The 109,245-nt window shown below is 41.8% G+C and overlaps 6 protein-coding genes across 10 annotated transcripts; 3 read left to right on the plus strand and 3 right to left on the minus strand.

The window, feature by feature from the left end:
* Positions 1-356: 356 nt before the first annotated feature.
* taf7 (TAF7 RNA polymerase II, TATA box binding protein (TBP)-associated factor) lies at positions 357-10,437 on the minus strand. Of its 2 annotated transcripts, none has more exons than XM_069669943.1 (12): positions 10,302-10,437; positions 9,753-9,826; positions 9,583-9,661; positions 8,956-9,089; positions 8,637-8,757; positions 8,432-8,490; positions 7,906-7,978; positions 7,166-7,279; positions 4,861-5,055; positions 2,009-2,121; positions 1,368-1,427; positions 357-1,027 (listed from the first exon to the last, which is right to left on the minus strand). In XM_069669943.1, exons 1-12 carry the CDS (start codon positions 10,318-10,320, stop codon positions 983-985), a joined length of 1,086 nt encoding a protein of 361 aa, XP_069526044.1. In that variant the 5' UTR covers positions 10,321-10,437; the 3' UTR covers positions 357-982. The 2 variants fall into 2 exon arrangements, with proteins under 2 accessions (XP_069526044.1, XP_069526043.1); XM_069669942.1 differs by having other exon boundaries at positions 9,753-9,829.
* Positions 10,438-11,447: 1,010 nt separating this feature from the next.
* slc9a6a (solute carrier family 9 member A6a) lies at positions 11,448-28,092 on the plus strand. Its single transcript, XM_069669777.1, has 16 exons — positions 11,448-11,852; positions 13,695-13,894; positions 15,404-15,481; positions 15,566-15,642; positions 15,801-15,913; positions 17,736-17,841; positions 20,840-20,981; positions 21,444-21,549; positions 21,769-21,857; positions 22,103-22,216; positions 22,446-22,557; positions 22,940-23,093; positions 23,370-23,400; positions 23,500-23,585; positions 23,956-24,061; positions 24,268-28,092. Exons 1-16 carry the CDS (start codon positions 11,558-11,560, stop codon positions 24,538-24,540), a joined length of 2,082 nt encoding a protein of 693 aa, XP_069525878.1. The 5' UTR covers positions 11,448-11,557; the 3' UTR covers positions 24,541-28,092.
* A 4,868-nt stretch (positions 28,093-32,960) lies between these two features.
* On the plus strand, positions 32,961-48,870 carry fhl1a (four and a half LIM domains 1a). Of its 2 annotated transcripts, none has more exons than XM_069670519.1 (6): positions 32,961-33,065; positions 43,944-44,125; positions 46,081-46,258; positions 47,589-47,758; positions 47,862-48,048; positions 48,160-48,870. In XM_069670519.1, the coding sequence occupies exons 2-6, from the start codon at positions 43,970-43,972 to the stop codon at positions 48,312-48,314; spliced, it is 846 nt and encodes a 281-aa protein (XP_069526620.1). In that variant the 5' UTR covers positions 32,961-33,065; positions 43,944-43,969; the 3' UTR covers positions 48,315-48,870. The 2 variants fall into 2 exon arrangements, with proteins under 2 accessions (XP_069526620.1, XP_069526619.1); XM_069670518.1 differs by lacking the exon at positions 32,961-33,065 and adding an exon at positions 41,382-41,503.
* Positions 48,871-48,911: 41 nt separating this feature from the next.
* On the minus strand, positions 48,912-76,555 carry map7d3 (MAP7 domain containing 3). 2 transcript variants are annotated; one of them, XM_069670516.1, is made up of 19 exons: positions 76,414-76,555; positions 67,906-68,007; positions 67,503-67,583; positions 67,070-67,233; positions 66,659-66,770; positions 66,125-66,208; positions 65,270-65,377; positions 64,445-64,546; positions 63,913-64,011; positions 58,579-58,694; positions 56,374-56,504; positions 56,061-56,281; positions 54,243-54,363; positions 53,770-54,055; positions 53,465-53,518; positions 53,310-53,385; positions 52,920-53,088; positions 51,778-52,064; positions 48,912-51,704 (listed from the first exon to the last, which is right to left on the minus strand). In XM_069670516.1, the coding sequence occupies exons 1-19, from the start codon at positions 76,553-76,555 to the stop codon at positions 51,697-51,699; spliced, it is 2,463 nt and encodes an 820-aa protein (XP_069526617.1). In that variant the 3' UTR covers positions 48,912-51,696. The 2 variants fall into 2 exon arrangements, with proteins under 2 accessions (XP_069526617.1, XP_069526618.1); XM_069670517.1 differs by lacking the exon at positions 66,125-66,208 and having other exon boundaries at positions 76,414-76,483.
* Positions 76,556-78,008: 1,453 nt separating this feature from the next.
* LOC138598535 (tumor necrosis factor receptor superfamily member 27-like) lies at positions 78,009-81,213 on the minus strand. Its single transcript, XM_069670330.1, has 8 exons — positions 81,085-81,213; positions 80,795-80,973; positions 80,600-80,715; positions 80,264-80,374; positions 80,029-80,176; positions 79,789-79,933; positions 78,383-78,422; positions 78,009-78,277 (listed from the first exon to the last, which is right to left on the minus strand). Exons 1-8 carry the CDS (start codon positions 81,211-81,213, stop codon positions 78,009-78,011), a joined length of 1,137 nt encoding a protein of 378 aa, XP_069526431.1.
* An 18,238-nt stretch (positions 81,214-99,451) lies between these two features.
* Positions 99,452-104,540, plus strand: LOC138597742 (uncharacterized). 2 transcript variants are annotated; one of them, XM_069669223.1, is made up of 5 exons: positions 99,452-99,650; positions 100,250-100,368; positions 102,316-102,519; positions 102,614-102,964; positions 103,977-104,540. In XM_069669223.1, coding segments are annotated over exons 2-5 (594 nt in total). In that variant the 5' UTR covers positions 99,452-99,650; positions 100,250-100,367; the 3' UTR covers positions 104,015-104,540. The 2 variants fall into 2 exon arrangements, with proteins under 2 accessions (XP_069525324.1, XP_069525325.1); XM_069669224.1 differs by lacking the exon at positions 100,250-100,368.
* The last annotated feature ends 4,705 nt before the right edge of the window (positions 104,541-109,245 follow it).

The following is a 109,245-nucleotide window of genomic DNA, read 5'->3' on the forward strand; positions in this document are numbered from 1 at the left end:
GTCGCACTGATAGCAGGTTTGACTCCCGGTTTGCCGATCTTTTGGTGCATGTCATTCCCCACTTTCTCCTTCCCATGTTTCCTGTCTATCAACAGCTATCATATCCTTAATTAAGGCAAAAGCCAAAAAACGATCTTAAAATAAATAAATAAATAACATATCCTGTTTTAAAAATAAGCATAATTGAATTAAACATTTAGATTGTGTGAAACCGCTCAGTGAACTACATCTCTTCTCTCGCGTAGTATACGTCACTGAAATGTTCGAATAGAGAGTTAGTCAAATTCTCAAGAGTTAGTATGCAGCATCGCCTCTACAAGGTATCAGTAAGTATTGCACTTTATTTTGGGTGATTAGTCAAGGCATCAACAGTTTTAAGAAAAACTACAACTTGCAAATTTATCTGTTAAATGACAAAAATCATCAACCTGATTCATGGCACAATTTAAATGGGATCAAAAAACTATTTGCCCCTTGCCCTGGAGTCTAGGGTGCACATTAGTTTTCTGAATTAAGGTCTGATGGAGGTCCACTGGACGGGGAGGGGCTTTGGCTTTGTCACATATAATGAAACTGCAACTTCCACTCCACTGAGTGTTTAATAGGGATGTTAATGACTAACATCAAACTGCCAGGTTGTGTAGAAGTAAAGCCAGAGGCAATAACTCCTTGACTTTAGTGTATTAATGTAATTTATTCTACATGAAGGTAATGGAATACAACCTATCATTAGCTTTAAGAACAAACCCGATACTCACTGTTGAAGTCAACTGAATACTTTAATCGTACAAACACTAACAAGTTTTGTCAACTTAACAAAAAACAGCGACTTTAAATACAGACACAAGTATGCTGTATGTATGAAAATAAACTAAAAGGAATGACACAGCAAGTCAGCTAATAAAAACTCTTCTTCTTCTCCTCCTCCTCTTCACGGCTGTTAATGTGTGGCTGACCATGACATGATGCTGCCCCCTGGTGGTCACTTCTCTATGAGAGAGTCCAGCTGCTCCTGCAGGGAGTCCAGCTGTTGGAGCAGAAAATAGAAGGCATGATTGATATCCCAAAAGTCCCAGGGTGTAATTGGAGGGTAAGTGGATGATGATTAACACGTCTTTCCAAATTAATTTACTGCCCTCATTTGTCAATACAAACAACGACCCCAGACAGGGGGTGGTCACTATGTTTTATCGCCACTGGTAGCTGCTGACAAATTAAATTTCACATGATTGACTTTTAACTTTCAGGCATGAAAACTCTTTGGTTTAAAAAGGACAGCAAGCAAAACATTCATTCAAGAAAGTGCTGAAAGCTGCAGAAAGCTTGCAGCAACCACTGATCCCCCTCTTTCAAGAAAAGGTTCTTACCTGCTCCATCTCTCTCTCCTCCTGCTGAATAATCTCGTCCAACAAAGCTTGGAAGCGGTTCTGTGCGAGGAGAGAGACAAACAAGATTTGTTCTGAGTCGACATGCTGAGCCTCATTAAATTGTGATGGCTTTAAATGTGTGTCTGCCTGGGCCGCTCATGTCCCTATCTCCTCTCTGACAGAAAGGCCACTTGGAATGCCAGTCAGAGACAGCTGACCTTTTCCCTGCGACTGTGATAATAACGACTGGAGATGGGGCTTTGACGGTCCCAAAACGCCACCAAATGAAAGCTCTAAATAGCAACGTAAAAAGGGCCACGTCTGCTCATGTTTCGCTCATTGCAGATGCTCCGCTAAAGAGCACTTGGCAGAGCGATGAATTTTCATGACCTTTTTTTTTTCCTGCATAATCACGCTTATACAGTAAAAGGGCTGACAGGAGAAACATTCAAGGCTTTAAATATACAAAAACGAGATAATGGCCTCGAACACCGTGAGTAATCAGCTGGTTTTTCACCGTTGAGAGAACTCCTGCTGCATGAAGACTTCAGCCTCCAAGCTCATCTGCATGTTCTTGTTCATGTTTCTGCACATGCAGCCCTACTTTCTGAACAACAGTGATGAAGTGTTTGTGCGCTCACTTTGAGGGCCTGGTTCTCCACTTTCATGATGAGCTCCTCCTGCTGTTTCTTTCGGGCGCGGGTCTCCTGAAGCTTGCCCTTGACGTTGTTGATCTGCACCTGATACTCCATAACTGCGGAGAACAACAGGAGGTGCACATGTTACAATTTGTCATGGAATCACAAGTATTATTTATGCTTCTGCTTTCTTGTGCAGCGAGGAGGACACAGGCAGAGGAGCCAGAGAGAGAGATTACGATGTGACATAATTGAGAGCAACATTACACTCACAAAGCCATGAGAACAAGATATGCGCCTTAACTTGCTGAACCACGAGGATGCCTCCATTTCGGTTTGACAAATTGCAGTTAATGGGAACAACAAATCCATTTAAAAAGGACGTGCGCCAGCAGGCCGAAGCACTAAAAGACACAACTAAATCAGCCTGCCCTGCGCTCCACAGAGGGTTCTCATTAAATCCAGCTAAAGTGATCGTGCCTTGTAACAACCTGTGGCTTTATTGCCATTAACTATCCTCCAATTGCTCCCTTCCTCTGTTCCTCCCAACTGACTCTCAGTCCTGTGATACAGACACAGTCTAACATGCAATATCAAGCAGCAACGATCCCAGCAGAATGATTCAATAAAACTTTGCAGAACCGCCAGCCACACGCACCGCCAGACTCCGACATATCCGGAGAGGCGCTGCTGGGTTGCTACGCTGGAGATGACCACTAGTGCTGCTGACTGACAGCTCTGTGTATGTAGATAAGGAGGCATTGAGCTGTCAAGGCCGGACAGCTGTCTGAGCCGAACGCTGAGCAACAACACCTGTCAGGTTGGTTAGCAGAGGAGGAGAGCTGTCAGCGTTTGCATCGCAGTGGGCGAGGGCAGCATGTGTACTTAACTGTAAGTAGGGCTACTCATTTGAGTTTGTGTGTGATGTCTGACCTAGAAAACTCAGCTCTGATTACAAGTTCAGACGCCTGGCTATGGATGTTTTTGACCTCCGCTTTCCATGTGAGTAAACTACCTGCGGGGCTTGAATTCATTTTATGTTGGACTGACTCTGGTCTACAAGTCTGTAGAAACACTGTCAGGATGATGAGCGGAGAAAAATCGGCATTCTCACTCAGGTGTAAAACAAATGGTAAGCATAACCTAACAGTCTGCATAACTCTAATGCTGCTATTACTTCATCCTGCTTTCCCACTGGTCAAAAAACCCACTAACACCCGCTTTTTTGCTTAGTGGGAAAGGTTACAATCGGCATTCAGACCTGGGTAAAATGACTCTGCAATAGACCCGGTAATTATCGCCTCGGCTCAGATTGGCATTGATGGGAACACAAAACCGGGGTCGACATGCTAATCTCCGCCCCCCCTGTCTGGCGCGATGCTATGCTCCGTCTGTAACTCTGTACGACTTCTGGTAATCTCAGCTACTAATTCAACCCATCCCCATCAGAGCATCCAAATTTGTCGCCGCCGAGTTTGATACACAGACTGAATGAGTAATGGATACAATAAAGACCTAACCACCGTAACATCTTCACTGTTTACTAACCCTGTTTTGGGCACGTTTATGACGTCAGCAGAAAAGAGATGGACAGGAGTATACTCCACTGGCAATGGGAAAAGAGACAATTGGCATTTATATGTGGGTCTTCCCGGGTCTGAAAAACCTGCGTCAACGCGCTAAATTTAGGTGGGAAAGGGGTATTGGTTAACAGGGATGCCTTGGAGAGGAAGTTTACCCACCAGTTAATAAACAGTTGATAGCACCGGAGTTACGGATTACATGTAACATTTTACAAGAGAACATTTTACGCAGATGAAAACACTTGAAAACAGGAAGAGAATATGTAGCTTTCCTTGTGAATGCCTTTTTCATTATGATCTCAAAACAGACTCATCTGTTACGTCTTTGAAGTGTTGTGTCTGCAAACGTGTCATGTAGGTTACTATCGCTCAGTCGTGTTTTGAACACGGCTTGTTGTTACGCCAAAACAGGAAGAGAGCAAGTCGCTCGTTAAACCGAAGCAACTGTCCCACGCAATGGCTTGTCATCAGTTGTTAGGAGGTATTTCGGGTTGAGGGCAAAAGAAAGGCAAGAAAAAATAAAATGCAAAGAGTGCTTGAAACCTGTGTCTGCACCACAAAGCAACACAACTATCTTGTTCAACCACCTGAAAAAAGCAGGCCAAGAGGAATGATGCCGCTTCTCCCCCGTCCTTGTCCAGCGTCAAGTCAGACATCCATAACAGCGACACCCGATCCACCAAACTCCCAAAGACAAACTGAAATGAGGATGCAATTTGCATTCTATTTGACCTCTAGAAGATGCACCAAATTCAGGTAAAGACGCTAATTTTAAGTCTTAGTTTGATGCATAATTTGTTCATGAGTCAGAATGTAGCACAAAATGCAACTAAAAGCGTTGCCTTGTTTATTTAAATGTGAAAGTACATTAAAAGATTGTTGTGCCTAAAATCTATAAATAATCATGATTAATAATCGAGATCTCAATATTGATCAAAATAATAGTGATCATATCTTTTTGGCCATAATCGTGCAGCCCGAGTAAAAACCTGTGCAACTGTCTTTTTGGGTCGACTCTCCTTCCTCTTGTCATGTGATCAGTGTAATAAGACGACTCTGTGCTGCAACTCTGTTGTTGCTTCATAGTAATGTTCTGAATGTAATCCTGAACAGCTTGTTCTACATATGAGCCAAACAATATCTTAACGTCCACAACATATAATCCATAATTATATTAAGCTATTGTTTCAAATGCTTTTCAAACAATCACCGATGCCCATCACTCTGCAGATCTTCAGAACAGATTTATAGTGTTGTTTTATATCCACCCACCTATCTGGTTGTTCCTGTCACTTTCATGCTGTGCCGAATCAGACTCGTTGAGTTTGTCTTGGAGCTGTCGGACCAGATCATCCTCCGTGTCCATGATATTCAGGTCCTCGTCCTCGTGACGGTCCCCTTCGTCCTCCTCATCCTCGCTGGAGCTGCTGATGTCGTTGAAGATCTCCCTCAGTTCGTCGCGCTGGGCTGGCCATGCGGAAAACACATTAGTGTTATTAAGAAGATGCACGAAGATGGGAACAGTGAGACGGCAGAACACTTTCTGAGGTTTGACAAGGTTACATAAACAAGAGTCCAGTGACGAACAGAAGATGTCAGGCTTGTGTTCTAGTAAGAATCAAACCACGTGTGAAAAATGTGGACACCCAGGCTTGTTATGATGCTGTGAACAGCCTCTCTTTCACAGCTATAACACTTTATTCACATAGCAAGCAACAAAGTCGTTTTCATTTGTTCATGAAATCTCTGTAATAAAACACATTTATAGAAATATTAGTCACTTATGTCTCTGAGTGTTCCAGCACAATAACCCTGTGCACCTAAGAGCTAGGAAGGTCCACTGGTGAATCTTAAGGCAAGAATAATTAAGTCCAAAGAGTAACTAATGCTCGAGTGCACTCTATTTCTATTCCAAACCAACATCGAGAGTGACACGTTGTAAATGAAGAAGGATGCCTTTGCTGGCGAGAAGAGGAATGTATCAAAGAAAGCATTGAGCACTTAAAAGAAGCTGCACACAAAGAGCTTCGCAAATACATTAGCCTTGATAAGCGTCAGTATAAATATATTTATCAGCCAACAAAGACAAGAAGAAATTCCACAAGAGAAACGCCAAAGATAGCTTCAGAAGGGTTCAGAAACCTTGTGTGAATTACATTGTTTGTCTCTAGAGGGCGCTTTCTTTTTTTTACTAAAGTAAATGTCCCACACTGTGATTATCTTATTCTAATGATATAGTATGCAGTACCTGGCATCCTTGTTTATTGTTTTGCTCATCAAAACTATAAGAAGATGTAGATTGATGACATCATGAAGTAGCGTGGGATCATGGGAGTTGTTGTCTACATTGTTAAACAACCCCCATCATAACTCTGGCAGAAACCATGTTCATGTTCATGAAAATGATTTAAGTTTTATTCATGTAACATTGAGTTAAGTTTTTCATGTTTTGTCTTTGTGGTCTAATGAAATAGCTTCAACAAACATTAGCTAACGACTTCATTCCTCACTCCATAGCCCTTTTTACACTGCGGTTCTGCCACAGCGGCATAACCAAGCTCCGCCGTCATGCTGCCTTTACCATTTTACATTGAACCAAGCAACGCCGGTGTAAAGCCGCCCCAGTGTGTGTTTTTACAGAGCGTTCTGTGGAAGCAGAACGTGTGCAACAAAGTGCATGTTTCACATACACACACAAGGCGCTGTTCCGTCGTTTACGCTGACGCTGTTTCGCCTCTGTTACTGCCTCCAATGCTGGCTCAGAGGCAGAACGACTTCGCCTCAACATTCGCCTCCGTGCGTTCTACATAGAACTAAATAGTAATTATAATAAAAAGTAATAATCCCACCTTGAACAGACAGTGTATATGGTGCTACTGTTTTAGGGGCTAATGGTGCATCATCTGGTGTTTCCCTAAAAGACAGGCGACCAAATGAAACGCATAAACCGTTAAAAAAAAAATTCAATTTCTCTGGATTTTAACTATTAATATCAGCCTTCCTCATTATCATCATTATTGTTGCTACTGCTAATAATAGACCTGTTGACCTCAACTGTTGTTACAATTACTATTATCTACATTATTTCCTTTGATCATTGCTATGCTGTGCGTGCTCATGTTACACACTACCATTATTATTGACATTGCAACCATAAGTCTGTATTATCTGTTGTTGCTCCCTCTGCCTGTCTCTATCCTGCATCTCCCTCTATCCCGCTTTTCGGCCCATCCAGTCGAGGCAGACGGCTGTTCAACATGAGCCTGGTTCTGCTCGAAGTTTCTGCCTGTTAAAAGGAAGTTTTTCTGCCACTGTTTCCAAATGTTGCCAAGTAGTGCTCATGATGGATTCATGTTGGGTCTCTCTCTAAATAACATAACAAAGAGTCTTAAGACTTTTTGGTCATGATTTGGTGCTATATAAATACAATTTGGTTGATTCATTGACTGTTGAAAACATCCGGGTTCATGTAACAGACTCATATAACATAGGTCTAGTAGTTTAGGCCTAGTAGACATTTTATTTTGGAAAACTAACCAGTTACACTTTAAAGGAAACCTAATCAAATTTGACTTACCAGAGGGCCCATGACCCATCTTGTGTCCAGAGGTGCCAGGTGAGGAGTCCAGGTTTCCCAATGAGCCGTGCTGATCAGCATCCTTGGACTCATCCTCTGCTATGATCTCATATCCTGAACATCATCGATTAAGGTCAAAGTTCCCTCTGTACAGTCATTTCCACCCTCAGGAGCCTGACTTTATAAGATCATGATCTATGATTTCTCACTTTCCATAAACTCTTCTTAGAAGTCAACATGAAGGGTGAAATCCACATGATGCTCCACAGGAGCTTCCTCCATTACAGTGTCATGCACATGTCTGCTGCTGCATGCAAACGCTGAAACTATAATTAGAATGTAGCTTCACTGTGACCAACTAAGCAATGATAATGAACAGTCTATCTAAATTAACACACAGCATGCAGCCACTCAAAGCGGCCCTGCTGTGCTCTTATTCTGTCAGGCAAGTTTAGAGTTTCATTAGAGCGCTAATAGCCTCTCTGCAAAGTGCATCTCTCTCACAAAGGCATCGGACGGAGTCAAGTCAGGTGAGCCAGAAGGAAGTCAGGACTCCTGGTGGACCTTGGATAAATCTATTTTGGATGTTAGACTGGAGTGAGGCTATGTCTGTCCTAAGAAAGCCGGAAAGCTAAAGATACAGCTAGTGTTGTTTTGCTTGGTAACACAACTGGTCTGTTCGCATTTTTAGGCTGCAAAATAGAAGCAGCAGAAAAGTCCCAGGAGGCTAAAAAGGATACGGACACTGACAGCCTCCGCGTCTGTGCTCAGCAATCTCTTCACTTCCTTTTCCACATCAGGAGATTCAATGTACTGTGAGAGAGAGAAAGAGATTGGGTTACATGTAGCGTTAGCAGCATCCCTCCACACACGCACAAAGGTAGCAGCTGGCCGCCTGCCAGGAAGCACATTAGCGATTAAAAACAGAAGGGGGCCAAATCAATATGGCTCGGCCCGGCGTCTTCAGGAAGATTTATTCCGAAGACAGAGTCGACGTGTAGTGCTCGAGCACACTCGCCTTCACTTTGATCAAAGCAAAAGTGAAATTGCGTTTTTTTTGCGTGCCTTTGGGGCAAACTAAGATGGAAAGGCTTTATTTATATGTAAATCTTAGTTTTCACTTTCACCAGTTCCTGATTTATAAAATGTAAATGTCTTGTTGGAAGTGAGCCTGGAAATGAGATGGATCATGAGATGGGATGCTAAAGAGACGGGTGGGGAAAGGGTGAGGGGAGTGCACGCTAAGGGGGACAAGAGATGTCAAACCTTCTTTTTGGCAGTCTTCCGGAATCTTCTCTTGCGCGTGTTCTTCAGAGGGCAGGTAACTGGAGACCACAGCAACAGGATTAGTGGAGTCAAAATGCTTCAATCAGCTTTGGAGGGCAAATTATGCGTCCTGAATTGCTGATTTGCCAAGTTTTCATCTCTAACAGCCCAGAAAGCTGTGGTGTGTAGATTTCTGTCTACTTACTGCCGTGGTTCCAAACGAATTTCTTGTCCTTGTCTTTGTCCTTCTTCTTGCTCTTAGGGTCGGTGCCAGTTGGCTCCTCTAAAGGAGGGTAAAGGTCTCCATCTAGTGTACACACCAGCATCTAACCCAGTGATGGAAACATGAATCTTAAATTACTCTGCACTCTAAGAAAAGCTGGGACAAAATCCTACTTTCATAACTGTAATGTAAAAATATGTGCAATGTACTTTTTAGTCGATGTTTCATTCTTAACCTGAACAACAAAAACTGTATCAGATGAAGGTAATAAACTGAATGTAAAGCGAGTGCAGTGGTTTACCTGACAGACATCAGCAGTCTTGTAAAATGTCTTTTTGTCCACCGTTTTCAGAGACTCAATCATACAGGGCAGATCCACCAGCTTGCAGGCCAAAGGGACGCGGTCTACTCTAACTATGCCATGACGACCATCAGCTACAAAATAGAGGGACAACATGACTGATGACAATGAGATAATGTATGTAAGACAAAGAGAGCCACTGCTATTAAGACTCTACATAGATTTGAAATGACTTTATTGGTAATAAAGCAAATGACACTTGAGCTTCCAAATTAACAATTGAGCTTCCAACCAAACAGCAGATAAAAATCAGGCCAAATTTGCCAGATATTTGCAAATGGAAGAATTTTAACCATTCAAATGTTTGTGAATTGAAATAGGTCAGAAGCGTCAGGATGACTATATATTAACTGCACCCCAAATAAACTACAAAGACTCAAATTTTAGTTTAACTGTAGAAATATTTACGTTTCAAGAGTCAGAAAAATTCTGGACTGGATTTCAAATGGATAAATGGACAGCTTCAATGTGGCAAATGAATAAAATTAGTGTTTAAACAGTGATGTCACACACGTGACGTTGAGACACGTGAAAGCTAAATAAAAACAACTAATAAAAAAAGCTTACGGTGCAACTCGATGGTGAGTCTGTCTTTCATGTTCATACTGCTAGACTGGGCAATCCTTCTTACTGTGGAGGCGTACTCCTGTAAAGAAAAATTACATGAATCCACGTCCATTATAAGCAGAAGTCGTGTAGTATTTTATAGAACAAATTAGTGTGTACAACAGTCTCACCGAAGGAAGTCTCAGGACAAACTGGCTCTCCAACTCATAAGGAGCATCCTCCTTATTCTTGGAGCCGACCTTCCCTGCTGGAATCACAACATAAACATGAACAAACTTTCTTGTGCTTCTATGAATTTATGAAATTACAACACACTAGAAACACACAGTAATGTTGGACTTATGCAGCTATATAGTCTGATCTATCCATCTATCTATCTACATTTTTCCTTCTTGTATTTCTTGTAAGTGTGCAATATTTGAATGCTGCTTTGGTACCGTGTGTTTATTGTTCTTGTCAATACATGAGTGATATATGATAACAATAATACAATTCTATAAACACTAAATTCTAATAAAAAGCCCTGATGAAACCGCTACGAACTTCTACTTGGGAAAACTGTAAAACTATTGTTACTGTGGCCTGATATTACTTTTCTGATAAATTACCTTATTAACAAAATGCATTAGCACAGGCGGTATGTTTACAACAGCGAAGGCTAGCCACCGTTAGCTTAGCAGTAACACTAGACTAAATTAATGGCATAGGTTTTAACGTACCTTTCTGTTTCGACGTCATCTTCGTCTATGTGTCTAGACAGCGCTTGAACGATGAAATAACATCCAAGAAGCGTGATTAACAAATATGATTTAGGTTTAACAAATCAACAGCTTATCTACACGAAGCTAACACACCCCTGACCCAAAGCATAAAAGCAAACGCCGCTTGTGCAGACTCGTGCTACATTCAGGTCCTCATCGGAATTTTCTAATATTTACTTACACCTTTCATGAAGCATCCTTGACGAAGGTACAGGGTGCCGCTCTTGCACTACGTGTTAATACTTTCCAGTATAACTATGTTGAACAAATCATCGCGATATGATAGTGAATTTTTCTGTAATTTAGTTTTGGATTGTTGGCGATAATGTTGTTTGGCACTATGCTATTTGATACTGTGGAGCACTACAGTTGTGCCGTCTGTTGTTATTTTTATTGGCAATTGCCATAGTAACAAAATGAATTTCCGAGAGGATAATAAACAGACCTAATTAGCCCAACTAACACATTTACCGGTACAGTCGTTTTTGCAAGCAGATTAGATTTTTTAAAAATTCCGACACCCGCGAATGATACATGAGTTTCCATCATCTATTTTGTATCGCGAGACTTTAGACTGACGAGTTTCGAAAAAATATCTTAAAAAGTCATATCCAAATATTGCCTAATAAGCAAAATTAAAATTGTATTATTAAGTTGTTTTATATGCTGTGGATTTAGTACAGGAGGTTTATCAGAAAACACCATGGGCAAATTAGAGATATTTATACAAGTCATATATTACTTAATGTACAATCTTTAAACTTTAATGTAAGAAAAATTCTGGTCAATATATAACGAAATATATCAGAAATAATCTAGTTTCCATCTCACTTCCTGTTGAGAATGATGAAAAGTGGGGATTTCATAATAAGAGTCTTAAGTTAGAACTTGTATAATCATCTATAGAAATATCAAATGCAAACCGAACAAATCTATATTCCTGTTCATCTACAAGTAATATCAATCATACACTATGCGTTAGGCTTTGATTCATTGGTTAAGATTCATTTAAACCAGAAACATATTTCCACTGTGCTTTTACATCGAAGTAAACATTGTGCACTTTCTTAAAAAAAATAGTTTTCACTTCCGGGCCGGAATCGATTCCTCTGTTGCTGTCGTCTCTCTGCTCTCTTTCCCCCCAGAATTATATTTGCACAAAGTTTGCTGCTTTTTGCGACGACATAACAGCATTTGGACGTTTAAAAGGCACAATGGTGTTTAAAGTGACTGTCAACAGTGCCTGGAGGGCGACGAGGACGCTGTGGCTGCTCGTGCTAGTGAGCCTCTCTGTGAGCATCTGTGTTTGCGGAGCATTATCACCTCAGGAGGAGGACAGTGCCATGGAGAACATCGTTACGGAGAAAAAGGCTGAGGAGAGCCACAGGCAGGACAGTGCGGACCTGCTCATCTTCATCATGCTCCTCACCCTCACCATCCTGACCATCTGGTTGTTCAAACACCGGCGGTTCAGGTTTCTGCACGAGACTGGACTGGCGATGATTTATGGTGAGATGCTCCAGCGTGACAGAGAGACGTCATCAGTTTAATGACCATCATTTTGTACTCACGATTAGATTTGAATGATTATATGTCAAAAGCAAGCGTCAGTCTTCCAAGGACAGTGTAGTTACTAAGCTGTAGCGCATTTTAGTACAAGTAGGCAACACACGTATTCAAGGTGGATGTTGTAAGTTAATAAGCTTAGTTACAGCAGTAAAAAAAAGCACATTTTCTACACACTGCTCGGTGTTAAAAATAACATCTAAGCAGCTGAGCTTTTTAGGGCCCCAGAGAAAACTACAGTGGCTTGAAAAACCCAGCTCAAAATTTCACTTCTCTACACTTTCACTTCACTAAGAATGAATGTGCTTGAAAATGGATGTGGTTTTGTAGCAGACTGTGACATATGTGACTGACTGTTCCCTCCTATTTTCAGACATCTGATCTGACAAACTCAGCTCTCTGAACTGGAAAGTAACTAAGTACATTTACTCTTGTAATGTATGTACTCTAGTAATCTACATTTCAGAGACAAATAGCGCACTTTTCACCCCTCCTCTAATGACAACTGGAGTCAAATGAGCCCTTTATGCTTTTTTTGTCTAGTGGGGGACAACTTAAAGGTGTCAAAGAAATACAGTACAATTCCAATGTATTCAGTGTTTAAAAAATAACAGCTGTCATGCCTGGGCTCTTGAGCCATGACAAAAGGAGGAAATACACAGTTGTTTTAACTTAACTATGTAAATGTTTATTACAAAAGTACGAACTTACAGTTAATTACACATGTTATGGGGTGTGTTAATCAGTGTTATAAGGGTGTCTGCTGATAGTGATGTGTGTAACACTACAAAGACGACAGAAGCCAACCAAGCAATAGCATGGTGTCCGAAGCATGGAAAGTGACGATGATAGAGAGAGAACCACACGCGGGGAAGGCCAGGGCATAAATGCACCTAGGGAGACTGGCACAGGTACTCGCAGGAACCTGCAACACAGAAAGAACCAGAAACAAGGAAACACAAAGCTGGCCCTGCTAAAGCATGAAGGCCATCACACAGCAAAACACAAGCTTTGTTTTTACTTCTTTAATTATCTCACTACCCCTCAAATTTATGCATCTTTGGAGGTGCCCGACATTTAACCAGGAGAGCAGAGAACTAAACTACATGTGTCTTAGTTTATATAAAGAAGTCTCCAGAGTGAAACTCCTTTTTGATGGATAGGAAGTTTGTTACGTTGTTGTACAATCAGGATTTAAACTTGACCTGCTAAAGCACCAGTACACCTATAGTCCTACCAAAAGCCCTTTTTCTATTTAAATGTTTCAGATCCAGCATCCATGTATTTTGCTTGCTAGCTTGTCATATTATAGTACTGTACAGAACAGAGCTATTATTAACAGAGCCTCCTGCTTGATGAGTCAAAATGTCTGATATGAAAAAGTTAAAGCACTTTTTACAAGGAGTGGCCGTCCACTGTGATTCATTGACTCCTACACTCTCCTAGTTACTTTTGTTTCTCCTATCAGGGTGTCATCTACCATGTTATCTTTCTGATAAGTAGGCAGTTAAAGACTCCTTTATCTATTCCTCATTTGTGTGGTCCGTATCTGAATGGGCAAAATCAGCCCTTAATTCTAGACAGCAGCTGATTTAATGCCTTTTACTGCTTTTGCTCTGTGAGGCTCATTTGAATTTTTCTCCATCCTCCCTTCTCTCCTCAGAACAGTCATATTGAACCATTTTTTTTTGCTATTGTACATCAAATATTATATCTCTTCATTGATTTGATCTGACATGTTCAACTCTCCCATCTGCATCCCGTGTGTCTCTCTGTATTTCCCAGGCTTACTTGTTGGCGTGGTCTTGCGTTACGGCATCCATGTACCTCGGGACATCAGCAACGTCACACTGAGCTGCCACGTTAACGCCAGCCCCGCCACACTGCTGGTCAACTTCAGCGGGAAGTTCTACGAGTACACTCTGAAAGGAGAGATCGGTGCCAACGAGGTGAACGACGTGCAGGATAATGAGATGCTGCGAAAGGTACGGGCCATCATTATAGTATCATTATTATTTGATTACAAATGTCTGACCACAAGAAGTTGTTACACGCCACCAATGATGACTTTTTGTAAATGTATTGTGAAGTTTCTGTGTATCTTTCCACATGTTTAATGTTTTTTATACAGTTTATTAAAGTGAATCCTATAGAGCTGAATCAATTACTTAATGAATAATCAACAGAAAATTATTAGAGAGCTTTTTTACAACAGTTTTTTTTTTTGCAAAAGTTTACTGAATCTATTTTTGGACTGTTTTGCAGACAGAACAAGCTGTTTAAAGGCTTTACCTGGGGCTCAAAATGTTTTACTGCCAACATTTTACAGATAATAGAATAACACATTCAATATATTCAGTGTATTAAAATATAAGATCAGGTCCGATCAGAATAATGCAGCAGTATACAGTATGTTCAGGCTTAAGGGTTCGGTCAGACAGAGCGCGTTTCGCAGGCTGTGAAACACGAGCCGCACTGCACTGCCTTTCTACACTTTCTGTTGAAGCCTACGGCTTGCAGCTCGCTATGCCTATTTTTTTCTGTTGTTAAGGCAACCACTGAATCATTAGCTGTCAATACCGCTATTTTGTAAACTGACAGATGGCGCGCCTCAAAAATTGCGGGGCGCACAGAGCAGAAAACTGTGAGACTCTGCAACGCAAAAGCAGCGTGCAAAAAGCGTCCCTCTCATTGAAAACAACTAGAAAAAGCCGCCCCCTGCTGCTGAAACGCGTTCTGTCTGATCGGGCCCTAAGCCTACTTTCTTTTGAATTATAATTCGTCTGTTATAATTTTCCTTAATTTTTATAATTCCCAGAATTCTTTTCTCATGGGTCCCCGAAACACATAAAAAACCTTTACAAAAAGTGTTCAAGAAATGGACGAAGGCTCAATACTTCAGGTAGAAAAAGGTCGATAATGAAGCTGCTGTCTGTGAGATGTACACATAAAGATGTTGCAGAAAAATGTGTGAATGACACAGAAGCTCTTTTAGCCTGAGGGCCACTTGGGCATTTAGGAGCGTGAGTATTTTTGCTGAGGTCATGTTCTGGTTTGCATTTCTGACATCTGTGACTAATAAGCCCTAAAATGACACGCTGCATTCTTCAGAACACATGCAATATGTAAACAAAAAGCTACAGACGCTGTGGTTTTTGGTCTTCTATTATGAATTTCCTCATCACACACTTTTAGAACAGCACTGATTTAGATTTACATCTTAAACACCGGTTATGTGTTTAGCGCTGCCTGTGCTCACCAGCTGTCCCCATTTCACATCTTGTAATTTCCTGTTATTACAACTTTTTGTTGATTCTCCTGGAAGCTACTTCACGCTGTCCCAGATGTGTCACTTATGATTCAATAATTCATTAATTAATTCAATAGTGCAACAGCCTGGAAGTAGAATAAATCCATGAAAACAACTGTGCTCTTATTTCTAAATCCAGTGAGTCAGAGCTGTAATATCATCATGTTTGTTGTGTGTGACTCAGGTGACCTTTGACCCTGAAGTGTTCTTCAATATTCTCCTGCCTCCGATCATCTTCCATGCTGGCTACAGCTTGAAAAGGGTAAAGTAGTATAGATTTTAAGAACACTTTTTACTAATGCTTTCATATGAAATACTCAAATCCATGTTTTCCTTCTCATCTTAGAGGCACTTTTTCCGTAACATGGGATCCATCCTGGCTTATGCCTTTCTGGGAACAGTTTTTTCCTGTTTCATTATCGGGTAAGAAGATTAATTTGACCGTTGTATGCACAAAAACACTGTATGTCATAGCTGTATCATTATGTGTCTGTCATTGTGCTGTTAAAGTGTCTGAAATAGGATCAAAGTCAGTGTTATTTATGACGATATGCAAAAACCAGCTGTTGTTCCCCCGTCAGGTTGCTGATGTACGGCTGTGTGACGCTAATGAAGCAGGTGGGACAGCTGAATGGAGACTTCTTCTTCACTGACTGTCTGTTCTTCGGAGCCATCGTCTCTGCCACAGACCCTGGTACGTGCTGTGTGTATTTTCTAAAGTGATCAAAGTTTTTCCGGCTTCTCAGCTCACACTAATTACAAGCTGGAGTCACTTTTATCCAAAGGATCGCTTGAATCTTGAACTGCATGTTCCCATAAACGGAACACAGGGACGAGCAGTTCATCAGAAGACGAAGGATTTGTGATGATTGCTTACATTAGACTTACAATAAATGGAGTCATCTGCTACTTAATCTATCTACTTCTTCGCACAGGAAAAATGACAAAATAACTATCTTCAGAAATGCCATCATGTCAGCTATAGTGTCTATTTACAGTTTCTACAGGGACGTGGGTTTTAGTGATGGAAGGTGTTCGTTTGGTTTTCGTTTGTGGTATGCTTGAGTAATATTGACCAATCACGTATCAGCAGGCTACAGAGATCAAAAGCAGGCTGAATGTAATGCGCCGTAATGACATCCTGGCTCCCATCGACATGATCTGATGACAATTTAGCTTCTTATTAATCTCTATAAACAGACATCTGCAGCAAGTTCAGGTTCCTGGCGCGGTGTCACAAAAGTCGTTCGGATTTCCTGACTTCCTCGAATGCATCGGAAATTATCAATCCGGGGCTCTGTTTAGCTCAGTTGGTAGAGCAGGCGCCCCGTGTACAGAGGCTACAGTCCTCGTTGCACTGATCGCAGTTTCGACTCCCGGTCTGCCGATCATTTGGTGCATGTCATCCCCCACTCTCTACTCCCAACATTTCCTGTCTATCTTCAGCTGTCCTATAAATAAAGCTAAAGGCCAAAAAGATAATCTAAAAAAAAGTATTTAAAAAAAAAAGAAATAAAAAAGAAATGATCAATCCGTCCTGCATGCAAGCAACGAGCATTTTAAAAGTAGTTTTCTTCTCCTCTTGAGGACAGACCTGACAAAGCTTCATTTTTACTTTTATCAAATCTGCATCATGATATTGAAATTTCGGCAAAGGTAAGTCCCGTTAATTAAAGTCAATCACAAGAAAAACGGTTCCTTTTTCTGTAAACAATGCAGCACGTGTAAAAAGGAAGTCTTGACTGGAAGTCGTTTATCGCTAACTGCTGGCTACACGCCCGACAAGTTCACCGTTGTCCCTATATCATCGTCAGACTATAGCCAATGGGATCCAAGATTATGTCAGCTATAATCGCTAACTTCTTGGATGGACAAAATGTTTCTCACAACTGAGACGGAGATGCGATCAACAGCTGGGAAAAAGTGGAAAAACTTGTGGAGCAAGTCGGGGAGGTTTTACTGAAAACACAACAATATTTGATAAGTAGTTAGGAGTTCAGTTGTTCTTAGAATTTCCTTTCATATAACATTGATTTTATTTATAATATCTCTCAGTTGCACTTATGTAGTTCTTTTCTAGACTTTGAACCCCTCAAAGCGCCTTTACAAAACATATCAGCATTCATGCTTGAACAAACATTGATACACTCATGGCAGAGGCTGCTACGCAAAGGGAACTAATCTAATACACACATTCTTACACTGGTGGCTATGAATTCGGGTGCAATTAGGGGTGTGGTATTTTGCGCAAGGACACTTCAATATGTGAACTTTTGGAGCCGGGGATCGAACCGGCAACCTTACGATTACAAGACGACCCACTTTATCTCTGAGCCACAACCACGCCACTAAATACTTGTATTGTTTGTTTTTTCTACTTGACAGAAAGCTATATTTTTTAACAGATGCTTCACTGTATTAGTTCATGGTAATAGGGTTAAACACAGCTTCTAAATGTGCTTCCATCTTGCCGTGTGACTAACATGAATAAATCATGTTCTTCTCTTTGTTCACAGTGACAGTCCTGGCGATTTTCAATGAGCTGCAGGTAGACGTGGATCTGTATGCTCTGCTGTTTGGAGAGAGCGTGCTAAACGACGCGGTGGCCGTCGTTTTGTCCTCGTAAGTAGCTGAGCTCATGAGTCTGCATCTGTTTCAGTCTGTGTTGTATGTGCACACAGCAGCTAAGTTGCTGCTTTTTGCAGAGAAGCTGTGAATGAGCACGTCATGTGTTTTGTATCGATCAACCTGTGACCTTTCAGCTAACCAAATCCTCATTAACGCCCGTGCCAAACAAGAGGTGGTCCTTAACCTAACGCTCAGCTTCTCTCCTCCTCTACATGATGCTGTTATTACTTCCACAGAATTGTAAATTATAATAGCCGGCACAGCGGAGAGGCCGGGCCCTGCGGAGGGACCCTGAGCAGCCCATTGAGCGGGTGTACTAAGTAGAGCGTGGCATTGTGTGCCTTTGCAGTGATCTGGGACAGACATTACAAATCACCAGCCATTTGTTTTTCCACTCTGGCTTTTTCTACTAAAGATGCGTTTCATTATTTATTCATTTGTCATTTTTTAGGAAAACATTTTTGATGTTGTGAGTCAGCTTAGAGCCCAGCTCTGTTATCTTAGAGGAAACTGTACGTACAGGAGCAGAGGAGGGGGCAGGAAAGCTTGTAGAAGAAAGGCCTGGTGATTTGTGTTGTGGGTGTTTTGGGCTCTGAATAAAGAGGGTGAATCTATCACTTTCTTATTTTATCGCAAAAGAACCTCAGCAAATTAAATTAGGTTTAAAAAAATATATAATTGCTTTTAATCACTGACACTAACCTGCTAAATTTACAATATTTCTGCTGCGATAAAATCCTTGACTTTATTTCAAAAGCTGTTGCTGAGACGTGCTGTCCTGTTCTTTCAAGTCTGACTTTATTTGGGATGTTCTGTGTTTATACTTAACTACAAGGCAACATAATGTTGATGTACTGACAAATATCTTCTTTCATGAAAAATATTGCACTTCATGGTGGGTTTGAGTTCAGTGATATAAATGTCTGTGAAGTTTAAGTCTGTGTAAGTTAATGAAACTTAATGTAACTTGCTGTTGTACAGACTAACTAACTAGGTGTCAACTCAGCTCACAAAATCTCAAACAGTGTACAGTTAGTGATGAGTTTTTCATCACCTAGCATAAGTTGTTTCATAGGTGAACAGGGATTTTATTGTTGATATGACTGAAGTGACAACTGTCTGACATCACACAGGCAATAATCTTTATTTAGAGGGACGTTGATTTCCGGGGTGTTCTGTTTGAACTACGCTTGTAGTCCGAGTAATATTGACCAATCACGTATCAGCAGGCTGCGGCGTATGCAGAAAAAAAACAGTCTCTGTGGAGAGCAAAAGTTGGTGGAACGTAATCCCGGCTCCCATCAGCGTCATCTGACGACGATTTGGCTTCTTATTAATCTCTATAAACAGACATCTGCATGTAAGTTCAGCTAACAATCTGTTCTAGATCTAAACTTTTACTTGAGCTGAATTCCCTTGACGCTGTGTCACGAATGCCGTTCAGATTTCCCGACTTCTTCGGATGCATCAGATCGATCAGACCTCCGCTCTAGTTTTCTTATCCTCTTGAGGACAGGCCTGACAAAGCTTGAATTTGTACTTCTTACAAATCTGCATCATGATGTTGAAATGTTGGTTAAAGTAAATCACAAGAAAACAGTTTCTCTTTCTGTAACAGTGCAGCACCCGGAAAAGGAAGTCTTGATGGGAAGCCGATTATCGCCTGGCACGCTCACCGGTGTCCCCAGAGGCTATATCGTCTCAGACTATAGCCGATGGGATCCGAGATTGCACAGGCAACAATGTTTAGATCTCTGGGATGTGAGGTCAGATGAGGTCCAGTAACACACCTGTAAATTACCCCTTATCGCCATAGGTGCTGCCAAAGGCAACAAAATGGGGATCTCTAAGATAGGGCGCCTTTCCCAAAACAGACACTTCCCACTCTCACTCTGTCGCGGAGTGAACTCCATTTGATGTCACACTCACAGCTGAACAGAGCACCCTTCGTTTAGGTGAAGGGTTTAAATACAGCTCCGAGCTTTGAGACGAACTCCCCTCACTCCGGCAGAGGCTTGAAATGTGTGTAACCATGGTTTCAGGTCACACAAATAACAAAAGTGATGTAAATATGAGTGTGGCAGAGTCATTAAAATCACTCTCCACATCATGAGGAAAGTAAATTTCATCCCGAGCTTCCTTGGTGGCTTTTCTTATCTGTTGCCTAAATAAATTTTCAAACTCATGTTAATGACCTGCTGAGTTTTTACAGCCGTCCCTGTTAATACAAAACACTTTAAACTTTTCACTAGACAAGAAAGCGGTTTATTAGATCCTGAACTCGTTTGTACGGGTGATAACACGGAACTTTAATTTACGTCTCTCATGTCATGACGAACATAACGAAGCGTTGCACCTGGTCAGTAAGTCGGCATAGGTGCAGACTCGCTGGTGAAGGGTTTAACAGCAACTCTTTTTTTGGGACTAGTTTTTCTGAGAGGAAGTAAAAGGCTCTGTAGTCCATTTTTATAACACTAATAGTGGAACATAATTTTGTCTTTGTATTTAAAATGCAGTGATTGATGAAAACAAGGCCTCCCTCTCTCATATTTTCATTGTTGGATTATAAGAAAACCACAGTAAAGTTTACTGAAAATACACACTTAGTATATTTACAGGATTTGACAACTTACTTTTATGTAGCAGCATCACTTTAGTAGACATTTAAGCAAACCACAGGGTCTTTAGTGGAGTATTAACTATGAACTATCCAATTAAAGTCTGACACTCTTTTTTTTTTTTCCAACTCCCTCTGACCTCTGTGTTACTCTGCTTCTCTCTTTATCTCTGAGTTTTTGCTGTGAAAGACGCTGTATCTACCTGGAATGTTGTCCTGTGCCTTGATACCTGTGATAGTGTTGGAAATAGCAGTTATTGATGAATATATGCCATTAAGAAGACTGTAAACAGTACAAGCATCATATTGTATTAGACAAACCCTGTAACATTTTCTAACATTAGCTATACAATGTTGTATTTTGTGTTACCTCAGGTCTATCGTCGCGTACCAGCCACAAGGAGACAACAGCCACACCTTTGAGGGGATGGCCATGCTGAAGTCTTTCGGGATTTTCCTGGGGGTTTTCAGCGGCTCCTTCGCTCTGGGAGTGGCCACCGGAGTCGTCACTGCTCTCATATCTTTTCTGGCTTTTTAATAATTCATTTGTTTACAAAGCGTACAGTTCACTGTGAAACTAAGTCTGAATTATTCACCGAGTTGTGAGTAATATAAAGTGTCGCTGTTTGATAAATGAGGTTTTATAGAATTACATTAACGAGAGCACCTTGAGGAATTAATTAAGAGAGAGTGGTACAACCTTGAGTTTGTGAAAAAGAAAAGAAGTTGAGACGAGTTAAAAAAGGCAGGAAGTGAAACTTTAGGACAACACATTTTACTTGACACGTCCCGGTGTTTTGCATTCAGAATGGCTCCACAGTCAGTTCCACACTACCCTTGAAACACATCACTTTATGTAACAAATGAAACAACATCACCAGAGTGCACATTTTTGTACTCAGTTATGACTCAGTAATAGATAAAAGTTTAAAATGAATTCATTTTGCAGCTTGTTAAAGTCCTTGACTGCTGTCTGTACGTGACGAAGTTCACTAAGCTGAGGGATTTCCAGCTGCTGGAGACGGCTCTGTTCTTCCTCATGTCGTGGAGCACATTCCTGCTGGCTGAGGCCTGTGGCTTCACAGGTAACACGCGCACACTTACACGCACATAAACACTGCACATTCACGCATTTAAACATGCCTCTAATGTGCATGTTGACCAGTATTCACACTGCAGAAGTTCCCTTGAGTAATCTCTTGGAGTATGCATTAATTAGGTGTACTGTGAGGATTGTTTTTGGTATCTGATTGATCTTATAACTCTTCTCTTCCTGCATCCCTGTCCCTCTCGGTGTGTTGCAGGTGTGGTCGCTGTGCTGTTCTGTGGAATCACTCAGGCCCACTACACCTTCAACAACCTGTCTCCTGAGTCCCAGGACAGGACCAAACAGGTCAGACCTGCACACCTAACGCACACATGCTTCACTTCAGTTCAAATATTGAGGTTGTGATTGTACCTTTTTTATTTTAAGAGAAAAACAAAAGGTTGTTTAGACAGTGACCTGTTGAACAGCTAAAGCTACAAATGTTTTATTAGAATTGATTTACAGTGTTAGCTTCTTTTTCTTCATTTAGCTGCACATCCTCTGAGGTTGCTGTTTTCTTATGCAGTTGATGTTGTTTTCTTGTGTTGCAGCTGTTCGAGCTGCTAAATTTCCTGGCAGAGAACTTCATTTTCTCCTACATGGGCCTGACCCTCTTCACCTTCCAGAACCACGTCTTCAATCCCATGTTCATCGTTGGAGCTTTTGTATCTTTTGCCCATGAAACTTCCTGGTGCACGCATACCTCTGCTGGACCACAACAGTAGCTATTCTCACTTACATGTTAGCATCAATGTAGGAATATGGAACTGCCAGAATAAATTCCTACAGTGGTGATCGATTTAAAGGTGCAGTAAATAAGCTTGGCACAGAGTGAGGAGACTGCACACATCTGTCTGTTTTTGTTATGCTCTCCTTAACCTCTTTCCCACCCAGCTGGCAGTGTTCCTGGGAAGAGCGGCTAACATCTACCCGCTCTCATTCCTGCTTAATCTGGGGCGACGTAACAAGATCAGATCAAACTTCCAGCACATGATGATGTTTGCAGGTTAGTGGTGAACAGGTTTTTAAGACTTCAGATTTATTGTTTTAGAATCCCCGTTATGAACTTTGTAAACTGGTCCATGAGGAGTTTCAAGACTTAAGCAGTGAACATCGACATTAAAGTGGAACAATGCCCCTAACTTCGGCGTTGATGCGGGACATAGTCATAGATCTTGGTCATATTATGGCCTTTAGGGATTACTTTCATTAAAATAAGCTTATAAATGTATCATGTTAATAAACAGACTTTTAGTAGTTTTAATCCCCCATAGAAGAGGACCTTTAAAAGACAACCAACTCACGCTTGTGAACAAAGATCACCTGATACCTTACAAAGACTCTTGCTTACTTCTTTGTGTATAACTTTCTCATTTGGTGCTCCTCAGGTCTGCGAGGCGCCATGACCTTTGCCCTGTCAATCAGGGACACAGCGACATACGCCCGTCAGATGATGTTCTCCACCACTCTGCTCGTGGTCTTCTTCACTGTTTGGATCTGTGGGGGAGGCACCACGCAGATGCTCTCCTTCCAGCGCATACGGTACACCTCACCTCTCCTTCCCCTGCTAAAATCCATACCTGGATCCAACCGGAACTGCAGTTAGCATTTTATATATTTTTCCTGTCCTGACTTCATTTTAAATCTGGCCTTTGAAACTCAAAGAATCACTCAGTGTAACCTCAGGCTCTGGTGAATGCTTGACGGTTTGAACAAACAGTTAGCTCATCTTTTTGTTGATCTTTGCTGCTGAGGAACTTGCAAAACACGCTTCACAACTGCAGCTGATCTACATATCTTTGTTTTCCTGTTTAACAGAGTGGGGGTGGACTCCGATCAAGACAACTCTGTAAGTTTGCACCTTGTGAAATACTGATTACTATCACCCGACTGGTTTACAATGAGTGTAACTAAACAACCCAAACTGTTTTTTCTGTGTTTGTTACAGATTAGCATCGCTGAAGGCTCAGAGAGAAGAAGCACCAAACAGGAAAGTGCCTGGCTTTTCAGGATTTGGTACAACTTCGACCACAAGTATCCTTTTATCATGAGTGTCAGGGAAAAAACACATCAGAAAATGTGTTAATAACATGATAATAATACAGTGCAAACACTACAAAACCTTTGTGAAGGATAAAGGAAAGTTGTAGCTACCAGAATTTCCGAGTTGACCTGCTACTCTGAGTGTCAGACAGCAGAGGGAGCACTGTGTGTAGAAGAATCGTCTCTGTTATCGGCCGTGTGGGATGAGTAAATCACTTCCTCAATTACTTTAAGTTTGATCATTTTGACCTTTTGACTCGAACAAGAGGCCTTTTTTTAATCCCATTAGTTCACATTCATTAATCACATTGTCCAGCTATTTTTCCCTGTAATGCATCCTTGACTCGAGCCTCCTCCTCAGCTACCTGAAGCCCATCCTGACTCACAGCGGCCCCCCTCTCACGGCCACGCTGCCTCCCTGCTGCGGCCCCCTCGCCCGCTTCCTCACCAGCCCTCAGGCCTATGAGGTCAGACGCTGAAGCTATTTCTGTCCTGTACTAACAGATGAAAGGGAGTGATTTCAGTGATTCATAAAGAGCTGAGATTCCGCTTGAAAGTTCAGGTTTTATTTTGGCGGGCAGAGGAGGAAACAAAATAAGCGCTGAGCAATGTTAGAACATTTTCTCAGGCTTCTTTGTGATTATCTGACATCATCCGTCTTCCCTCTCCTCAGAACGAGTGCCAGCTGAAGGATGACGACTCTGACCTCATCCTAACAGACGGCGACATGAACCTGACCTACGGTGACATCACCGTCAGCACGGACGCCACAGGAGCCCACATGAGCGGCGGGTCGGCCTTTGCCGGCGCCGCCACCTCCGACGACTTGGACAGAGAGCTGGCGTACGGAGATCACGAGCTGGTGATGAGGGGCACGCGCCTGGTGCTGCCCATGGACGACTCAGAACCGCCCTTTACAGACCCCCACCACCGCTTACGGATGTGAAGACAGCCCCTCCAACGCAAGACCCAGACGACCGTCCGACTCAAACTCACCCGAGCCATCGAGCAAGAGACCAGTACCTGACACTCCTTCTTTCACTTCTCACTTCTTTTGCTCGTGCACCTTGCCTCATTCCTCTTGCTTTGTTCCCTCACAGCATTATACTCACTTCCTCTAGGAGCAAATCACTGTCTCTACCTCATTCTCGTTCTGCTCGTTTCCACACCTTATTTGGCGTTATTGTAATATAGTCTTATTTATTTGCAGGGTTTCAATTTGAAGACTCTTATTTCGGCTTAAAGTTATGTGTAAGTCACCTTACTGTAGCATTGCACAGAGGTCCAGCAGCATGTGTTAGTGTGCAAATGCAAGTACAAACCAATAGCTAATTTGTAGATGTACAGTATATCACCAGAGTACTATAACTTTGATATGCATGCTGAGGATGCTTGTTGTTTTCTTTGTACGGGAGGTTGAAGGCTTTTGTGTTTCGGGTCTGACCTTGAATGTCGCTGCCTTCTCTCTGTGCACCAGAGGCATGCTGGCCCAGTGGACAACTTCACTGTACATTTTGTTACAATCAAGTGCCTGGGAAATGTAGTTTTAAGCCTGGAAGTCCACACTGGATCAGCTCTGGGATGGGAGGTCATGAAGTTGTAGTTTTCCTTTGTAAAAAAGAACAAAAAAACAAAAAAGTGAACCAACACCTCCGTCCATAAGGTAGCAATATACTCAGCGGGTGTTTGGGCTGTCAGTTTGTGCTATCCGCCTGTAAATAGTGTTTAATGTGATGCCATTGATGCAGTGTAAGCTGGCAGTGAAAGTTGTGTGACCTTTGACTGTGACATAGAGAAGGACTTTACACCTTATTTTAGACACTGACGTCGCTCGCAGCAGAACGAAGGGCTCTCGTTGTGGGATCCAAAGTGAGTTTTAACGGAGAAAGCTTTGTGCCATTTCTGTCCTGCATTCTGACATTTTGTGCAGCTGAATGCGGACGACCTTAAAGTGTTTTTTTTAATTCTTTTTGCGAGAGAGCTTAAGCACTTTAAGCCGAGCACCTTTTTCATACATTTAGCTGTGTGTGCGGATATTTTCTATTACAATGGAGCATTAATGTCGAGACTTTGGAAGTGAATTGATCCTGATAAACACATTAAGATCCATGAATTTGACATTAAATGAACTTAGTACTGTGTTATTGGTTAGCACATAAGTAAGACTTGATTGTGTCTCAATCTGATTTTATTTGGGCTGCAACCAATGATTATGTTCATTATCAATGAAGCTGCCACCTATTTTGTTTTTAGTATTATTTCAAATGGCCAAAAGAGAGTCAGAGCTTAAAGTGATAATCTCGAAGTTCTCAGTTTCATTCTATTTGGCGCCACCTAATGGCAATAAAGGGCAATTGCGACAGGGCAGATGTCCATGGTTGACTCCGGTTGTAACTCTTGCTTTTCCTCGCTGACGGTCGCTTTCCTTTGCAGACTGTTTGTCTTCATCTGAGCGTCCAATTTGTTTCTTTTTCTTTGGATTTTCACTTATTGTTGAAGTTGTATCTGTAGTCATCGATCTTTCCTTTGTTTGTTCAGCCATAGTAGATTACTGTTTACTGGCAACACTTGCAGAGACTGGAAAAGCAGCTGCTTAGCTCCGCCTACCCTCTCTGGCAGACCAACCACTGCTGGGTGATGGAAAACGTGTCACTAACTGGGCGCCGCTTGGGATTTTTTCCGTGAACGTCGCCACAGACACCCAGTCTGTAATAGTGCAAATGCAAAGGCTTCCATCAGTGGGCCAACAGCTCAATCACCATTGTGTGACCTCATTTGCCGATAGATAGCGACTTAACTGACATTTATTTAAATGAAAATCTTCGAGATTATCACTTTAAGTTCAAATATTTAAATATCTTGGATGCACTGAATTTGAGACAATTTTGCTATAAATAAATCACATTGATACAGATAAATGTTTAGTTGCAGGCTTAGTGCTTTGTTCAATGATCTAATCAATACATCCCTGCTTTGGGGAGATATTTACATCGGTACTGAGGCAGGTCGTCATTATGAGGATGCTTGAATAGAACAACAATAGTTGTTTATGTGCTGGATGTTTTTCTCTGCTGTAAACTACAGGGTTCTGGGTGGTTACTGGTTTGATTATTAAACAGGAATGTAGAAGCATTAAGTCATATAAACACACTTAAAGTGATACTCATGGGTGGATGTTACATTGTTAACTTGTCTCATTTTAGTGAGGCTGTACGAGAAGAACAAAATGTGTTGAGTTGCAGCTGTTAATGCGGGTTAAACAGGAAGCGTTGATAGGGCGCAACCATGGATACACTGTGTTTACGTGGACAGAAGCCAAACAACAAGTTTGTGGTTTATCCTCTTTGTGATCTGAAGACAAAAATAATTTACTTGTAATGAAAGTAGATGTCAGAGGATGATGAAATGTTTAAAGAGAAAAGGAAGGAGGGTGATAAAAGATAGAAAGGTATTTGGGCCCTGTGTTTGTTTGTGCGTTTTCGTCGGAGATGATACAGAGGTGGAAGGAAGAGCATGCTTTTAGATATCGCCTGTCCTTCCGCAGTTATCTTCTGCTGTGCAGGAACTTCTAACTCTTTTCGTTTTAATCCGGCATGCCTCTCGACACCACGTCATCCAGGAAATGATTTGTTCTTTCTGCCATTTTATACTTTGTGTTGTTAGTGAAGTCTATTTTGTAGAAGGGAAACGATGAAGGAGAAGAAAGTAAAAATGATTTGCACTCATCCACTGAGAATGTTTTATTCTTTTGCTTTGATGTTTGTTTTATTAACGGCTGCTTTTATGTTATTTACTATTATGTTACAGAAGGTTGTGGAACAAAGAGCAAATTCACGTAATGAATCTTGATTTCATGTTTCATTGTAAAGAACTGTTCCTACTCCGCAGCGGGGAGGGTTAAAAATCATCTCTGCTGCTCCATCGCATCACTTTACCATTCAGGTACTTTGTGTGTGTGTTTGCAACCAATCGCTGTTTGACTGCTGTAGCCCACTTCTACAGAGCATGAATCATCTCCTGCTGATGGTGGAAAAAATATATACAAGCTCAAATGTGTGCCACTGTTCTTCAAATGACACATTAAATAATGTGAACTCTGCAAAAGCTGATAAAAGTTTCGGTGTTTGCCTACTGCTCTGTCAGTATGTGTTCTCTCTGTCTCTGAATGGTGACTTGTGATTGGCTTTGATCATTGGACATCTCGTCTGAAGTAGCTGACCAAAGAGGCCTGCTGTGCTTTGTGTTTCCAGACAGTCCACTCTATCTTTATACTGCAAATTCTGTGTGTGCGTGTGTGTGTGTGTGAATGTGTTTCATGCCTGCCAGTGATATGAACGTGTTAACTTGTGTGTCTGTTTGTGTGCGAGACAAAAAGAGGGAGACATCGTGTTCTGTCTCTGTGTTGCAGGTACTGATTGTTTACATCTGTGTAAATATATTCTCACCTGTTCATGTGCGTGCAACGGTCAATAAACAGAAGCCTGTGCTTTTGGTTAAAGCCTCTGCTGTAATGGCCTCATTTATCCTGTTTCCTGTTTGTTGTGTGAGAATGGAGCTGTGCAGCTCCTGAGATCATCCCATCGCACACCAAGTATGAAGGCAGATTAGTGCCAGGAGTGATTTGATTAGAGTTGCGTAAATCTAAGAAGGGATTTTCACATTATGCTAAGAAATGAAATATGGCAGGTCGCCCAGGCGTACAAGATATTAAAGAGTGTCAAATATTCCAGAGGGATAAAGTCATCTTAGAATTTGAGTTTGGCTGGTCCTGCAGTGAAGCAGGGTTAACCTCAAACATTCAGGGTGCAGTGGTTCCCAACATTAGGGGAAATTACAGCCCACACCAAAGGGTCAAAGGATGAATGCGAAACTAATGATGCACTGATACTGATACGGAAACCGTGGCTTTGGGCCGATACAGGGCACCAATAAGACACCAGGGTTTAAATACTACCACTGTGCTGCGCTGCATGGGAGAGAGTAGCATCATTCGATTTTGTGTAAGGCAACATCAGGCTTGACTTCAACAACTGTGGTGACAAACGGCTTTGCAGATACTGCACGTCTACATTCATAGATCTTTTTGGCGTAGAAGCGTAAAAGAAAATGCAGACACTGTTCCTCTGACACCTAAAGTTGTGTGCAAAAGTACCTGTGTCTGCCCCATTGTCACAGATACCAGATCTACTATGTGAGCTAGTGGACTGATATCTGTGCCGTTTTGGTGCATCCTTACGCAAAAGCTTCCGAGGTGATGAGCAGGAAATGAGTCACATATAAAAATTGTTTCTACTCTAACAAAAACAGTTTATTTTGCAGACTTTTCCCATCACTTTTATAAAGGAATTTGGCTCCAAGGCCATGACAAATACAGGATGGACACAATAGATGACTGTAAATTATAACTATTTATTGTGATAAAGTAAACAACTGAATAACAAATTGCAAATATGGAGAGTGTGAATCGGTAAAGTCAGTAATGTAAGTGTGGATGTGCGACACAATGAAATGTGAGGTGTTGTGAAGCAAAAGACAAAATGTTGCAGGTGAAGGCTGGGATGAATCCAGGAGGGAATGAGAGAGTCGAAGAATACTGGGGGCTGGACTCTTATGCCCTGGGAGCGCCGGGCCCAGGTGCTCCAAATCTGGCTAGCTTCAGTAATCACTCCTCATACCTTCATACAGAGACAATAAGAGACATAAGATCCAAGCCTTCATAAGGAAGGTTAGTCAGTGACTGTCACAAACTTGGGGTAATTTGATTGACCTGAGCTAGTCTGGGTGCTTGACATTGTACTGTATTTATTTATCCATTCATACACATTGTTAGGCTAACCTCTTCTTACAGGCTGCACTTGAATGTTGTCTTTTTGGTCTGTCCAGTTATGTGTTGAGTTTGCACTGATGCTTTTACACAAAGAGTAAAGTTCCTGACGGATAAATAAAGTTCTTTGAATTGAATTTAATAAAATTTTCTGGGTTCTTAGAATAAAAAAACAACAATCCAAGAAGGAAAAATAACACTTCGTGGTTGAACCGGTCGACACATAAAACCTGTTACCATGGTTAACACATTGACACTGTTTCATTTTACAAGCTAAAGAACTGAGGATTCACAGCTGTGTGAGTTAATATGCTGCAGCTTGGGTTGGATTTTAAGGGCTAACTGTCTCCTTGTCATGCTGTATCCATTGAACAAATTCTTTGAAAAACATTAATTACCTCAAACAAATATACAGCTGGCGCATCTTTTAGTCCTCCTACTAATTTAACCCTCAAGAAGCTGACAGATCACTACTTATCGTCACTTGTTCCTGTCTTTGTTTAACAATATTCTCTGTTTCAATCTTCACCCCCTGAAAAAGTGATATCATTAAAAGTTTCCCTCTTCTGTCCAACAAAAAGGGGCCGGATTGTTGTAAGTACGAGAGCCGCACCCTGCACAGCAAAGACTGATGGCATTTTATTCCCCGAGCACGATTTGTGCCAGATATCAGGTAACATGTTCCTAATATGGACACAACTGCCTCCAGTCTGCTCAAGAATGTGTGTATGGTGCAGTTACAGTCCAGGCAGGAAATAGTAGTTTTAAAGGGCCACTTAGCTTCAGCTTGAGCTGATATCTGTCTCCAAGCTGAATGTTTGAATTCCACTCTCTGCACAATGATGTTTATGTGATGCAATGACAGATTAAGGCAGGCATTTGTTGCATTTATAACAATCCAGTAAAGTCCAAATTCCAATTTGTTAAGAGAAATGTGCCTTTCATTAAATAATAACCTCCCTTTACTGCATTTGTACCACAGCCATATGGCCAGAGATCTACAACATCTCTGGCCATATGTTTATGACAGAAGGACCTACACAGACCAAACATACGGCTCTTATCAACATTTACCTATGTACCAACTGTCCTGGTTATGTTTGTCAATTATAAACAATAAAAAGGGCCCCAGCATGCAGAGAATTTATTACCATGTAGAACAGCCTTTATGGCCCTGTACCACAATTTCTCTGCTGGACGGGCATACCACAGGGCTTCTTATTATATATTATCCATCTCAGAGGCAATTTAGAGGATATGTTATCACGTTTTCTGTACTGGAGGGGCACTCTGGGTGGCATGTTACCTCATTGCCTCCTTTGGAAAGGTACACTAGAGGGCAATTTAACCTGTTTTCTGCCCTGAAAAGGCAACCAGGATGGCATGGTTACATGTTTTCTCCACAGAAGTTTTCATCACATTAAGGGCACTCTGGAGGGTACTTAACCACGCTATTTCCACTACAAGGGCGCTCTGTAGGGCACTGAACCACCTTTTCTCCACTGGAAGGTCACTTTGGAGGGCACTTAACCACCTTTTTTCCACTGGAAGGTCACTTTGGAGGGTACTTAACCCCCTTTTCTCCACTAGAAGGTCACTTTGGAGGGCACTGAACCACTTTATCTCCACTAGAAGGGCACTCTGGAGGGCACTTAACCACCTTTTTTCCACTGGAAGGTCACTTTGGAGGGTACTTAACCCCCTTTTCTCCACTAGAAGGTCACTTTGGAGGGCACTGAACCACTTTATCTCCACTAGAAGGGCACTCTGGAGGGCACTTAACCACATTATCTCGACTGGAAGGTTACTTTGGAGGGCACTTAACCAGATTATCTCCACTGGAAGGTTACTCTGGAGGGCACTTAACCACATTATCTCCACTGCAAGGGCACTCTGGAGGGCACTTAACCACATTATCTCCACTGCAAGGGCACTTTGGAGGGCACTGAACCACATTATCTCCACTGCAAGGGCACTCTGGAGGGCACTTAACCACATTATCTCGACTGGAAGTTTACTTTTGAGGGCACTTAACCACATTAGCTCCACTGCAAGGGCACTCTGGAGGGCACTTAACCACATTATCTCGACTGAAAGGTCACTCTGGAGGGCACTTAACCACATTATCTCCACTGCAAGGGCACTCTGGAGGGCACTTAACCACATTATCTCCACTGCAAGGGCACTCTGGAGGGCACTTCACCACATTATCTCCACTGGAAGTTTACTTTGGAGGGCACTTAACCACATTATCTCCACTGCAAGGGCACTCTGGAGGGCACTTAACCACATTATCTCGACTGGAAGTTTACTTTGGAGGGCACTTAACCACCTTTTCTCCACTGAAAGGTCACTCTGGAGGGCACTTAACCACATTATCTCCACTGAAAGGTCACTCTGGAGGGCATTTAACCACATTATCTCCACTGAAAGGTCACTCTGGAGGGCATTTAACCATGTTTATTCTACTAGAAGGGCACTTTTCATGTTTTCTCCATGGAAGGGCACTCTGGAGGGCATGGTTACATGTTTTCTCCACTGGAAGGGCAGCTTATATTGCACTTAATGTTTTCTCCACTGGTAGGCTACCCTGAAGGGGATGTTAGCATGTTTACTCCATTGTAAGGACACACTGAAGGACACTTTGTAACCTTTATTTTCCACTGGGGCTGCTAGTGTGTACAGTAAGGGGTTACCAGTTGAGTATCACACATACCTGGTTACCAGTAAGGGGTTACCAGTTGAGTATCACACATACCTGGTTACCAGTAAGGGGTTACCAGTTGAGTATCACACATACCTGGTTAAGAAGAAGACATTTATTGTAACAGTCGTTGTGGGAAAATTGAGCTGTTGTACATAAGAAGACATATTTTAATGTTTGTCCTGACATGTCTTCACTCTGACTGTACACACTAATGCATCCTCACTCTTAACTCTTTCATCTTCTTAGAGTCAGATGTTTATCTCTTTGGATGAATGTAGTTCAAGGTGCAAATAAATGTTTAGTCTAAATGACACAGCTGATATAAGACACAATAGAAACACTTTGGATATTGAATCATATATTTACACTAATGGTCTAACTTTGAGGGTTAAGTTTACAGGCTCTGTATTCAGTTTTTGTTATGAATGAGTCATCTTGATGTAATTCCTCTATTTGTTACCAAAGAAGGAGACGAGTGAGGCTGACACAGAAGAAGGAGAAAAGTGTGTCAACTTAACATGTCAGACCTTCTTCTGTACACATTTCTGTACAGAAGAAGGTGCGTATTATTGCGAAGATGATTAATATCATAAGTGGTGACCCCTGCACAGCAGACCTGTCTGTATACGCATTAAGCTGATTATTACGATGTAGAGCTCGTTGATGAGGAAGAGTTATGACTGATTTTCTTCACGATGCCGTTTTGCTGGCTGCAGAGCCAATGAGAACTTCACCAAGAGATCTTGTAAATTCCTGGTTGAGGTCATTGTTTATGAGAGCTTACAGAGGTTTGGCTCATGTCCTGCACTTTTTTTTTTCTCTCCCTCTTCCCTCTGTCTTTTAAAGCTGCGTTCCCTCCGCAGATTTCACCTCTCAGCCAAACCCTCCGGACGCTCTGCTGCTGTCGAGTGAAAGACGCTCATCTGTTCGCTTTGGAGAGGTGAGTCCAAACCCACAGCTGTGGCTCAACGCAGATCTCCTGCCAGCTGCTCGATTCACTTCAGGTGATGTTAAACAGGCAGAACAACAGAGGTTCATCAGAGGGTTTTTATTTGGCACATTTAAGATGCGCTGCGTAATCGCATCGGTTGTTTAAAAGCTAGCGGTTACGGAGCATAATAATGGTGAGTTACATCCTCTGTTTGACAGAAGGTGCTTGTGGAAAAATCTGACACACACGACGAATTTCTAATTGTCTTTAATGCACCTGACCACTTCGGTGAGGTGGTGTTGCGCTGCGCAACAGGTGGTGTCCTTTGTTTGGCACAGCGATGGTGCGTAATGTGGATCTAGTAACCTATATTTCTTTATTTCCACCTTATCTGTTCATGTTGCTTTTTATTTTTATTTTTTACTTTTTTATACTGAAGTTATACATCGATTAACTGTCGAGTCCAATCCCCAGAAGAAAAACTACTAAGGTAAAAGTTAGGAGTACTTTGCTGCCTACTTTTGCTCCTCTACATTTCAGAAGAAAATACCTTTTTGATCTTTTAACGGAAATAACGGAAATAAAACTGTTAAAATGAGCATCTAAGCTAGATACAACAGAACAGTAAGCTTATAATCGTGTCTCTTATTACCAATAACTTATCAAAGTAGAGTCAAACAATGTGACAAGAAATACCATCAAGGAAAATTGTCTTTATATGCTCAAGCTCAGTATGTAATATAACACAGTGCAGAAGCCCTGCAATCAAAAGTCTAATAAGGCATTTATGTTCATGACATTGAGATACTTGTGCTGTAACTGTGCTATAAAGTGACACCTCCCTCTTAGATGCTGTAATGCCTGAAGGTCCTAACAGCTGATTATATAACATCAATAACTAATTATTTTCTTCTTCTGGCATCTGTATAATGAACAGCAGAGCTCAAAAGCACCATTTGTAGCCTGAAACTGTTAAAACATACATCAGCTTAACGTCTCCTCCCTTCTGGTCTGGACAGCAGCCAAACCAAAGGCATGATGTCATCGCAGAGACCCGGAGATTAGGGTCCTTTCTCCGGCACACTGGACCTCCCTGTGGCTCCGGCATGACTTCACCGTCCTTCTAAACCCATAAAAACTTTGTACTTCACCGAGCAATCCACTAAACCACTTTCATGTTCAGAAGAAGGCGGTTTCTGCGGGGCGGCGATTTATAAATCACTTTTAAGACTTTTGTGATCTCACAGTCCTCTCTACTTTAAATTGTTGCATTAAAAGGTTGCACAAAAGCAAATGCAACAAGGCAGTTACAGATTATTTATTCATAGAGGCGGGTATGTGATGTGTTATTTATATCGCACTTCAAACAAGCTGTTGTGTGTCAGAGCCAGTGAGCTCCTCTATTCATCAGGCTGGCTGAGAAGGTTTGGTGACTGAGGCAGCCTGCAGCTTTGCACTTTGTTCAGGCCGAGACTTTTGCAGAGAAGACAGTTTCATCACTTCTTTTATTCTTGCAAATGAGGGAGAGAGAGAGAGAGAGAGAGAGAGAAAGAGAGAGAAAGGGTTTGTAGATGAGCAAGTCGATGAAACACAAGAAACAGCCCCATCACCAGGGCTGAGTGAGCTGAGTCAGTGGAGGCAATATTCTCTTTTGCTGATGTCAGACCCGCACTGCTGTCCTCTCTCTTTCCCCGCTTCAGCATCTTAAAGGCCTCGGCTGAAATTGCACATGATTACTGTGTGGATAAAAGAAGAAGAAAGCGGGGAATAAATAAGGAGAGAGAGAGGGGGAGAGAAAGCCACAAGGGAGAGAGAGAGCGGGTTGGATGCCTTTATGAGAGAAAGTACTGTGTCGATGATTTCACTCAGTGCTGAAAGAATTTGATCTTTCACTTATGTTGAACTATAAATAATATCCTAGATTAAAAGAGCAAATGTACTTAAAGCTACTGTGAGGAACTTTAGGTCTGTGTTGTTTTTGGCGCCCCCTGTGGACAAAGTGGTACCTCTTATCTCTTTGCTGATCTTGTCCTATACATGTATATAAGATCCTGTTTTTTTAACATTCAATGTATCACTTGCTGTGAATCTTTGCTGTGAAAAAGTATAGAAAAAGGCTGATCTGGGGGCGCCAAGTTAATTGCCTCGTCTGACACCTTCCCCCCCGACAGCGGTAACAGGCATTTTAAAATATTCATGAAGATACAGCTCCAGAAAAAATCAAGAGACCACTCAAAAATATGTTTTTCTCTTATAGGTTTGTGTTTGAGTAAAATGAACTTTTGTTTTATTGTAAATAACATTTCTCACTACCTCCAAATCAAATATTCTCATGTAGGTGTCGTATTTGCAGAAAATAACAACTGGTTAAGATAACAAAAGATGTTTTTCAGACCTCGAATAATGCAAAGAGAACAAGTTCACGTTTAAACAACAGAATACTGATGTTTTAACTCAGGAAGAGTTAACAGATCAATGTTTGGTGGAATAACCAGTTTTTTAATGACAGCGTTTATGCGTCTTGGCGTGCTCTCCATCAGTCTGTCACATTGCTGTTGGGTGACGTTAGGACACTCTTTGTGCAGCTCGTCTTTATTTGATGGCTTGTGACCGTCCGTCTTCGTCTTGATCACATTCAGGATGTTTTTAATGGGGTTCACATCTGGACTGAGAGATGCTGATTTAAGAAAGCGCTCCCTTAATTTTTTCCGGAGCTGTATAATCAATCTAGTTAGTGCTGGTCTAATTTGCATTTGTAGCTCATATGGAGGCATCGGTATTCATTTAAGTTTGTTTCATAACCAGCTGAAAACTCCTCACAACAGCTTTAAAGTAACAATCTCAAACGTTTTCATGTAAATAAATGTCTTTTAAGTCGCTATCTATCACCGAATGATAACACAATGGTGATTGAGCCGTTGGCCCACTGATGAAAGCCTTTGCATTTGTATTACAGACTGGGTGTCTATGGCGACATTTACGGAAAAAATCACACGCGACGCCCAGTTAGTGACGTGTTTTCCATCAGCCAGCAGTGGTTGGTCTGCCAGAGAGGGTAGGCGGAGCTAAGCGGCTGCTTTTCCGGTCTCTGCAAGTGTTGCGAGTAAACAGTAATCTACTATGGCTGAACAAACAAAGAAAAGATCGATGACTACAGATACAACTTCAAACATAAGTGAAAATCCAAAGAAAAAGAAGCAGATTCAACGCTCAGATGAAGGCAAACAAAAATCTAAAAAGGAAAGCGAGGAAAATCAAGAGTTAGAACCGTGATAAAGGGAGCCAGCCGTAGACATCTGGTTAAATTGGGATGTGTGCTCTTAGATTAGCTGTTTATCACCAGTGGGGAGCGCTAAAGAGCATGAAACTAAATTATTGGAGATGATGTCTTTAAAGTATAAAAAATAGAAGTATTTAAAATGCAAAATGATTTCTTTAGGGTGTTAATCCGAATATCTTTACAGATTTTTCTGTTGAAACAGCATGAGGTGGAGTAGAACTGCTTTCAAACTAATTACAACACATTTTATGTGTGTTACCTCTGTTTTCTGGTATAACTGCTATAATGGAGTCTTACGGCCAATAACTGGAGAGTTAAGGCAGTGAGATTTACAACATGGTGTCTTTTTATCTTTAAACTGTAGATTGGGGTCACATTAACTCCCTTACATACCTCAGAAGTTGATATTTATGTCTTTAATAAATAAAAAGTTTTATGTGTATTCCTGCTGATATATTATATCCCTGTCTAAGCGCACAATAAGGTGACTTCTTCCCTGAACATGCTGCTGCACACATCAGCAAGAGGACTGACTTTTCTGTGTTTAGAGGCCTGAGTCATGTGAGACCACTGGGAGCCAAAGTGCTGGCTGCCTACAGTGAAGGCTTTATCTCAAAGAGTGTGAGAATGTGTGTGTGCGTGTGTGAATGTGTGTGCGTGAGCCATATTCTCCAGAGGGAAGTGTTACCGTGTTGATAGAGCTCCCCTCGTGACCTTTTGTCCGCACGTATTTGACCTCCGTGTGTCTGGGTCTTGCAGCCACGCCCTGATTTCTCCGTCCACTCGCTGACCTTGTGTCCGTGTTGTGATACAGCTCAGTGTGTTTACAAATGAGAGCGTTTGTGTGTCTTGTTGCCGTGTTTTGGTGTATGTGCATGATGAGTCACCGAGTCCCCTGACAGAGATATTGTGGCTGCGTAAAGAGACACATGGCAAGGCTAGAGGTGAAATGAGCTCTCAGACACAAACACACAAGCCTTTTGTTGCCGTTGGTAACAGTGAGGAGAGAATTAATGATTTCCTCTCATTTATTCAGGAAGTACAGATTTCCTGTTTCTCTGTGCAGGCAAACAACAGATCAACCACTTAGAGAGGCAACACCTACATTACCAGTATGGATTATGTTAATGTCTTTTTGCTCTTTTTTTCTCAAGGCAAAGAGGATTTTCTCATTTGTAAAATAATGTATATATTTATAATTTCTCTTGTTGTTCCACATGATCAGGAGTTATTTCTGCTGTTTTAAATGTGAGGCTCTGCAGACAGCAGGTGGGGAGTTGGGCACAGTGTTCCAGCTCTAATGGCGTATCTGGACAGTAGTCAGGGGGTAAAGTTAACTATCACCACAGGAGCTTGTTACCGTGCAGTGTGAACTTTATATTAGTACAGTCAGAAAATAGATACATAAACAGGCCTGTAGCTTCACAAGCCAATTTGAAAACTTGCATTACTACAAATCGTCAGTCTCAGAGAAATATTTGGCAAAGTATTTTTCCAACATTACTTTTTTGGATTTAAGATTCTGTAACCTGACTTGTGTTGGTGTTTATGTCAAATGCATAATGCATACCATTATATATATTTCTAATTGTGCACAATGTTGCAGTAGTTAGAGCTAATGCCTCACAGCTAGAAGGTTCCTGGTTTGAATCCCGGTTCAGAAGTAGTGGGCCTTTCTGTGCGGGCCATGTTCTCCCCATGCATGCGTGGGTTCCCTCCGGGTACTCCGGCTTCCTCCCACAGTCCAAAGACATGTTTGTTAGGTTCATTGCTGAATCTAAATTGCTTGAAGGTGTGAGTGAGCGTGAAAGGTTGTCTGTCTCTGTGTGTCAGCCCTGTGATTGACAGGGGATCAGTCCAAGGTGTACCCCGACTCTTGCCCAATGACAGCTGGGATAGGCTCCAGCCCTCCCTGCGACCCTGAAACACACCTGATATTTTGCGTAAGGGTGGGGTATTGTGCTCATTTCAAGCTTCATATTACACTCTCTGATATCTTTGGAGTAGCTTAGCATAATTTACAGTTAAAAACCCCCCCACTTTTCTCACACTGGTGCTCTGTGCAGGCCCTCATACCTGAAACGACTCATTCAGCTCTGTCCCTTTAAGAAACCCCGCCCCTACAAGCCCGCTTTCTTCTGATTGGCCAGCTCTCTGTAGAAAAAAAACGTCTCAAACTTGCGCAAGTTTAACCGCCGGATCAAAATTTGCGTTTCAATAACGGGCGAATATTCGCCCTTCACTTCCGGAATGGAGGAGCGGAAACGGGGCTTATCTCCATGGTTACCAAAGGCGTCAGGAGAATCTCGATGTTGATAGGCTTTCGCTACACCACGTGACGCAAATTCGCCGATAAAGTTAAATTTTTTCAACTCACGCGTATTCGCGTTGCATCATTCGCGCCGCCCAACGCGAATTCGCAACTACTCGCGTCTACTCGTGTCATTGCACTGCCGCAGATTCGTGTTTATTCGCGTTCGGTGTGAACGCACAGTAAAACTTTCCTCTATTTGTTTAAATGGTGCTGATTGTGTATCTAAAGGTTCCAGTAGGACTTTGCTCACTGGAATAACAGAATTGTTAACAGTCGAGTTGGGATAGTTTCTAAACAGGCTCACTTTCTATTCTATTCTGCATTATGCAATATTAATATTACATATTTGTTGAATGCTGCTGCCCTATATTTGACCCCTGGTATATTTGTAACACACTCACAATTATCCTAATCATCATTTTCTGTTCAGCACCATCATCATCATTCCATTTGTCAACAGTCAGATTGAACATCACTTTCTGTCACCTGTTCAGTCCTTTCCCTGAGAATTAGGCCGTCAAAACCAACATTAATTTATATCTGTAAATAATGGAAACATTATAAATGTTAAAGTGAGTAAAGAAACAGAGGAGCAGATGAATCACAGAGCAGTGGGAGGTTTTAGTGGACCAGAAGTCTCGGCGCCTTCCTGCTCCTTAATTAGTCTTTGTGGGTTTACAGTAATTGGATGACAGATTATAAAAGGACAAACGTAATGCTGGAGTCTATGGTAATGGACCAAATCAAATCTGTAATTACAACCAGCTGCCCTTTACCAGGCACACAAACACACACAAGCTAGCTAAATGTATTGATTTGTTTTGTTCCTGCTTTATGGACACAGTCATTTAATGCAGTTAGGAGAGGAGTTTTTCCCTTTTAAAAGGAAAGTACAGTTTAATGATTCCTAACTGAGGTAAGTAAATTCATCATGAGTCTAACAAATTAATTAATGTATTCTCTGGGCCGGTCTCTTGGGGATTAAAGTCTCTTCTCATTTCCATTAGGTTTCTATAAATCTGTATTCTTAAGGCCCGACCAATCCGAGAAAGGCTCCAATTCTCAGGGAGCCATGTTCTACTGCAGAAACTTTGATGATGGTCTCAATGTTTTTTTGTCATAATGTTCATTATAAGTAATACAAATGATGAAGATTCAATGCAATTTAAAGCAGCAATGATGCTCAAACGACTGATTGTACATTGAAAGCGTTGCTCATAGTGAAGAAGAGTGTCGGGATCTTCTTTAGCTTCTATTAGCTTATCGTTTTCTGGCCCACTACCTGTTTGGGCCCACTCGTCAATCTCATAGCGACGTTTTTAGTTGTGTCAGACAGCAAAACAGTGCACCAAACAGCAGCCACTGCACACAGAAGAGCAGGGATCATAGTATTAAGCAGCTAAAAAGTCAGACAGACTATCGGGAGAAGGTAGAGACCAAAAACAGAGCTAAAAGAAGAGTAAAAATTGGACTTACATTCACTAAATTACCCGTTTTTATGTATCTGTTGGATTTGAACATATGCAGCGACATATACCGACTGTTGTGTTGCTGATAGGAGCAAAGAAGGATTTCAGGTGAGGCAGAATTACAACGGAGCGAGAGGACGGACTGAGGTAGCTTAAAGGGTAAAACCGATACATGATTCTCCCTAAGGCAAAAGCGGTTTGTGTCCCGTGCGTAGCTCAACCAAAAGTCAATGTTATCATGGTAAGTCACAGTAAAGTAAAGCAAGTAAGTTGTTTCGTTTATATTGACATTACAAAACAACGATTTCACTACACTTACCATGGAGAAAGGACACGTCGTTTTGGCAGTCTTTGAGCGCTCTTCGGTTTTGGTATGAGGATGTGTCGGTAAATAGGGAAGTGTCATGACGGCTTGTTTCTGCTGCCCTCAAGTGGTCAATAAATTTATTTAAAAGAGCACAATTAAAGAGTAGAATATAAAATGTCCAAAAGTTAGTTCCCATTCTTTCCAGCTTCAAGCTGCAATATGACATATTGATGTTGGTATTTAAATTCTACATGAGTACGAATGAGTTGTTAAAGTAGGCTACAAATGGATGTGGACATTTTTTTCCACTGTTAGAGAATTCATTTTTGGTCGGAGGATTTATGACGTCTTCTTGCTGTTTTATCAGGAATGCATCGAGTGTTTCCTGCGGCATTAAAGGATTTTCTGTCTTGGAAAAAGAATCAGGGAGATAACAGAGAGAAAAATTCATCATGGGCTGTAATGTTTTTTCTCCTGCTCTGAAATATTCTCCTCTGGCTCTGGCTTTTACTGTTTATCTCTGAGCATACCACAGAATCCTGTGGAAAATGTGACAAAGCTGCTCACATACAGCAGGTTATATATGTATACACACACAGACGTGGAGATGCACTTTGTCTCTCCTGGGCTCAGTCAGTTGTATCGACTTGCTGCTCCTGTGAGTCATCCCTTTGAATTATGCTGTGATCCAACATGTCGTCTGTACATTTTCTTAACACTGGGAGTATCTGTTATCTCTCATGGCCGTCTTCTCCTCTTTTTTTTTCACCTTCTGATGTTACAGCCGCGGAATCCGGCCTCCATCACCTAATCTATCCCCTCCGCATCGTATCATCCGCTCTATTCTCTAATGCATTCCCTAAAAAGGACAGCAGGGCCACAGGTTGGACTAGAACAAGGGGTCGGGGGGGGTGTGTGTGCGGGTCACAGAGGGGTATATACAGACCCCCATAACGTTACCAGGCATAAGGGTTCCGGGTTTGACCCTGCGTGGATACTACTGTCGCCTCTATTGTCTTTCTTTCCTCCGTCTTCTTCTCCCGCTGACTGAAGCAAACATGGCTTACAAACACTCAGGTAAAGGAACAAAATCTGGTGTGAATGCTGAACGCTAAATGAATGTCCTGGATTTAAAGTGAGTTTTTTTCTTTATTGGTTAAAAATAAAATGAGAAAAAAGTGACATAGAGAACAAATAACAAAAGCTACGCAATGAGACAAACAACAGTTACAGTAATATATGTGTGATGTAAGGCGAGTCTGGGAGTGGAAATGAAAGCTGTAAGGTAAATGTGTTGTGTGTGCACGTGTGTGTTGGAGGCAGTGATGTTTATCTGTGTTCAGGTTTGTGTGAGGAGTTGAGATGTTGCTTGTGCGGCGGAGAATTGGGGAAACAAAGACGGAAAAAAAGACAAAACAAATTAAAAAAACAATAGATTAAAAATGAATGTGACTTTGTAACAATTTGTATTATTAAAAACTGACATTGAAAATTTGACATACCCATGGAGTGAAAACTTTTTCCAACAGTGAACTCTCCACGAGCTTAGAAAAACAGCTTTTTTTTTTTTAGACAATCCTGTGAGTTTTATTTGAAATCAACCAAATTTAAAGATTCATGATTCAGTATTGACAATATATTCTAACCTTGAAGCTTTTTGTTGATGTTTATTGATGTATGTGCAACATGTTCATACAACCTTCTCAGGTAAAACAAAAAGCTACTAAGTCTAAAATCTCAAATGTTCCTCTTCTCTGGCTGGGGAGATTTAAACTCCTAAATCTGTGTTAGTGCAGCGTTATATAAAAGTACAAAGGAGTTTATATAACAGTTAGATAAAAGCTAAACCATGTTCATTACGTTTTTGATGATAGTGGTCACAAAAGCTTGAATACCTTTTCCCCCTCATGGTCAGTAACTTCTACTGGGTTCTGATGATTTAACCTTTTTCTGTGTTCAAATGAACTGAGCATTTGTTGTTACGTGATAGTATCACTTGTAGGAGAAATCTGCAGTTTAATATTTGGAACTGTCTTCCACTTCTTGTCAGAGTAAAGAACAGCCTGTTCCTGGATACTTTTTTTGTTTTATTGTAGCTTATAAGTGTTTTTTCTCTCTAAAGCACCATCATATCAAGATGTGATTACACAGAATTGATCCGATTTCGTAGGAAAGTCTCGACCACGTGTCTGTTGATCTGGCTGGTATTTACTGTCCTCTGTCTCTGACTCACCTCTCAAACTGGGCTCACGTTGACCTTTCCTGCTCCCCAAAGTGACCACAGTGGTTTACTCCTCTCCCTCGGCAGCTGAGCGTTGGCACATACCACGCCTGTTTGACAGGGGGCAGCTGTCGCACTGTTACCCACAAAAGATTAAAGCCCTGGAACCACAATAGCTGCTTCGTCCCAGCAGTCATCACTCCGCATCCCTCTCCATTCGCCCCCTCTGGAAGGTCAAGGGCTTTAAATAGAGAGTACAAGTTTAAAATAGATCTCAGTAATAAGACACGAGCATTGTGTGTGTTTGATTTGACAAGATTTACTCTGATGGATTAGGTGTTTTTCCTGTTTAAGGTCCATGAAATCTACAAATGCAGGCGGAGGGGGCGTGTGAGGGCTCAGTCTGCAGTCTAGTCTTTATCCTGTTGCACAGCTGCAGATAGCTCCCATCTCTCTCCACACACACACACACACACACACACACCAGGGGCACATGCCACGCTCCGGGAGGCTCATCTCTTTCACACAGCTGATTACCACATCCCACTTGAATAGCTGCAGTCCCCTTTTGTAAATATTTCCCTCGTTCCTATAGTAACTTGGACAAAATGCCATTCCACCCATTGTGTCCTCCATCGCTCCTCCTGTACCGACCGGATTAAAGTGATATCTGACGCAATGGATGAAGCTGACACACCGTTCAGCTGCTCTCCCTGGCGTCCTGTGAGAGAGGGAGATGTAGATAAAGCATAATATCGTCCTACGCGCAGTTGTTCCAGGAAACTGCCCCCCCAGTGGAAGCCCAGCTGTGATGGGAGCGCAGGAATGTGGATGAATGAAGCAGCAAAGTTTACAGTGTTTATTATAACAGCCAATAAAATGACCGGGCTGAAATGCAGGCAAAAAGAGAGAGTGTGGGCCGAGCTCAGGGGAGGGGTGGTTTTCAAGTCTAAAAATATGACCTAAGTGCTCCAGGGGGAGGTTGATTAAAAAGCCTGCAGACCCGAAAGCATGTGGACAACAAGGAGGCATGTGTAAGCTGCTCTTTTACCTCACCCACACGTCTCTCATCAGTTTGGTATGCTGCTGAATCTCCCGGTGACTTACGGGAAACACACTGAATACAATCGATCCGAGTTCTGCTTAGATTTGAGTTCCATAAAAAATGTAATCATGTGACCTTGAGCAGAGATGTTTTAAAAGGCAACACTGTCCCCGTCTGGTGTCCAAAGCAAACACCCCGTCATCCCTGGAGGACAAAAGGTGTCTGACGGTCTTCCCGTGTGTTTTCCTCAGGTCCCAGGAGCTATCTCACCTCCACCATGACTGACCGCTTCGACTGCTACTACTGCCGCGACAACCTGCACGGGAAGAAGTACGTGAAGAAGGACGACAAGCACGTGTGCACCAAGTGCTTCGAAAAGCTCTGCGCCAACACCTGCGCAGAGTGCAAGCGCCCCATCGGTGCTGACTCCAAGGTGATGCCTCAGGAATCACTGTAAAAAAGGTTTCATATTTCATACAGACATTCATACACTAATTATACATGCATATATTAACATATAATGGTTTGTATGTTATTTAGTTAGTAAACTGACATTAGTAAATCATTCCCATGCTCCCCAAACTGTATTTATACATGTGATGTTGATATAAAGTAGTTCCAGATATTGTGAGTCTAATGACACCAATATGAAGATCTGTATTTGCAGTTTCTCAGCACCTTTTATGTTGTCAAGTCATCTTTGTATAATTGTTTTTTGTTAAAACACCCCCTAAAAAGGTTTATAATCACACCAACGTTTCCTCTGACAACTCTCCAAAATGTCAACTTAACACGAGAAAAGAAAAACTGCCATGTTTAAAGGAGCATTTCAACCCTGGAAAAAAGTCACTGTCAGTCAAAGCTGGTGTTCTCTGTAATCGATAGAAGCAGTAATATTTGAAATTGCACAAACAGCTTGTGCTTTCGTCCATTCTACATTCCTACAACACCCACTCTGAAAGGAGCGGACCAGGGAGAGACACAGGAGTGAAATAATACTGTTTTCGCTGCAGGCAACGGCTCAGAGCGGCACAGAATCTGAAATATGATGAGAATATACCGGTGGATCGTCTTAAAAAATCTTCGGTTCTGCAGTCTACATTTCTAACCTGACGATTTTGAACCAGAAAATGACATCGGAGGCGGGCGTCCTAGAATGAGGAAGTGTAGTTTAGCGAGCTCCCTGGCCTCCGCCAGATGACGCGTTTTACTTGGTCTGGCGGAGGTTCTCCAGGGCCCATTGGAGGAGCAGATAGCGTCCTCCAAAGGCACGGAGAAAAACTGCATTTTGTTTCTACCATAATGGCATTAGCTCCCCATAATAGCATGAAAATCTGCGAACTGGCCCTTTAAGCTATGTGACAATGTATTTTTCAGGTAATGGGTTATTAAGTTTGTTATTTAGAATAAGAAATAGGAGATTTTTTTGACCTTTTATACCTTTATTTGAGAGAGAGAGGAAAGTGGATAGTGTTGGTAACGGGGGAAGAGAGAGTGGGGATGACATGCAGCAAAGGCCCGAGGGTGGGAGTTGAACTCGGGGCGACTGTGTCGAGGACTGTAGCCTCTGTATTTGGGATGCGCAATTTAACCGCTGAGCCTGACCTTAAGTCAAAGATCCACTAACCTACAAAGCGAGTTTCCTAACCTTTGGTCAGAAATCATGATATAACATCAACACTTATAAGTGACATTAAATGCTCATGCACGTATTTGTGTGACTCAGAGAGAAAAACAGAGAGCAGTAGGTCTAATCCTGTGACTTTTCCAACAATCCAGTGTATTCATGGTCGTCTCAGAGGCCCCTTTCCTCAGCAGACTTCTTTATTTCTCATAGCAGGAAAAGAAAAGTAATAACGAAAACAATCGCTCCGTTTCATTAGTGTCCCAGTAACACACAAAAACAAACAGCACCATGAAACTGCAGCAGCTGTAAAGAACTCAGCCATCGCACTTTTTATTACGCCTTTTTTAAGGCTTAATAAAAACATAAATGACAAGAGAGTAGATGAAGGAAAGAAAGAGATGACAGATCTGTGTGTGTTTTCTTAAGTCAGCTCTTATCTCCTCACAGAGATCTCAGTCTGTCATCCAGCAGCGGCCTCGGCTTCCTCTCACTCACACGCAGCTAAATGTGTGGAAATGATGTGTCATTACTTCTAATGGGGCTTCAGTACTTTATATCACATTTGCACCATCTTAGTCCTCTCACTCCTTCACACCTCGCCACATCCCATCTCACCTCATCTCCACTGTAATGCCCTCCACATGTTTGTGCTCTCTGGCCCAGCCGCACATGATGAGTAAACAAAGTCCACTTTAATGATTTCTGCATGAGGGCTCAGTGAGGGCGTCTCTGCTCATCCTGCGCCTCCTCTCTGTGTTCAGGAGCTGCACCACAAGAACCGATACTGGCATGAGGACTGTTTCCGCTGCGCCAAGTGCTACAAGCCGCTGGCCAGCGAGCCGTTCAACGCCCGCGATGATGGCAAGATAATGTGCGGAAAGTGCGGCTCCAGGGAGGACGGCAACCGCTGCCAGGGCTGCTACAAGGTGGTCATGCCAGGTGGGTTTGATATTGTACTTGTATTATTTAAGGCCCTGGGGAAATGGGTGTGGCCCTTTAAATGAGTTTAGGTCCCACCCCAAAATCCTGAACTATGATTGGCTGTTTGTCCGATCTGAGGCGGGGCTTGTGTTCAACCCAACTTTTGGACTGTGTAGCAACCAATTACTGTACGTCTCCATCTGCTCTCATTGTATGGAATTGATGCCAAAATAGTCCCTGTGATGGGCGCTGCCATCTTGCGATGGTGACGTCATTTGGAGCCAGAGCTGCGCAATAGAGATCGACTCATGTCTCATCTATTAACATGGAGGAGGCGGGCTTTATGACCTATACTGCAGCCAGTCAGCAGGGGGCGATAGAGAGGGTTTGGCTTCACTTTTAGGGAGCTGTCATGTCGTCCATCTTTATGGTTGCAACAGGTTGCTGGTAGCTTTTGTAGCATTTCAGTGTAGCACATTTTCTTCTTCTTCTTTTGTTGGTACTTTGTACTGTGACTCTGGATATACATCTTCTTTTTGAGGGTAAAAGTTAATACATACCACCCCTACTTAGCTCAGTACCCCAGTTGGGCCACCCCAGTTTAACACGTCTGGACACGCCCCTGCCTGAGAGTTCCTCCACTGGGTTTTATATCTGTGTGTTTCTTTGTTCCTGTTGATGGTTTCTAAGTTGGTGGGCCTAAGTTGGAAAAATGTGATGTCACATATAGCATTTAGTAAATCTTGTAATAATTGAGGTCTTTTCTGCTTGTGTTGCCAAACAGTGTCAGTAAAATCCTATCAAAACAGGCCCACACAGTCCTGGTGAAGCACATTAGCAGAGTCTTGAAGCTGGATTTTCTTTATAGATAATAAATAATAGTGTTCCTCTAAACTTTTACTTTGACTGTTACTTATTTAGTCATTACCAGTTCATGTTGGAGAGAAATAAATTACATTTGAAACACATTTTTAGGCTTTAATATTATCTATATTTGTTATTGTAAGCTCTATAAAAGCCCCCAGAATCGCCAGCTTTCTGATTTCTGTCACTCATTATCCATTAACCCCTCAGCAAGCAGTGTTTTCCTCATGTCCACTTATTAACAACTGATATATAAACTACAGAGATTTATTTTAAATCTTAGTGTAGATTCAGAAGTTTTCCAAAGATACCTAAAATGTACAGCCTACATTTTGAGAAACTTGTAAAAGCAAACAATAAAGCTTCAATATTGAGGCGGCGCAAGCGGATACATAATATACTCAGAGAGAAACTAACACACTGTATGTAAGCTCTGTTAACTTTTAGCCTTGAATGTTGGTTCTATATTATGTTTATGTTTTAGGATCCAAGAACGTGGAGTACAAGAACAAGATGTGGCACGAGGAATGCTTCACCTGCTTTGAGTGCAAGCAGCCGATCGGCACGCAGAGCTTCCTGACCAAGGGGGATGACATCTACTGCGCTCCCTGCCATGACAAGAAGTTTGCCAAGAAGTGCTTCCACTGCAAGCAGGTACAAGCAATACTTCTGTCACTATGTGCATTCAATCTATCCACTGACTGATATTCCAGTCCTGTCGTGTTTGAGATACAAAGTGTTCCTCTCTCCCTCTCAGCCCATCACCTCCGGAGGGATCAGCTACCAGGACCAGCCGTGGCACTCCGAGTGCTTCGTGTGCAAAACCTGCCGTAAATCTCTGGCTGGAGCTCGCTTCACCTCCCACGAGAACAGTGTTTACTGCGTGGACTGCTTCAAGACTGATGTGGCCAAGAAGTGCCACGGCTGCAAGAACCCAATCACAGGTCAGGGAACAACACACAGATTCACCTTGCAGTATGATTTCTGTTGCAAACACACACACCTGGATTGTTTTGAATTTATACAGACTGACAGATGTCCGTGTGTCTCTGCAGGGTTTGGCCATGGCACCAACGTGGTGAACTACGAGGGCTACTCCTGGCACGAGTATTGCTTCAACTGCAAGAAGTGCAGCCTCTCGCTGGCCAACAAGCGCTTCGTCATCAACGGGGATCACATCTACTGCCCCGACTGCGCCAAGAAGCTGTGAACTGCGCCATCAGTTCTGCAAAGGAGCACTGGTTAAAGGGGGATTACACCAAAACTGACTTTTAAAACATATTTTCTCATTACATTTTGTGGGAGATTTTGCAGTGTGAATTTTCAGAATTAGCCAAAGCCAAGTCAGTTCTGGTGAAACTTCTCTTTATGAAGATAGAATGAGGATATTTCAACTAAATCTGCACTAGCTTTGATCATGTATCTACACATATATTACTGCAACTTTTAGCAGTGTTAGGGTAGGATACTAACACGACTAAATAATTGCTTTTGTTTAATTGTGCAGCTTTATGAGACAAAGCATTAACAGTGCCTTACTGGAAGTAAGTCTCCTTACTGGAGTATTACGCCTTTACATGCTGCTGCTTAAAACATACCAGCTTTGATTAATGATCCATTACGTCTGCGAGTGTTTGAAGGGATTGTTAAGAGTGAATTTCGGTGTAGGACTCTGAGATTGATGCTCAAATATAAACTGCTTGTGTATTCGAGACTTTGTTTGAACCTGAATGTAGAAAAAAAAAAGAATAAAAAAGAGGAAGTGATCTGATGTCTCTTATTTCCAAACATGAAATCAAACACGGAGTATTTTAGCAAGACTTTATTGTTTTAACAGTTTGTATCATCTCAGTACACTTTAGATATATTTACAGTACAAATCTTATTAGCGGACAGGGCGTTGTTAGGTTTAGTAAATCTTCCAGAGAAATATTCATATTCACAAAGTCGCCCAGGGTTGGGCAGACTGATTGTCGAGGCCGAGGTAAGGACAAGCTTTTTCAGTTAACTGTCATACAATAAAAATACTAAATCTCAATCTAAGGCACCGTTCTATCCTATTGTTAAAGACAACATGAGGACAGTCAGCTCTGTGCTGAAGCCCTCACAGATGCAGCAGGACCTGGAATAGATACAGTATCGGATAAAGCAGCAGCTACAACAGCCTCCCCAAACAGGTACTACTAATGACCGGAGAGCGGAGTGGGAAGGGTGATGAATGAGACTTCTAAAACACCTGGGAAAAACCTCCAGAATACCACACCACTCTCCTAAGAGTCTGTACAGTAAAGCTACTCCTTGGTAAGCACTCTTTAAATATAGCAAGTAATCTGTGACAGTGCAACGAGTCTTGTGTTTTCTAGATGAATAATGCATGAAAGCTAAAAGCGGCCAGCTCCTAGAGACGTGGTAAACAAAGAAGGACGGTTTCTGGAGTCTGAGGTTACATTCTTTGAGCTTATTAATCAAAGCTAAGATCTAAAGCCCCTAAGTCTTTATGTACACGGAGATTTCAGTTAGAGTCTGAAAGCCAGCAGGGAACAAGGCAAAGAAATCAAGGTCCCCAAACCTCATGCTCGAACAGCTCAAGCATAGGGAATGTAATGTCCACAAGAGGCATTACGTGAGTTATAATAATAAGAGTCTTTTTGTGTTTTGGTGGATGTGCCCTGGCTCATTCTACAAAGTAGAAAAGTTGTGACCTGAGCTGATATGCCTATTATAAACTATCCAACAACATTTATGACAGAATATAAAACACAATAGAAGCATCACAAAGAGGCACAGCCATGACTCGCATCATGTTGCTTTGGGCTGCAAACACTCGACCAAAATTTCACGTCTCTGTGGGGCAATTTTAAGATTTAGAGTGTGGGCATGGGAGGCCCAGAGCTTTCAAAGTTACATTAAAAAGAAACATAAAGTAGGTCCCCACTTGGCCCCTTGTTTAGTAGGACTTTTTTTGGAAGAGGGGTTTTTATAAATTGTCTTATTCCAGGCTGCCACAGGGCACGAGTCAAACAGAAACCTAACTCATAGCACAGTTACATACACAGACTTCAGTTACCCACATCCTGCCGCCCATCCGTCCTAAACATGGCTTTGTTTGCCTAATACTGATTATATACACAAAACAATAACACTTAAATATACGTAGAAATGTATTTTCTTATATCAACAAAAAGCCAAATTTTTTATCTTATAAAAAATAGTTGAAATGTAATTTTGTCAGATGTAGCAGCTTGTGTGTCTGGGGGAGGTCAGTGGGAGATAAATGTGATCAATGAAGGAGCCTCGCCGACAGAAGGGTGACTGGAAAGTTGTGCTTGGATGAAGATAATGGAACACCTGATTTTTAGTTTTAGCTAAGGTGAACTTGTGACTGAACAGCTGAACATTCAACTTTAGTTCGGTAACAAACACATGCCGCCTGAAGAAGCCCAGAAGAAGCGACCTATTGGACTTCACATGTGTATTAGGTTAGCTTGTTATATTTAAGTTTCTTCAAATAGCTGTGTGATCCGACTGTTATCACTTAAGATTAGACTTAAACTGACTGTAACTCAGAATCTGATGTAAATTTCAATGATGTTAGTAAACATTAATTCTATGTACATGTAAAAAACAACAAAAACTAAATGAACCGTGATCAACAAACCGCTGATACGTCTCTGAACATGGAAAGTACACTACAGTGTTGTCATGAATCTCAACATTTGTCAACCTCAAATGTAACAGCTGGAGTTGTGCTTCTGAAGCCCTCTAGTGGCCAAAGACGGAAACACACCATACGAGAGGCAGGGAGACGAGGCGAGTGCTCGGTACGGGAAAAGAGAGGCCTGGGAAGTGAAGAAGTATAAATACGGAATCCATCTCCACAGGTGAGCACATTACAGCAGACGGCTCAGCTGTGCGTGTTAGAGCTTTAGCACAAGTGATTCACACTTAGAAATTAGACGTTGGGATATAATTGTAAGGCCATTTTGCTGGATGCTGCAAAAAGCAGCCAGTCAAGTAGATTTAGATGAGATCAAACCCCTGACAGAACACAATGTATAAATGCTCCTTCCTTTAACTCACCATATTAACATTATATTCAATTCACACAGCCTAATGTACACGTGTCATGGAATATTTTCATACAAGAGACTAAACATATGATAACAATTACGATAACAAGGAAGCCAAAATTAATAAATTACAACAATGCACCCTCACAAAGACAAAACTCTTAAAAAACATCATCAAAATTGGACACGACATAGAAAAACAATATGGAAAAGAACTAAACACAAAAGGGAGGAAAGAGACACGGAGCGAGCACGTTGAAGTAATATATGGAATTTCCCTGAAGCATAATGTTTTTATACATATAATTTTAATATATTTGTTTCCTCATCATTCAGGGTGCAAATGGAGCACTTGGGGTGGTATTTCTGCTTCACCTTGTGCTCCTCCCTCCGGAGGAGGAGGAGGAGGAGAAAGAGGAGGAAGCCGTCTGGAACTGGTAGAGGATGTTTTTTAAAGGAGCTCAGCTAGACAGGAACTTCACGAGTGCAACAGTAAGAGATTTCTCAGCGCCGGCTGCAGCATCAAATCTCTACAGAGACATGAGAGAAAAGAGTTAACGTCCATCTTTCATAAGATAAGTCAAAAAGTGCAGCGCGACTCACCTGACATGGCTTCTAAGGGTTGATTAGAGGAATGCAGGGTGTTGACCGGGGTTCCCTTGTCCTCGAAGGCTACCCTGGGCCCGTCTGAGCTCCCGTCACAGTTGATCAAGACCTGGTTACAGTCCTCCGCCTCGATGAGGGGTCGAGTCCGGGAGTGGACGTTGAGATCAATGAGCTCCTCAAAGCTCCACTGGTTGGCTTTACCGTTGAGCCCCGAGACCACCTTGGCAGAGTCCTGCTCATTCAAGAACTCAGAGCCCTCGACGAGGCGACCTTTGGGGGCAGGACTGGAAAGAAGAGGGGGGAATAGAAGAATAGAGGAGTATTAGAAAATTAATTTCACAGATTTCTTGGAAAAAAACACAGCTTAACACAGAGTCAGAGATGGAGACGTGCGTGCATGACAGAATGAAATCCAGTCTGATAATTCGTTTTGGTTTTATTCTACATATGTCGGGTAAAAGCCTGCAATGGATCTCTCAATACTTTCCTGACCAGTCTGTTGCACTCACCCAGAGCAAAATCTCTACTAACGAAGAAGGAAATCCTTTGCTATGTGAATAAACAACCTCCAAACCAGCAACTTGAAAATCCGGCCGACCTAACTTCTTCTCTCCTTGTGACATACACAGTCCTTTTTCTTTATGTGACGTTTTCCAACGCAGGGATGTAGCAGTGAAACTTCCAGGGCTCGCCTCCCATAATACAAATGTTGCACCAAATAAGTTCCCTCCCAATACTGTTTTGCAAAGCACCATCTCTACATCCTTGGCTTGGCAGCTTGACAGCTAAAAAAAGAGTATGATTAGTTTAAAGAAATAGACGAACTAGAACTAAACTGATGTCACGGAATCAAGCCAAACTTTTCTCCAGTGCTGGTACAGCACAGTATGGAGATTGGTCCGGCTATGCGAGAGTACCTGAAAGTCATATTGCAGCAGCTGTTGTGTTGGATTTTACTTATAAACCAAAAGCTGTGGGCGTTTTCACATGGATCAGAATATTTCTCCTTTGATCTTCACAAATCCTCCAGGTGCCATTTATAATTCTTAGTGTTAAACGTCTTCTGTGCTACCAAAGCACAGCAGATAACAACTACAGCACAACTCTGAGCTGTGTCTGTGTGGGTTTTATTATCTTACCTTACAGCCTGAGTCTCATCCGTGCTCATGCCATTGTTATTCTCCTTATCGTCTGTCTCTGGTTTTCCGTTCACACTGCCCAGAGGCTCCTCTCGTTGCTGCACCAGCTCACCAGAGGACAGGCCGCACTCATCTGCATCAGCCTCCATGGTGAGGTCATCCGACTGGCCTACGATACCAACAGGAAACAGAACTGGATGAGTCACAATGAGAGTTCACTCAATTCACATAGTGTTTATTTAAAGCATATGCAAACAAACACAAATGGAGGAGACACACGTTCAGTGGAAATTACCAAACTCAAACTGATGCAGTGATGCATAAAGCAGCAAACGCTTTGATGCCCTGAACCTGTCATCAGTGTGAAAGCTAGAGGAGGAGGACACTTACACAGGGTCTCAGAGGTCAACTGGTCCATTCCCTCATCTCCATCCTCTGTGCTTTTATCGTCATCTTCTGCATCTCTCTATGAGGGAGACACAAACATGTTAGCATACACAGTGTAGCTGATTAATGACTCATGGGCTGAATGAATGTGAGCTCACCTTCAAGTCCCCTTGGTCCCCTTTCCTTGTCCTCTTCATTATCTCTTCAATCCTCTGAAATGGAAAAAAGAGCACTTTTTGTTACTTGTTTCTTTGGAATCTACAGAAAAAAATATCGACCACGGAGAATAACTCACAGAAAATGTAAACAATAGTGATGTGGGCAGCAAAAGTCAGTTTCAATATGTCAAAACTGGAAAGAACAAAACCTTAAGTTCCTTACAAACCCTATCTGATCTTATTCCTTGTGATAAAGCAAAGCCCCAATAAAGAGCAGATTCTCTCCTTCATCCGTCAATCCGTACCTTCTTCCTCTCCATTCGTTCTTGCTGGTTCTGCTGCATGATGCGGTCTCTCTCCTGACGGACTCTCTCCGCCTCCTCCAGTGCCTTGGCCTCAGCCTCTTCGCGTTCCTTCTGCAGCTCGGCCTGTTTCACTGCCTCCTCTTCTGCAAGTCTCACCCGGTCCTCCTCTGCCAGGCGAGCCTCTTCCTCTTCTTTTATTTTCCTCTCCTCTGCGAGCTTCTCCTCCTCCACCAGGCGTTTCAGTCGAGCCTCCTCTGCCAGACGAGCCTCTTCTTCCTTTCTCAGCCTGGGATGGTGAAGAAACAGTGTACAGACCAATAAATACAGGTAATTCCTTAATTACACATATAGCAATATTTAGCTTAGAAGCAAATAAATAACAGCAACACATTTTTGGTCATTATTCTTATCTATATATCTTTTGTAACCATGTTGTTGTGTGTTGATGGTGCATTGCTGTCCAATAGCCTTACTTCTCCTCTTCCTCCCTCTGTATCCTGAGCTGCTCCTCTTTCTCCTTCTGCTCTCGCATCAGTCTGCGGTTCTCCGCCAGGATCTTAGCCGCCTCAGCAGCCGTGTTGGTGCCCGACGAGGCTTTAGAGTCAGATAGAAATACAAATACAGAAAATACGTTTAGCATTTTATGTTACAGTACAGTACAGACCTGAGGCCAGAGCATCTTGGCCTTTATAATAAGTGACGATTGAAGGATGAGTGATGACAAGAAAGCCAGAGTAGTGGTAGAGGTTAGTAGAGGTAGAGAAAGACAAGAGTGGACTGATAATTTCACATGATCATCACGTGCATGTGCAAGCTTCTTAATTTGGTTTTCCAGAAGATTATTTAACGTACAATTTGTTATATTTGGTGTATAAGACTCACTTTTAATATGCTATTTTTCATCTAAAAAGTGGGCTGCCTCCTATATACCTGTGCAACCAATATACCAGTATGAAATGCAGAGAGGTAATTTATTGTGTTACGGTATTTTACCTTGACGATGGCGCTATAATCTAGCTTAAGCTTCGTCACGGACATGTGCTGTCATGATCACCGGTGCAGCCGCCAACCTTATGTTACCGTAGGCTGAGCTCAACTATTGCATCGGTAGCTAGCAGGATTGCTGCGAAAACAGATGATAGGCTATAATATGTGTGTTTTGAATGCGTTTTAAATGAAAATAAATTGAAATAGTGTTGAAATAACTACTACTACTACTACTAATACTACTACTACTAAATAGCTATAGAAAACCCCAAATAGCAGACTGCGTCTTATATTTTGGTGCGACCTATATTCTGCATTTTACGTTACGTGTTCATATACACCCATAACATATTATGGGATCAAATTACAGCAAATTTTACCTTTTAAGAAACTCGCCGTAAATGAACATACCTGAACTGTTCCTTCTAAAGCATGTTTTAATTGACTTATTACATAATGTATGAAGAGGTTGTTAAAATGAAGTTCTTCAGAAATAATGAATGTACAATAAAATGTTTTATTAACTCTCTGACCACAGTCAAATGCAACATCTACTTGGAGAAGTGTCAAGATATAATAGTGCATTTATTAGCTTTTTTTTTTTTTGCATTGTTAAATATATTTCTCTCTATATGAATATATATCTATAGTGTTTTGGCAATATTTTGCAACGGACATCTGTGCCAGTAAAGCATACTGAATTGAATAGAAAAAATAGTTTTGTCCCTGTTGCATATAGTGTAACATTATTATTAAGCTATTCTATCTTGCAGAGCATGTCTCTCTCCAGGAGGTGGCAGCAGCAACAACAAACCAAATTCTGTGACAGGATGTGACTCCAGCTGGAACTAAATAGGTCTCCTGCTCCACTGAGATTTATTGCAAACTGAGCTGCTGCCACGTCAGTTTGCAGCACACAACACACACACACACACAGTTGTTTACATGGTCTATCTATTTAAGCAGATGATAATACTCTGCTATCTCCAAATCAAAGTGACTATCCTTGAAGCGGCACGATCACAGAGGTTTTCTACTTAAAGTCAAGGTGCTGCTGTAAGCGTGGCTGATAACACAGATAGCGAGAGCGGGAGTTCAGCAGCATGTCTCCATCCATCAGTGCAAACATCCTGGTTTCCAGTAGAACTATCAGTTGGCAAATATTGGCGCTCCATGATTAAAATAAATCAGCTGACTGGGGCAGCTAAGTCTGCCAAAAAGGCCTTCTATAGTGTTACATATATTCTCATGAGGTAAAGTAAAACATACAGTGAGCTGCATTCTTATCACTGAGAGCTGCTCACCATCTTTCTCTTTGGTCTTGCTGGAGTCAGGGGACTGCAGAGCTACACCGGGAACAGGACACAGATCCTTGGACTTGGAGTCCCTCTTTCGCAGGGTGGGGGGTCCTGTCGGAGTGAGAGCTGGTTTCTGGATAGGTGGAGGTTTAGCCGACGTAGGCTGGGGGGATGGGGGGCGTTGTTTCATTGCACCAGGTGAGGGTGGGCGTGTCTTGGAATTTTGCCTAGAGGAAGAAGTAAAAAAATCTCAATTAAAATGTATCCAAACTTGATGAAATGTAACTTAATCTGTACTGAAGAAGGCTTTTAGTCTTACTTGGATGCTGATGGAGAAGGGGTCCTCTTTGGGGCTGGATTGGGGGCTGGGGATGGTGAACGGTTGCGCCCAAGGGTATTGGATGGGGAGGGGGGACGTTGCCTTCCAGGCGATGATAACTGCTTGTCTTTCTGTAGTTTCACAGAGGCCAGACAGAAGTGAAAAAGTAACTCATGACCATCACTGAATAGAGAAGTAATCACTAGAAAGACCCTTACAAAATATTAATGTTACTCAAACTATTGGTGGCTGTTAATCCGTTAAGTTGTTTGACAACAAAAAACAGTCAACAAACAATCATTTCCCAGTACAACCTGTTGGTCTGAGCCTGTTCTTTTAGTTTGTGAATTAGGGGGCTTTTGTAGCCCTTTGTCACGGCTCAAGGTTAAATGTGAAAATAAATCCTCATATCTTTAACAAAACTGAGAATTCTCCTTTTAGATAAAGATATATTCTGATACAATCAAACAGTGACACAATGCTGGTGTGAAGGAGGCTGTGGGTCAGGTTCTAATTAATCTATTTTTAATGCTCATGTGCTTTGTTTGTCACTGTAAACCTGATGATACAGGGGCACAGCAAGGTCAGCCATGTGACACTCAGCCAGGCGCAAACGTATCCCACCTCAGGCCTTTCGCTCTGAATGCCAAGTAAACACAAATGATATATATGCATTTTGTATATCTATGTTAGAAACTGCGCTGCTCTTAATCTGTAAAGCTTTTGGTCACACAACCTGACATCCATTTTAGTAGAGGGATGAAAAACAAAAGCAGGAAAAACGTATTAATATTCTGTTTATATCAATATCGTATACAGAAAACTGTATACAGGCAGTGTTTTTTAAGAAAGACAGGTTCAAAAGGGTTCCTTAAAAACACACGCAGCAGTGACAGCTGGACTTAACTCTGACGACCCTTAACAACCCTAATTTACCTTTTAGTTATTTGTTTAAATATCCCCACTTTAGGAAGACAACCTAGATCATCTGACTTGAAAGACTATATTTAACTCAGGTGTCACGCAATATCAATTATCTCCACACCAATCTGCGCACGTGGAGGAGCGAAGACAATGAAATGTTGAGGACAGCCAAAAGCTTTTAACATCTGGCCCCAGGCTCAGGGTGTGGTTTGCTTTGCATGGCCTGATCTTTCCCTAATAAGGCTACTGTGAATCCCTTTGTCTCAAGCTACGACAATGAGGCCCTTCACAGCCACAGAGGAAGAGCAGGGTAGGTTTTTTAGAAAGAGCAAGCGACACTATCCGAGACATCTCGTATATGAAGCAACAAGTAGGATAACATTGGAGAAATGTATGAACAAGTTGATATTATGAGCGATCGCCAAAGGTCAAAGAACAGCTGGAGGAGAACATTTCCCTATGGTTAGCATCCTGCAGAGGTACTTTGTCAGGCAAATTTAGCAGGATACATGCATATAAACTCGAGTCTTTAGTGGCAAGCACATATTTCTCTGATGGTATCAAAATGTGGGAAAGAAAAGCAAGACACCTGAACGTCCTCAACTGTAAATGCCAACAACTAAACAATTATTATACTCTGTCCATTTTTACAGTTTTTAGTCAAAGCAGAATATTGCTGGTTAATTAAAAAGCATAACATGGTTTTACAAACACAGTAATGTGTTATTTTCCAGCATTTACTTTGTACTGTATAATCACCTCTAAGCTGAATTCAGATTTATTTCAAAAGTAATGTTTACAGTATGGAGCTTCTGTCGGCAACAAAACACCTTATATTTCTCACAGTCCTACACATGTATTAGCTGAATTGCATTTATTATTAATCTGTAGTTTGGGGTAAATCAGAGAAACCATCTGAAGCCTTGCACCAAGCTTACTCCATCAATTCAAATGGACTGCTCTGCAAGACAATAAAACATTACCTTTCTAACCACATCCTTGTATCATCAAAGAATTATTAAAATTGAGATATCATTGTTGATATACATCTAACACAGCAGGGTTGTCCATTCAACACTGTTTTGTGTAGATAACTCACTCACGCAATTATGCAAAAGTACAAGAGACTGATCCCACTAAATGCAACGTTATCGAGTATCTATAAGCACATTGCCATATTAGATAGGCATATCCAATGAGGATGAAAAAATGCATTTCCAACAGCTCTCTGTTTTGTAGGCCAGTAGCGTTAGTACCGTAAACAAAAAGAGGTGCTCTCACCATTGAAGGGTCTAGCGCGCCGTCCGCAGACACAGAGGTGGTCATGCCGCTCTTCTGCCGGTCGATGCTGCGGCTGCGCACGGGTCCACGAGGTGGGTGCAGGGGACTGGCAGAGGCTGAGCGAGGACACAGGTGACACTCTGGTAAAGGACACAGTCATCGGGAGGGCCAGGGGAGCACAACCAATGCGAGACGTGATAAGCGGCCAAGTTGGGCAGCAAAGCAGCAAAAGGAGAAAGAATAAAGAGAGCGGAGAGAAAGAGAGAGAGGGGAAGTAGGATGGAAAGAGAGAGATGAATGGAGGACAGATGATGGTTGAAAGTAATGCAGGAGAGTGATTTATAAGGGAACAAGAGCACAAAAAAAGCCTTCTGTTAGATGTAGCACTTTAGGCAGGGAGCGGCTTGATTTTTGAAGCTTTGACTGGGCTGAAGATAACTGGAGATACGAGAAGCAAAGAGCAACAATCCCACAAAAAAACCTGCACACTCGACAGGCACCAGAGCCCCTGAACCCAACAGGACAACACCTGAACACCAAGCACCACAGCACAACACGGCAACAGCACACACTAAACAAAACCTACCACCAACACAGTACAACACACACTGACACTACACACACATATCACACAGGTCTATTAGTACAATAAACACACAATGCAAGTTGTTGTATGTTGTGTTCAGTTACAGAAATGATGAATGAGGGGTATTTTGCAGTCTTTGAATCCTATTTGGCATCATACTGTTACTCTCAAGGTTCCGATCAGACATTGAACGCAACATTTGCAGTGGTTTAAGGACAAAGAACTCTCTAGAAATTGTAAGGCAATGCTTTGTGCAACACGCAGAATAATCTCAATTTTATGTTAACCGAACAAACTGATTTAAAATAATGCTGGTGACTGTAAACTCAGAATGTCAATGGGTGAAAAGCTCTGTCCTTGGCATTGAGCGTAGCCTGTAGTTAGTAAAGAGAGTAAACACTGCTGTCCAATGGCTATGAGCTTGCCGTGTCAGATTGAGGGATTAGCCAGGGTAATCCCAAGACCTGAAGAACTCTCCCTGCCACAGCATGGCCTCAACAAACTTGTTCTGATCCGCCATGATGACTATGAAATGTACCCAGCCATGAGCTACTGCTGCTGCTAATGCAGATGTGTCATGTTACCACTGGGGCTATACTTAGCAGAAGATCTATAGCTGCTAATGGCTTTGTAATGGCTGGTCAATAAACACCAAAACCTAATACCAACACAGGGAATACAGTCGCAGCTTTGGAGCGAGTCAGTGCTTTACAGTATGGTCTTTATAGTCAACAAGAAAAAATGCAGATTCCATCAGCGTGAGGAAAAACATTCATAATGGCTGTCTATGCTGAGTCCACCACTATGCATGTCCCCAGCCATTCTCTGCTGCACTATATTTCTCTTCCTACAGAACACACAAAGAGCGATATTAAAAAAAAGCATGTAATTCCTCCAGTGAGACAAAAACCGCACCTACATAGCTTGAGGCAATATTTACTACAAAATGTCTGAAAAGCCTGAAATTTAGTGCCAGAATAAGGTCAAACACTTTTCGCTTAGTGTGACTTCAAGTCCATATATTCTTTAGAAATGCCAGTTATTTCTTTTTCCAACGCTGTATACAGGAGTCCCCTGCACTCCGGTCACACTACCTGAACACATGTAATAGCACAACCGTCTGATTCTGACGCAACAAGAACCAACAGGTAAGCAGCTTAGAGTAAATCTCCCAGCATGGACTCAGAGGCTCCTCAAATGCAGAGAAGTGCTCCTGGCCAAGTCAGCCTCGCTCAGCTGGGCTCAGCACACAACAACCAATTGTTTCAGTTCTGAGAGTGCATGTGAGCTGGACCTGTGTGTGTGTGTGTGTGTGTGTGTGTGTGTGTAAATATTTACTGAGTAACTATGCTCGCTCACATGAGCGTACTTTGCTGCAAATAATGACTGAATAGACATCACATAAACAGCTGATTGGTACAATCCTAGCTTTTAATCTGGGGCTGTGCGGCCACTTCTGTAATTCTGTCACTATGAAGACGCCACCATTTACTTGGAAAGGATTGTTGCATTAGTCTGCAGCAGGGCACTAGGATGAGCTCAGATCTAGTAAAGTTATGCGGGGCAGATTTTCTACTGATAAATGAAGGTAAGTAGGGAGGACCGGTCTGTGTCTAGCCATCCCTCCTGTCTGTCAGGGTCTCCTAAGCGGAGGTTACCTGGAGCATCTGTTCCTTCAGCTGACAGGGCGGCGGCGCTCTTGCTCCTAGCTAGTGAGGCCTGGGTGGGGGTGAGCAGGCGACTAAGGACCCCTCCGTCCACAGTGCCGGCCGGTGGCCTGCGAGCTACACGGCCGAAAAACCCACCCGAAAACAGAGGAGAACAAAAAGGCCAAGAAGGAAGGAGTGGGTGAGAATGGGGGATGAGGATCAATGAAGTATAGAAAGGTCACCATGTGATTTAACCAACAGGAGAGAATCAACATTAACAGCCAGGTTACGTCCCAATACTCTTACATGGGCTCCTTATCAACTGTCTTTATCCCGTTAACTTTTAGAGATAGTCAATAACATGAGGATAGTCAGTGAAAGACAGTAAGGGAAGGAAGCCATGGAAGCCTGCTGAGACACACCAAAGAGTGATTGTCTGGTAACTGAAGATCAGTTAAAACAGTGATCAAAATAGACAATGAGGTCAAATCAATGGTCCCTTGAGGCAGAGGGAGGTGTGCTGATGGGTAAAAGAAAGCATTAGTGAACTTTGAAGACAACAGAGGAATACTATTGGGTAGGAAGATGAGAAGTGAAAGAAACCAAAAGCCTAATTTCCACTGCGTGGTAAAGCTCGACTCGACTCTACTGGAACTGTTCTGGGTTTCAAATGTCAAATGTTGTGGGTAGTACCTGGTACTTTTTTAGTGTCATTTCAGCCAAGGTTCCAAGCAAGCTGAGGCGTTACTAAAGGTAAAAGTTAAACACTGCAGACTTCTACAGAATCATGACTCTTGTAACACTCCTCTCTCCCTGCCCTGTAGTTTGGTTGAGTGGTCTGCAGTGGCAGCAAATCTACCAAGACTGAAAGATCTGAACGCACACAACACGCACATTTTAATACGTGCCTAAACATATGTATCTATTTTACAGCGCGCAACACACGGCCGTTCCATGCAGTGTTATGATGACGTTCATCTAAGAACCCCACCTAAAGTGAGCAGGTAGTGTCTGCATTGGAAAACTAAGTGGAGTACAGCACCAGTTCCAAGTGAGTAGAGTCAAGTAGAGCCAATACTGTGCAGTGTGGGAAAGTTTTAAAGACTTAAAGGCATAGGTAAAGTGACTGTGACCAGGCAGGACTTCTTTAGCTTCTGCTGTGCAAAGTTCCATGATTTAAAGACCAGCTCCAGTCATGTTAAGACATAAAAAATATATCTAATTACCTTGTAAAAATCCTCCCAAGGCATCTCCTCCTTCTCCCTCATTAAAAATTCCTTGATCTGCATAGTCCCCGCCCACTATGTACTACGTTTCTCCTTTTGTAAAATTACCGCCGAAAACAAAACATGTCTCTGCCATCATTTAGAGGCAACTTGTTGAAACTTAGCTAGCTTGAAGTGTAGTAATTAGTAGTAGTAATGTTAACGTTAGTAGTCAGTAGTGTGTTCGCAAAAATTACGATGATGGTTACAGCTGGCTCGCGCATCGCGGAAGTGGTTGCCATAGGTTGCACATAACGATATACATAGCGTCACCCTGTCCATTAACGGGATTGGCTCCTTAGGTTTGTGACGTCTCAGACGTGCCAATCTGAAAACGTGTTGTTCAGCCTGTCCTTGGTACGCTGCAGTTTAAAAGCAGACAGGCCCAGCCATGGAGATGACTGCTGATGTTGTCCCTGATATGTCTTGTAGCACATGAGAAACACCACATGGAGATGTTTACAAGGTTCAACACTGGATTATCACTGGAGGGGGTCTTTAAATAGAGGATGCCAAATTTGATTGAAATAAGGTTGCTATTCACGTTAGTCAGTTCTGAACACGTCCACAAATTATGACCGCACTATGATGGGCCTTGATTTCACAGCAGGAACAAAGAACTCCTGCCTCCATGAAATGTAAAAATTCCCCATTAAGACTGTTGTTGCTACATTAACAACCAGGTAAAATATATCACCAGATGAAGGATTTAAATGTTGATGGGTTGATTTTTGTCCCTAATTGCTTGCTATTCATAGGAAGAGTGTAGAGTCACACTTCCCTTAGGAGCCCCTTACTGAGAAGACATCTGTTTTAGACAGACTTGTTTTTTGTTAGCTGTTGAGTGCTAGCCCTTGCAGCACTGCAGCGCCGCCCGCTACTTGGCACACAGGTATTAAAAATCTAGGTTATTAGGATTTAGGTTATATTTAGGAAAAGAATGGTCTGTGGGAGTTTTAGGGTTAAATAATTTGTTATGTTCTTGTTGGAGATGATAAGTACCAAGTCAGTATGAATGACAGTGTTGTTATATTGACTAGGCTAACAACATAGAGCAAACATATACACAAAAAAGGAACATTTTTACAACTCATCATCTGCACGGAGAGGCTGACAATGGCTATAGGACAAACAAAAGCACTGGTGGTTAATGGCAAAACACAGACAGCAGTGATTTCTGGGCTCTGGGAGTGCTTTGGTGGGATGTCACTGGCATACACCACACTGAAGCACAAGCCCAGCGACTTAAATCCAGCTAGGACGTCATCTGGGAGGAAGAAAACAATTAACACTTTGTGACAACAAAACAATACACTGTGTTAGTGCAGACATGGCACACAGCAAAACCATTCCTTAGTAACAAAAAATAAAGAAGGTTAAAACAACATCAGTTGTCAGTGAAAAACATGACACAGCACAAGATACGGTGGGCAAAGACAGCAGAAAGGTTAAGGCATAGAGGAGATGAACAGTGTTCCCATTTAGTGACAGACAAAAGACAGTGTAGAGAAGCTTAGGAGCTGCCTAGGGGTAATTCAGTGGTTAGTGAGCAAGACTTCATTGAGGGGGAACATAGACAGGATGGAGAAATAAATAGAAAGAAGAGCTGGCCTGTTTAAAAGACCATATTTGGCTGTATGACAATGAATTGAGCCAAACGAGAATGTTACCACCAAACCCTATTAGTAGCCGACAGTCGTGGTTTAAAAAAAACAACACGTAAATCCAGAACGAGCAAGCTGTTAACATGATAGCAACATGCTTGTTATTCAGGCCTGAGATGCAGATAGCGGCATGACGAGAAAGATTATTCCTGATTGTTCATGCTAGCCACCTTGATCATCCGTCGTCCCCTTATCAGGCTTGGCAGGGGTCTGTGCTCGCCCCACACTTACTCGTGTGAGCGAGGAACTTCTCTTCTTCATGGAACGGCCTACGGACATGAAAGTGGAGTTATAGCCAAGCAGGCACCGGGAAGGAGTCAACAAGGAATCCCCCAGATACAGTTTACAAGTCATGTGCACTTCATTTGGCCTTTCTGTGAGTCACCAGGCTACAGCAGACAGCAGCTGACATCCAAGGTTAAAAGACGGTTCTTAAGAACACAGAGGAGGGTTGTAACTGCTCCATCTGATCATACTTCAGGATGCCTTCTAATTCAGTCTATGACAACATTAATACCACAAAAGAGGGCCTCTTAAAGTAATAATAGTTGTAACTGTTTAAGTCAGGTTGCTTTGTGGTTGTCATAGCTGTGAACTGACTTTATCCTTAATCAATAATCTGTATTGGTTTGGCAAACCTTGAACTGTACACCATCTTTGTTATGAAAGCACATTGTGGGATGGAGAGGGGATCTTTTGCACCTGTCTGTTCCACCTGAAGCTTTTTGCCGTCTTCCTTACTGGCCTGAGCAGCGTTGCCATTGCTAGGCAACCGGTTACAAGACGAACTCCTCTGCTTAATACCTGAGAGACAATGATGAAACGCCCAGTGGTGAATTTACAAAGCACTCTCTTGTGAATGGCACAAAGTCTCAAAGACGTCTTAGAATATTGTCATAGGCCTGAGAGAAGAAAAACATAAATATTAAACCAGTTGAATCAGCAATATCACAGGGAAGAAATGGCACTGGCAGCCCATAGAAGCTGTGGAGACATGAATCACTGATGGTGATGATTGTTTTTCCTGCAGAAATCAAACACACTTCTAGTAAATCAAAATAGTGTCAGGGAATATTGTGACAGACTTACATACCACTATAAGTACATCTCATCTTAAGTACATCTTTGATTCTGAAAGGTGGATTCAGTACTTCATCGAAGTGCATAGTGAACAGATGCAGCAGATTTAGGAGCCCATGCTAATTTATCATTATCTGGAACCAGAGACAGATAGCTCAAGCATCTTTTACCGGTCTGTCTGTGCTTCAGGGAGTCTGTGTGTAAAACCCTGGAGAGCAGAAGAGTCCATTTCAGACATAAGAGCTGGAGGAGAACGTGGGCTTGTTCAAAATAATAAAGTTCGTCACCTGTTAGATCTCAGCACAGTAATCATCAGTTAAAAACATTTATTAGTTTTTTGTAAATATTACGTTGGTTAACACAACGCAGGAATGCAGGGTGGGAGGGTGGGAGAGGGAGCAAAGAGGAGGGGGGAGAAAGGGAGGGGGGGGGGGGGGGGGGACTTACTTTTGTCGGGAGATTTGATGAGGGTGGCAGAGGAGGAGGAAAGGCGTCTGTTGATTGCAGCCTCAGACGGCTGTTTCAGGTTCATGGTGGATGTGGAGCGTTTGTCCACTATAAAGGGAGGAGGAAAGACAGACAAGGGAGGCGGGATTTACACTAGAGGTTTGCCAAAGGGGAAGGGCAATTGGGTGCACACAAAGGAGTAGAGGGTTCTGCCAGATCCTAATACACCTAATAATTAATGGTTAATATGTTCTTCATTCATACACCTTGAATAAAAATGCATAAAATCTATACATCAACTGATATCCCCATTAACCTATTGATCTAATGTGCAAGTAATGCAGTGCACGTTTACAAAAACACATGATATACAGTATGAATTTGGTGGTAAATATCATGTTCAACATGAATATGTGCATTTTTAACAATCCATAATGAAGCTGTTGTGGTTTTAGAGCCAGGCATGGTGGTTAGTAAACAACAGATGCTTATTTTTGACCACTCCAAAGAGGAGAGCATCAATACTGGATCTGTGCCATAGAATCCACAGGTGATATTAGTCCTGCTTTTTGTGATGGGCTTCCATGCGAATTCGCCCAAGTGACCTGGAAGTGCTTGACAGTATGAGCGAGTGAAAACCCTGAAGCTTTACTTGCAGCTATTCACCCAGTAAAAGACACATTCACAAAACAGGACCCATACAACAATCTGTTAGTGAAGAATAGCAGTTAGGGGTTGGTAGGGTGAGGGGCGGTAGTTGGCGGGAGGGATAGTAGGTAACCAAGCTATCGGGAGTGCCAGTGCCAATCCATGCTGTGCTGCTACAATGGTGAGCAAATTATCAACAAACAAAACCTTGTCGACTCCTTGGTGGCTTTTCTGGTGAGGCAGGAGAGATAACTATTGTTACGGGAGATGAGGCGCTGGCATCAGAGTCTCCTGTGGGAAAAGACAGCTCTCAGAGAGGAGCCATAAAATACAGGATGCTGAGGCACTTTCCAGCCAGTGCCTAAAGCATGAAATACACTGAGTGGCTACAATTCAAGTGGTAGATTAAAACCGAGAGTCATCTGTTGGTACCGGGACAATGATGCAAAATTAATAACATGAGTTTCAAAGTAAGAAACATCCTGAAGATTTCTGCAGAATATTGTGCTTCATTGAGGTTCAAACAGTGGGTGTGTTTGCACAGAGAAGTCAAGTGATACCTCATGCATGTAGTGTTGCGAGACTGTGACAGATTACAGTTACAATAATCATCTACGTGAACTCCTTCAGGAGCTATCAGAATATCCTTGTTGTCTCTTTGATGCACCATGGCAGGCGCATAATGAAAGTCAAATTGAACGGAGGAGCAGAGAGGAAAGGTGTAAATTTTCAGGCTTCTACCTGTTCGTCCGTCTGAGTCTGTGGACAGTCCTCCCCAAGACCATCTTTTCTGCCTCTGCTCCACTCGCTGACTACGCTCCAATGTGCGGCGCATCACTGCCTCGTAGTGCTCCTGCAGAATAACGGGCAGACGAATGGAAAAATGCAAGTAGTTAAGAGCAGAGCAACATTCGTCCATAATCAAGATGTAGAGAGAACATGATGAAGTAATGATGATGCAATAACCACTCGACAATGTATTTATAACCGTTCTGTTATCCCTTTTACACTGCCCTTCCTCTCCTAAAAAACATACATAAAAGGAAACATTGCAAAATAAACCCGTGTCAATATGTAAATCTACATATTTTAGTCGACTGTGCAACAGCAAGCTCTCTCTCTGTGCCTCCACACGAACTGCAGTGAGCCTACCTTTTCCTCTTCCTGTTTCTGCTTCCTCTTCTCCTCCACTGCCAATCGCTTCTGCTCCTCCTTTTTTCTCTGCTCTTCGACCTTTTTCTGACGCTCCTCCACCTGACGCTCCACTTGTAGCTTGGCCTTGCGCTCCCGCTCCATGATCTGAGACTCTCGCAAAGCTGACAGCACATACATCATGTGTATGAATGCACAGTTAGTGTGTAGAGAAAGAAAAGCCACTTATTAGTATGTTGTTTTCCTTTTCATATGAACAGGTAATAATGCCTTTATTAAGATCTTATTAAAACAGTAAGGAAAATATCTTTATAAGGCCTTGGGTTCAACAGGGTAAATTTCACAAAATAGTTAAATAAATAAGGTAAATAGTTGTTGATGTTCGAGCTGGCTTTGTATAAAATTCACACAGACTCTAGCATGATCCTCTTACCGTGTTGTTTGTCTGCTTCTTCTCGCCTCTCTTTTGCCACTCGCAGTCGGTCGTCTATTTTAAGTGCGGCACCGTCAAGGACTGCAAACACATACACGTATATATGTGTCTAAAATGCAAACATGTGCGGCAACATACATATTCAGAGAACAAAAAGGGGGATTACAATGTGCCATACTGTAACAAAGTCAGGCAGATGTATGCATGTGACTGTCATCAATGAGTTTTGTCACCTGTTACAGTAAAGCAGGATGACTAAGGTTTACCTGCATTAAGCACTGAGGGTGGTGGAAGTAGATTGTGTTGCATCTAATGGTTCAGATTATAGAAGACAATAGAGCGGTGACAGGGCAGTACCTGTGAGAACCAATCTGCTTCTGTGTCAAGGTGTGGTGTCATTTACCTGGCCTACACCCCTGAGGTTTTGCTGGTGCGTTAGATGTAGGTCCCGGACTGTTCCCTGCAAGGCTGCGCCGCTCCTCGCCTTGTGCCTGTGCAGCTGCAGCTGTGTGTAGGAAAACACCCATGTTACACACAGTAAGTAAAGCTGCATCATGCCAGGTCTGACAAAGCAGGTATATCAAATAATACTGAGGAAACAGATTTGCTTTGGGTACTCCAACCAGTCTAAAGCAGCCATTTTTCTCTGTGCTTTGTTTGCTCTCAGCAGGAATTTTACTTCTAGAGAGATCCAACGGATTTGAAGCTGCGGAACAATCCAGCTATTCAGCCATCTGACATAACCCCCCGCTCATGGTCGACCCTGCAGCCAGCCCTACACTGCTTTCTGTGACAAGCTTGGACCTCAGAGCGATTGCTGCTATAAGAAAAATGCCTGGAATCAACCCTTGTGAGCGTTCTGGTATACAGCCAATCTTCTCTGTGGTGTAAAACATTATATTTTTACACAAAAAGACTACTTCCTAAAACATATAAAAATAATACATTTCCACTCAAACATCCATCTTTTGCACTGGTTTATCCATCTTTAAAAAAAAACAGAATGTCAGCATAAGTTATCCTGCACTTGCAGCAAACTGCAGACATGCTATTAAGGTCATAAATACGTCAACATTCCCACCAAGACCACCCCAGAGTCAATATCATTTTCTTCAGCCCAAACTATTACAGGAAAATCATGATTAGGAGATACAGAGGCAGGAAGGAAGGAAACAGTGAGGACATGATTAAGCTTTATGAGCACTAGTATCAGTATCTGCTTTCTCTTTTCCCCTCTGTTGGTGTGTATTCAGCATTAAAGAACTGCTGACAAAGTCACAAAACGATAGTCATGTGATACTCACACTATTGACGAATGCTTCTGTTTCCTAAATGTCTCCCATTGACTGCAATGATGAAACTCTACTGTTGCCACAACCAACAATACTAATTGACATTTTTCTATAAAAGATTTTACTTAAACTATTTACTGTTACTGTCAGCACATCTAGCCTACAACATATACTCCTGTCTCTTTAAAAAGATCAGTCTGCTTTAAGTTCAAGCCACTTGATGGTAAGTATAAATCACATGTACATCACCAACTATTGTTTTGTAGTATTACAAGTAAGCTGCTGACAATCAATACACCCTCAGGGCTGTTTTCATTGTCATCGTGTTATGAAGAAGCACAGTCACACTGAGCAAAAGATTTCTTGAAATGCACGTTACACTCAGCATGCAAACATTTGACCTATCAATTGCAGCTCTGGACATATGGCCTATGCATTTACACACTTTGGCCATTAGTTGAAGCCCCAGCCGGTTCTCAGCTACCCTGAGATGAATTTGTCTTTGATGTTTCTAAATAGTGACATTCTGATCATTTGAATTGTTTTTAATTCAGGTCAAAAACAGGTGCTGTGTAATGCAGAACAGGATAAAGACACATGAATTTAAAAGTTAAATCTAAAAAGCATACCTTGTGCCCAATGTTTATTTATTGTACAACATATCGTCAGCAGAATATTTAGATAGATAGATTTTCCTCATATTGTGTAGGGTCAGCAGCCATTCAGATGGTCTATTCACACTGCATTTTACCTACTCAATGCCTTGACTGTATCTAACAACCATCGGTCTAAATAATTTAGTATTCTTTTAGAGAGCATTAGCCACAAGTAAGCAAATCATAGTAATTGCACAAGATGAGCAAAAACACCAGCCTGGATCAATGGGATTACATACATTGAAAACATCACTAATGAAATACCTTCATGTGGAAATTTAAAGATTGGCATATTTGTGAACATGAAAAACTGGTCTATTTGATGTTTCACAAAAATGCCAACTCAAACTTCACCAAATGTATTATGATAATGCAGTTTCTTCCTCATCTTTTAGATGGGCAAAATCAAAAAAGATAAGAAATGTCTTGTTTCCTTTGGCTTGGTATATGCTTTTGACAATATGAGCAGAGTCGGGATCACGTGTGCTCTGAAAGCAGAGGATAACTTTGCCTATAATATTCTGGTCCTACTTGAGAGCAAAAAACTGTGACCATGTCTTAACTTGCAAGAGCTGTTGTTGGCTCAACATGCAACTAGAGCTTAACTTTTGAACTTTTTGCTATGTTAAGTCTTAAGTAATGCAGAAGCTCTAGTGCAATGTCTCACAAAGCAGCTTCACATTCTTGATTTGAAGTTGCTTGATGGCAGACAAATTTATAGTCATATCTCCCACCCTTAATTGGAAAAGTCATAATGCTGCTAACCAAAGTGCTAACCAAAGTGCTAACCAAAGTACTGCTATTTCACATCAAACACTCACTGGGAAGGCAGCTATAAGAGTTTTTTGGTTGGCTCTAAGGTAAGATAAGGACCGTTGTCTTCAACAAAAGCAGCCACGGTTAACTGGGATGATCACATGATAGTGGTTATTGGACATCATCCAAGTAAGCAACACCTTTAACGTTGTTGCCTTTGTGTATGAAAAACACTCATGTTGTGTGCACCACAGGCACTGGTGGTTTTTGAGTAAAGCATGGCGTGCATGTTTTATGTGTATGGAAATGACTCTACTACCTAACTCTTCTAAAGTAGAGAGACACCAGAGCTTCCTTACATGAATTGACACAGATGACATTCAAATGTGCTTTTCATTCTTCTTTTTTCACACTTGAACCAACGGAAGATTATTAAGAAGGAATAAGAAACATAACAGTACACCAGGATACACATTTAAAGGCAGGTAGCATTAGTCCAGCAGTAGTTTGTAAACCAGATATCGTGAGAGCTTGACAGGAGACAGAGAGCTGGCGGGGTAAGTGGCAGTTATTCATGCACTGATTATCAGTTTTCTGCAGCAGCATCATTGCTCTCTGGTCAAAGAAGCTTTTGAGGGTCAAAGTCTGCAGCTAATGCCCAGTTGAAATAAACAGGTCACTTCAATTTTGCACTCAAGGCCTTCTTCCAAAACCCCTCTGGTGTGTTGACTAAAAGGTTGGTAAATGAAAAAATGACTGATTTGCCCGCATTATTTTTGATATGTTGGAGAAACTAAAAACTAAAAATCTAAGTAACATAAGCCGACAGTAATAAACTGATTGTGATGTATTTCTTTAGCATACCACGGTGCATGCTGAAAGTGTGACACTAGGTATAGCAGTCATTATAGATTTGCATGTATTTAGGGAGACATATGAAATGTCTATTAACCTCCTAACACAGACATTCTTCTTTTCTCAAGAGAACAGGTAGGAAAAACAGACAGGGGCTAAGAGCGACCTCGGGCTAAATGAGCAGATCTACGTTCAGCAGAAAAAGCAAACTTATTCTAGACTATGAATGAATCACACCCAACGTAAAAACACTATTAAATCTCCAGAAATAAATATGCAAAAAGCTGCTAGGCTATCAAATCTCGATGCCACTGTGACAAAGTGTGCAGATCATGAAAGTGAAAAGTCCTGACTTTTAATGTAGCCCGTCATCTTTGTGTCAAATCATATCTCACAACCTTCCCTGTTTCTCTTTAACTTCATATTAAGGCAAAAAAATAAAACGTCACACACTCTGTGTAACACAGTGACTGTTGCTAAGTGATGCACACAGCAGCTCGGGATGGATGAAGTGCTTCTCAACCATGCTTATGTCCGTATCAGGCAAGACATGGACTCTGAAATGAGATGATTCACAGCTAAATAAAGAGAAGTGAGCTGTAAAGCTTTGTGTGATTACTCACAATTGTCAACATTTACTTCAAATATGTGCTAGAAAATAAGCAGTATATATATCAGCAGTAACACCTTGAATAAAAAATGATGCTGATGCGGGAACCCATAATCAGTGATTTAAGATCAAATCTATGAAGGAGTTGCTCGACAGTGTTAACTTGCATAAAACACTGAAAACAACCAAAATATTGAGGTAAAACAGCATCATAGTACTAGCTTCTGTAATGACTCGGCAGATTTTAGCCTTCAAGCACTAGACTTGTTGTAATAATGTTAGCAAACTGCATTCTTCAGAGGGAAGTAAAAGCAGACATGAAAGCAAAGGGGCTGGGGAGGTAACAGCTGTAAACCAGGCAGACTCTTTCTTTAGGTGTAAGACTACTTCTGCATTAAATTATCTGCTGCATCCAGTTTAAAAAGCCTTTCTGAGAGAGAGGAGGAAAGATCCTGTTGTCCTAACAGACCTCAAGAGAGCCAGGTGTGCTCATAGAAATGAAAAGAGCCAATCGGAGGAGCTGTCTCTCATCACTCCATCACTATGGAGACTTGCACACATTAACATACATCATTGCAGCATGCTGCATCAGCTGAACACTTCAATAGATTAGAGGAACAAAAAGTTTTAACTGAAAGTACACCAGAGTGTTGTTGGTCTAGATAATCAAGTGTTCAGGTCAGGAAAGTAGGTGGTAGTGTTTGGCAGAGCTTTACAGATTAAGAGCCAGTCTGCGACTTAATTACCATGGGGTCATCCAAAAAAGTAAATCATGTAGGTTAACATGAGGCATTTAAGTCTGTGATCAATCTGTTTAGCAATTTGGTGACATGTATAAAACATAAATATTTTTTACATCTATTCTAATACTGATTATCGCATCATCCTGCAGTTTTAGGTTAAAGAAAATAAAATTAAAAAAAACACTGAAAAACCTTCTGGGTACAGCACATGTACATATTGATTGCATGTGGTCTAACCTTCAGGCTACTGAGTTATTATGGCAGCAGTAAAGACCACCAGGGGGGCTGCTGATAACCCGCCTCTGAAGCCCAGACAAAAACACCAAACAGGAAACAGGCCAGCCGGCATTACATCATAAATGTTAAATGCTAACACTGATCAAAAGCTGATCTCTAAATAACAAGTGAGATCTTTAGACACAATGTTGACAGTCTTTGTGGCAGAGAATATGTTGGTATAGTGGGGAAGAAAGAGCGGGTTAGGTCTCTTTTCTGTCCCTCCTTTAAACTGCAGCATTTACTGTGCACTGCTGCACTGCATGGTATAATTAAGTAGCTTGTTGCACAGGAAGTGTCTGAACGGCTTAATGAAAGGGTGGACTACTATTCTCAAGTGAGTAGTAGAGTATGCAGAGATTTTTACCTCCAATCAAACACAAGCTGACAGGTTAATTCTCTGACCTAACTATCTGTCTAAAATCATTAATGTTGAGACTTGGCCGTTGTTAGAAACATTCTTGGTCGTCTACTGCACAGAGCGTCCGATCACTGGCTCAAGATTTCAGGTCCTCAGATAACACTGCTGATGCACGCTTACAAACGAGCACACACGTGCACGCACAAACACACCAGATCTTTCATGGGATTACTCTAGACCTGTTCATGCAAAGGTAAGCCTTGGCTATTTGCAGTACTGGCAGGATAATGATGACACATCCCAGTTTGCTGGGAAGTCTCCTCTTTCAGGTGGACCAGTCTCTTGGGGAGATGGACTTTGAAAGGATCTGATCATATCCAAACACATTACCAATTACAATTAATGATGCAGTTCTGACTAACTTTTTGTATAATTGATTTATAGAAAAAACAATTTGATAGTTGCTTAATGTTTTTAGTCATTTAGGAGCAAAATCCTTGACTGTTTCCAGCTTCTTAAATGTTAAGTTTTGCTTACTTTCCTTTGTTATTTAATGATAGTAAATGAAGCCTATTTGGGATGGAAAGGATTAATCCATTAGTTGTGAAAATAATCAGTACATTAATCAATTAATTTATTTGGTCAACTCTCTTTACTAAAAACAGCAGACACCACAAATAATTCTGAAAATATTAAATATGCTACTTAAATATAGGGGTGGGAATCATAGGGTAACTTACAATACGCTGCGATACGGGTCCCCCGATAACAATAATGTCTTGATACAGTGTTAATTGGTATATTGCAAAACAATTATATAATGATACATCACAATATTTGCGAGGAGTCATGAAGTAGTGACACGGTGAGGCAAACTCACAGAGAAATCTGTTTAAAGTGCTGTATATTTGTAAATTAAAATATTGATATTTGGCGCCAGCTTATCGATAATTGTATTGCACGAGTCAGGAGGATGGTATATTGCTGTATAGATATTTTGTCCCACCCTTAATTAAATACCAACATGCCTAAATGTTAAATAATGAATTTCATGCCAAGAGGCAGATTTAAATTAGACTTTACAAACACACCCGTTTTTTTAGTTTATAGGACTTACTAAACCAAAAAGTTAGAAAAAGAGTGCCGAACCAAACATTTGTATCCAACAATATTTGAGAAATAAATAAAGTACCCCTTACATATTATCGTCTATGCTGTAGTTACAATACCAAGTCACAGGAAATATTGCTACTCATGGACAATGCAGATACCAGTTTTATGTAGTTGTTGACAATGTGCCAGAATCTACAGGAGAAACAGATTCTGAAGAACTGGACAGATTAGGAACTACCTCTAAATGGGAATGTATCCTAGAAACCATCCCAAATCTCATGGCAAAGATGGCAGACACCTTGTGAAGCCCGAAAGAAAATGGAATTCATTAAAATATCATTAAACATTGTAACAGATTCCTTATATCATGAACAAAATTATGTTAGAGATACCTCAGTAAGACTATACAAATTCACGTTTTGCTATTCAAATTTTTTGTGTGTGTATCTGTGTGCACACTTAGACTTTAATACATCCTGTCAGTTAGTTTAAAGTATAAAATAACACAGGCATCAGCCATATGTGCTAGGAGACAGATCCAAGAAAAGTCAGATCCAAGAACCTACACAGTGAAATCAAGTCTGGTCCGTTTCCTCCTTCGGTTAAATCCAACCAGCTCAGAAATACTTCTCATGCTTTTAATTCTGCAGCAGCAATTGCTGAGCCAGGATCAGGATAACCTTGCAGTGTGACTCGCAGTGGTGTGATTTCCATTTATAATAGTGGGGTACATTTTCTCCTTGCTCACATTCTTGTGGAAATGATTGTGCACATGAGCTAGATTCCTAACATGATTTTATTATTGTCAGTCTTCTGCTTTGACTGGAGGCCAAAGGCAAACTGACATCCTTTTATTCCTCACAGAGCCAGAAGTCAAACATTTTACAGCTTGCTTAAGCTTGTGGATATTTTCATAAAACCACAGACTGGGGTGGACATTGAATTCCAGATTGAAAATACTGAATGGAAAAGTTAAGGGAAACAGGAAGAAGATCAGGACTAAATATGGTCCAGTTGTTGCCAGGAGTAAAGCATGCCTACACCCACACTGGGTATGCAGAAAACTCCCTTTTACTCTAAAAAACTGTCAGCCCAACTGCAGCTCAAGTCATAACAAACTGTGCATTCATGCCCACAGATGCAGACACAGTAAACATCCATGTCTAAAAGAGAGAGGCATTGATTGAGATTTCGCTGCAGCAGTTGGCCAACATAGATAGTGCTATTAACAAAAATGCAATGTTTATGGTTTGTGACATGGGGTGCTGCTCCAACAAAAACTATTTTATCACTTCATCAAGACTTACTAGAAACGCAACCATAGAGGCGTATTATCCCAACAAAGCTTAGTGTCTGAAAGTCTAGCAATATCTAAAATTCAGGTCAGACATTGTTATAGTCACCCTCCCTGGAGAGTGGAGGGGGTCATGCCATATGTCATCAAAACAAAAAGCACAACAGTCGACAAATGAGGGAAAACTTTGAATAAATACAAGAGGAGTTTTGAGCAGGGAGCCACAAACTTCAAATGTAATGTCTAGAAAATAGGCTGTCTGTTGGTTTCTACAGTAGGCATCAACTCAGAGCGCTGTCAACTTTAACAGAGCAGACATGAAGAGAGAAAACGCTTCCTGCACTCTTCCTGATAGGGACAGCAGATGATCACTTCAGACAATAATCCTCCAGTGATGAAGAGCAACGTTGTCTAAGCTAATGTCAGTTACAAAGCAGTTAGTTAGCTTCCTTTTCAAAGCATTCATAGTTTGCTTATCTACTCTACGACATCCATAGAGCAGCATTTTGTATGGAAAGGTGATTAAAATGCAGCAAAAGCAAAGCTAAAGCCATGCTAGGTGAGCTAGGCGCCAGATAACTAAAGTCGTCATATGTCAGCCGGCTCTTAGGGTACAAAATACAACGTTACACCTTCAGTCAGTTGAACGTTGACTACAAGTACTTTACTTTAAGTAAGTTAAACCAGTTCATTACGCTTTTATAGCAATGTAGCAGTCCGCTCAATGTTTAGATTCAGTTAAAAACGTTTAATGCGGGAAGAAGTTGCAGGTTTTACCGCATCCATTGTCAGCAGATAACCGGACAGCGAGCTAACGTTACTAGCCAGACAGGCTGGCCGACGTTCAATTAACCCGGTTAGCGGCGGCAGTTGCCAACAAACGATACAAAGTGATAACTATGTTGTAAGACACAACTGGGTCAAAAATAACCACAAGTGCAAATATTTTTCTTACCCATTTGGGCTCGCAAGCCTTTGAGAGTCGTAGCACCCTCCGCCATTTCTCTGAAGTTTTCCTTCTCTGTTTTTTTTTCTAAAGCAGGGGCGCGTAACACATCGCAGCCGGTAGGACTCGGACACCGCGGGGACGTGGACATCAAAGATAGGGTGAGGAGAAAAGTGATCTCACTCTGATCCATTTCTGGAAACGAACAACGTCGCACAGAGCGCAGCAACAGCCTACTTCAAAATGCTGCTGTTAATGGAAAGTTTTTAGTTATGGTCTGCTGCAACCAACATATATTAAAATCATTTTTGAAAGCAATTCCATCAAATTTTATCACAGGTTAAATAGTATTATTTCTTTAGATCCATTTGCTACTTATTAGACAACTGTGAATAAACAAAACAATATTATTTATAGAAATACAAATATATTATGGGCTATGTCTAAAAATAAAAACCTTTATAAAACACTACCATTATGAAAAACTATGTCAAGCAACACTGCAGTGGGATTATGGTGCTGTACTAACTGCAAAAACTTCAAACATGGCGTCGAGATATCAACTACTCTGCGTTCACTTTCAAGAAACGTGCATTGCCTGTGAGAGGCTGCTGCTTTTCCAATATTGTTTCTGTCTGCGTGAGGTTTTAATCAGTAGCCTCGCGAAAAGCTGTGAGCATTTGTGACTAGCCGTGCTTCATCAGTTTAATAGACGATCTAAGGGGTATGCAAAACGTCCTGTACATTTTTTTCTCTGAGCTTAAGCTGCGCCCTCCTGCGTTTATGTGACAGTTTTGCATGCTGATGAACTTATTTAGTTTATCCTGAAGTTTAACCTAGAGATACTGACGACACAAGCAATTAAGAACCAGAGCCAAGTAAGTAATATAGCAGACATGATACGTTTATGAAACGTAAGAAGGTTAAGCTTAGCAAAGAGAGTAAGTTAATCTAGTAAAAGATCTTTAAACAGGCATTTAAGATTTCAGAATAAAGGAAAACAGAGAGAAAACATCACCGTAAAATTGTCCATATTGAGATTGCTTTAAAAAAATTCAGATGGTAAACATTTAAATCTTACCAGAGTGAATGTGATGAAGGATCTGAAGAGCTAGAAATCAAGGTAAATGGTCTTTAAGCAAACTTCTCCCAATGAGAGACTATCACACTTTCTCAGGAGTCTCTGTTCTTTCTCTTGCCAGGAACACTGTATCCTCTGTCTCAGTCTGTCTCACATGCTTTAGCCAGGGGGCTCTCATCTATTTTACATGGTAAACAGGAAGTTACACCGCATGCAGGGTTCAGTTGCAATGACCTGGATGGGATATTGTGTTATTTAACACTCAAATTACACCAGCAGTAACTTCTTCTTACTTGTCAACTTGATCAATCATGTGACATCTATTATAATAGTAATATTTTCCGATGTATCATGAATACAAATACGGACAATTAGGTTAAAAAATGTCAGTGGTTTAGTCAGGTTTTTTTCATTTGCTCAAAATCATTTAACTTCACAGAGGAGGAAGTCTTTGTGTCACCACAACAAATGTTAAATGGTCCATCCACTGTATAATGGAGAGACATCCTTAGGGTTTAAGTGGTTACTTGTTCACCACAGCTCTGTGTATCCTAGAAACAACCTCAGGATTGGGCAGGAGTGCAGCAGCCTGGGCCAGCTGGGGCAGCAGTGTGTAGGTGGAGGTGCGTAGGTACTGAAACAGGTCCTGGAAGCCTCGGAGATGAGCGATGACCTGAGGAGCGACGCCCAAAGAGCGCCCCAGCGTTCTCAAAATGTCCCTGTTGTCAGCCGAGTCAAGCAGCAGGGACAAGTCCTGGACTGAGTCGTAGTCGAGCTTCTCGATACTCTGACCTGGGCAGGGTCAGAATAGAAATATCAACAATAAGAGAGGAGTGATAACTCATAGATTATCCTGATAGGAGGCCGCTTACTTTAGCTATAGGAAAACATACATACCCTGAGCTACTTTCCATATGGTCTGAAGTTGTCGCTCCATCTGATATTTACATAGAAAAGAAGACAGGGTAAACAAGTAGTGCTGATTCTTCTTCATTCTCACATGATGAGAGAAACTAACATGATGGCTAAAGGCCTTCTGTAACTTTGGGCTGTTGCGCCTAGTGATGGGTATTTGCCATTATATGTGACATGGTGTTTTTATGATGATTACGTCTTGCTGTTGAGAGTATCTCACCAACCCTCTCACAGGATTATGGCTTAGATGTTGTGAATCCCTTGTCTGCTTATATATTGTAAAACTAAGCATGTACACACTTTCATTTTTAACTATATGTAAGTGTTTATTTCACATAGAAAATAGCATGTATTGCTAAAATTGCTCACATTTCATTTGGCATTTCCCAATGCTATGTTCGCCACAAATGAAAATGCTTGCAGCCCATTGTCCTGGGGTGAGGACACAAGTACCAGGTTTGAGAATCTCAAAAACCTTTACATAACTCTCTATAACTTAATACTTCAATAGGCGATTAGGATTTTTATATTATTTATATATTTATTAATTTTTCATTTGGGTAAACACAGTTCTTGTTTGTTTGTGCGCTGAACCTCAACCACGAGTATCAACACCACGAACAAAATTAAATTCTCCTGCAGTGAGTTTTAATCTTATATAGCAAATGGTGCAAATTACAAGCTTCATATTTCTCTCTGTGATACATGTGGAGTAGCTTTGCATAATTTACAGTTAAAAAAAACTCCTCATTGTTCTCACACTGGTGCTCTGTGCCGGCCCTCATACAGCCGCTGCCTGAATAGACTCAGTCGGCTCTGTCTCTTTAAGGAACCCCGCCCCTACAAGCCCACTTTCTTCTGATTGGCCAGCTCTCCAAAGCCTGCCGAGGGGCAGACCTCAGTGTTTGAGGCATGCCTCCTACCCTGTGGCCGTGTTACAGAGTTGTCGGCAAAGATTCACTTATTCGATGTAAAATGAATGTCTGCTGCTCTTGTCCTTTGGAAAAGTAAACACTGATGTCTTTCCTTCACAGTCAAAGAAACACTTTCTCCAAGGCATTCTATACCAACTTGACGAGCAGAGTGGTGGAGTGAAAAAACGTTCCGAGGCAGACTGAGCTGCTGGGTGGGCGTGTCCTTGAACTGAGCCAGGGGAGTTCCTCCACTTTGTGACATCACAAAGTGCACTTTGTAGAAAAAACTGTGTGAAACCTGGCGTTCACAGCAGCCTGCAGACTGAGCTGAGAAACCTGGGGATTACTCCAACATACTTTTACCTAGAGATCTGAAATTTCACCCACGTTTAGTCTGGACATCCAACATTGTAACATTATATATATGTCTTACAATGTGAAACAGCATAATACCCCCTCTTTAAACCACTCTACCTCCTCCGTGGAGCAGCAGCTGCTTTTCTGTTCCTGCTGTGAGACGTTCTCCTCTTTCTCACTGGAGGGCTGAATGTTGGTGGTGACATTAATCACAATAGAAGTAGGATGCACCTCGCTCTCATGGCTCAGTGAATTTCGGCCTCTGGGAAGAGAAGAAATGAATGTTCATAATTATATGGGGATTGACTGAGGTAAATTGAATGAGTAATCAGACTGTATGTGGTAATTGCGAAGCACCTGAGAGGATCTTGAGCTGGAACAAGCGCCTGAGAAGAGGCCTCTGATTGTTTGGCGGCGCTCTCCTCTGGGCTGGGCAAAGGCTTGTACTGAAGGTCATCTGCAGACAACAGTGCTTCAGGCCCAGGACAGTACTCAGGAACATTCTCTGAACCATGCAACAAGAGCATATGATCCAGATTAAGAAAGCAAGCAAGAGCAAAACTGAAAAAAGTAGCAGAAATGTTTGACTCACTGAATCTCTCTGCAGTCAGAAGGAAAGCCCAAAGCAGCAGAGCAACCAGGAAGACAGAGGAGGCTGTTGCTGAACCAATCAGTACCATTGAAAATGTTTCTTGTTTGACACCTAAACAGAAAGTCAATCAAGTAAAACTGAAGACAAGAGCTGAATTGAAATCCACGGCGTTACTCACTCTGCTCTTCAGGTTCTTTGAAATTTCCTGTGGGCACTGTGCTTGCACTCTCTGTCAAGAAGCAGCAGTTTTAATTCTTTGGAAAATCATAAGTCAACAAAAGTGTTTATTCAAGCTTATTAACATTGTTCACCCCATGGTTTATCTCTGGATCGTACCTCTGTAAGAGCCTCTAGCTGTCAAAAGCAAACACTCTTTATGGACTGTGTGGCGGTTGTAACAAGGCACACAGAGCAGCTCTACTTTCCCAGTCAGGCTCCTGAGTTTGTAATACCTGCACACACAACAACATTCATACAATGAAGACAAAATCATTAAAATTCAATTATTTAGTGATTTGGCTGTAAACTCACCCTGAGAGGCATTGACCACACTGGGCATCACAGGTGGGTGAGCATGCTCTCGTCTCCATGCGGTTCAGCAGATTGCACTGGATGCATCGCATGCAGGGAGCTACTCCTGTATCTGCGCTGAACTCCCCTTCTTCACACGGAATACAGACACCGTCACCACCATCTCCGAAACCACAGTCCTGAGAAGGATGCAAAGTAAAGACCTAAAGCTGAGTAGCAAGACTGGTAGAGGAAAGGAAGTTAAAATAGGAAAATAGTGTTGATGCTGTAATGTGTTCTGTGTGTGTTACCTCTGAGAGCTGCTCTCCAGGCCCACAGACAGGACAGGCAACACAAGTGCCATTAGAGTGTAAGAACTGTGTCTGATCACAGCTGGGCTCAGAGTTTACAAGCACGCACCAAACCTGCAGGGGATACATGTTTGAAATAATAAGTCTGAATGAATATTCAGAGCCTTACCACAATAAACGTGAAGAATAAACACTTTTAAAAAGCTGCTTTTCAAATAAACTCTTGCATTTAAAATCTGAAAAGAAAAATATTATCAGCAACATGCACTTAAAAAATTAAAGTACTTGTTATGCATCTTTGATGGTGTTGTTACTATATGTAGGCCTACAGTATATATTCTAAATAATAGGGTTCCAAAAAGGCTGATCTAGATTTACATGAAAAATGACATTATAGAAACATGTGCATTGGACTAGGGGGCCTTTTTTGTGTGGAGTTTGCATGTTCTCCCCTTGCATGTGTGGGTTCTCTCCGGGTACTCCGGCTTCCTCCCACAGTCCAAAGACATGCTCGTTAGGTTCATTGATGACTCTCAAAGTGCCCCTTAGTGTGAAAGGTCATGTGTCAGCCCTGTGATTGACTGGCGACCTATCCAGGTTGTATCCCGCCACTCGCCCAATGACAGCTGATTTTATGCACTGCCCACTGCATCATCTTCTGTAGCATCAAGTTGAAACACAAGTAAATTCATGTATGTCATGTCCAGCTCTGACTCCAGCTCCTGTTTTCATTAACCCTTTCATTATTTCCTGTTTTGCTTTGTATTGCTCACCTCTCCTCTCTTTTCAGATCCTTCACTTCCTGCCCTTTTGTGTGTCCCACCAGTGTGATTGTCTGCCCCGCCCTGACCGTTTCTATCTGTGTCTCACTGTCTTCCCCTCACCTTAGTATTTAATGTGGCTCTCTGCCAGATCAACTTTGTCATCAGTGTCAAGAGTTCCAACTTTAAGTTCCCTTTAGTACAAATTTTAGTACTATTTTTTGATCTTTAGTTGTTTTTTACTTTGACCTAGCCTCTTCCCTTCCATTTGAGAATATCACTGAGTCGTGCTTTTGAGTCCTATTATCCGAGGTTCCACTGTTGCAATGCTTGACTTAAGCACTATGCCTTGTTCTTAGCTACATTACAGCACTGAAAATAAGGATTATCTGCATCTATAACAGGATTAAAGAGTCAAAGTTTTGGAAATCTGTAAAAGGAAACAGCTTAAAGGTCAGACCTACCGTGAATAGAGCAGCATAGAGTCGAGTCTCCTTTGGCAAAGTGTCCATGGTTCTTCTGTAAGGAGAATATCTCCCTGCTTTCTGCAAACTGCAACCCTAAGAAAGGAACACTCCTTCTGTCAAACTTTACTTACATGCTGTAGGATGAATGACATTTAAACAGCTGATACCAAAAACAACAGAGAAAAGAATGAACTACTTACCTGGTAACTCACACATGCATATAGTTTAATTAACGGTGTATCTCTCTGGTTTGCCTCCCTACAAGTCCTCCTTCAGCAGAGGTGAAGTGGTGGGAAAGAACTTTGGGAATCCCCCTCATCCTGCATCACCTGTGACGCAGGAGAGGTTCCCAACCAGACTATCAACCAGTGGACCAATGAATACGAGACTTTCAGGTCCCCCCACCGGGGCTCCTCACGTCACACCTGGTCTTCTCATATTTCCTCTGGGGAACCCGCTTGTTTTGGCTCTGGCATCTCAGACTGGGAGCAGAGGAGGAGGGAAAGCAATGAAATGCATCAATGAGACCCTTGTTAAAGAGACTGAGTGTGTGTGAGAGTGTGTTTGCAGGCTGGATAAATATCTCAAATACTACCACCAGTTTTATTTAGTCTTTTTAGGTTCTGACTCCACTGACGAGGGTCGACTGGAGATACTCATGTTGTAAAAAACAGGCTACAAGCTGATCAAATCATGCAGTTGCAATATAATGTTTGACCACATTGTGGTAGTATGGAGTCATAAACTGACAAAACATGTCCCTATTCTGATACACTATAATGGGCATATAGTCATACTCTGATCAGCCACAACATTATGATCACCTAATATTGTGTAGGTCCCCTTTTGCCGCCTAAACAGCCCTGACCCGTCGAGGCATGGACTCCACTAGACCTCTGAAGGTGTGCTGTGGTATCTGGCACCAAGACATTAGCAGCAGATCCTTTAAGTCCTGTAAGTTGCGAGGTGGGGCCTCCATGGATCGGACTTGTTTGTCCAGCACATGCCACAGATGCTCGATTGGATTGAGATCTGGGGAATTTGGAGGCCAATTCAACACCTTGAACTTGTTGTTGTGTTCCTCAAACCATCCCTGAACCATTTGTGCAGTGTGGCAGGTGCATTATCCTGCTGTAAGAGGCCACTGCCATTAGGAAATACTGTTTACATGAAGGGGTTTACTTGGTCTGCTACAAGCCACAATGTCTATCAGAACCAACACTCACTTTTTTAGCAATTCGAGCTACAGTAGCTCTTCTGTTGGATCGCATCACACGGGCCGGCCTTTGCTCCCCACGCGCATCAATAAGCCTTGGCCGCTCATGACCCTGTGACCGGTTCACTGCTTTTCCTTCCTTGGACCACTTTTGGTAGGTATGGACCACTGCAGACCGGGAACACCCCACAAGAGCTGAAGTTTGGAGATGCTCTGAACCAGTAGTCTAGCCATTTTTCCTGCTTCCAACACATCACCGTCAATGACAATACGTTCCTTTGCTGCCTTACATATCCCATAATGTCATGGCTGAGCTGTGCATATTGATTGTTTAATGTGTTTAGGCTTAAAGGAAGGCGGCACTATGGACTTTCAATACTTTCAGGTCCAGAACAAGACACACGAGGCCATCATGTGTCACATCGAAACACCAATTACTTTTGTTTGAGCAGTTATCACTTGAGCATAATTGTAAAGCACAAGAGAAGTACAAGAATATTACTTTGCGGAGTGTTTGCGGGAACTTTACGACCCCCTGACGTACAGAGCAAACACACACTGACACCAAGAACATAAAAGATTTTCAATATATCCGCCCATTTGTAGAGGCGATAGTAACACCATACGCAGATGATCTTATATGTTATATGACGAATCATGTCAGCATCTCCACGTACAAGGAATTAAGGGCTGCACGGTGGTGCAGTGGTTAGCACTGTCACCTCACAGCTAGAAGGTTCCTGGTTCGGATCCCCTTTCTGTGTGGAGTTTGCATGTTCTCCCCGTGCATGCGTTGGTTACCTCCGGGTACTCCGGCTTCCTCCCACAGTCCAAAGGCATAATCGTTAGATTCACTGGTGACTCTTAATTGCCCGTAGGTGTGAATGTGAGCGTGAAAGGTCGTCTGTCTCTGTGTGTCAGCCCTGTGATTGACTGGAGATCTGTCCAGGGTGTACCCCGCCTCTCGCCCAGCCCCCCCCCCGACCCTGAACAGGATAAGTGATGTAGATAATAGCTGGATGGACATGGAATTAAAAAAAGGGAAGTTTATGTTACAACTTTAAATATACAGTTTGCTTTGTTATCTCATGATACGTCTGTGTCAACATCTACAAGGGTGAGCTCTGTATTTCTCAACATCCTGCAGTCTCTCGTTAAACTTTAAGCCTCGTCGGGATAATCATTACCATTAAAAACTCTCACTGAGCCACTGGAATGCTCAGACCAGGTGCTTCATACTGAACAAATATACACTTTTAAAATCTTCATGGGAGTATTTCTGAGATTCACTCTGACAGAGGTTTCATGAAGTCATGGTTTAAATGTTATCATGCTTGTTAGTGATGTTTATTGCGGGTGATAAATGAGTAACTCTGGGAACTAAACGCAGAGGGCGTGGAGGAGTTCTTATAGAGACATAAAGTGACGCTTGCCTGCAGACTCATGGCTCAGTCAGCGTCTCATGAGCTGATTTGATTGTTTGATTTGGCACGAAATAGCTTAACATTCAGATCTAAGGACAACAACATGGTAAGTCTATGTGATGAATTTAACCACTTAATGATCGTATTTTTTTAAAGCAAATGATAAAAGTCTTATTGTAACCTCTCAGCTGGTGATCACTTGACGGGCATCGAGAGTCCTGCCTGTTTCTTCGTGGTCATGAAGTCGTCTGTCACCTTCTGTCTTAGTGTACTGCTGGCACTGTGTCTGCTGGGTTCAAGTAAGATTTCAGCCTCTTTTAAAACACCTGACACAGTTTAACGTGTCATGAAACATCAAATGGGTAGCCGTACGTTAACAAACTGTTTATCAGTTGTCTTGTTGTGTTGGTGTTGTTTTATCTCCTTTTGTGGGATTATAAAATTATAACATATTTTTGTGTGTTTTTAGCTGCCTCTGACAGTAGCAGCCTATGGGGTAAGAAACTAAAGTTCCAAGTTCGTCCGTCTTTGCTGCAGCTACATCCAGATGTTGAGGTCCCGGCCCTTAGGGAGCTGACTGTGTGCGTGCTTCTACGCCTGGACATTGTAACACAGTGGACAGGTTTTGTCTACAAAGCACCGGGGGAAAGAACCATAGAGCTGGGACTTCAGGGCACAGGCGAACAGCTGTCTGTGTGGCTGTTTGGAGAACAACTGCACTTGAAAAAGGAACTAAAATCAGACAAATGGTACTCCGTTTGCTTCACCTGGTCCGGCCGAACTCAGAGGCTACACGTCTACATAAATGGAACCATTGAGCATGAGGCCCATGTGGATCACCTCAAGCCCCAACATCTGGCCTCAAACGGCACTCTCACTTTGGGGAGGTCTCATTATGTTTTAAACGGTGTGGTGCAGGTGGAGGATGGGAAGGATCTGATTGGTGATATTGGTCGGTTCAGGATGTGGGCCAGAGAGTGGAGCGCTGAGGATATGAGAGGGGAGAGCTGCGCCGATGGAGATGTGGTGAGCTGGGATCTGCGGCAGTGGAAGTACAAATACCCTCCTGTGCCTGACAGCGACCTACAGTGTGGTAAATACAATATTACCTTTTTCAATTGCATTTTATGGACATCCTGATCAGAAAGAAAGATGCACCAGATTTTTCTGCTGTAGGTGAGAGTTGAATGAGTGGGCAGATAATACACTTTAATGTTCAGTAAATGCAGTTAAAGGTAAATAACACATTCCTTAGTTCATAAAACAGCTAATATGGCTAACATTTCTCTTTCTTTTCATTTGTTTAGCATGCTCACTGTACAAAATCGAGACGCAGACACTCATAGGTCACTCTCAGATGGCTGGAAAGTGTCCAGAGTCACTGGAGGAAGTGACAAGAAACTGGGTATGAAGACTATGTGACAACGTCAATGGAATTTGGAACAAACAGCCAAATGAAAATGATTAATCTTTGTTTTCATCTCTTATCAGCTGGAGAGCATTTTCCCTCGCAGCATTTCTGTCCGTGACATCTTTGTGTCATCTCCAAGGTAACGCACCTTTTGTTTTCAAAACACTGTCAGAATGATCCTTTAGAAGTACTCCTGCACTACTGCTATAGAAAAGTAATAAATAAAAGTAATTAAGTATTATAAGAGAAAAATAGTTACATTAACCAAAGTGAAAGTGTGAGTGCTATATTATACCATAGACTGAATAAAAAGATGGACGACATGACAGCTCCCTCAAAGTGAAGCCAAACCCTCTCTATCGCCCCCTGCTGACTGGCTGCAGTATAGGTCATAACGCCCACCTCCGAGTCGAACTATAAAATCAAAATACACGCCAAATACATTTGCATGCAATGCATTATAGCTAGTTATTATCATGCTGAATTACGTACAAGTGTTCATTTTGACCAGTTTTAATTAGGTATTTGATGCTGTAAAAAGGATGATTGACACTGTTGACAAACACGGCTCCTGCAGTCGTTCTGCTCCGGATTAGCAGAGTAGAAGACGAACAGCGAGAGGAAACGTAAGTAAAACAATCACTATAGTCATTGAAGTTTACATATCTGTGAACTTTAGCCTCAGACCAACACAAAGAAGCTGTTCCGCTGTTAAATACGCCGATGTGCGGGCTCCTTGCCGTTTTCCCCCTGTAATTTAAGTGTGTGTTTTGGTTAGCGGAAGTGGCTACGGTGGCTCCACCTGCCGGTCTCTGCTGCGCAACTCACTTTGTACAACGAGGGCGGATTGAGACGCGTCGTCCACGTCCATCTTTATACAGTCACTGTATTATATATAATTTTTGTTTTATATTTGGATGATTGTAACTGATGATTTGATGTGTTGGTGTGATTATACTGTTGAAGTTGATCAAGTTACAAATTCGAAGTACTTTACTGAAAATATGTTTGATATAAAGATGTATCATATTTGTACAAGTATATTTTGTAAAGTAGGAAGTAACCCAAGCTATAAAATTAATAAAGTGGAGTAAAAGGTACAAGATTTTGTTTGGAATTATAGTAAATGTAATTTCAAGTGACTGTAGTTACCTTACACCACTTGTAGCCAATTTTCCATGAAGATAGAATTACTGTATGTGTGCTTTTGTGTTTGCTTGTGAGTTGGCATTGAATGTCAGAGGTGACAGAGATGAGCGCATTACTTGTCGAAGCTGTGATCCTTGGATCAATCTCGAACAACATTCCTGTCTGTAATTCCTGTTATCTGTGTTCCCTTACAGCCGTTCCTGCCATGTGGTTAATGATTCTGCAGCTCTGCATGTGCAACAACCTCAGGTACACCAATATTAGTCGACAGTTTGATGTTCCACGGAAAAAAGAAGCAATATCCTAACAGAGCAGCTGATTAGAGGAGAGATGAAAGGCTTTTTTTTTCCCCAAATGAGACAATGTTCTTTTGTGAGGAAATGAGTGACGCATGCGAGCACAGGGGTCAGTTCAGGGGCAAGGTAGCTCAGGAAAATCATACAACCTTTTAATGAAGACAAAATTCTGTGTTTTCAGGATGCATTCTCCGCCTGTTACAAGTGGTGAGTCACACAGTATGAGGATAGTATCGCACAAGCCAAGATACAGTTTAATCAACATGTAGATTTAACACGTTATTGTGATTAATCCCAAGTTTCAGCAGTGAAGTCTATGTGAACGTGGATCCTGCTGCTAGTGTAGAAGTGGTTCAGGCGAACATCACTGCACTGCTGAGTGTGACCTTCTCTTCTGACTTCCTCAACCTGACAGCAGATCGTCACAGCATTAGTGTTCTACCTGTAGGTACGTATACTCTGTGGAGCACACTCCAAACCTCTCATATGCAAAATGCAGTTAAAGATTAACCGAGCAGATTTTTACGACCATGGTTATTGTCCTGAAAAAGGATGTATGCTCGTGTCACATGTATTTACGCACATAATTATGCAATATTTGTTCAGACACAAAGCAGACTGTGGGTTTTATTGGGAATGTTCACTTGAGGCAAGAACATTAATAAATCAATTAAAGGGATTCAGTTTACTTTGCACTTTCACTGTGATTGTTTACTTGCTGCATTAAAAGGATGCTGCATGTTGCAGACCACTAATGACAACAGGAAGTGTTTTTTATGATCATTTTCATTAATTAATTTCCGCATGCTATTCTTAGCTTAACTATTTTTAATGTTACTTTCCTTTCTGTTATGTCATTACCAGGCTTTTAGGCCATGACAAACACAGGAAGGGACACAGATTGCCAAAATAAATAAGTCATTTATTACAATCTTACAGTAATTAAACTGAACAGTAACAATGGTTGCGAGACGTGTGAAGTCAGTATCATCAGTAGTGTGCTGGGAGGACATGTCAAACAGCTCCTTTGGCACCTCAAAGAAGAAATATGCACATTAGTATCTAAACCACACATACTGTTGGTGTGGGGTGGTAACAGTTATTAACAAACATTTCCTTTCAGAGTCATTACCTGCACCATCCGAACCAGCTCCAACTGTCGGCACTGGTGTGACCACATTAGGTGAGCATGCAAGAGAGAATGAACCAGTCTATAGCACTGGCGATTTTCAGCAATATGGTAACATCTTCAGCCTTTAATAAACACATTTATCTGCAATGAGTGTAATTTTGAAGTGTGAATTTTCCTCATTTTTTGTTTCATTTGATTAACGGAAACAGGTCCAACCCAAAGTCGACCCGCTAACGTGTCAACCACCAGAGAGCCGTTAGATCTCAACGAAACTGCCGGTCAGTTCCGTGGAAGAACTGTGTGTCGCTGTCCATCTTCCTAATTCTCAGTGCTTCAGATCTGTATTGTGCAACTAGAGAAACGCCCTCTGCTGGAACACAGCCTTTAAACACAATGCATTAACAATACACAATAAAACCATGATAGGACAGTTAAAGACATTATTAAAATAGTGAGTAACGCAGGACTACACAACAAACAGAGGGTAGTAAAAGGTTAATAAAAGCTCTGTGTGTAACCAAGCGTCAGTTTATTGTTGTATTAAAATCTATAGTGTTTTTGCAGCTTAAGCTGATTGAACCAAATCTTTGAAACCTGATAAAGATGCATTCTTGTGTTGTCTGCTTTCTCATTCTTGCAGTTGGGCCCGATACGTTCTTCAGAGTTAATCTGACTTTGAGTATGACTGGCAGTCCTACAAATCCAAAGGATGATATTAAGAGATGGGTAAGAGACTCAAACAACACTTGTTAATTTTCATTACTTAAAATATGTGTACACTAAAATATTGTCTCGGGTCAAAAGGTTAAAGAGCAGCTGGAGGTGAATAAGACCATGGTTGTGCTGAATCTCATCATAAAGGAGACTGCAGACAGGTCGGCACTGAATGTATTAATTGTAGCATGTTGCATTCGGTCTTTACTTTGCGGCACATGAAGCTCTGTTTGGCTTATAATTCATCTGCTTTACTTCATAGGAACATGAGTCAGTTAAAAGGACTGATGGTGAGTATTTAATTGATTTAAATAGCAAGACAAGTTAGATAAAAAAGGAAATAAATCTCATACTGTGTCAAAAATGATGCAACATCTCTCTGGTGTCCCTTCTTTTAGATCTCCCACGGGCAACAAAAACAGTATGTGACCAAAAAAGACCTGTGATGCTGCCTGTACACACACAAGGCAATTTGTATTGCATTCTGAATTTACTTTATTGGAGCTCTGCACTTCAAACTAGTGTGTGTTCCTCTGCAGATATAGCTGTACCTTCCATGCTCAGGAATACAACATCAACAGCGTGGACGGAACTGAAACTTTGATTCGTGCTGCTCTGATGTCAAAGTATGAAAGCGACTCCTTCACTATTCAAACTACGGATTTGAAGATCAAGCACATAAGTAAACTGACTTCCCTAACACGACTAAAAAAAAGAGAACACGGTCTTGTTTTGGAATGAGACTGAACATGTTTATGTTTCTTTTCAGTGCCAGAAAACTGTTTAGAAGAAAGCACTTCAACAATCTATGGAGAGTACATTTGGGCAGAAGTATTTCCACAAGTCAAAGAGGAAATGGGATGCATGAAGCCGAAATCAAACAGAGCCTCCAGACTTTGGTAAGACATTGCACTTCCAGTTCCATTTATCAAACACTAGAAGGACCGTCAGAGAGCTCAGACCTCCACAAAGGCCACTGTTTCAGTCTCTTATGATATGCAAATCTGTAAGGAGACTCCAGATTTAACATCTACACAGGTGATCTATCTGACATACTTAAAGCAGTTCTGAGGAACTTTCACTTTGTGTCGATTTTCCTACGCCTTATGTCTTTGCTGATCCTGTCCTGTACATGAGTACGTAGTATTGTGTGAAGAAAAATCTCCTCCTTTAACTGGATAACATACTACACACTCAATGTAAACAGCCTGTTTTGGTCTATAAGTCACTCCTTTCCGATCCCACTCAATGACAGGCATCAAAAATACCTTATAGATAATGTCAATCTGCTACAAGATGGCCTGTTTTGCTTTTGTAGCTCATATAGAGTCATGAATATTGAATTGAGACTGCTTCATAACCCGTCCACAGTAGGTTAAACATAGATATGCAATCCCACCAACATGTTTTGGATGTACCCCAGGGTCTCCTACTGGAAGATTTCCTTTTGCAAAATGCTTACATTAATGCTGACAAAGCACCAATCCATCTGACAATCCCAAGATCTATAGTACCCTCATTTGTGAAAAGACCTCAAGATACTTGAACTTCTTTGCCTCAGGCAGTAACTCTCTCACAACCTGGAGGGAGCAATCCACTTTCAAAGGTAGGCTGAGCAGTGTGATACTCTGATGGTTGGAGCACACCCGCGGGGGCTCCTTTTAAAGAATGGGAACCACCACCCAGGTCTGTCGCTCCACAGGCCTCAGAAGCCATACAGTGTCCAGAGCCTTTGGTTGGTTGAATACCAAATGCTTGGACTTAGAAAACATAATGAATATGGCAGCTTTGTTCCAAAAATATTTCCCAGGAAGAAACTTTATTCGTTCATGAGTCAAATCTGCTATTTTTTAGCTCGTTTGTGAGTCTGATCTGGATCCATTCTAAAACTGTCTTTTTGTCAGATCAGGACCAAAATGTAATTGTTTCTTTCTTGGTCAGTGCTCCACCCTTCCACCAATTTTCAGGAAAAACGGGCCAGTAGTTTTTCTGAAATCTTCCTGACATAAAGACAAACAGACAAATGGCCCCGACCTGTTTGGTCGATGTTCTTATTCAAAACACTTAAGATCATCATGATGCACAGAATAACCTGGTGTTTCATTGACTATACTGCATATATCTTACAGCAGCATGTTACATTATGTTTTCTTAGATAATGAAGCATACACGTATATGGTAATATTCTTCTCCTGAGTCATCTGAGCCAACCGTCATCTTGGTGTAAAAAATAGGTTTTTTTGCTCTATATCCAGGTACAAACCCAGTTTATCTTTGTTGCAACAGTCTGTTTCCATAGAGACAGCTCAGCAGTGCGAGAGAATTCCCTCAATAACCTACTGCTCATGGATCCCTGCCAACCTTCAGCTCGGGCAGAAATCAATTTCCTATAAGTGAATTATTATTAGTGCAATGAAGGTCTGCAATCGTGCTTACCGCCTATCTGCTTAACTGAACATCACTGAAGGGACAATGCCTTAGTAATAATACGTTTTATGGCGTCTGCATTGATGGTTATTAAGTTGAAACTGACTTTTATAGATGTATCACCCTTTGTAGGGGAACTGGTAACACACACCAAGCTGGACCCTGCATTCAAGTGGTCCTTACACAGTCCCAGTTCCACATTTTGGGAGGTCATTTGTTGTGTTTCCGTGTGTTTGTGAGCTTTAACTTACAAAGTGGAAACAACACGACACAGAAGATGTTTTGTATTTTGTTCTTTATTTTTGTTCTTCCCTCTACAGTAAGTTAGACATTGAAACTGACACGTCCAGCTGGGCTGATCCTGATATGTCAAATTGCAACCCAATTGTGACGATATCAGACCTCGAGAACATCACCGTCTCTACTGGTAAGAGCATCAGTCACAAACAAGACACAATTGCTATTTCAGAATATCCCAAAGCTTTTGAAAAATAAAGCAAAAACACTTATGACATAATTGATTTCCAGGGAACGCGGATGAGGTTGTGGACATGATTCAGGACCTTATAGATGATCAGTTAGGAAACAGTGCAGAGCTCTCTCCCTCTGATCTGGATACAGTGGTGGACAAGCTCAGCGAGGTGGTTGATGTCAGTAATGTCAGGCCTGCTGTTGGTGCCAATATTGTCAATATTGTAGGCGATATCCTGCTTTCCAAAACTGACGTCAGCCCAGTGGCTAACATGTAAGTGAGTAACCTGAGTGAATATTAGCATACCTTTTGTCCCTTGTAAAGTGTCGTCATTTTGAATCTTACTTCATCCATGCAACTTTTGTTTTTCGGAAAAAGGGTCCTAAACCTGACAGAGAGGATGTGTAACAATATGGATTTCCAAGATGAATCCGTCAGTGTAACAGCACCCGCGCTGGCCCTGTCCATGGTCAACGTGGCTCCAGGGGAATTCAGGGGCCTCACCTTTGGTGTGTCCGCCATTTCTCCAACCCTGAACCCACAGGTGAGACGCTATGAATTCTGTAATGAGCTTTAAAGTAGGTTGGACATTGCAGAAGCAGAAGGAACCAAAACTCCAAAACTGGCTCCAGTCAAGGTCGATTTCTGTGGCGTCCTTGAGTGACTGTGAAAGGCAGAAAAAGTGTTACACAGACATTGTGGCCTTGAGCAGTCACGGCACATTAAGCTTTAACTATAAGAGCTAAAAAAAACTGGTAGTCGGAAGGAGTCTGTTTTAAGATTGACAGTGGAGTTATCCTGAAGCATGTGATTCAGTACATTTGTTTTTTTTCCCAGATTTTCATCAACCAGAGCTTTATGAATGAATCGCTCCCCGACACAGATGCTACCATCTCTTTGCCCTCTGCCCTCCATGATCGTTTCCCTCCCAGAGGAATAAACACAACTCGTATTCAGTTTCAATTCTACGGAACGCAAGAACTTTTTCAGGTACAAACTTGTTTTTTTACGTTTCTTCCTCCTCCTCCGTCACTATCAGAGAGACTGATCTCAAAATGTTACGCAGCCTGTTTAATACTTGTAGTTGTTTTATTTGAAGGAATAATTCAACATTTGAGGACATACATTTTCTTGTAGTAGCAGAAGATAAACACGAGAGTAATATGAGATAAATATGACAAACAGGAGACAGTTAGCCTAGCTTCGTATGAGGAAACAAGAGGCAAGAGTTAGCTTACAAACACACCTGTTGTGTAGCATCTCACAAGTAAAGATGGCATATATGATTTGTTTAATTGGTGCAAAAAACACGTGTTAAATATAAACTATGTGGTTTTACAGGAGGTTATATACCTGAGTATTTTTTGGTTGGGTGCAGTGACTTACTGGAGTCTTTTCTCAAGGTTTTGAGCTTAAATGGGTTTTGGACGGTGCCAGGCTAGCTGTACACCAGCACCTATTTGCTGTCGTTGTGCTAAGTTTAGCTAACAGGCTGCTGGCTGTGTGACGTTTAAAGTTGTAAGACACAAAGGGAGAAGACAAAATTGCAGACCAAACCGAGGAGTTGAAGGAAATCAGGCATAGGTGAGACAATCATGGAGCAGTTGAAATAAAGAAGGGCGTGGCACACAATCACACAAGTGGGAAAACACACACAAGACAGGAAGTTGAGGGAAGAGGGAAGGGTGATTGACAAAATAAAACAGGAAATGCCTCATGCAACGATGAAATTAGCTCTTTTGTTGTTGTTGTTTTTTCTCGATTGTGATTGAAAAAGAGAGACAGAAAAGGTGGAGATCGAGAGAGGGGGCAACATGCAGCAAAGTAATGAAACTTTGCTAGTTTCTTCTTGCTAACTGTAATTAATGCCTGTTAATGTAACAACCATTGTATTTTGAACAGGGCCTCCAGATGAACAATGACAAATTGATATTGAACTCATATATAGTATCTGCCAGCATCAATAGCAGCCATGTGAGCAACCTAAAGGATCGGGTGGTGGTGACCCTAAACCATCAGAGACCTAAAGAGGTGAGAAATGGTTACCTTCAGATGATCGGTTAGAAAGTATTACAACCTTAATCACTGCCCTGTTTTTATACAGGAAGAAGACAAAGTACGTTGTGTGTTTTGGGATTTCCAGACAAATGGTGAGTCAGTCGTTATTTGCTGTATTTTATGTGTTTACAGTTGGATTTAGAGGATTCACAGTAATTGGGCTTCATGGTGCGTTTAAGGAACCAGTCAGGTCAATAAAGGTCCCTGAACACATGGCAGCTGTGTGATTGTTGATAAGCAGCTTTAATCAAATGTTGTGTGTGTTTTTGGTATGTGTTTGTGTGTGTGTGTGTGTGTGTGTGTGTGTGTGTGTGTGTGTGAGTCAGATGGGCAGGGCGGCTGGAACAGCAGTGGTTGTGAAACCCGGAGTATCTCTTCTAATCGGACCAGCTGTCTCTGTAATCACCTCACTCATTTCGCTGTGCTGCTGGTGAGTCACTGGTTTGCTTTGTATGAATAAAACCAGAGAACAGAAAAGTCCCAAAAGCACCAACCTACTGATGCTGAATTATTTTGGTAATCATAGCAGCCTGCGCTGCTGCTTGCCATGATGTCTCTTTGATTATACCACTAGGGGGCACTAAAAATATTACATTTAATGGCTTTAAACACAAGTAAATCATATTTTTCATTCAGCTTTTATGTTGTGTTCCAGGATGTTTCCAGAGGCGGTGTCAGCAAAACTGACGGTCAGATTCTGACAGTGATCTCATATCTTGGTTGTGGTATATCCTCCATCTTTCTGGGCATCACTCTGCTCACCTACCTTGCTTTTGAGTGAGTCACTTTAAAGAAGACTAACATACTTATCACATTTTAACATGTGTGTATTGAAATGACCATATGTGCTGCAAGGAAGACATTGCATAAGCTGAGATTGTACATGCTTCACATCAGTGCTGCGCTCTTTAATTGCTCTTTCACTTCAGGAAGCTGCGTCGAGACTACCCGTCAAAGATCCTCATGAACCTGTCGGCTGCCCTGCTGGGTTTGAGCATTCTCTTCCTCTTAAACTCCTGGCTCTCATCCTTCTCCAACTACGGGCTGTGCATAGCCACCGCTGCATCGCTGCACTACTTCCTGCTGGCTTCTTTCACCTGGATGGGCCTGGAGGCCGTGCACATGTACCTCGCACTGGTCAAGGTCTTCAACATCTACATCCCTTCGTACATCCTCAAGTTCTGTGCCGTGGGATGGGGTAAGTGAGTGCTCCTGAATGCAATAGACACAGTGAAGGGTAGGTTGGCTTTGATTGGCTGAATTAGGGGGATTATTTTGAATAGTTGGGGTTGAGCAGCTGCAGGTTTGGGTTTGTAACAGTTGGTTTTACGATATTTTTTGTATGATATTTTGTAAGGAAAATAGGAAAATTAAAAACTTTTAATGTTGTCTTTTCTCATCTCATTGTCATTATAAATGTGTTTAGTTGACACTGACCTGAGCGAGCGATATAAATGAGAGGTTTTTGTGTCGTCTCAGGTATTCCTCTGGTCATAGTCAGCCTTGTGCTGGCCATAGATAAAGACGCCTATGGCAGCGCTGCACCTGAAGAGGCTAAAGTGGTTTTTCAGTCCACTGACACATTGTAAGTAAAAGCACTGGGTGAGTCATCTCCATCTTGGGAGCATGGTGTCTACAAATGTGGTACCAAAAGTGTATCTCATATCAGATGAATAAAAGATGTAGATGATGGCCTTTTATGATAAAGGCGTAAAAGACCTATGACGACAGCTCCTCTCCCTCCCTCCAGCTGCTGGCTGCAGGATGACGTCTTTTACTACGTGACCGTGGTGGCTTTTTTCCTTCTGATTCTGCTGGGCAACATCTCCATGTTCATCGTGGTTCTGATCCAGATCAAACGGACGAGGGTCAATAGGCCATCGGCAAACAGCCGCACCTTTCTGCAAGACTTCAGGGCGGTGGCTGGCCTCACCATCCTGTTGGGCCTGACGTGGTCGATGGGGTTCTTTTCAGTTGGGCCGGGCAAAGTGGTCATGATTTACCTGTTCTGCATCTTCAACACTTTTCAGGGTTAGTATGAGCTGTGGCTGGAGTGAGCATGTGTGCTGTTTTGCATCTTTGTTCACGTTCAGAAAATAAGATTGTTAAGACATGTCTCAAAATACATTTTTACAGTTTATATCCTAAGTTTTAAAACAATTTCATAATGGTTGTACAGTTTCCTTAGAAGCCTAAAGAAGCATTTTTAGCATGCAGAGCTAAAAAAAGAGAAACAAAACCTTCCCCTATATCTATACCTTATTTATCGTGTAGTATTACAATTTTCTTTCTCTTCTCTCTTGTTCTAGGCTTCTTCATTTTTTTGTTTCACTGTCTGATGAAGGAAAATGTGAGGAAGCAGTGGAGAATCCACCTGTGCTGCGGACGCTTCAGACTCAGTGATAACTCAGGTACCGATTATAAAGCAAAAACAATGCTTGTTTCAATGACGAGACCTCGGTGTCATAGAGCCTGTTTGGGAATATACTATGCTATGGATGGTCGGGGAGGGGTCGAGGTAGGATGGGATGAAAGGGGGTTGAATTGGATGGGGAATTGTCTCAATGTGCTTACTGTTTCAGCATCCCCCAGTGGTTCCTGTGTGTAGAGAGGGGAAACAGGGTTTAGAGGGGAGGGTTTTGAGAACTGAGATAAACAGGAGAGAATGGGTTAGACAGGCTTATATGTGTATGCACAGGGGGAGGAGCTAATGAGACACAGGCGATTGAATTAGTGAGATAAAATAGTTATAATAAAGTTATATAGGAAGGACATATTGAAGTATAATAGCAAGCAGGGGACTTTACGTGGTGTAATTGTTTCTCGTTCTCGTCCCCTGTCTTCAGACTGGAGCCACTCGGCGACAGTGGGAGGTCGCAAACAGAACATTTTTGTCAACTCTGAGTCTGTGGCCTCTGAAAACACCACCACCAGGAAAGTGTCAGACCTGTCCTCCACAGGATCAGCGCCAAACCACCACCAGGGGGCGTGAGCGGGCCTCTGTCTGATTATTCCAAACTGTATAACTCGCTCTTTCAAGGTCCAATGTTCATTCACAGTCACTGATAGCAGAGGATGAAACACCTCCATGTGTGTTACGTGCATACAAAGCTAGAATAAAGCACATTTTGGGGTCAGTGCAATAAGCCCATAGTTATTAAAAACTGAGTGCATTGTGCTGAAAATTTTACATTTTCGCAGCTCATATTTACTCTCCTCTCCTCAATAGTTTTCATGGCCGATGCTTCATGGAAGAATGTTTTGTGTCTGAATTTATTTATATTAAGCTAATAAGTTAAAGTAATGTTCCACAGGAAACAGTTATAAGAGTAAAGCTATAAACAATCCGTACAGCTCTTCAGTTGCTGTCTGCTTCTTCTTCAGTCCCTAAACTTTATACTGCATGTTTCCTTTCATAACATTGTTAAATGTGTCAATAATTTCAATGATAAGTTAATATTCATACAAGTTTTGTTGAAACCTTTTTGTGATATTATATCTGTGTCTAAATATAACTTTTTTGTGCAGGAAGATTTCAGTCACTGCTAATTTTTCTTGTCTGTAAAGTAAAAACATAAGCAGATTGTTCTGAGCAGTGATGTTTTCTTTCTGCTTGATTGGGAGCCTGTGCCATGGATACAATGCAACAATTCCTTACTCATATTGAAAAGCTGTATGAAACATAGTAGTAGAAGTACACTGTAAAAAATACAATAAAATACACCGTAAAAAAAAAAGTAGTTTGAACGAAAAAAAAAAGTTGTGTCCTGCTGCCTTAAAATTTTAAGTTGACTAAATTTGAAGGGGGCTGGAGCCTATCCCAGCTGTCATTGGGCGAGAGGCGGGGTACACCCCGATGATGAGAAAACAAGTCACTAACTGGACGCAAATGCAAAGGCTTTCATCAGTGGGCCATAGGCTCAATCACCATTGTGTTACCTCATTCGGCGATAGATAGTGACTTAACAGACATTTATTTACATGAAAACCTTCAAGATTATCACTTTTAATTATTATTAAGACACAATTTTGTCAACACAGTCTTACAGTGTCACTCATGCCTGAAACAGGGACCTTCTACCCGTGAGGCAGCAATGCTAAACACTGCCCAATGTGGCCACTTCATGTAATGTCATTTATATTTGGGTCAACTTTATAATAAAGTAAATGTGTTTCACTCACATTCTTAATTTCAATTGAATCATTTTTATAAGTTGGAAAACTTAACTAAACAAAATATTGAGTAATCACAACATTTACACTAACTTCTAGTTGAACTGACAATGTATTGAAGTCACAATGACTAATTATTTTACAGTGTACTACTACTAGCAAACATCTACACGTTTGCATTTATATAAAACCATACTTCCCTCATTTATGTTGATCAAATGTCCAGGACATTTTATTTATAATGTAGCTTAAACAGTCAAAATGTGAGCTGATGACACTTCCCCATTCATCTGTGCTACACTATTTGATCTTATTATAACTCTAAGTGCAGTGGGAACAAGGAGAGCCATCTTCAGATATGGAGGTCCACTGAAAACGAAAAAAAAGGTCATTTTTTTGCATGTAACATCAAATCAAGTAAGTTTTTGTCGTTAAAATGTTTTTAAAAATTGAGCCTCTCTGACTGAGAAATCACAGAAGTGCTGCTATCAACCTGTGTATAACATTTTGACAGTGTTAACTGAGGAATGTTTTAATAAGGTGTCTTCAGAGTCAGGTGTAACTGGATGGATGACATTCTGATCATAGCTGTCTGCATTCATGATGCACCACACGCCCTCCCGGTGTAACACATCAGCGACTCTGGAGGCTCAGAGAGCAAAATGTTCTGTCCATAGAGGAAGGGAAGGAAGAAAGACGCCTGTTTTTGGTTTCTCGAGTTTAGTTGTTGACTCTCATGTTTAAACTCAAGCTGAGGGACTTATTTTCCACTGGCTGCTGCATATGCACGTGAACACATCATCGCTGATCAAGCAGTCAATGAAAGGACGCACTCTGTGGTCATCTTTGGTCAATCACCAGGTCAGGTAAGAGAAGCAAGCTGCTTAAAGATAGTCGACAAACAGGGTTGGTTGTTTATTCACAAACAGGTTTATTCATTCAGTTAAGTTATAGGTATGTTTTTTTTCTATCTGGTCTATAGAAGGATGTGATTTATTTATTTATACTTAATATACTTTAGTTAAAGTGGCCAACGTTTTTTTTACCCCCCCAAAAAAGATAATTCACAATGCATTTCAGCCCCCCTTTTTAAACACCCAGAGCAAATCAACACAATATATATCTTAAACAGTCATTTTTGGTTTAATTACCCAACAACAATACACTTCTTTGGGCAAATTTCAAAATTAACTCTACCATTTGTTGACATTTGTCATAAGTGATCTTTGGTGGTGGACTCATTATTTGATTTTCATGTATTGTATCTATAATATACGATATGATACAAAACAATACGATGCGATATGATACGATACAATACGATAAACTTAATTGTCCCCGTAGGCAAATATGTCATGTACTACATTTAGCTGCTTCCACAGTCCACATGTTCATACTAAAATCTAAAATGTAAGTTGTATGTAACACTCTTGCTGATGCATTGTCGTTTGTGTGCTATAATCAGTCTCAAAGACATACCATCAGTCTGTGACGTGAGTCCTCCAGGGCGAATCCACTGATTCAGATGAGCAGATGAAGAAGGAATCTACACCTCTGAGGAAGAGCTTGATTTAACTTTCAACAGTAATGAGTTGCAATGACTCTTTTGAATATCTTCTATCTATCTAAAAAAAACAAAATTAATGCACCTAAGCACCTAAGCAATTACTCCGTAACAGTGGCAAGGAAAAACTTCCTTTTAGCAGGCAAAAACCTCGAGCAGAGCTTCACAGGAACATCTGCCATGACAGGGAGACAGAGAGGGAGACAGACAAGCAGGGAGACATTCACACAGCAACAACGGATATTACAGACTTATAGTACCAATGCGAATAATAATAGTAAAAATGTGTCTAATATTAGTAATAGCAGCTATAATAATGATAATAAAAGTACTTGTAATAATAATAATTGGAGCAGTGGGAGTCGAGCAGGTCCACAGCAGCAGGCAGTCCGCAGCAACGATCCACAGGAACCAGCGGGACACGGGAGCGTAAAACTCCAGGGAAACTAACAACTAAATAAATAAAGAATGCCAATACAAGTTTTGTGGACAATAACAGGCCAGGTGTTATGAATCTTAGATTGTCAAAGTATCTGAAGTTAAAAAAGTAATACTAATAAGGTTGATAATGACATGTATCAGCTGCAAACAAGAGAAATAGGTCTTGGAGGTTTCAGGCAAAATGAATAAAGACCATAAACTGTAAATAATGGACATAACCAATGACATCATCAGATGGTTTGTCAACTGCCTTTTTGAAGTCTTGAGTTCGACAAATTGACCATTTGTCCAACTGTTTTCTGGTGCCAGAAGTGACCATATTTGACCAAGAGGACAATGCTAAAGAGGAGCCAGGGAAAGTTAAGTTATCTAAGCTATACAGCCGCGCCAGTCGCTAATTCATTAGCCTATGAACGAGCTAGTTAAAGGAGAAGTTCAGTATTTTTAAACCTGGGCCCTATTTTTTTTTACCACAAATTTGGGTGTTGAAATGACTCATAGGAACAAAAACTTCTGGAATTGGTCGAGTAGATGGCCTAAGCCATAGCCGCGATACAGCCACGATACACTAGATTCTATTTGCAGTGGTAGCTAAAAAGACAGACTAAACAAGCTTCGAGGGCCCGTTGAACGTAGTGAACTCACTCCTTACTAAAAATAAATACTAGAAATTCATAAACCGAAAAAAATGGAGCACTTGTTGGATGGTCATTTAGAACCATAAACAGCCCAGTAAGCCATATGATTTGTCTCATATTTGCATGGAAAATCCCCAAAAGGTGCCAACAACACAAACACGACTGTGAGGTTAAGTGACTGAATTAGCTGAGGTGAGCAAACAGCTAGCAACATGCACCTGTCAAGGAGGATGCCACTTAATAGAGAGCCTTTCATCACTTTATGCAAAGAAAGACCAACTAAAAATATGGACTCTTAAGGTGCTTTTCAACAGCAGGAACTTTCCCAAGAAACCTTTTGAGAAACTAGGTGCGTTTCGATAACAGGAAGTAGGGTCTAATTGATTTACTCTCTGAAAAGTCCCTTCTCAGGGGGTAGTACTTTCCAAAGGTCCAGGAACTTTCAGGGCGGGGCCTGCAGTGTTGATCGTTTCTGATTAGTTGAGTACTCGCAGAGTTTATTTCACCCACCATGTTTAAAAGACTGCAGCTGGAAGCTCACTGTTATCATGCTTCGAGATTATCACTTTGCTTTGAGATGGAGTCAGAGAAGAAAGCCGACAGTAGACTCTCTGTACGTCATTGGCCTGATTTGCATAATCTTCCCGGGACTTAAGGTCGCTGTGGAAACGCAGACAACAATGGGCCACAGGAACCATTTAGTTCCTTGACAAGAAGTTCCTGGTACTTTTGGTTGAAAAGCACCTTTACATATGGTTTAAGAAGTCTTTTCTGTCACTGTAAACTTGTTGGAAATATAAAATCTGTTGCATTGATCTTGTGGAGTAATACGTGATTTTAGTGATTTTATAGTGGTATTGTGTATTGTTGTTTCGTCTCTTTTTGCAGTGACAGCTGACCCAATGGAGGACAGAACAGAGAGTCAGATGGCTGTGAAGGTGGAGAAGCATTCTCAGTATGTCATCCTGACTTACTTCCAGGGCGACATCAACAGCATGGTGGACGCTCACTTCACCAGGGCTCTCAGCAAAGTCTGCAAGGCGAAGGCACCGGCAGTAAAAGCTAAGAAAATACGTAAAAGTATTAAAATAGGTAAGCACACATCTTCACCTGATTACAACCAACACAACAAATCCCAGTCATCCTCATTACATGGATTATTTTCTTCTTCTCCTTTTCTCTGCAGAGGATAGCAGCCAGTGTCAGGGGAGTGCCGTTGACCCTTACTCAGAGTCACAGGCCCCTCCTGTAGCAGGACGGCTCCTGACCTTCGGCCCTGCAGACAACACTCCAGACTCATGGCACTCGTTCACTGGTAGGGCAGGAGAGGGCCCAGGGTTGCCATACTCCCTGTCCCAAGATGGGTTGAGTCTTACTGGACAGCAATACGCCAATTCCCTGCTCAACCTACTGCATAACGACCGGGGTGAGATGGGACCCAGCATGGCCTCCAGCTCCAAGCCAGAACTACTTCCCAGCTGGTCGGTGCCACAAGGATTTAGAGAGTCTGTGGACCCTGCTTCGGGCTATGAGCCGGGTAAGCTTTCAGCTGCAACATATTCTTCATATATTCAATCATACATTTTGCAACCTGTGGTGTCATTAGAATGAATGCAGGATAAAGGCACTTCTGCATTGGCTTCAATCATCTTAAAACATGAAGCTACTTCCACTCTTATACACAATCCATGGTTAAACATTTGTAGCTGTTGTAGCAGTTGAATTGGCAGCCCGTGTACAGAGGCTACAGTACCCCGATGCTGCGGCCCCAGGTTTGGCTCCCACCCTCAGCCCTTTGCCGCGCGTCATCCCCCATTCCCCCTCTTCCCCTGTTTCCAACACTATCCTCTCTACAAATGAAGGCATAAAAAAACACTTACAGCTGTGTCTGCAGCGGCTCTGAAGGGGCTTAAGTCTGAAAAAAGAACCCTGTAAAATTGTTAAGAAAAAGCCTGCATAACACACGAGGGATAAGTTGACTGAAAACTCTAAAAGTAAATACATCTTAAAGTGTGAAGCTAAAAACCAGAAGCACGGCTTGAACTCTTTTGAACCATTTGCTAAAAGTCTCATTGCTTAAAACAAACCTCTGTTTTTGCAGGTATGTTTTTGGTTCCACTTTAACTATCACTTACTGAGTACGTACCAGAGAAAAGCACTTTGATATACATGACTTGAAAGACACCTCTAGTTTCATTTTAAAGCGACTGCTTGTTAAAATAATGAAGCACTCTGACAGCAGAAATAATTAAGTAGCACTTAACTTAAATAATAGGTAAAAATGACTTTAATTAATTAGATTAACAAAGACTGAGTCAGGTTGTGTCTAGGTTTAACAGATGAAGAAATGATTCATAGACAACCTTCAATTATCTAACCCTATTTATAGTACTTGTAACTTGTGTCTCGCTCACCACTCGGAGATTTCTGCATCGTATTCAGAGAAACGCTCCTGTGTGAGAAGCATGTATTTTACTCAGCGCTGCTTTCTTATGTATGTCCGTCAAAGCTGCTTGTGCGTCACTGTAATTTTGTCTCCTCTCTGTCAGGACGGCATCTGGAAAAGAAGGACCTGTACTGGTACTGAAGAGTGAGCGGGTGAAGCAGAAGAAACAGAGAACTGCGTCAACTATAGCTGCGGCTCTGTAAAGCCACCGGGCTTTCCGTTCGCCTGGTAGCTGCTGCATATTTAGCCTCTGAGAGCACACGCAGAAGAAACAGCAGTGCTTCCATTCCCTGCCTCGCTCTTTCCTTTTCTCAGTCAGATGACCTCAGTACCTCAGTATGTACTAACTGGAACAACCTTGCTGAGAAGGAACACTCTCTGACAAACCTGTTCTGCAGCTCCGTCAGCCCTCCTGTAGAGCTCAGAGCGCTGTTTATGTTATTTCTTCCTTTGCGGTTCAGTTGAATGAAGGGCATTTTCTTGTGCTTTGAATCAGGCACTTCTCTTAGTGGGCCTACAACAGTAAATAGACCAGTATTAAGTTAAAGCGTGAACATTGTGAACCTCTTGTGTTTAAATATTGATGTTTGTAACTCTACAGCTTATGGAGATGAGTTTTATTTGCTGTTAAAGTATCAAATCAAAAAAATGAAGGATTGTGGTTTTATGTTCGGAGTTTCTTCTTGATACAGCTGTCTTTAAAAAGTGTTTTGTACTAAATGTAATCATATGCAAAGGTAAATAAATGTATTGAATATCAACAAATCTCAAACATGAATTGTACACAGGTGTAAAAAGTAAAACATACTTTCAGTGGCTAAAGAGCAACACTGAATAATACTAACACCTAATGATGTATTGTACCGGATAATATACATATGGATAAAAAACATAAAATCAGTGGGATTACTTTATTCTTCTTGTACTCCAGCCGCAAACATTGTACACTTTCTAAATTTGTGTTTTCATAGTTTTCATTTTAACATTTATGTAAAACTTCTGATCAAGAAATGAAATATGATGCATTAGCATAGATCAAGCAACTGTAAGAAGTAGTTAAAAGAGAACAAATTTCATATTCTTGCCAATGACTGTATATATAGATGGACGACGCGTCTCTATCTGCTCCAAGTGATGCCAAAACAGCCCCCGTGATAGGCGCTGCCATCTTGCGATGGTGACGTTATTTGGAGCCAGAGACTGTGCAGTAGAGATCGGCGGGTGAAGCGGCCGTAGCTACACCAAAACGCACACTTAACTTACCGAAAAAACCGCAAGGATCCCACTAGCCAGCGTGTTTAACATCAGAATAGCTTCTTTGTGTTGGTCTGAGGTTAACGTTCACAGGTATGTAAACTTCAATGACTGTAGTGATTGTTTTAGTTACGTCTCCTCTCGCCGTTCCTCCTCTACTCTGCTAATCCGGAACAGATCGCACATTTGTCAACAGAGCTGTCGATCATCCTTTTCACAGCATCACATAACTAATTAAAAATAAACTTGAACAAAATACCTTCTATAATGATGATATCATGATGATTTAAATAAACAATTACACCGCCCTGCTGCCCTGAAGTCTTTACCTGGTTGGCTATATCAACCTTTCATCCCAGAGTGATGCATCTACTCGCTGCCAGGAAACGGTGCTCAGCCTCATCCTGCACTACTTGTCTGTTAGCGTATATCTACTTTCCATCACATTACACAGCCACGTTCTCTGTGTTTTGTTCTGCTCACACCTTTATAAAAAAAAACAAACACTGATCTGAGTCATACATGAGGAAGTGAATCAGACTGGGCCACTTTAGCCTACTGTCTGAATATAGCCTCACTATGTTTGTCCCCTGACAATTATCTATATGTAAAATAAGATCATCCATCTGCAACACTTGCTAAATCAGTGAGTCTTACATGTTCAGTGTTAGCTCACCAACTGGTCTTGTCAGCGTCACACTCGATGACAGTATCCACGTCTCACCGCCGACACCATTCACAGTAACAGATGGAGGAGTTATCATCTCCACAAGAGGAGGCTGGATTATGATGATGCTTTGCTAATATTGGCTTCTTACCATCTGGTACTGCATGAACATTGTTACCCCACGGGCAAACTGGGTACTGTGCCATTGGCTTTATGGTCAGCCAGATGCAGGCTCTGGTGGGATAGGTGACCTTTCGTGTGACTTAATCAGTCCAAGGCAATAAAAACGTCCTGTGTGAAAATGGGATAATGCCAGAGGAGAAAATACCTCAGCTGTCATCAATGACGAATATGCACATAAGATATGTGTTGAGAAAAAAATAAATATATGCATACATGTGCATGATGGTGTATGTAAAAGAAACAAGACTAGGACTATCCTAAGAAAGCAGGTGCGCGCTGCGGACGTAGGTGAGGACAGCAGACGAACAGCGGAGGAGCAGCCCCGCCTACTCCCCGAACAAAGTATCCAGAGCCGTATAGACAGAGAGTCGCATCAGTGGAGGTCCAATATGTCGTAACTCTCTCTCTTTACGGCTGTGAAAGTACCGTCACTCACTCACTCACTCACTCACTCACTCACTCACTCACATAAAGACCCATAAATATATACTTTCAAGTCCATTTCAGCGGCTAGTTTGGATGAGTTTTATTTCACTGCACGGGAAAGATGTTCTCAGAAAGCTGTAGAAAACACCCCCGACTAGAGTAACATCTACATTTGGTGAAACTCAAATTAAATATTTTCTGACTAATTCAAAAAGTAGACTTTTAGTAGGCCGAGGCAAAGTGCTAACACAGCAAGTGCACTACAGAGGTCACCAGTATTTGTTATGGGAGCACGCACTCACATTTAGTAGTAAGGAAAAAAACACAACCCTGATGCACAAAAAAAATGACCCTTTGATTGGCCATGGCCTCCTCGCAAAAATGGCAAAATGTAATTTCTCCTCTGCTGCTTTATGCTGGTTCAAAGCCATATCTCGACAACAGAAATCAGTGTGTGAGGATCAAGGTCGCGGTTTCGCCCACTCTCACCATGTTGTGATGTCGGAGTGCATCTTTCAGCCAGCTTTTACAGTAAGAGCTTCCCAGTTTTGGAACATGGTCCCTTTAAACATACGCCTTAGTGAGGCTTACCGTTCTTTTGAACATGATATTAAAAGCTGGCTGAAAAACAACCAGACCTGCCAACATACACTGCATGCCCTGTCTGCTCTCGCTCCATGCTCTTGCCTGTCTTCTGTAATGTAATGTGATTTTATGTGTCACGTTTAAACTGCTTGTCTGCTTTATTGTTTTCTATTTATTGTTGCTTGTATGTCCTACTTTGCATGATGCTGCCTTACTCTTTTAGCTGTTCATGTTTAGCCTTTTCCTGTTGTGTTTTTTATGTGTGTTTTATTTGTTGTTTCAATGGTTGGATGTGGAGATGAGTGTTCCCTTAGCCGTCTCATTCAGATCAGAAGCTGCATTGATGCTCCGTCTCCTGCAGTGCGGAGTGAATATGACGTCAGTCTTACTGGTCCTGGTAGTCAGACTCTTCCAGGAGAGGTTGCGTCATTAAGCAGATTTATATGAAAGTTTGCACTGACATTGATGGTTCCTTAGAGGCTGAATTCAGCTGACATTAGTCATCCCTTAACCCTTCCTGTGTTGCTGCCCTGAGGCTGATATTTGTTGTTCAGAGTTGAACGTCTAAACAGCTATTAGAGTGTTGCTAAATTTAGTAGAGACATCCACATCTACTTTTTCATCCAGCACTGTCATTGTGTCAAATTTTTGGATCGGCCCTGCTGCCCCCATATTCCAACAAGGGACTGCTTTACTTTCTAGAGAGAGAGAGATTTATGTGACACGGTGGGGACAGGAGAGGAGTGAGAGCACCATCATCGAGCATCAGTTTGTGCCCAACTCTGGACACATGAGTTTCTGCCAGGTCAGTCCCAGAGTGGCAGGAGCTTGACCCCTCAAAACAACCGCCTCCCTACGGTATGTCTTCCCTGTTGTTAAACTGACCTCCATTGGTCCCCAAAACGGGGCAATTAAAACCTTTCCCTGACCCTCTTTCAGGTCCTGCTAAATTAATGGTAGCCCCTCCTGGTCACGAGACACATCCCCCATCAGCTGAGCAGACTCATGTTGACCCTGAGCAGGAGGGGGAAGGGGCACATCATACCCTGACCTGGCCAAACTTCATTTGACCCCGAAAGAGACAAAGATTAACCTCGTTCCACACATAAAGTGTCCATTAGCAGCGTCATTTGACTATTGGTTGCGGAGCAAAGGGACACAGGGGCTGTTCAACAAATGCCCATGACGATGTGTCCAAATCACAAGCTAAGGCCAACAGGAGGAGAAGCACACAGCCGCTGGGATCCAGAAGTGTTGGTGTACAGGCCATGGTGCCAACTGTTGCTTTTTTTAAGAGTGTTCCCTCAACTGCAGTTGCTTTGGACCTTTGTTTGTGAAGCTGAATTTTTCTAGTGTGAATCCTTTTGTCAGCTATTCTTCACCCCTTTCTAAGTTGAGATACTGACGATCTGCTTGCTTTTTCATGCGTTGTTCCCTTGAACAAATTCATCACAATTCTACGGCGATGCAACGTGTGGTTTCTTGACTAAAAGGCTAGACTGTAGGCTGAATTACAAGCAGTTGCAAAATGATTCACTTGATATTTAATAGCCTTTTAATGCCTCTTCTATTTAAACCGTATAATGTGAGATGACTGTGGAACAATGGGCGGCATGGACACGGTAATGAAAACTACCCCAGAGTTTCAGCTATGTCGGTATTCATATGGTAATTTGTTCTTTGGCAGCACGGGAAACTTACTGAACATGGTATTTAGCATAGTGCGGTCATTAAGACACTATAATTAACAGTCCTGGAAACAAGACTAGTCCTGCTGAATGCTATCATACCAACGTCACTCTGGGGCATGTCAGAGCCAATTCATGTCATCTATGCGAGAAAAAGTAACCCGGCGCTCACTTCATATTTGTATGAAATGACTTAGTACAGACAGTTCTTTAATATTCTTTAAATCCTCACCCCTCTTAACCTGCGTCCAGTATAGTGTTGGGAATTACAGCTCTTTGAAGGGAGCCGGATCTTATGGTTCCGTTCTTTTCGAGAGCCGTTCAAAAGAACGGTTAATCGTTCTTTAGTCAGACTCGCAAACGTGCCTGCACTATATTCTCCCATGTCAACACACATGCATATTTAAAATTCAGCGCTTATAAACTTTAAAAGGAAACAACACGATTAATCAACGTCAATGATTTGCCAATAATTTATGATACAACTCTGTATGACTACAGAGATGTCAACAACAAACTTGGCGGAGGGTTATAATGTTGCTCACCATCGGCACTATGTTGTGGTGACT

Source organism: Semicossyphus pulcher, unplaced genomic scaffold, assembly GCF_022749685.1.
Source record: "Semicossyphus pulcher isolate SPU_LCO1_2020_fin unplaced genomic scaffold, fSemPul1.0.p SCAF_2, whole genome shotgun sequence".
In the NCBI taxonomy this organism is placed as follows: Eukaryota; Metazoa; Chordata; class Actinopteri; order Labriformes; family Labridae; genus Semicossyphus; species Semicossyphus pulcher.

What these genes read in the sequence shown, in the direction of transcription:
- taf7 (XM_069669942.1), bottom strand. An exon ending in GGAAGACTGCCAAAAAGAAG is followed by an intron (nt 7,979 to 8,431) that starts GTTTGACATCTC and finishes TCTCTCTCACAG; the next exon opens with TACATTGAATCTCCTGATGT. An exon ending in CGCGGAGGCTGTCAGTGTCC is followed by an intron (nt 7,280 to 7,905) that starts GTATCCTTTTTA and finishes GATGATGTTCAG; the next exon opens with GATATGAGATCATAGCAGAG.
- slc9a6a (XM_069669777.1), top strand. Translation starts at nt 11,558, where the DNA reads ATGGTGTTTAAAGTGACTGTCAACAGTGCCTGGAGGGCGACGAGGACG. An exon ending in CTCTCCTTCCAGCGCATACG is followed by an intron (nt 23,094 to 23,369) that starts GTACACCTCACC and finishes CCTGTTTAACAG; the next exon opens with AGTGGGGGTGGACTCCGATC. An exon ending in TGGTACAACTTCGACCACAA is followed by an intron (nt 23,586 to 23,955) that starts GTATCCTTTTAT and finishes CCTCCTCCTCAG; the next exon opens with CTACCTGAAGCCCATCCTGA.
- fhl1a (XM_069670518.1), top strand. An exon ending in CCATCGGTGCTGACTCCAAG is followed by an intron (nt 44,126 to 46,080) that starts GTGATGCCTCAG and finishes CTCTGTGTTCAG; the next exon opens with GAGCTGCACCACAAGAACCG. An exon ending in CTGCAAGAACCCAATCACAG is followed by an intron (nt 48,049 to 48,159) that starts GTCAGGGAACAA and finishes GTGTCTCTGCAG; the next exon opens with GGTTTGGCCATGGCACCAAC.
- map7d3 (XM_069670516.1), bottom strand. Translation starts at nt 76,555, where the DNA reads ATGTCCACGTCCCCGCGGTGTCCGAGTCCTACCGGCTGCGATGTGTTA. An exon ending in AGGCTTGCGAGCCCAAATGG is followed by an intron (nt 68,008 to 76,413) that starts GTAAGAAAAATA and finishes TCCTACACACAG; the next exon opens with CTGCAGCTGCACAGGCACAA. An exon ending in CAAGACCAAAGAGAAAGATG is followed by an intron (nt 54,364 to 56,060) that starts GTGAGCAGCTCT and finishes CTGACTCTAAAG; the next exon opens with CCTCGTCGGGCACCAACACG.
- LOC138598535 (XM_069670330.1), bottom strand. Translation starts at nt 81,213, where the DNA reads ATGTATCCCCTGCAGGTTTGGTGCGTGCTTGTAAACTCTGAGCCCAGC. An exon ending in CCAGCTCAAGATCCTCTCAG is followed by an intron (nt 79,934 to 80,028) that starts GTGCTTCGCAAT and finishes TTCTCTTCCCAG; the next exon opens with AGGCCGAAATTCACTGAGCC. An exon ending in GCTGCTGCTCCACGGAGGAG is followed by an intron (nt 78,423 to 79,788) that starts GTAGAGTGGTTT and finishes TGTAAATATCAG; the next exon opens with ATGGAGCGACAACTTCAGAC.
- LOC138597742 (XM_069669223.1), top strand. An exon ending in ACGTAAAAGTATTAAAATAG is followed by an intron (nt 102,520 to 102,613) that starts GTAAGCACACAT and finishes TTTTCTCTGCAG; the next exon opens with AGGATAGCAGCCAGTGTCAG. An exon ending in TGCTTCGGGCTATGAGCCGG is followed by an intron (nt 102,965 to 103,976) that starts GTAAGCTTTCAG and finishes CCTCTCTGTCAG; the next exon opens with GACGGCATCTGGAAAAGAAG.